This window comes from Oryza sativa, chromosome 3, assembly GCF_034140825.1.
Source record: "Oryza sativa Japonica Group chromosome 3, ASM3414082v1".
Lineage (NCBI taxonomy): Eukaryota > Viridiplantae > Streptophyta > Magnoliopsida > Poales > Poaceae > Oryza > Oryza sativa.
The window spans coordinates 4,325,756-4,438,680 of NC_089037.1; the positions used below are offsets into that span (position 1 = coordinate 4,325,756).

The 112,925-nt window shown below is 41.1% G+C and overlaps 14 protein-coding genes, 3 long non-coding RNA genes and 2 pseudogenes across 35 annotated transcripts; 6 read left to right on the forward strand and 13 right to left on the reverse strand.

The window, feature by feature from the left end:
• Positions 1 to 12,619: 12,619 nt before the first annotated feature.
• Positions 12,620 to 20,865, forward strand: LOC4331839 (phosphoinositide phosphatase SAC2). 4 transcript variants are annotated; one of them, XM_015775126.3, is made up of 16 exons: positions 12,620 to 13,296; positions 14,050 to 14,254; positions 14,355 to 14,520; positions 15,145 to 15,367; positions 16,001 to 16,077; positions 16,201 to 16,388; positions 16,473 to 16,567; positions 16,784 to 16,917; positions 17,024 to 17,134; positions 17,414 to 17,729; positions 18,029 to 18,150; positions 18,293 to 18,403; positions 18,931 to 19,122; positions 19,215 to 19,373; positions 19,559 to 19,640; positions 20,187 to 20,865. In XM_015775126.3, exons 1-16 carry the CDS (start codon positions 13,237 to 13,239, stop codon positions 20,298 to 20,300), a joined length of 2,355 nt encoding a protein of 784 aa, XP_015630612.1. In that variant the 5' UTR covers positions 12,620 to 13,236; the 3' UTR covers positions 20,301 to 20,865. The 4 variants fall into 4 exon arrangements, with proteins under 4 accessions (XP_015630612.1, XP_015630613.1, XP_015630614.1 ...); XM_015775127.3 differs by having other exon boundaries at positions 20,190 to 20,865; XM_015775128.3 differs by having other exon boundaries at positions 18,934 to 19,122.
• A 770-nt stretch (positions 20,866 to 21,635) lies between these two features.
• LOC9272225 (40S ribosomal protein SA) lies at positions 21,636 to 23,843 on the reverse strand. The gene is made up of 5 exons (NM_001417249.1): positions 23,563 to 23,843; positions 22,901 to 23,163; positions 22,614 to 22,811; positions 22,329 to 22,509; positions 21,636 to 22,077 (listed from the first exon to the last, which is right to left on the reverse strand). Exons 1-5 carry the CDS (start codon positions 23,705 to 23,707, stop codon positions 21,947 to 21,949), a joined length of 918 nt encoding a protein of 305 aa, NP_001404178.1. The 5' UTR covers positions 23,708 to 23,843; the 3' UTR covers positions 21,636 to 21,946.
• A 503-nt stretch (positions 23,844 to 24,346) lies between these two features.
• Positions 24,347 to 27,612, reverse strand: LOC4331842 (eukaryotic translation initiation factor 3 subunit K-like). Its single transcript, NM_001417250.1, has 8 exons — positions 27,371 to 27,612; positions 26,610 to 26,666; positions 26,473 to 26,523; positions 26,313 to 26,375; positions 25,840 to 25,890; positions 25,691 to 25,757; positions 25,070 to 25,152; positions 24,347 to 24,812 (listed from the first exon to the last, which is right to left on the reverse strand). The coding sequence occupies exons 1-8, from the start codon at positions 27,476 to 27,478 to the stop codon at positions 24,612 to 24,614; spliced, it is 681 nt and encodes a 226-aa protein (NP_001404179.1). The 5' UTR covers positions 27,479 to 27,612; the 3' UTR covers positions 24,347 to 24,611.
• A 1,009-nt stretch (positions 27,613 to 28,621) lies between these two features.
• LOC4331843 (ethylene-responsive transcription factor RAP2-12) lies at positions 28,622 to 30,750 on the reverse strand. The gene is made up of 3 exons (NM_001417251.1): positions 30,286 to 30,750; positions 29,748 to 30,170; positions 28,622 to 29,300 (listed from the first exon to the last, which is right to left on the reverse strand). Exons 1-3 carry the CDS (start codon positions 30,557 to 30,559, stop codon positions 29,017 to 29,019), a joined length of 981 nt encoding a protein of 326 aa, NP_001404180.1. The 5' UTR covers positions 30,560 to 30,750; the 3' UTR covers positions 28,622 to 29,016.
• A 1,230-nt stretch (positions 30,751 to 31,980) lies between these two features.
• Positions 31,981 to 32,443, forward strand: LOC9266398 (uncharacterized). 2 transcript variants are annotated; one of them, XR_001544394.3, is made up of 3 exons: positions 31,981 to 32,023; positions 32,104 to 32,224; positions 32,369 to 32,443. It is a non-coding gene; the product is annotated as an uncharacterized lncRNA (long non-coding RNA). The 2 variants fall into 2 exon arrangements; XR_001544393.3 differs by having other exon boundaries at positions 31,981 to 32,224.
• A 1,193-nt stretch (positions 32,444 to 33,636) lies between these two features.
• Positions 33,637 to 35,438, reverse strand: LOC4331845 (ethylene-responsive transcription factor 1-like). Of its 2 annotated transcripts, none has more exons than XM_015775099.3 (3): positions 35,070 to 35,438; positions 34,185 to 34,960; positions 33,637 to 34,073 (listed from the first exon to the last, which is right to left on the reverse strand). In XM_015775099.3, the coding sequence occupies exons 1-2, from the start codon at positions 35,332 to 35,334 to the stop codon at positions 34,221 to 34,223; spliced, it is 1,005 nt and encodes a 334-aa protein (XP_015630585.1). In that variant the 5' UTR covers positions 35,335 to 35,438; the 3' UTR covers positions 33,637 to 34,073; positions 34,185 to 34,220. The 2 variants fall into 2 exon arrangements, with proteins under 2 accessions (XP_015630585.1, XP_066164472.1); XM_066308375.1 differs by having other exon boundaries at positions 33,637 to 34,097.
• A 5,358-nt stretch (positions 35,439 to 40,796) lies between these two features.
• On the reverse strand, positions 40,797 to 44,062 carry LOC124459652 (ATPase, plasma membrane-type pseudogene; annotated as a pseudogene). Of its 2 annotated transcripts, NR_174991.1 has the most exons (6): positions 43,799 to 44,062; positions 43,296 to 43,711; positions 43,051 to 43,190; positions 42,754 to 42,976; positions 42,503 to 42,677; positions 40,797 to 41,956 (listed from the first exon to the last, which is right to left on the reverse strand). The product of NR_174991.1 is annotated as an ATPase, plasma membrane-type pseudogene, transcript variant 1 (transcript). The 2 variants fall into 2 exon arrangements; NR_174992.1 differs by having other exon boundaries at positions 42,754 to 43,190.
• On the reverse strand, positions 41,526 to 48,104 carry LOC124459653 (uncharacterized; annotated as a pseudogene). The gene is made up of 6 exons (NR_174993.1): positions 47,999 to 48,104; positions 43,799 to 45,530; positions 43,296 to 43,711; positions 42,754 to 43,190; positions 42,503 to 42,677; positions 41,526 to 41,956 (listed from the first exon to the last, which is right to left on the reverse strand). The product of NR_174993.1 is annotated as an uncharacterized protein (transcript).
• LOC4331846 (SAP-like protein BP-73) lies at positions 43,982 to 48,116 on the reverse strand. The gene is made up of 2 exons (NM_001423916.1): positions 47,999 to 48,116; positions 43,982 to 45,530 (listed from the first exon to the last, which is right to left on the reverse strand). The coding sequence occupies exons 1-2, from the start codon at positions 48,018 to 48,020 to the stop codon at positions 44,425 to 44,427; spliced, it is 1,128 nt and encodes a 375-aa protein (NP_001410845.1). The 5' UTR covers positions 48,021 to 48,116; the 3' UTR covers positions 43,982 to 44,424.
• Positions 48,117 to 52,167: 4,051 nt separating this feature from the next.
• On the reverse strand, positions 52,168 to 53,293 carry LOC4331847 (ethylene-responsive transcription factor RAP2-3). The gene has a single exon (XM_015775100.3). The coding sequence runs from the start codon at positions 53,223 to 53,225 to the stop codon at positions 52,260 to 52,262; it is 966 nt and encodes a 321-aa protein (XP_015630586.1). The 5' UTR covers positions 53,226 to 53,293; the 3' UTR covers positions 52,168 to 52,259.
• A 3,867-nt stretch (positions 53,294 to 57,160) lies between these two features.
• On the reverse strand, positions 57,161 to 58,357 carry LOC4331848 (ethylene-responsive transcription factor 1-like). Its single transcript, XM_015776733.3, has one exon. It carries the CDS (start codon positions 58,294 to 58,296, stop codon positions 57,307 to 57,309), a length of 990 nt encoding a protein of 329 aa, XP_015632219.1. The 5' UTR covers positions 58,297 to 58,357; the 3' UTR covers positions 57,161 to 57,306.
• Positions 58,358 to 64,652: 6,295 nt separating this feature from the next.
• LOC4331849 (uncharacterized) lies at positions 64,653 to 65,755 on the reverse strand. The gene is made up of 2 exons (XM_015773836.3): positions 65,283 to 65,755; positions 64,653 to 65,117 (listed from the first exon to the last, which is right to left on the reverse strand). The coding sequence occupies exons 1-2, from the start codon at positions 65,600 to 65,602 to the stop codon at positions 64,946 to 64,948; spliced, it is 492 nt and encodes a 163-aa protein (XP_015629322.1). The 5' UTR covers positions 65,603 to 65,755; the 3' UTR covers positions 64,653 to 64,945.
• A 3,247-nt stretch (positions 65,756 to 69,002) lies between these two features.
• Positions 69,003 to 75,366, reverse strand: LOC9266500 (alanine aminotransferase 2). Of its 4 annotated transcripts, none has more exons than XM_015773784.3 (15): positions 75,099 to 75,366; positions 74,196 to 74,246; positions 74,040 to 74,090; positions 73,898 to 73,963; positions 73,761 to 73,822; positions 73,527 to 73,605; positions 73,044 to 73,148; positions 72,855 to 72,965; positions 72,635 to 72,772; positions 70,920 to 70,994; positions 70,676 to 70,796; positions 70,440 to 70,594; positions 70,278 to 70,352; positions 69,982 to 70,185; positions 69,003 to 69,688 (listed from the first exon to the last, which is right to left on the reverse strand). In XM_015773784.3, the coding sequence occupies exons 1-15, from the start codon at positions 75,360 to 75,362 to the stop codon at positions 69,572 to 69,574; spliced, it is 1,674 nt and encodes a 557-aa protein (XP_015629270.2). In that variant the 5' UTR covers positions 75,363 to 75,366; the 3' UTR covers positions 69,003 to 69,571. The 4 variants fall into 4 exon arrangements, with proteins under 4 accessions (XP_015629270.2, XP_015629269.1, XP_025879999.1 ...); XM_015773783.3 differs by lacking the exon at positions 75,099 to 75,366 and adding an exon at positions 74,335 to 74,503; XM_026024214.2 differs by having other exon boundaries at positions 69,509 to 69,681.
• A 1,505-nt stretch (positions 75,367 to 76,871) lies between these two features.
• On the forward strand, positions 76,872 to 78,232 carry LOC4331851 (uncharacterized). Its single transcript, XR_010739854.1, has 4 exons — positions 76,872 to 77,017; positions 77,168 to 77,269; positions 77,445 to 77,555; positions 77,641 to 78,232. It is a non-coding gene; the product is annotated as an uncharacterized lncRNA (long non-coding RNA).
• Positions 78,233 to 82,399: 4,167 nt separating this feature from the next.
• LOC4331852 (protein STRUBBELIG-RECEPTOR FAMILY 7) lies at positions 82,400 to 87,921 on the forward strand. The gene is made up of 16 exons (XM_015776694.3): positions 82,400 to 82,577; positions 83,559 to 83,691; positions 83,785 to 83,856; positions 83,939 to 84,013; positions 84,096 to 84,167; positions 84,255 to 84,326; positions 84,451 to 84,522; positions 84,603 to 84,668; positions 84,747 to 84,812; positions 84,889 to 85,178; positions 85,272 to 85,555; positions 85,890 to 86,161; positions 86,611 to 86,746; positions 87,040 to 87,170; positions 87,278 to 87,434; positions 87,534 to 87,921. The coding sequence occupies exons 1-16, from the start codon at positions 82,463 to 82,465 to the stop codon at positions 87,675 to 87,677; spliced, it is 2,157 nt and encodes a 718-aa protein (XP_015632180.1). The 5' UTR covers positions 82,400 to 82,462; the 3' UTR covers positions 87,678 to 87,921.
• A 127-nt stretch (positions 87,922 to 88,048) lies between these two features.
• On the reverse strand, positions 88,049 to 93,422 carry LOC4331853 (ATPase 10, plasma membrane-type). 2 transcript variants are annotated; one of them, XM_015776695.3, is made up of 20 exons: positions 93,229 to 93,422; positions 93,032 to 93,151; positions 92,830 to 92,928; positions 92,582 to 92,719; positions 92,351 to 92,485; positions 92,057 to 92,236; positions 91,769 to 91,975; positions 91,318 to 91,437; positions 91,108 to 91,227; positions 90,904 to 91,026; positions 90,683 to 90,787; positions 90,437 to 90,581; positions 89,955 to 90,361; positions 89,826 to 89,858; positions 89,670 to 89,751; positions 89,413 to 89,573; positions 89,144 to 89,317; positions 88,847 to 89,029; positions 88,542 to 88,720; positions 88,049 to 88,294 (listed from the first exon to the last, which is right to left on the reverse strand). In XM_015776695.3, the coding sequence occupies exons 1-20, from the start codon at positions 93,289 to 93,291 to the stop codon at positions 88,198 to 88,200; spliced, it is 2,871 nt and encodes a 956-aa protein (XP_015632181.1). In that variant the 5' UTR covers positions 93,292 to 93,422; the 3' UTR covers positions 88,049 to 88,197. The 2 variants fall into 2 exon arrangements, with proteins under 2 accessions (XP_015632181.1, XP_066164474.1); XM_066308377.1 differs by having other exon boundaries at positions 90,683 to 90,820.
• Positions 93,423 to 94,034: 612 nt separating this feature from the next.
• Positions 94,035 to 99,806, forward strand: LOC4331854 (15-cis-phytoene desaturase, chloroplastic/chromoplastic). Of its 5 annotated transcripts, none has more exons than XM_015777615.3 (15): positions 94,035 to 94,203; positions 95,016 to 95,280; positions 95,355 to 95,487; positions 95,602 to 95,690; positions 95,839 to 95,896; positions 96,382 to 96,537; positions 96,756 to 96,904; positions 97,408 to 97,527; positions 97,713 to 97,926; positions 98,013 to 98,115; positions 98,222 to 98,269; positions 98,467 to 98,512; positions 98,847 to 99,034; positions 99,143 to 99,305; positions 99,427 to 99,806. In XM_015777615.3, exons 2-15 carry the CDS (start codon positions 95,077 to 95,079, stop codon positions 99,490 to 99,492), a joined length of 1,737 nt encoding a protein of 578 aa, XP_015633101.1. In that variant the 5' UTR covers positions 94,035 to 94,203; positions 95,016 to 95,076; the 3' UTR covers positions 99,493 to 99,806. The 5 variants fall into 5 exon arrangements, with proteins under 5 accessions (XP_015633101.1, XP_066164219.1, XP_015633100.1 ...); XM_066308122.1 differs by having other exon boundaries at positions 94,054 to 94,278; XM_015777614.3 differs by having other exon boundaries at positions 94,062 to 94,278; positions 95,584 to 95,690.
• A 1,782-nt stretch (positions 99,807 to 101,588) lies between these two features.
• On the forward strand, positions 101,589 to 104,081 carry LOC4331855 (uncharacterized). Of its 2 annotated transcripts, NM_001417254.1 has the most exons (5): positions 101,589 to 101,830; positions 101,969 to 102,182; positions 102,595 to 102,997; positions 103,434 to 103,540; positions 103,658 to 104,078. In NM_001417254.1, the coding sequence occupies exons 2-5, from the start codon at positions 102,120 to 102,122 to the stop codon at positions 103,721 to 103,723; spliced, it is 639 nt and encodes a 212-aa protein (NP_001404183.1). In that variant the 5' UTR covers positions 101,589 to 101,830; positions 101,969 to 102,119; the 3' UTR covers positions 103,724 to 104,078. The 2 variants fall into 2 exon arrangements, with proteins under 2 accessions (NP_001404183.1, XP_015628431.1); XM_015772945.3 differs by having other exon boundaries at positions 101,641 to 102,182; positions 103,658 to 104,081.
• Positions 104,082 to 105,517: 1,436 nt separating this feature from the next.
• LOC9267042 (uncharacterized) lies at positions 105,518 to 106,206 on the reverse strand. 2 transcript variants are annotated; one of them, XR_001544430.3, is made up of 3 exons: positions 106,125 to 106,206; positions 105,936 to 105,965; positions 105,518 to 105,841 (listed from the first exon to the last, which is right to left on the reverse strand). It is a non-coding gene; the product is annotated as an uncharacterized lncRNA (long non-coding RNA). The 2 variants fall into 2 exon arrangements; XR_010739891.1 differs by lacking the exon at positions 105,936 to 105,965.
• Positions 106,207 to 112,925: the final 6,719 nt, after the last annotated feature.

Genomic DNA, 112,925 nt, shown 5'->3' on the forward strand with positions numbered 1-112,925 from the left:
TACTTGGTAGTTATATGTTTTTTTTTCCTTCTGTAAATATTTTATAGTTCTCTCCCTTTCGGGTTGTTGCACCATAGTCAGATGTTAAGGAAGTTATATATATATATATATATATATATATATATATATATCATCTATTCTAGGCAGGTTTCATGAATGTATATATACACCATGTTTTTCTTTTCTTTTTTTTTTCAAGTTGCCCGTTCATGTTGTGGCGTCAATCGGTCATGATTTTGACCACCAATAATCTGCATATGTAGCTATCAGATGGTAAATTTTTAGGCAGTTTAATTAGTCGTTTTGGCCTCTGAAAAGGCAAGCAGCTAAGCTTCTCATCGTTTACTGTATGGAGATAAACCGTAAAAGAAAAGTAACTAAAAATAATTTATGAGTACACCTTTTACATATGTGTTTCTTAGTAATTTAAAAGTCAATACTGAAAATGAACTAAGATGAAAAAACTTTAAAATGAACTCTAATACCATGTTTTAAAATTTAATTTTTGGCTGTGGGAGATGCATGCACTGAACGACCGTTCCATAATTAATTTACGCACATAACCGAACACATCATCTTGCAAACCCATTACTTACATTATTCCGTTTATTTTTGTTTTTTATTGTCACAATCTTGTCTCTGGATTGTGATTTTTCAGGAGTTGGATTCTTAAAATCTGATTGTGAATTCAGATTTTGAAACATGCGAAATGTGCAATTTATATAATACTTCTAGTGATAGTTTTAGATCAACATCATCACCCCACAAAAGCAGCTTCATTGCTAACTTTTGGTTTTTATTAGAAACCATGCCTCGTTTCTACGAATCTGCTTTCAGAATCAAGCTATTTGCTTTTGCTTTTGATTGTCAAGCGGTGAAACAACAATATGGTACGCCCCCGGTGTTTTGCCACGCCTTAATTATGACAAAAGTCACAAAACCCTTGTCACGTCAGTCAAGTCGGCATGATGAAACAAAATTAGGCATGTTGTTTTGTTATTCTAGCCTAGCTGTTGTGGCCAAAAGATTAGTTTTGGAAGTTTTGGTATATAGTTTATTTTAAAAAATAAAAATTTAAAAGGTTCAATAGATAAAAAAATATAATTATGGGCATTATATGTGTATTTAGACACTCAGAACATCTACTTAATTCCAATACAATGCATATTTCCTCTTTTTTTTCCATGATTAATTAATGTTGCGTACGTGTAAATAGTTACCTTTAACTTTGTACGTCAACAATATATTGTGGATACAACTAAGAGGAGAAACTTTGAACAGGAGCCATATCATTGGAGCCTACCACCGTTGCTAAGTCAAATTCAAGCAAATATTTCGTGAAACTCGTTGCAAGTGATGTGGATACCAAGATAATTAGTAAATCGGTTAGCCGATAATGGCTAAACATATGAGAGCCCAACAACTAAGTACTCCAATGGTTGTATATATATACACCCCCGTTGGTGTAGAAGCCATTCCCATTATCCAAAAAAAAAACAAGTAAGTACTCCAACTTATGAATGTCAAAATATTTCCTATCTATCTTATCCTAGCAACAGGTGTTATGCTAGAGATCTGAAAAACCGTTTTAATTCATCTAATTGTACGATAAATCTTGAGCTTTTTGTTTAATTTCTGAAATGGAAATAAAACGTGAGTTATAGAAAAACTATATTTTGTAGGCTAGTTGTACCGTTTCATCAGCAATGCATGCAATTGACATTTATAGTTCCAGTGATGAATTAAACTGCAACACCTTTGTTTTCTAAATAGATGGCTTCGTTAATTTTTAGATTAATATTTGACTATTCATATTATTTAAAAGTTTAGTGCAAATATAAAAACTTTTTTTATAAATCATGCTTAAAGTTTCTATAATAATAAAGTAATTAGTGCCAACAAAATAAATAAGACCTATATAAATTTATTTTAATAAGATAAGTGTTGAAACCCTATGCTAAAAACCAACGATACCATCTAAAAAAAAGAAGTATGTACTACTATCCTGTATTTGTAAAATATATATTTAGCTAGCTAGGGAATGAGCCCTAGAAATAGGATAGAAACTGCGTCGAAATTAAGATGCATGAATGCCATCCTACATTTGGAAGAAATGATGAAATACGTACATGCGTACGACGTAGCCGTATAAGGTAGTAGAAGTTATAGTTAAGCTAAATGTTGTTTATTTAAGGTAGTTCTGAGAAAATAATGTACGTAAAGGAGGAAGATCGATGTACCTTCGTAGAAATTTTGCAACATGAATCCTCTAGGTAGGTTAGTTAGGTCGACGCTGGTGGTACGTGAATTTCCTGCATATATATTTTCTTCCGTTCCATTAATTTCAAAACTGGTCCTAATAAATTATTGTTTCTATCTTCAATTCGATCCATGTTGCACTCAAATTAATTAATAAACTGCAACTTTTTCCAAAGCTTGGAATTCAAGATTTGCTCACGTCAAGGATTCAACACGCGAACGAAAGAATTAATGTTTCCATTTTCAAAACTTGCACGAACGACGACGAAACCATATGCTTGTATATACAGCTGAAACGCAGTAGCTAGTGGCGTCTGGACTTTAATTTGATCAACCGAAAGACCAAGACTAGTAGTACTATTACGCACGAGAGAGAACTAACACAACACATTATATTAATTAATCCAATCGTATATATGCAACGGCCGGTTCGTCGTCGTCTCCGTTGGGTTTATTTGATTTCAATTCGTCCGAGACCGATCGATCGAGCCGCTCCCACGGTACGTGGTCCGGTCGGTCGTCCGGTCCAGGTTGAGTTTTCACTCCTGGTCTGGTCCGTACGTGCGTGCGCATGTACGCGTTTGGTATGTCGCTTTTGAACACTGTACTAGTGCTATATATATATCCTGCACGTGCCTGATATATACATGGGTCGCGCGCATTAATGAACCCGACGACACGCGCGCGCATCATCTGTGACGTACGTGTTCGTGTGAATAGCTCGCTGTTCGTGGCCAAGGCGCCAACAACCACACGTACGTCGACGTCGGTCGGCTTAATTCCCACCAGCAGCCGATCGTGCAGTGCAGAGACGTACAGCGCAGTGTGACAGTCGTAGCTAGTAGAGAAGGAGAAGAAAACTGAAAACGGCCGAGCGAGCGAGGCGAGCCATCGACGTCTCGCTGCATGGTCCCTCGACGCGTACCGGTGTACCACCCACACACGCCGCAGCAACCAAATCGGCCTGGGAGTTGAGCAGCGTACGTGTCCTCCCGCGGATGTCTACACCGGCCGGCCACGTACATCGCCGTCGTCGCTGCGCGACCGCTCGCTGGGCCGCGCGTCCATATCATCCCACCGCGACGGGCTCCGATCCACTTCCACTCCATCTCCCGGCTCGACATCCTCCTCCGATCCGACCCGGGCCTCGCCTCGCGCGCGACCCCGCGATTCCGCCGCTTCGCGCGGGCCGTTCGCTAAGTTTTCTTCACACGGCCTGTACGTCTCGGGGACGCGCAAAAGGAAAAAGTACACCGAAGGTCCCTCAACTTGTCCTCGAGATACAAAACCAGATATCCCACGTCCCTTAACTAATCAAAACCGGTCACAAAAGTCACTCGGCGGTTTTGACCCCGGTTTTATCCTACGTGGCTGCTGAGTCAGCGTGGGACCCACGTGGACCCCACATGTCAGCTTGGGCCACGTCAGCCTCCTCTATCTTTCCCCTATTCTCTCCCTTCCGCATCTGTCTCACTCTTCCCTTCTCTTCTTAGGTAAGCAGCGTTGCTGGCACTGCCGGGGAGGAGACCGCCGGGGCGAGGCGGGATCAGCCGGAATGCTGAGCTCGTCCGCATCCTTGCCACCGTCGCCGCCGGGATCCTCCTCAGCGCCGCCTCGATGCTCGCGTTCTGACCGCCGGCAACGACGTCGGTGTGGGGGATGGACACCGAATAGCTCCGGTAGTCCGTTCCCTCGGCAGGTGCCAAGTGTACTTGGTGTACGCCGACGCTGGGTGGAGGAACACCGGGATGTAGCCGGCGAGCATGGAGTCGAACGTCGACTTGCGGGTATAGGAGTCGCCACGCGGCTGGATGCAGAACACGCGGAATTGAGGAGCTCCATGATCCGCCCCGGCGAGTTTCCGAAGTGGGTGCAGGACGGCGACGCGTGCACTGCTCGATGATCTGGGCGCGCACGGTCTTGGTGCTCCCGGGGCGCGGCGCGCCGGCGAACGCCCAGAGCCACCGGCGGTCGCGCCGCCGCATGCGGTCCTACCACCGGAGCACGTCGGCGTCTAACAAAAGTTTATCTCTAACTCTACAAAAACACGCACGTATGCCTTCACGCAAAACCCATCCAACCGCAGCCTGCGGCGTGTATGGGCCTCCATCTGCCTCCATCTCCATCGTCTCTTCGCAAACCAGTAGCTATAGCTAGCACCACATTGATTTGGTTCTTCGTGACAACAGGCTGTGCCATCTATGAAGTAAAGCAATGCCTTCCCTGCCCAACGAGGCAACGATACACCGCCATGCATGCAAAGCCCACGTGTAGTACCTGTTAACTCAGCACACAAATTCCCAATAAAGCAATTAATTAAGTAAATCACTAACCAATCAGCAATTTGGCAAACCAAATAACCCAACTATCCTAATTACAGTGTCAACAGACCGGTGCCCAGCCGGCGGGTGTACATGTACGAGCTCCCTCCGCGGTTCAACGCCGAGATCGTCCGCGACTGCCGGCTGTACTCGAGGTCGATGGACGTGTGCAAGCTCGTCATGAACGACGGGTTCGGCCCCGCGGCGCTCCCCAGCGGTGGCGCGCTGCCGGAGCGGGACGTGTACGACACCGACCAGTACATGCTGGCGCTGATCTACCACGCGCGGATGCGGCGGTATGAGTGCCTCACCGGCGAGAGCATGGCGAGGAAGAAGACCCGCGACGCCCGGAGCAAGCTCGCTCCACCGCCGCCGGACTTGTCGGACACGACGCTCGCCGCCATCGGAGCGGACGTGCGCCCTCGCCTTCTCCCGCATCGCAGCCGCCGCTGCCGCTTCCTCCCCCACCTCGCCCCGGGGGCCTCCTCCCCAGCAGCGCCGCCCGGCTTGCCTGAGAAGAGAAGGGAAGAGTGAGAGAGAAATGAGAAAGGGAGAGAATACGGGAGAAAGAGAGGAGGCTAACGTGGCCCAAGCTGACATGTGGGACCCACGTGGGTCCCACGCTGACTCAGCAGCCACGTAGGATAAAACCGGGGTCAAAACCGTCGAGGGACCTTTTGTGACCGGTTTTAATTAGTTAAGGGACGCGAGATATCTGGTTTTATGGTTTGAGGACGATTTTGTATCTCGATGACAAGTTGAGGGACCTTGGGTGTACTTTTCCCCGCGCAAAAACCAACTGGGATAAGTTCACTTCAGATCTCTTATTTTAACAGAGTTCGAATTTCATCCCTAAACCATAATATCAGATATGAAGAGTCCTTTGACTTATAAAAATCGGTGCACCAAAGATTCCAAGACATTATACTCTCATGTTTTAGCTAACGTGACGAGCTGACTTCGGTCAACCCGACTGATTTAGTATGGGACACACATGTCATAAAAAAAATCACTACCCTTCTTTTCCCCTGTGTCTCTCCGGATCCACCCACCATTGACGCCGCGAGTTCCCCCACGAACATCATTCGCTTCCCCCGCATCGTCCCCATGAACAACCGCGCATCAAAGCTGCTCGATTCAATTTGTGAGCAAATCAATCTAAAGAAAATGCAAAGATGTTGATTTAGAAGGAAGGAATGCAAATGTGCCTTGCTTGGTGAGGAAGGTATAGAAATCAATGTTGGGGTAGAGGTAGTCATCGATGGAGTACTCAACGAGGGTGTGGACGTCCTTGCCATACCTGAAGAGGGCAGGGAGAAAGAAGGCGACAACGAGGGTGGTGACTGGGGAAGTGGGGAGCGACATGCTACGGCAAGGAAGGAGCAGCTAGAGGAGGAAGGGAGTGTTGGTCGTGGATTGGTAGGGTGGTTGTGGCGTCGTGGAGTAAGGCGGCGACCAACCAGGGGGAGGGGGTAGGAGCGACAGTTGACGGGAAGGCGCGCGGCAGGGAGAAAGACGGTCACCGACTTGAAGAGAGGCGGTGGGTGCAGCAGATTGTAAGGGCAGGCAGCTGAACGAGCTCCCATGCTTGCGTCTGCACCTCACGTCTCCCCGGTGCCCACAGCTTGCCACCCATCTCCCCCTGCCCGCCACTCGCTGAGCATGCCCGCCCACATCACAGAGGGGAAGGGGGCAATGCTGCTAGCTCATGCCATCGGCGTGATGCCCAAGCCACAACAATCGCCCCCTTCCACCACCTTGCCTCCACCACCACTGCCCTCCACTTCAGCCCTTGTCGCCGCCTCCTCAACCAAGCCAACCCGCTTTGTAGGGCTCATGTGGGTCCTATTTACCACATTAACCAAACCCGGGGAGCATACTATCTTGAGATTTTTGGTATACTGGTTTTATTGGTTGAGGAATTCTTCATATCTGATATTGTGGTTCAACGATGAAATTCGAACTCGACGACTTTAAGAAGAGGGACCTAAAGTGAACTTGTTCCAAACCAACGTCTCATCGCGGTTGCGGCCCTTGTCGCGCGCGTGTCGCGGGCTTGCACCTTGCGGTTTCGCGCTTGGGCTTTTGCCTGCCGGACCGGCCCAGCGGCCAGCGGATTCCAGTGGATAAACATTGTAGCGTTCACCGTTATCGCTTCCTGCAAAGTGGATGGATAGGATAACCATGGCGTTTTTCTCACTTTGGTAAAGGAAAAACCCATCTTGCAGCCGATGACGACCTGACAGGTTGCAGCCGCAGAGCATGGCTACTTACAACGCTGATTGAGAAGCAAAAAATTTTGTTATCCATCGAGATCGATCGAAGCTTTCATTCATCCATATCAAGTCACGATCGGTTGGTTTTATGTTCTTCCTCCGATCCAGCGGCCTGCCACCATCAAATTCATCACGATGTGTTCGCTCCTGATAAAACCACGAATGGATTGGCACGGGTCACACGAGTGGAGCTAGAAACACTAAAATTTATACTCCCTCCATTTCACAATGTAAATCATTCCTATTCATTAACATCAATATAAATGAGAAAAATGTTAAAATGGCTTACATTGTGAAAGGAGGAAGTATTTACTAATAATACTATTTTTAATTTATTTTTTATAAAAGCTACAGTGTGTAATTTTACAGAAATTGAGAGAGGCCCTAAATGATAACATGAGGAGGAGTATCATTTATCACCTATTGACTGCAAACCTCATGTTAGTTAACTTAATAATTTCATCAATATGGTAAGCCTGATCTCACAAGCTGACTTTTTGTACCCATACCTGCATGCTTCTGTTGCAGGCTGGTAGGTAGCTAACGCTAACTGTTTATAATAATCCAGGAGCATCTTAATGAAAGCAAAATTATGCGTATAATCTATCACACAAGTGGGCACGAACTCATCAAGTTGGATATATACCACGGTCAGAGCTGGGCTCTTCTCTTTCTCTCTTCTGGCGCCAATTCAGAATGAATACAGCTAATCCATCCATGCCAAGTCAGCAATAATAATCCCCAATTCTGTTCCAAGGAAAACGGATTATATTACCTCAACTAGATGCATGACGGGGTGTTTGAATCAGAAACAAGCTTGCTTAGCTTGATCAGTTAACGTAATTAATCCGGTCGGAACTAGTCTAATCACATGCTGGTTAAACATGCTAATCACTCAACGGGTGATGCTAATTAAACGAATGGCACGTACGTCACCGGCGATCCCGTCCAAGAGAAGGCCAAATCGGAAACTGAAATCAAGTTGCTGCTGATCTGATCTGAATAAATTTAATCAGAAAAGCATGCGTTAAGCAAGCGATGGAAACAGCATCACGTATTAACGACATCCATCGATAGGTATATATCGGTGTCGTGCCAGCCTTACTGATCATCTCTGGACACGGATGATGTGCACGTAATTAATCTAATCTGATTGACGAGATTAATTGCGTGTGATTACCGGTTACGTTACTTGCGTTGTTTTGCATGCGTTGCCCTGCTGGGGTGAATGCAAACACACAGCATGAACAGATTAAAAAACAAAGAATCTGTTAGTTAGTTCTACGTGTGTACGGAGTGGATGTTTGCTTCCTAACCATAGTTATTAATTTCATTAGCTTTAGGATTAGAGCACATGGTGAAATAACGATGGTCCGGATTGTTGCTGTGCAGTAACAGGGCTTTGCTGTTGGGTGCCATAACACCGGTCAGAAGTCCATATATTTTAACTAAGGGTGTGTTTAATTCACACCAAAATTAAAAGTTTGGTTGAAATTGTAACAATGTAATGGAAAAATTAGAAATTTGTGTGTGTAGGAAAGTTTTGATATGATAAAAAAGTTAGAAGTTTAAAGAAAAAGTTTAGAACTAAACTCAGTCTAAGAGAAGTTATAGTTGCCTTCACTCTAATCAGGGTGGAAGAAACACACTATGGTCGGTCATGTTTGTAACAACAGCTCTACATTATTTAGGCTTAGGTATTTTGAATCCTAAATCCAAAAAAATCATGAATTTGAAGCTGCGAGTACATCGATACTACTTGGATGAATCATTTTATTTTTATTTTAGATGAAAATAAATACTTTTAAGATAGTACAGTAGCAATGGGTGTATGGTTTTAACTCCATAATCCCGTATTCGTCACAAATTATAATCGACTATTATGCTTGCTTAAAATGTACCTAGAAACAGTTCTCTAGCATTGATACAGGGTTTATTTTGTTTCCTATACATAATACTACTACTAAGAAAACCGATCGTAAGTTGTTGCAAGGAGACACTAGCCTGCCTGGTCCACATGGATGTATCGACTCAAAAACACCTCATTAATTAGTAGAATTCAGGTTAGCCAACCTGTATTGACTTGAGCAAGAGGTCGATCCGAGAGGGACGCAAGCATATGCAGGCGTGGAATTTCAGCACAAGTGACACTGACAGATGGGTACCTCTCCATAAAAATACAGAGGCTGCTGACAGGTGGATTGCATGTGTCATGTTCTGGTTGTTGGGCTGCAAATAGTTCACTTGGCATTTGAGATGATTTTTTCTTGGTTAAATTACGAGACTTGACTCGGATCAATCGACCAATCATACCAGTTTAAGTGGCGCTCAAGTTAACTATGAAATGAACGTCAATGTATTGTTTTATTATCGACTGATGTGGGGTGTAAACTCCTTTTAAACTGGTCAAGTTGTATGTGTACTAGTTCAGAACTATTATATCTAGAGCATGCGGATAATTTCAGTTTGATTAGTAATTTACTAGTCAGTATGTTTGGTGAGTAACACATGATTTGCATTTTGCAATAATCAAGCTTAGGCCTATCTTAACTAGCGCTATACTCTGCATTGTCCTGTCACTTACTCCATTGCATTTTCACCTTAATCTATAGTGCTAATCTGAACATAAGAAACATTAACCTGCTAGCCAACTAAAACATCAGCGTCTTCCTCGTCAGAAGCATGACATCTCCACACCTCGTGGATCTCATGTGTGTGTGATCAAATCAAACCACTAAGCTTAGGACTTTTTGATGTGCCACCAAATCAACACTCCATGAGGAAATAATTGGTCCAGCTAATGAGCTAAATGCCAATAAAACCATGACTCCGTGATTAATTGGCCAACACTATTCACAAGTACGAGCTCGCTTTTGACTTCTCTGTTGAACTGTTCTGTGAGACAATGTGTAGCAGGACAGGCAACTGCTTTACACATTAATTACCACTAGTAGAGTGATCTGATGAATGTTGCAATAATATGAGAATTAAGCTGATGAATGTGTCAGATGACCTCAGGTGTACTACTCTATAAAAAAAAGCAACTCCTAGCTAGGATTTGTTTTTTTTTTTATTGGAGGGGTGCTCTCATATGCACGTACTTCCTCAGTACTAAAAAGATTTCACTTTAATGAGATAGTAATATCACTTTAATGAGATAGTAATATTTTATATGTAAGTACTCCCTCCATCCTAAAATATAAGTATTTTTGAACTTCGACATATTTTTAAAATGCTATTTTAACCAATAATATTTTAAAAATAAGATGTTTTAAATAAAAGGAGTTATATATTATGATAGTTTGTTTAATGATAAATCTAGTAACATCATTCTTTAGATGATTGATCTTTTTTACGAAGAACTATACGTGCTGGCTTTTCTGCTGACTGCTGCAGAGCAGCCGTAGTTGCAAGCAGTCGAGCATGCCTTATCTTATCTATGACAGCTGAGTATACATCCCTCATCCAATTTTTCACTTTTATACACATGAATTTGGACAAGTGAAAAAGTAAGTTTCTTTTTGGAGGAGACAATACTACTATCCTATCTATGACCGTAGGAGTATATGTCAAAGCTATCTGGGCCGCTAAAACTATGTAGGATAGAGCCAAGGCAGTGTCCCAACTGCTAAACCTACCTAGGTTTGACTAATACTCTAAAAAAAATCCTATGTCAAGCTGAGGCTCAAGATGAACAATGCAGAAATCATAGGAAGTAGCAGAAAGATCATATCAGCTTTTCAAGAACATTATTTTTTTTCTGAAATTCTTTTTTTTTGTAAAACTACTATAATAATTGTGGACTTGTTCCTACCAGAGCTACCTACCCAAAAGGGACATAAAGGATGATGGCTTTGTGTTTGGCAAGGTGATCACTGTTGCTACTTACCAGTGACCCAATCTTGCTACATGGCCATGCCCATGGCCACTTGTTCTCCTTCACCTTGAAATCCATGTGGAAAAGGGATAGTCACACACCTAACCCCACAAAGTCACACTCTCCAGTGCCTACAAAGTTGCAACAACAACATGCACAAAAAGAGGTCAAAAGATTGGAAGAAGAGGAAGAGGAGGAGGTGTCAAAAAGGCCTTGACAAACGCATGTACGAGATTAACCATCTCGTGCCTCATATGTGTCCGAGATGATCTGGATGCAACACTTGTCTAGAATCCAGCAGGCAGCTGGGTTAAAAGGTAATGTAAAAAAAAAAAGCTGGGTTAGGATCATGCACGGTGATGTTGATGCCAGTGATGTGATAATGTTGAGATAAGTACTGTGGTTAACTGGGGGTTGATAATATCTAATGGTAATAGACTTGCTGCTTGTCATGAGTGAGTCCTCGATTGTATGGATAAGATCTTTGTCCAAATCAAAAACTAAAAAAAGAAATGAAAGAAAAAGAAAATGCACGTACACTGGCTCATTAATTTGGTAGACTATTCTGGACGATGTTCGTTTTCTTGAACACATCTGCTGCAATTTGAGAGTTGGGTGATGAAAGGGTGAGTGGTCCTGGAGAATAGACCGGTGATGCTGTTCACTCCACACATGTAAAGGGAACAAAAACTTCGTTTTTAATTTAAGTAGTTATACCTGAATCCTGATAGACCGTAAATTGTGCCAATGATAGATTTGGTAAGAACAGTTCCTCCTAGTGGAATATTCATATGCTTCATGGGGTACATGCTATTCTGCAACAATTGCATATTGAAAAGGGGATTATCTTAATCTAATTATTATTGGATGGATATGCAGCTTTTCACAAGGAAAATAAGTTGAAGTACTTCCTTTGTGTGCTTCAAACTTTTTCAAGAGATGGCATCTTGCATGAACCCACAGTCATTCTTGTCAGTATTTGAATAAAAGAATGCCATATGGATGCTCGCACTATTACCTGAAAGTACTCCACTCTGATGCTCTGTTAGTTGAAGTCCAGCCTAAGCATATTCTGGTCATTCTATTCAGTAGCTTGCGTTATGCCTTTCAGTTCTTTTTTTTTTTTTGGTTAGTATTTCCTCATTCATAAATGGAAATAAAAAAGTAAGTTCAGATTCAGATCTGTAAGTAGAGGTTTCTGAATACTACATCATTGCTTTAGTCAATTATACCTTTTATATACAATATCTACTTAGGTTAGATGTGTTGAGCTATTCCTAACTTCCATTTATCGTCGACAGTTAATTATACTACTTGTAGGATGTGTATTTTTTTAAGGATGCATTGAGCGACAGTGGTATACTTCATGGGCTTCTAAACCGTGCGAGCTTCAGAAAAGAACTTTTTATATATATAATTTTTTTAAAATATTTTAAATCTACTTTTAACATTATAATAGTTAATTCATTTATTTTTACTCTCGTAATAGTGATTATTCAATCAACTATTCAGTCATTCAGTTATTCGGCGAAAAAACTGACCCACATATCCTAGTAGTAATTTATATTCCATTCAATAAAAGATCACATTCTCCTCTGTAAAGAAACCGGAGGGAGTACATCATTTTTACATACTATTAACTTATTATCCATTTATTACAAACAACACATTATTCTCTGTAATGGAAAACAAAATCTGCATCCTGAATTTCTCATAATGTTCACTGTTACCTCGTCGTATGCAACAAAAAGATGGCATTTACCAGTTTCCTCTTGGACAGCACAAAACAAAACAAAGCAAAGTTGCTCACTAGTAGCAAAAAAAAAAAGAAAGAAAGAAAGAAAAAGAAGAAAGTATATATAAATCCAGCTCAAGGAGATGCGGTTGCGGCAATGATTGATTGATTTGTATTAGCCCCCTTCCACTCTCGCGTTTTCTCCCCTTCTCTGCGTGTTTTTGTGGACGACGGCGTCGTCGCAAGCTTCTTGTGGCCATCGTCTTCCCCCCCTCTCCTCCTTCCTCGCATCCTCTCCTCCCTATCTCTCACAAAAATCCATTCTTGCACAGGGAATTTTGCCTACTCCTATTTACGATCCTTCTCTTCCCCCCTCTGGGCGGCCAAAGCTCTCGTTTTTACGCGTGATTTCGTCGTCTTGTTGCTGCTGACGAGCCCGCTGATTTTGGCTCGATTTAATCCCATTTTACGGGTGTTTTGCATCTATTGGAGATCCAAAGGTGCGCCCTTTCTGGGGGTATCTTGGGGGGAATTGGATCGATTTCGATCTGTCTGAGTGGTTCTCTGGGCGTTGTTGGTGCGTTCTTGATCCGAGAGGTGAGAGATTTGGTTGGATTTTCTCCCTGGAGCATTTGGTGTGCTCGAGCAGGATGCTCTATTTGAAGCAGCCGACGAGGAGCTGAACTACGCGGAGTTGTTTTTCCCCTCTGAATTTTCTTGGTTTGGATTTCGCGGTGGTCGTGTGGTTTGCTTTGCTGATCTGATCTGATGGAGGCTATGGCGGGCGACAAATTCCTTCAGAAGTTCCGGCTCTACGAGACCAGATCGGTAGGGATCCTCTTGCAAAATTTTGTTTTCTCATCGTTTTGATTTGGTTTGAATTGGGTTGTAGGTTTCATATATATGGAGAGATCTTTGTGTCAGCAATTGAAGCTCACGCGCTTTACTTTGTTATAATGGCTGTGTTTTTGTTCGTTTATGGTTGATTAGATTCTTGAGTGATTTAATGTCCTCACTGTCTGTGTGAGGGATCTCCTTTATGATTGGTTCGCTTCGTTTTTGTTATAGGGTAAAAGGCTGCAAAAAGGTGAGGGAAGATCCCTCCTTTTGTTTTCTTTTGCAGGGGAGAAGAGAGTTTAAAAAAAGAACTTATAAAGGGGGGATTTTTTCTTAAAGGGGGCTATCGTTTTTCAGGCAGATTAAACATTTGCTTTCTGATGATCTTGTTTAATCATCATTATCTAAAAAAGATTTTGTTTATTGATGGATGCTGAACCGCCGTGTTGTTTGCCCACGAATGTGTAATTGAATCCTGCTATGCTAGTGCCAAAATACATTGTTTGAGCTGATCTTGTGCATTACTGTATATATATTGGGATTTTCAACGCGTAGTTAGCTTTCAGCTTCGTGATGCAGAAACCAAGGTTTCTCTATTTGTACAGCAACAATTTATAGGAGCTATTTTTCTTCCTCAATGACTGTTTCATTGCTACAAGGGAGTGTTGATGTCTAAAGTTGTTCTAAAAATTATCCCTTGTTTAACTTTTGTTGAGTTGACATGAGTTTGATCTTTTGTTGTAGAAATTTTATCTTATCGGAAGGGACAAGACAAGGACTCTATGGAGGGTGCTGAAGATTGACAGGATGGAGCCTACTGAGCTGGAAATCGAGGAAGATCATACAAGTTACACAGAGAATGAATGCCAAGAACTGCTGTGGCGAATTCATGAGGGGAATAGATTGACTGGTGGACTGAAATTTGTCACGAAATGCTATGGAATAGTTGGTAATGAAACAGGAACTGAGATACCATTGTTTATTGATCAAACTTCCTGGTAGTTCAAAACTTCAAATTATAACATTTACTCCATCTTTGCTTTACTCAGGTTTTATAAAATTTCTTGGCCCTTATTACATGGTTCTAATTACCAGAAGAAGGAAAGTTGGTACAATCTGCAGTCATGAAATATATTCTGTCGGCAAGAGCGAATTGATTGCAATTCCAAGTCCTATTGTGTGGCCCAACGTGGCTTATTCTAGGGATGAGAACAGGTCTTTCATTTTTTCTATGTGTAAATATTGTGCTTTGCCTGTTGTAAATCCATCGCTGGTTCCTAGCAATATGAAAGATGCCAGCTTGCTTTGTTTTGTATCTGGACATATCATAGTGCTTGTATTCATTTATCCTTTTGTAGTTTTCCTTCTCGTAATATTTCAGTTCATTTGTTTGCTACATTGTGATGAGACAATGTGCACTATCGGCGCCAAAGTGTCCTTGATTTCACGTTTTTCTTTTCTATGACAATTTTCTTTTGTGTGCGTGTGTCTATCTGCATATCTTTCAGATAAGTTTTTGTTCATATATTCACGCTTGTAGTTGAACCTGGGCAATTCCAGTTGTTCTGTGTGTGCAATTAATATCACTTTGCCTTTAAGTATACAATTTTCTTGTTGATAATAATATGCACCCTACTCATACGGTCGGTGCATACGTCAATTCTTGCAGTTCTGAGCATTGTGTGTGGTGTTCATAAGGTCAGAGGTATATAGAATTGTTTCGAATTTCTTTGATCCACTAATATTCTTCTTAGTATGATTCTAAATATACTATATCTAGAGTTTTTCTCATTTCTATTGTCTGCGGATATTTATATTTTTACCTTTCACTTTTTGTAGATATAAACGGCTCCTTTGCTCGGTCGATCTCTCGAAAGACTTCTTCTTCAGCTACTCTTACAATATCATGCGCAGCCTTCAGAAGAACATAACTGACAAGAATACTGGGCAAGTTGTTTATGAGACAATGTTTGTTTGGAACGAGTTTCTGTCTCGAGCTATCCGGAACCATCTCAAGAATACAACGTGGACTGTTGCCTTAATCCATGGATTTTTTAAACAGGTATTCTGCTGCAACATTCTAAGTCTCCGATACTGCATTTGATGCGATCCATTCTTTTCATCTCTAATTGATGAGCTTATGCATATCCAGCACTGTCTATTCATCAACGAAGACCACAAGTAGGGATACTGCTAACTCAATGCCATCCCACTAACTTTTGTGTTTTACTCCACAATGTGTGACCTGACATGTAGTGAAAGCTCGAAATAAAGGGTTTGCAAAGGCATGGCTTTGTATAACCTGCTGACATTTATCAGTTTGAGCTTCTTGAGGCTTTCCCGAGTCGAAAATTTTGCTCGTAAGTCTCAGCAGACTGTTAATGCTTTTCCTAAGTTGTTAAATTCCCCTTTGTGCAGTCTTAGCAAACCAATGCTTAGATGTGAAATTACAGCGCTATTTATACTTATCTGTAATGTTTATTAAACGGTAAGCGTTGTGCCGTTGAGGTTCTTTGGTCCTGGTTCAAGACCTTTGAATTAGGACATGTATGATTGGCAGTTCTAAATGTTTCTGATAAATAGGAACTTCTTATTGCTACTCTATTTGCATTTTCATTATGTAAGTACTGTGTTTCATACTTTCATCTGTCAAGTATTATACACAGAGCCATGCTAAACATATTTTGTTGCACAGTCAAAGCTCTCAGTAGCTGGGAAGGAATTCTGGTTGACACTTATAGCAAGGCGCTCACGTCATTTTGCTGGAACCAGGTTTGCATTACAATCCTTTGGGTTTAGCACCCTAATTTATGTTGAAAAGAATGGAGCCTAAACAATGTAATCTATGTCGCCTGATCTTACAATGTTAATTTTGCATGTCATTTTCAAATACAGATTCTTGAAAAGAGGTGTTAATGAAAAGGGTAGGGTTGCCAATGATGTTGAGACTGAACAAATTGTTTTTGAGGACACACCAGATGAAATACCACATCAGATATCATCTGTTGTACAACATAGAGGATCCATACCTCTTATATGGTTTCAGGAAACTTCAAGACTCAACATTAGGCCAGATATCATACGTAAGTTCTAGACTGTCAGTCTGTCATGCATTTGCCATCTGTAGACTGTCTTCTCTAATACTCCAATCACCTTGCTACCTGCAGTGAAACCGGATGTAGACTACAAGACAACTCGCCTTCATTTTGAGAACCTTGCACTTAGATATGGGAACCCAATAATTATCTTAAACTTGATCAAGGTGAGAATAAGTGTGGAATACAAATTTGGTTTATTCTCTGATGGATTTTTTTTTGATAGTTTACATGTGAATCACTACTGACTTATATATCTATCAATTTAATTGCAATATTTTTTTTCTGAAAAGGAAATTTAATTGCCATATTGACGACCTTATGTTCTTTGTTATCAATCTGGAGTTCTCATATCCATTTCGGGTCCCTTGTATTTTTTTCAGACTCGTGAGAAGAAACCTCGTGAATCTTTGCTCCGTGCAGAATTCGCAAAGGCTATACATTATATTAACAAGGGGCTGCCAGATGACAAACGTCTAAAGTTTTTACACATGGATCTGAGTAAGCTTTCTAGAAGGTAGTGTATCGTACTCCAAGGAAATCTTATATCCAAGCCATTAGGATTCAAGCTTGTAATTACTTGTAAATTGCCTTCGATGTTAAGTACTAAGTGCTATTTACAGGAAAGGTACCAATGTGCTTTCGCTGTTGAACAAGGTAGCATCAGATGTGTTGGATCTAACTGACTTCCTCCACTGTGAGATAACTACATCAAAGTATGAGGATGCATCAAGGTAACATTTGGCCTACTTAAGAGTTATAAGAGTTATATTAAAATTTTGCCTGGCCACCAGAAACTACCTGATGTTGTTTGTCAAAAAATGTTCCTTCATGATGTTACCCTGTAACATATTCATTCTTTGGATTAGTCAAAGCTGTGCCTTGGAGAACAGTAGAACACACAAATAAGGCAGCTTTTGGAACAATTGGGAGTAGCTGCTCTCCTATTTGGTCTTATCTTATGAGCTCACATAACAGTACTAATGCATTTTTTTTCTTTTTAAATGCATCAGTGGACAAGGAGCTGTTGCCAACTCAGGTGACATCGAAAACATCCAGGATCAAAATTTATGTGCAACTAAGCTAGTACCTCTTTTACTGCAAAAGGGTGTCCTCAGGACTAACTGCATAGACTGCTTGGACCGCACAAATGTTGCACAGTTTGCGTATGGCTTAGCTGCTTTAGGGCGTCAACTTCATGTGCTCCAGCTCAATGAAACCCCTACAATTGAATTGCATGCTCCTTTGGCCGATGATCTTATGGATTTCTATGAACGGATGGGTGATACGCTAGCTATTCAATATGGTGGCTCTGCTGCTCACAACAAGGTACTTGCTTAATTCTATTTACTGACTCGTTGGAGCATAATTTGTGCTTCCTCTACTGTGTAATACAATTCTCAAACAAATGCATCTTTCATTAAACCCTTCTTCATATTCTTATTCAATTGTCCTATTTTTGTTTCTTTCAAAGCGATTTTTCTTCTTAATTGGCGGTGAAGTCAATAGTCATAATATTATTTTTCTTCTAAAGATTTTTTTTTCTTTACACCCCAAAAGTCCAAACTTCTCTTTTGAGTTATTAGTCTGACTGTCTGAGTACTCCATACTGCTGATATATGTTACAGATCTTCTGTGAGCAAAGAGGCCAATGGAAGGCAGCAACACAATCTCAGGAGTTCCTCCGGACCCTTCAGCGCTACTACAGTAATGCCTACACTGATCCTGAGAAGCAGGATTCTATAAATGTGTAAGCTTCTCATGTCTGTATTACTCTATACATGTACAATAGGCAGAATTCTCGGAGAAAATTATATGACAGAACCATGGGAGCTGTTGGTATCGCTCTAGTATATTACCACAAACGGGTCTGTCTGACTTTAGAATTGCAGGTTCTTGGGTCATTTCCAACCACAAGAAGGAAAACCTGCGCTTTGGAAATTGGACTCAGATCAGCATTACAACATTGGCAGGCAAGGAACTTTAACTGAAGAAACTGGGAGGTACTGAAGTCAATTTCCATTAAGAAATGTTGTTCAGAAAGCTGTAATATGCAGTACAACTTCAGCTTATATTTAGACAGTTTACCAGACAATCATATGGAATATGAAAGATTCCAAGTAAATCTGACACTGTTCACTTCTCAATCCATGTTATAAATTCAAAAGGTGTCACCATTTTATTTTGCTCTAGCTGCCTGTTTGCTCGTTTGGATTGAACAATACTAAAACTTTGTCTTGGAACTGCAAATTAATAAGGGTGTGAGAGCCTTTCATTCACACAGAGAACTTATATTTGGATGTTCCACCTAGTAATGATAATCAATGATCTAGAATATAATATGTTGATTAGCTTAAGGTAGAACCTATCTTGGTATTAATTGCTGATATAATGATGTGTTGGGTTACCCAAGCTATCTAGAATCTGGTCAATTAGTGGTTCTGCCAATTGTACTTTGTTTTTGTTATATTATTTTATTGAATTTTGGAATTTCCATGTCTAGTTTAGTAACATCCATATTTCATATCAGCAGATCATTCATAAAGAGGTCGTTATCGGACGGTAATATTTTATGTGACAACACTGGTGGACCTGTATCTGACTGTAATGTTGGAAAAAACAACACAAGCTCAGAATTGCTCCCAATGCAACCACTGGAGGATATTAGAGAACCTTCTGATTCTGCACCAGAGATCTCTATAGAACCTAACCCGTGCTCCAGGTGCTCTATCCTTGTTTGAAAACGAATTGGTGGTTGTTGGAGAACTTCAGATTGTCCATACTATGAACTAACTGCATTTTTCTCATGTTCAGTACAAACTATAGCACATTGTCTGGGAGACACTCAATTTCAGAAGAGCGGCAGAATTATTTGAGAAGATTGGGTTATCCTGAATTGCACTCTTCAAACTTTCTTGATCTTGATCTGTTATCATCTTCAGGAAATTCTTGTGAGGAGGAAATTTATGAGAGGTAACACATCTGTGATTTATTTGTATATCCAACTGCACAAATTCTATCCCCTTGATCTGGCAACTAAAGGAGTGAATTCTAGGCTGAGATGTTATATTACTCACACTATAGTATTTTATTTCATTTTTTTGGAGGGAACTGCTGTAATGGTTAACGGTAATAAGATGTTTCAAACTCATTTACAGGTCATCACTCATCAATTCACCCATGGATGTTGTCAGTATTGAATCAACTACATCATACAGTGAACAGGGACACAATGATGAGGTCAGTCTTTTCCCCTCTTTTCTTTTTAAAATTACTAGAAAAAATGCCCGTGCATTGCAACGGGTAAAGGCTATTTTAATATTAATATTATTATTATTATTATTATTATATCGAGTTAAGATGAAATTCACTGTGTTAAATTCGCTTGGATATATATTTTGTTAGAAAATCATGAGCTGTAATTAGGTGTCCGATCGTCTCAAGTTAGTATGTGAGTTTTTAAAGAGATTTCTTATACGATTTCTTCTGTATTTCTAAAAGCGAACGAACTTACAAACTGACTCAAAACTGTCTCAAATACGGATTTGTATTTCCAAAAGCGAACGGACTTGAAAACCGACTCATACGCGGATGACGTACCAAAATACCGGCAAAAACATCTTCAATTTTTATAATAGTAGAGATATATGCCACTCAAGCTTGCTGTACATTTGTTTTGTTCCAACCCAGATTTTACATTTTTCAAATGTAATCTATCGACGCGTTCTTTCTGCCATCAGGCATTTACTCTGTACATTTATTGATATTGAAACTTTTCCTCCTTAGCAGGGAAGAGATGACACAGATCTGTCACGCTCAAGCAGCCAAATGTCAGACATCCGTGACTACTCTGACCGCTTCACGCATTGGGTGGATGGCGGAGGCATGCTTTGCTACTAGAGCTATAAAATTGTCTTGGTGACATCTCAGCAAAAGGATTCAACAGCAGAAGCTATCGCAGCTACATTAAAGGAAACACTCGAAGTCAAGCTACATCTGCTGCAAACTGCAACGGTCTCGTGATCGAAGAGATCATCACAACAAATGGAAGAAACATCAACTTGGTTTGCCCAGAGAAAGTGCTCAAAGATGACAATCCATTGGGGAATATGAAACCATTCTGACTCGGTTCGGTTGAGGTACACGATTGAATTTCTATGGTGAAGAAGAATTGACCATACTGAAGACAATAAATAGGAGAAACATATATCACATTCTTTGCAAGGGTTAGCTTAGTTAGAATCTTTGGCAATATGTTATAGGAAAAGGATAAAACAGAAAAAAGAACTTCTCAAACAAAAATGAAAAAAAAATGGAAATGCTAATCCCTGTTGTAAATATGTTATAGTATTATACATATTTACCAATTTTTACTTTACTTGCTCTCTGTATGGAACTTGCCTTTTCAGTCTTCACTGTACAAAATACACTAATCGTTGGCAACACGGTAATGATTGCGAGACAATCTAACAGGCCACACGGTACAGGAGGAAATGAGTTGTCAAGCCAATGTTTCAGTCAGCCTGGTTGTGTGTTTTTTTTTTTCCTTTCCAGAGATGTATGAAATTGCACCTGATGCATGAACTAATTTTCTTCTGGGGTCCTGCTGATTCATGTTACCAGTATTGTCTTGCATGAACCCTGAACTCCATGATGAATGGGAGTGCTGTTGCAACATGATGGGAAATTACTATATTAACGAATCAAGATACAGGTTTGTGCAACTGCTGCAATACTTTGGTTGTATCTTTTGATTTTTAGGAAAATCGTTTGGTCGCTAGGGCCCCTTTAATTTGAAAGAGAAACATAATTTAAACTTTTTTATCCATTGAGCGACAGCCTTTCCACTCAGCATCGTCGGATCACCAAGGCCGACTTTCGTCTTTGCTCGACAGATGAGTCTTGCAGTCAAGCTCCTTTCTGCCTTTGTACTTGAGGACCAATGTCCATTAGCCCAAGGAAACCTTTGCACGCCTTGAGTTTATATGATTTTGAACCAATAGAAATACACCCCCCCCCCCCAAAAAAAATTGCTCTTTCCTAGGATTTTTCAGGTTTTGAAATGCATGGTAAATCTGTTTTACACGTACATCAGTAGAGTAGAGCCCTTAGAACTAAGTTTCAGTGAGGCAGCACGTCTGTTTAGGTGGAGATTAGAAGGGATAAAATGCATTCACGTCTTGGGAAATTGTTTTTGTTTCCGCACAACATTTCTCAAACTGTACAAGTACCAGATTTGAATAACAAACTGAGCGTATAGAACCATGCCATTGCACCGAGGAAAAGATTGATATAAACGCTACAGAATAAACTTAGGACAAAAGTAGAAAGCTTAACATATACCACACATCTTGCCGAGCTCACCCTCACAGCATTGTTGTTCGAAATAGGGACGGACAAACAACACAGGTTCAGCTAGAAATTCCTAAAAACAGTTGAGTTCATGGTGTAGCTATAGATGATCACATTGGATTTTGGGTGTTCATTCATGCCTCGGGAAATATTTAACTTAAGCTGCGGAAGACATCTCAAAGTGATTGCCTAGCCTAATCCCAGCCTTGAGCAGCTGGTTGAGCTGCCGGGTCCCATCCAGTAGGCGCAACCGGTGGAACGACGGCGGCTTCAGTGGCTACGGGTGCTCCTGCTTGATCCCATCCTTCGGCAGCAGCAACTGGAGCTGCCACAGAAAGGGAGAATGATCAGTTCCAAGTTAGTACAAGCGCTTAAGGCATGTAAATTTTACAGCCTATGCAGGAAAACGAAGAGACAATTGCTAACAGTATGAGCAGCAATCAGCACAACAGTTTTTTTCAAGAATATTCCAATGATATGAAATTTTTAGCATCACAAGAACAAAATTCAGAGGTCCACAACAGTTATATACCTGGTTAAAAATATAAATATATTAGAAGGGGATAAACCACAAACCTGGAGCTGCGCCCCAATCACCAACAGTAGCAGCTGGGGGAGCAGCCACATCAGAGGTCCACTGGTCAGCAGACCATTGTTCAGGTGCGGTGTAATCAGTGATGGCAGCAAAGTCTTGTGCTGGAGCTTCCTCCTCCTGCTCCTTGGCCTCCTCAGGGTCTCTGTAGAAAAACAGATCAACCTGCAAAAGACATACTCAGTGTATAAGCATACAAAGGATATGAAATTATCTTCATGAATGCACTTCCAATGTCAACGTGTTCTTGAAGTAATAACACCGCATACCATAACATCCCACTTGTGGCCAGGGAGGATAGTACCCCTCATCTGCAGAACCATCCTAGCCAAGAGCCAGAACAGGCACCCAATGCTGTTCCTCCCCTTGTTGTTGGCCGGGATGCCGATATCGACATACCGCATTGGGGAATCGGTGTCACAGAAGGCAATGGTCGGGATGTTTCCCAGAGCAGACTCCTTGATTGGCTGCAGACATAATTCAGGATAACACGATCAGTAAACAATACTGTACCCAATTCACCAACGCACTACCGTGACATGGTGATCATTTTCACCTGGTGATCGGTCCTTGGGTCAGTGAGGATGAGCAGACGGGGCTCGCTGAAGGAGGTCTGGAGCTGATTGGTAAATGTACCAGGCGTATGCCTTCCAGCAATGGCGTGCGCGCCAGTGTACTGCGCGAACTTGAGGACGGCGCGCTGGCCGTAGGGGCGGGCCGACTGGACAATGATGTCCTGGGGGTTCTCAATGGCAACAATCACCCTCGCCGCGAGCTGCAGCTTCTCCCATGTCTTGCCGAGGTTGATGATGTAGATACCTATGAATTGCAGCAACGATGTTCACGTATTCATATTCAAGATACCCTCCCAAAAGAACAGCAGCATACCTTGCAACAGGTTGCAATGCAACTATGCCACACACGATATGACACGAAATCAGATCAAGTTGAGCACCATGCCGTAATAATTCTAGCTCACAACAAGTTGGATACTTAGCTAAAGCTAGGATACTAACAAAGCATGAACAAAGGCGAGCACTATGATACAAGTGCACAATCCACACCAATCCAACCTAGGAAATCTAGTGGCAAGAACATGGTAAACCTATCCTACGTAGGAAATCTCATGGCAAGAACATTGTAATGGCTAGCTGTGAGCATCGACGAACAAGCAGAGCCGGGTGAGATGCCTGTAGGTGGGGGTGGGTGCATGCGTACCATCGGAGCGGCGCTTGTAGACGTAGCGCTCCATCTGGAAGTCGCAGTTCTTGGTGCCGAGGTGGACGTCGGCGGCGAGCATCATCTGCACGTCCTGCTCCGCCTGCGACAGCGCCCGCGCTGCGCCTCCTGCCACTGCCGCCATGGTCGCGTGTGTGGGGGTGGCGCGCGCGAAGGGAAGACGGGGGAGGAGGAGAGGCGAGAGCTCGGAGAGAGTGGCGGCGCGAAGGAGAAGGGAGGAGGAAGGAGAGGGGCTTTTATGTCATTATATCTCCGCCCCCCTGAAAACCCTAATTGGCGTTTAGGTGAGGCAGCGACTCTCCTTGGGCAGGGTGTGCATGGGCCGGCCCAAGTTTTTTTTCTTTTTGCAGAAAGACCCCCTGTTCATGTGAATTTACTCCTTTTTCCTCAATATGAATTTGGGCGGTTTCTTTTGCCAGCGACAACAAAAATCGATATCCAAGCTGTTTCGCTCGATGAAATGATATACATATTTGTTTTTTCTAAGAGATGCTTGTGGTAATAAGAGTTTATTATCCTGTTTTTGGAAGTCAAAACCACTCCCCACTTTTGCGGAAAACTAAACGAAAACTGGTAAAAAAATGCAACTACTACAAGCCAACTCCGTACGAAAAAATAGGCTAAAACCAATCCGTTTTTACACCGACCACATACGGGTTTTTTTTTTCACAATGAGTCCCCTACGCAACAGAACACTAGCAATCGCAAAAATCTGACAACGAGGAATGGTTGTAGTCTCGTGGTAAATGGAAGATCGAGTTGTGCCCAAAGCCGAACACGGCCGCTATGCAAAATTTTGCTCTGACCTGATAAAATATCTTGCCAACAATGTAATATCATGGCAGAATGCTTACATAAACATAACTAGGCAGATATGACGCTCGGATCGTCACTAGAATTGACTTGTTTAGCTAAAACAGGCATATCAAAACGCAGTACATCACAGCAGAGAAAACAGATGCGCCCAGAGTATCTTCACGCGCTCAGAAGTTCTGTAATGCAAAATCTCAGTTGGTCTGGTTGTTGACTCAGCTAAGGACAGGGAATATGCGAGTTACATGCTCGAACGGAACAGTTTCAGCTGTGTTCTTCTTGAGCTCAGGGTGATTGAACTCGTTGCGTGGAAGGACAATCAGCTGAGATCGTGCACCCTTCTCGATCACCCAACCGGAGTTTGCAATATGGTGCTCCAGGAACTTGTCCAATGCAAGACCCTCAATGTTGATGGCCTGAAAAGAAAAGTAATGAGTTTCAGCCAACAAGGGACAATCCATGTGCGAGGCAACCAATAACACCTAAATGATAGCAAAATTTGGATGATGATGGTGACACTTCTGGCGTAACAAATATTTGTAGCATTAGTAATATGAAACTTAATATTACCACGAATCCTTGGTCATCTAAAGTTTAAACAAAAAGGATTGAATGAAAACTCATGCTCCCTCGAGGACTCGTGTAATAATTAATTTAAAATGACATCATTTACCTCCGCAAGAACAGGCCTAGGAACTTTCTGGTATGTCAAGGAGAGCACATGTATCGCATAGGATTGGATTGCCTGCTCAAAACCTGTAAAGGGATTAGTTAAGTAAGCCTTCACTAGTGTTTCAAAAAAAAAAAACACTTCACCATTAGGTCAAACGGAAAGAATCCATATCAATTGCCATAAGAAAGTGTCCAATATAGCAAACATTCATAAAAATAATCCATAGGTAGTTCATGTTAGATTAAAAAGAATTCCTCAGTAGTCAGTAGAAAGAATCAAACAGAAGTTCGCTCAAGACTGCTTGATATGGTAACCAATCTCTGGGCATCTAGGATACTAATACATACTCATTTACATGACAACGCGGGCATGAACATGCCACATAAACACATGGTAAACGTCTAAACGATGATAAGTCACAAAGTTACTTTCTAAAATATGAGTTGTGCGAGAAAATGCTGAAATAAAGTAATCAGAAAAGGTACAGTTTATCAGTCACACCCAATTGGCCAAATCAATCAGGAAAATGGAGGGGGAAATACCAGTACAATCATCTAGCTTGCAACAATTACCACTTCACAACGTGTGAACAAAACATGGCTCCAATTCCACAAGACATACCTGGAACAACATCCAATATGTTGCGGTTCTTCGACGCCTCATCCCAAAATTGACGGAACCTAGCAGTCTACAAAGACGTTGATTGCGGTTAACAGTGGTTATCCCACTAACTGTTCAACATATATACAATAGTCAAGCCAGATACATACCTCCAGGTAGTGAGAGAGAACTATCAACGTCTTGAACTGTTCCTCCATTTGCTGAAATAAGAAGAGCATAGAGGACAGTGGTCAAAACTCACATGATAAGAGAACAGAGCCCAACAAATAAAAGAACTAGATGTACAGCTATAATAAACACAATGTATAAAGTATTCGGGTCTGTTATATCTACATATCTAAGACTAAATGGGCAAAGATTGTTCCCTTGCACAAATATTTAAATTCCAAATCCATGGTGAATATGATTTTATTCCATCAACTACATGTTATTATATATATACATTGCACATCTCTAGGCATACATATATGATAATGTTATTTCAGGGTCAATTTGGCAATCACCACCAAAACAAATAGATCACTGGGTATCGATACTATTTAAGATGCATCCGCAATAGCATTTTATTAGATAGATAGTTTTTGATGCGACATATACATGAGGCAGGGAATTGTTTCCGTACCACATGCTCTGGAATTAAGAATAAGCATAGGCTGAAGTCCGGGCCTGGCATTGCCATGAGAGCCTGTCAATAGAACAACATAAAGAGAGCAAAACAGTTGGAAGTGATCAACAAAAAACCATTGTTTATTTATTAATGTTAACATTAGTTCTTTTCTGACCTTAATCAATATGCGAGATACAATCTGCACACTCAACCTTTCTGGTTCGAACTGCAAAGGGAAACGCATCATTAAATAAACATATAACTCGAGCCAAAATATGGGTAAAAGCGGTTTGTACAGAGATGGACTGTCACCTGGTACAGACGAAGAAGACTAAGATTTGCATCCAAGTTATATGTTTGGTTGGAAACCTATATGAAAAGAAAAGGTCGGTAAATTTGAAAGCATTAGAACCAAAAACTTATGCTGGAATAAAACAGATGAGCTACAAAAGATGCATGCACATACTCACAATAGCTAGAGCACAAAAAAAAAGGTCTGTTGAGTTTGTTTCTTTATATGCTGGAATAAAACAGATGAGCTACAAAAGATGCATGCACATACTCACAATAGCTAGAGCACAAAAAAAAGGTCTGTTGAGTTTGTTTCTTTATAAATCGTAAGCCAAACAGCATGTCAAATATTGATATGAATGTGTGTCATCTGACCGAAATCTCCATCTTGCCACTTTCATGACCAACGACAACAGATATTATCAATTGAAAATCCATCAGTTAGCATTGAGATGACTGACAATAAGATTTATTGATGTACCAAACAGCAACCATTCTCTTTACAAGTGCTGCCGCTTAATTCACAACTCCTCCACAACGATGTGCTCCACTACAGTCTGCCCGAAAAAAATACACAAATACTGCTATTTCTAGCTATCGCCATAGCGCATATGAATCAGGATTTTTTTTTTCATAGGAGAATTTAACGATTTGCGGACCATGTAAACATGAGAAGGCGCGAGGCTTTTTCAGCACAGCCACGGACCAATCCTTCGCAAAATTCCAACAATCACACGAACAAAATCAAACGGGGCCGCAAGTATCCCATGGCTAGGGTTTACCTGATCGTTGACGAAGCCCTCGAGGTCGTTGAGGATGTCGGGGTTGTAGGGGTTCACGGCGACGAGCTCCTCCACCGTGTAGCTCTCCGCCGCCTGCTCGCTCGCCATCTCGGGGAACCCTAACGCCCGAATGCTAGAGTAGATCTCGCGCGAAACCCTGGGAGCGGCGAGAGGAGGAGAGGAGAGAAGTGGCGGCGCGGCGGAGGGGGAGGCGATGGAGAAAAGGGTTTTCGGGTTCGTGCGAATTTTTTCGCTTTAGTCCCTCAGCTATCCTTATACTCCTACTTCGTGTGCCGCGGATGCAAAAAGATGCTGGTAGAAATGCGCATGTGCCCTTCCAAGGTTTGGTTATTTCATGGACACCCCTGCTAATAACCAAAGGTGTGGCATAAGCAACAACTAGAATTGCTAATCCTAACAAAGGTGGTGTTCTTTTCTTTTAAAGATGAAGATAAAGATAGTATTAAGTGTTTTATGTAAAACGAGATGGTATTGAGGTGTTATTAGTTAAGTTTTAATCAATACAAACTTGATGAAAAATAGATTAATTTGATATTTGAGAGCAACTTTCATATAGAAAGTTTTCGTACGAAACACACCATTTAGCAGTTGAAAAGCGTGCAGCGTGTATCAAAAATTTTATCGAACTTTTGTTGGAGAAAAGAACAAGGCCTTGCCACTTTTGAAAAAAAAAATTGAAATAGGAGCCTTTAGAAAAAAGTGGATCCATTTTATTCATTCCATGATACCAATCTATTAAAAGTACCATGAGTTCATGACGACGATTTATTTTTGGTAGGAACCATGATATTGATACTAGTAAATACGCTCGAGCAATCACATACGATTGATGTGATGACACGAATTATATTTCGTCTTTTTTACATGCGGGACAATTATACAGATGATGAACATCCTTACGATCCTATCACCTACTTCCTCCGTTTCATATTATAATAATTTCTAGCATTACCCGCATTTAAATATATGTTAATGAATCAATACATATATATACGTGCCTAGATTCATTAACATATACTCCCTCCATCCATAATATAGAAACCTATAACTAGATGGGACACTTCATAGTATAATGAATATGGACAGGAAGCATGTCCATATTCGTTGTACTATAAAGTGTCACATCCGGTATTAGGTTGTTATATTATAAGACGGAGGGAGTATATGAATGTGGGTAATGCTAGAAAGCCTTATAACCTGAAACAGAGGTAGTACGTAATTATTAAATCTATCACAATTGATAATAACATGACCTTAATTTGCTCATGTTTGAAATTTTGTTCCCATGACAAACCATCTGATGAAGAGCTGAAAACCAAAATTTAGTTGCTACTATTATTTATTTCTATATTTTACACACCAATCTAAAATACTATTGTTCCTCACAAAATTAAAGCTTGCAAAGTCACAAGGATACAAGATCCACACACACAATCCCACAAACTTTACACAGGCACTTTGCAGGCTTGCAGCACAACGCCCAGTTGCAGCTCAAAAGCAAGCAAGGCAAACGGACGTCTGGCCCACATGTCAGCCTCACAGTGAAGGTGAAACACCATATGGCATAGTGCAGAGTTCAGACTTCAGACAAGCTCAAACATTCAGAGTTCAGTTCAGCAAGATCGTCAGTCGAGCAGAAGAGAGGCCTGCCTGACCAGGTGGCCTCTGCGCTCGAACACCTGCCTCCTGCGCCTCTCGAGGTCCCTCTCCACGGCGGCGATCTCCTCCATCTCGCGGTCGCATTCGGCGATCATCGCCGCATACTGCAGCTGCAGCGCCATGGACAGGGGCACCATGTTTCTGCTGCTGCTCGCGTCCTCCTCCATGAGCTCAGGTGTGGCGCTCGCCATCTGTTCGTCGCGAGGACACTGCTTGATCTTGCACTTTGCCGCGCTCAGTGCTTCTTGATCTGCGACGGCAACAAGCCAACAACGCCAATACATTAGTAAATCTACTTGATTCTTCGAAATTTGTTGGTTTGGTTTGATCGAGTTCGCTCATTTTATCAACCTTGATCATCATTCATCAGTGAGAATATTGGAATCCTTTCTTTCTTTCGCAAAAATCGAGCTCAACCGTATGATATGATGCGAACAGGGCAATGCTCCATGCTACGAGCCTACGAGCCAAGTTTCTCCGCCAGCACACATGCAAATTCAAATTCAACTTCTACTCCCGCAACGAAAAAAATAAAAACGAAAAAAAAATAAATTAAACTATAACTAGTTAACGTATATTCACAATTAAATTGTTTTATTTTATTTTGAGATGTAGGAGTTAATTTTAAACATGCATATTTACAAAGTGATATATCACGTATTAATACATCTTGAGATATCCTCCGAGGTGGTAGTACCTGCATAGGCTGCTGCACGGCCAGCACTGCCTGCGTCTGCGTCTGCGGCGTCGACGGCCATGGCGTCGTCGTCGTCACCGGAGACGGCCGCCGCGGGGAGGTTGAGGTCGATGGTCCAGCAGGGCCGGTCGTTACTCCGGCGAGGGGAGCCATCGCCGTCGCGGGGGAAGTTGAGCCTCGCGCCCTTGCCGCGGATGCGGCGGGCCTCGCGGTCGTAGGCCATGGCGGCCTCCTCGGCGCTGCCGTACGTGCCGAGCCACACGCGCCGCCCCTTCTTGGGGTCCCTGATCTCCGCCGCGAACCTCCCCGACGGCCGGCGCCGGACGCCCCTGTACTTGCTCTTCTTGCTCGCCTTCCGACGACCGGCCGCCGCCGCCGCCACGCGCCGCCGCGGCCTGGAGCTCGAGGAGACATCCGACGAAACTGCCGCCGGCGATCGATGAAATCAACAGCAGGAGAAGAAATCGTGTAAAGTTCAGGTTGCCGTCAGGTGAAAATCCTTCAAGAAAGCAGGCAAGATTTCTCCATCTCATCGTACAAGAAAACGAAGGTACTGCCTTCGACTTGGGGGACGACACACATGACACGGCCAAACTCTCGTCGCCATCGTCGGAAAGCTCGAACTCATCGTCGTCGTCGTCGTCCTCGAAAAGCTCGAACTCCGCCTCGAAGTCGACGTCGGACTTGCGCTTCCGGGTGGTTCTCCTCTCGGCGGCGGGGGGAGTCGGGGTCACCGGCAGGAGCTCGGCGGCGGTCAGCCGCCGGGGCACCCTCGCCGGGGTGAAATCGGCGAGGATTGCACCGCCGCACATGGCGCGGCGCGCTCTTCTTTCTCCGGGAGAGACGTCGCTATGGCGCGACGCGGGAGAGTGGTAAATAGAGGAAAAGTCGTCGTCGTCGGCGTCGCCGTCGCTGGCTGATGTGGGGATGGGCTGTCTAGTCTCCGTGGGCCGCTATCTCCCGATCTTGTGGGCGCCGAAGTCTGTGGGCTGCCTCGTTGTCAATTCGTCTCCTTAAAAAAATTGTGGCAAAAGTTGGTTGCAGGTTAAATTGATTGGATATTCGATGTTGTGAACTTTACTGGGATAAGGACATAGACTTTATTGGGAAAAAAAGGATAGGGTAATATTGTACACTAGCATCCATACTTCTCACCTCATTTAATTATAGCCATTCATCTATTTCCCTTTAACAATCACACCTCTCATAACTCATTTGCCAAACACACCTATAAGGTTCAGTAGATGTGGAGATTTTCTGGGATTAAGGGTTCAACAAATACAATAGCATGCTATAAACTACTCCATCTGTCCCATTTTAAATGTAATTGTGGGTTTATGCGCGCAACGTTTTATCATCCGTTTTATTTGAAATATTTTTATAAACAATATTTTTATTATTATTATATGATAAAACATGAATGATACTTTATTTGTGACTTATTTTATTTAATTTTTTAAAATAAGATGGACAGTCAAACGTTAGATACAGAAACCCACACTATTCTACTGCAATTAAAATGGGACGGGGGGAGTAACTACAAGCGCATGTGAAAAGAGAGAGAGAAGAAAATCATACTAGAGTATAGATTTGTAGCCAGCTGCAGCATGGATCTTATTATGTGTTTATGAGAGATGGACCAATGGCATCCCTTTGTTCTAAATGAGCTAGTATACGGAAATTTTCCGAAGAAATAAAATCCTCCAAATTTCCTTTGAAGTGCCTTTAATCCAAAGGAGTCCTATTCAAGGAGCATTTGATGATATGAATGAATATACAACAATTGTAAATCTTAATGCTCTTAGTCTAGTCACTAACATGTGGAGCTCGCCCAAACACTGTCCAATGTCCAATGGCAAAACACACAGTGATGTCTTAATCTCTCTCTCTCTCTCTGGCATGTGAGCATTATGACAAAACTCAAAATCATATCCACGTGCACAAAGAAAGGTTTTCTGAATATACCCTCCAAATGATACTGTCAAAATCTTGTTAGAATAGGTTGGAGCTAATGTGAACCGGTGTAGATGCTGTCATGAAAAGAGTATACTTTAGTATAGCACAAAACAGTAGGAAAGAATACCATGGGCTCTTCTTTCAGCCCACAGCCTGTCTTTAGTGTTTACCCAGGGTTGGTTATACTCCCACAGACTTGCATAAAGTTCAGAATTTGGAAGCATCAAACCATGAGTAACACTAGTATAAGACCAGCCGTTTGTCCTCATTTGCAGAAAGGGTTAGAAACCCTTAGATTTCATGCCATCAAGCGTAACAGTGTAACCCCACCATGTCATTTCTTTGCTACTTATAGCATCCCAAGTTGATGATCCATTTCATGTTTTCTCTCCTTTTTCAGATGCATACTATGATGTCCAATGTGGGTGTCTGAACTGAAATCTGAACTCTGAACTCTGAAGGCTGTTGTTTCCATCAGGGTGCATTGGTTCAGCAGAGATCGGTGATCTATGTTTTCATATGTGAGTGATTTCTGTTTTGTTTTTGAAAGGAAGCGTATATGAGTGTTCATCTATACTCTTCTTTTGCTTTTGGTGAAGTTTTGTTAACGGAGCACTCAGTACTAACAAATTCTTGCACAATGTTTGTGTGTTGTGAATAGGCAGTTGGTCACGTTCTACCGGTCTTTTTCGATGGAAATGAAGGTAATTGGAGGAGTTCTATCTGTTTGATGGAATTCAGAACCAAAATCCGAATTCCACAAAATGGCTAGAGGAAAATTTTTAGGGCTATTTGCAATTCCACAACCATAAGCATGGCCAACTGGTAGTTCTCCAAGTAAAAGAAGTTAGGAGCTGGTTATGATGGTACTAATTATTCAGTTTCTTCTATTGATCCTGAAAGTTCTATGCCAGGATAAGAAAAGCTTGTGCAAACCCTCCAAGCCATGAAAACAATTATCATCAAGAGAATTGAAGATTCTATTTTTTTTTTCTTAGGATCTGCAGGGAAAATTATTCAGATAGTGGAACAGGTTCAAGTAGCCATTTGAAACTCAACACAACTTTATATCAAGAACAAATGAACAATGAATGGTAGATCCAATCTTCAATGGAGAATCATGGACCACCGAATTGGGCTATCTTCCCGAGCTATCTACGACTACATGCATAGTATAATAGATGCAATCATGCAAGTGTGCAACTAGTAGTTTTTTTTTTCTGAAGGAGATGAGATTAGGTATAGCATGTAATGGTCCTGGTGTATAATGCCATGGCACACTCAACTTGCATTTAAACAATGCTAGTCCCTGCAGACCTTGCCAAGTTCTCTGCTCATCCTCATTAGGTAATTTGCCTTTGCTTGCTGCGTGTGCGCACCTAAACTTTTATATTTGCTTGAGAATCCTGCAACCCCAACTTAATTTGGAATTTAGTTGAGCAAAGTCACTGTCATGGCCTCATCTAGGTAAGAAAGATAAGAGCAATTTGCGCAAATTGCCGACTAAAATATCACTAATCAAATCGCAAAACCACGGTTTCATAAGGCGCCCACCGTTTCGCGCGTCGGTTTTCACATCCCTGTAGTAGCGGTACTGTTCCTGAATAAAAAAACTTGCTGAAAAAGACAGATTTATTTTTTTTTTAATTTTTGCAAGCTGCAACATAAAACATGACAGATTTTTTTTTAAAAAATTTTGCAAGCTGCAACATAAAACATGATATGAACTGATCAAGTGTTGTGGCAAACAGGATTGCCAGCAGATAGGAAAACCGTACGGGTTTTCAGAAAAAAAGGAATACTGAACAATGGTTTTCTGATCATCTACCTGATTGCTGTTTGGCAAATGAGAAATTCAGACGATAAAAAAAAACCTGTCTTTCTCTCCCTCTATTTTTTCAGCAGTTATAATCCAAACAAAGCAAAATTGCAGTTGTACAAACCAAAATACATTACGACTGGACTGAATCCAGCAAATTATGATATTCTTACACGATCCATCTCAACATGACAGAGATCAAATGATGGATCGATCAGTGGTACATAAACACCAAGAGGACCAGGTTTTCATAGACTTATTTGACATCATTAACAACCACGACCACGATAATTGACGACGATATTGCCGACATGATCGATTTCATAGGACTATTTGACCAGCAGTACGAAGACCCCGTAAAAGTAGCCCACAAATTAAGAGTACATAAACTTAATATATAGTTTTGATCATAAGATCGGCAGTAGTACAGATTCAGAATCTAATTGACAAACACAAACACCGCAATATAATTCGGTAATCAAGCAAGCCATGATATCAGCTGCACCCCATCATCCTCCGGTTAAACATTCATCAACGACGACGTGATTAACCTGAACCAAGAAATGGCATGGTATCTGATCAAGATATATAATCCTGATGAACAGATGGATTTTAAGTTTTTAACTGAATCCATTAAAATGGAAGTGAATTCAGATGCTTACAATTGAGTGCACAAACTGCATCAATGGAGGAGTACATCAGAAAAGGGCGCCGTCGATTGGGAAGTCGTCGAAGCTCCACAGGTTGACGCCGGCGTTCATGTCGGTGTTCGCGCTGTTGGCGTCGCCGGCGGCGAAGAGGCTGTCGATGGACTCGTAGCCGTCGGAGTAGGGGAGCTGGAACAGCATGAACGGGTCGAACTCCAGCTCGTCGGTGAAACCCAGCGTGTCGCTGCCGCCGCCGACGCTGCCCTCGGACGAGTCGACGTCGTCGGACCTCGCCTTCTTGGCGGGGCTCCCGCCGGACTCCGACGTGGCGACGCTGTCGGTGAAGGAGCTCGTCATCATCATGGCCGGTGGCGGCGCCGCGGCGGTCGTCAGGTCGACGAAGCCGTTGGTGAAGAAAGGTAGCGCGGTCTCAGCAGGCGGCGAGAATTCTCGCTTCAGTCCGCGCGGCGGGGCGGCGGCGGGTGCTGTCGCCGGCGGTGGCACGGCGGTGGCTCTCGTGTTGCCGCGGCGTGGGCGCGCGGCGGCGGGCGTGGCGGGGAAGTTGACCTTGGCCTTGCTGCCGCGGAGGCGGCGCGCCTCGACGTCGTAGGCGCGTGCGGCCTCCTCCGGGGTGTTGAACGTGCCGAGCCAGACGCGCGTGCCCTTGTGCGGGTCGCGGATCTCCGCCGCCCACTTCCCCCATGGCCGCTGCCGGATGCCTCGGAAGTGCCGCCCCCGCTTCTTCTTGCTCGCCGCCCTCGCCGCCGCGCGCCCGTCGTGCCCGGCGACGACTGCACGAACAAAACCAAACCAAACCAATCTTCCTCGGTGAGATCAAGCCAAGAACTCATCGCCATCACGATCGAACACCTAGACGAGATCGCACGCGACGAACATTACCACGAGATTTGGACGCGAACACGAAGTGTCCTTCGTCTTCTTCCTCCGCGTCGTCGAAGTCGGAGTCATCGTCGAACTGCTCGAAGGCGGCCTCGAAGTCGTCGACGTCGGCGAAGCTCCTCTGCTGCCTCTTGCTCTTGCTCTTGCCGCGGGCGGCGTTCTTGGAGCCGGCCGGCCACAGGTGGCTGGCGGTCACCCGCTTGGTCGCCGCCGCGGCGCGCGACGGCGCCGGGATGAACTCGGCGAGGATGGCGCCTCCACACATTGTTCGCGGTTTGGGTCTCCCACTTCTCTTCGACCTTTTTTTAACGTGTTCGTCGTGTTTTTTTTCTTCAAGTGTGTGTTGCGAATGCCTTTGTTCTTGTAACCGAGGGAGGGAAAAAAATATATATAGTACATTTATAAACACAAATTTGGATGAGTTGGCGGATGACGTACTGGCATGCCAGATGTCGCGCACAGATGCCCCCAAGCTGACGTGCCACGTCATGTCTCGCCTCTGTTTGAATCTCCGATAAAAGTTGGATAAACTTTAGCATAAATGTGGCACGTTTTTCAAACTGCTAAACGGTGTGTTTCGTGCGAAAACTTTCTATATGAAAGTTGTCTAAAATATCAGATTAATCCATTTTTCAAGTTTGTAATGATTAAAACTCAATTAATCACACGTTATTACCATCTCGTTTTACGTAAAACACTTAATCTTTGTCTTTATCTTCATCTTCAGGAGATTCAAACACCACCTATTTATCCGAAATTGCTATTTAGCGCAGCTGTGTTTTCGGCACATATTTTCTGATAAAAGTTTTTGGAGTTTTAGTTTAGAATTGTGTAATTCTTGATGGATGTTTTGAGGCCATAGTCAGGAGTTTGGTAATATGATTTTAAGTTATAATTCGTATGATTTGGTTTCTTGAAAAACACTTGTATGGTTTGAGTTGAAAGTTTGTTACTAAAATGGAAAAAAGTGCGGGTGGACAACGTAGCTACGCTAATTAACTCCTTCAATGGCACATATATGTCCTTGGAGCATCAAGGTGTCAACTTTTTAAAAAGCTAGATGACATCCCGTATTTTGCTGCATGATATACAAATAAATACATCTTAAATTTTGTAGAATGATTGATGAGTTTTGGTTCAAATATTGTGAAAATGATATAATAAGTATGATGATTTACCAGGCTTATATATCGAGTTTAAATTTTAGTAATTTGTAAATGATGTAGTATAGTTGTATTTTAAGTTATAATATGTACTATATTATTGTACTTGCATGTTGATCATTTGATGCTTAGTGGCTGTAACTATATAAAAGATATAGATTAATTATGTAGTGTCAAGTTTGCTCTGATTGTGTAATATGTTCTGATTTCGCCTATGTTCTTTTTATGCCCACAACTTCGAAGTTTTGCTCGATAATATATGACTGTTGTCAAGTAAGTGCCGCTCATACATATTGTATGCCTAATCTGGTAAGTTATTGTATAAAGGGAGAGAGAGACGAATTCAATGTCATAAACTTGATAGCGTATAAAATACTCTCTGATTTTATGTTAGTGCCTTTAATTAGGTCACCTATATATTTATTCCTCATAATTAGCTCAGATCCACTCTTCAAAGATGAGCTTCCACTAAACAAAATATGATGCCCCCACTCGGCCAACTCATCAGCCCAACACACACCAAATGCACCTGCACTACATATTCCTCTCACAGTATCACCCTTTCTCCTCTCGAGCGCATATGACATTTTGTTTTATTTGATACAAAGATAAACTGGTGGTTTTTTATAATGCAATTCTGGACGAGCTAGAATTTAAAATAAAAATTACAATGGTGACATTAAACCTTCATAACAAATAGTATGATGACTTTTTTTTACCTCTTCTAGTAATATACTAACAGGCAAACAATTGCGGAGTGGTCTGTCCCCTCCAACAAATTTTTTTGACATAGTTATCTAACTAATTAATTAATTAACCTAAATAATGGTGTATTAGGTCTCCTCCGTTCCATAAAAAACCAATATAGTACTATAATGTGTCCAGATTCGTTGTATTATAATGTATATTATCCAGTTCTAGGTTTTTTTTTTGAGACGGATGGAGTAGTCCCTTCTCATGTCTAAATCCCGGCTTCGCCGTTGAGGCAAAGAAATATGTCTTGATTTATTTTTTAATACAATGCCATCTTATTCCCCAATTGAGTTACAGTGAAGTGATCAGCTCATAGAAGAGCACCTCTTTCACACCAAGCACTTGAATGGATAATCATAGGAGCAGAGCTCCCTTCCTTCAAACCTACTCTCTTTCTCAACCTCTCATTAGATTCACATAGACCAGAGATCTATATCGGCACACTCAAGAGGCCAGCTCAAACATGATAATTAACTACGGATGGATAGATGCGTGGCCTACACGAACTAATCTTCTGTCCAAGTGGCAAGATATTTGTAGACTCATGCATGCATATGCGTACACTGCACTGATTCAACCCAAGTGGGAAGATATTATTTTGCTGGTCCATGCAATGCATGCCCTGCCTGCAGCCGTGAATGGTGACCAACATGGTGTTCTAAAAGTGTGATCTATTGACTTGAAAAAAAAAAGATCATTCCAGTTAAATTTCTACTCCCCCGTTTCATATTATAAGTCGTTTGGCTTTTATATATACCAGTTAAATTTCTTTAGGTTTGATCAAATTTATAGAAAAATATAGAGGTATTTTTAACATAAAACAAACATATTATCAAAATATATTCAATGCTATATTTAATGAAACTGATTTGATATTTGAGTGTTGATAAATTGTTCTATAACTTGGTTAAACACAATAAAATTTAACAATAAAAAAAGTGGAACGATAATATGAAACGGAGCAAGTACTTATTTGATTGTAGCGATAAGGTTGGGAATTTATCGTAGTATCGTTGGGTCCCTGTGTTAGTGGAAGCATTCACTTGGTACTCCCTTCGTCGTTTTACATATAGTACTTGGCAATTTTGATTTCACGTAATTTTAGTTTGAGCGCTCATATTTTGTTAAAAAAGACTAACAAAAATCTAAACAAGCAAATTACATGAAAATATAAACACATGTAAATCTTGTTCATCATAATTGAAAGATCTAAACGATATAGTGATCAAATCTATATACCTATAGTAGTTCGGAAATTATTAGGAATTCCAGCGTTGAAAATATCTGGTAGTTAATTAGATAAATCATATTATCTATGTCCTGGATGCTTGACATAGCGGGAGGCAAGCAGTTTATATAGGTTCGAGCCGTTTATACCCTACTCCTATTGTGCTCTTCTCTCGATCTCTCTTTTTTTTTTCAACTCTAGCTAGAACTACAGGTGCCATGTGGCCAAATCCGAGGATCCTTGACATCCGAAGTAACCGAAGGCAAGAACCTGGGAACGACACCGTATAAAGAAAAGTTCCGAGAAAACACTAATAGTGAGGTGGTAGAGTTGTGCTCGCATGACTATCTATCATGGTTCAAATCCCGCTACTCACAGATATTACACACACATAAATATATTTTTGCTTGTCTTTTTTTTTAAATTCTTTTTAGCATACGTTAAAGAATGTAAAGATATATGAATACAAATTAATTTATCTGATATTTTAAAACAATTTATACCTAAAAATTACTGCTGATATATAATGCCAGTACTCGGGGAGAACGCCCAACTTTTACGAGCGCCGCATGCGTAGACGACGAGAACTAGGCAAGTGTCGTGTCGCGGCGTCTCTTCTCTTCCTCTCCCTGGCTTGTGGCGGACACATGCATCCTCCGTCCTCGTCACGGTCCACTCCGCTCGGCTTGGCCCCCCAAAAATTAATCAACTCTAAAAAGGACGCCTAATTGCGTCTTCGCGCGAGATAAGGTTAGCCTTTGTTTAAGACTTGTTTAGTTCCAAACTTTTTCAATAAATTTTTAATTTTTTTATCACATTAAAATTTTCCTACACATATAAAGCTAGAAACTTTCAATTTTAGCGTGAACTAAATACACCCTAGGTGTGCCACTAAAACTTTGCTTTCTGTTTTTTTTTGTCTTAACTAATTATCACCTTGCATGCGAATCCCCACGAAGTTATCCCGCACCAATTCTGCGTGATCATGGCACTGTAGATTCAGCACTGAGCTTTAGCTTTACGCGGAGAAAATTTTTAGTTGATCTTGTAATAAGAAAGGCAGGTAGTTAATTAAAGAGTACTGCTCTGGTAAGTTTCATTAAACATCGAAAAATAATTTATAAGTAAAAATTTTATATCGGTGTTATTATTGGCAGTCTAAAAACAAAGGGCTAATAAATAGGCTAACATGAAAAATGACCCAAAAATAATCATCTCTAAGATTAAGTTATAATTTTAAATTTACTTTAGCCTGATAAGCCAATAAATAAACGATGAAAATAATAATCCGGTAAACCTAAACAAGCTAATGCTATACATGTTATCTTTAATTAGGTTTATCAGGTACCGACAACTACTTCTGTTCATATTAATTGTGAGGATAAAGATGTAGCGGTATTTCTAACCGAAAATAAATATAATGACAAATATTCTTAATATACATTTAATAAAAACTGGTTAGGTGTTGTAGTAAATAAAGTTTAACTTGGAGAGAAAAACCAAGTGATATGGAGTGCGTGGTTACTAGTAAAACAAACTAATGATTGATAGCTAGAAGGTGGAGTAGGGGGTAACACTTCAGGCAAGCCTACTAATTTCCCTCCACAAAGGATCCTAAATGCTATAGGTTAAGTTGATTACTCAGCAATGATGTCACACACTTCCACAAATACTAACAATTAAGCTCTCCAATAACAACAAAAATTCAGTTTAAGGTAGCTAGAGAACAGATCAACAACAAAGCTAAAGGGATTAGAGCAGACGACAGGCTAATTAGCATTGTTATTATCCACCATCCGCATTTTTTTAAGCATGTCTCCTTCCCAATGCTTTTCTGCACTTATGGCTATTTTTTAGGAATCGATCGCGATCGATCCTTGAATGGTAAGTTCAATGCTCCCTTCTTAAAATATGTGGCTCGTGGTCACCACGCTCCACTTACTTGGCAAAGCAGCAAATATAATTAATAAAATGAGCTGCTTCCGAGGAAAATAAAAAATAGTACTAGAAGAAGATTCCACTAAAGCACTGTAAAAATAGATAAATAGCACAACTTACCAACATGACAGTGATCAGCGCTCTTCATGGAAACAATTTAGGGGCCAATATGACACCCTGAAGCCTAATGTTTATGATCAAGTTTTGAACATGGAGAGTACCATCTCCAGAACTTAGACATTTAAATTCTATTCTTGTGATATTTTATTTACTCTTTTAAATATGGAAACCTAAATACTACCAACTACTGCAATTTTCGCACCGTGTAGATACATGAAGCACGCGTCCATCCACATCACCCCATGTACTAGAATACTGTCATATGGATTTCGAGTATTTTTTTTTGAAATTGGTAAATCATAATATGGAAAATACATTTTTTTAACGATTGTACTGAAATAATTTTCATATATCAATAAATTATTCTTAGAGATAATGATAAACAAAGTAACCGGGATAAAAAAAATGCCACTTCATTTTTTGTGTAGTCAAAACTCAAAACTAGACAATTTGGTGCAAAGTTCTCCTACATCATCGACTTAGCAAATTAATTAATGGATGCCGGGAGACTAACTAGTCTAGGGAGCTTAAGAGGCGCACTTCTTTTGAAAAGATCATCATATCGACGGTACATTTCTTTACTAAGAGCCATATTACCGCAGCTAAAACGACAAACATTATCATCAGCAAACTCTATAAAAAAATTGTCATGGTCTCAGTTTAATTAAGCCAAATATGCCTCTGTCGGCTATTCTATACTTGGCTCACTTAACCAAAAATAATTAGCGCGTGCAGACATGTATCTATCGACCACCGTGTGTATGACCCCCAAATCCATCAACACAATTGCACCATTTGTTTCATCCTTGGTTTTCCAAATGGTGGTGTGGTTTCTCATAAAAAAGGGTATATCATTTGATTATATAACATCATGCTTGATCATATGATGAGCTGAAAAGTAAACACCTACGCATTACAAAATTATTTTTATCCTTATAGGAAACAAAATATTCTAATATTATTTACATAATAACACAAACGTGCACATACCGTAAAACCACACCAAAAACCGCTGAAACCACATTTCTCGCAGAAGATTCCAGAATATGCTTCCTACTCTAGTTTTCTTATGTTCTCTGTCCACAAAAAAACAACATAGGATAATATGTGACGTTTTCTCATTGCACTAAGAAATATCATGCCCCATCTTAGATTGTTCTTTTATGGGATGGAGGGAGTAGATAGTTAGGCTCCCCCATCCTCTCACTGATCAGCAACCTCTTCCCCATTTTATCCGTTAGATGAACACAATTTCAACAGTACTAACTTCATTATGGTCATCCATACGTCATAGACCAATGCACGCACACACAAAATGGACAAAATAGTGTAATTCTAAAAAAAGTTGGACAAAATGATGCACAGTAGTCAACAGATAAACTAACAGATAGGATTAGCACGGCCTAGGTTAGGCACCCATCACATCTTACTGACGTGAAAGCACAAATGCATATTACTATGCATTTCGTGAGTTTACAGCGACCAATCCAAGTCGTTAGCACTTGGCATTACCTTTTCACAGGTGATTTTTTTTTTTTTGCTTGTGGGCACGCAACTTGTGGCCCAACTTGGGCCTGTACTTGAGGAGCAAAAGAACCTCTGTCGCAAGTTATACCACCTAAAGGAAGTACACACGCACGAGCAGTACGAGCTCCATGGAACTAGTAGCTGAAACTCGCTGATCTCTACAGAAAAAATAAGTATGAGTTCTTTTTTCGGCAACTCGAAAAAGTGACTTTCTTTTTTTTTTGTTATCACGTTTCTTATAATGAATGCTGTACATATGTATGTGTGTGTGTATTTCTATGAGATAAAAATAGATATTTCTACGAATATGGGTTTACAGGCATATCTACGAGCATGGGATTACAGGCATTGTAAGAAAAAGGATTATTTTTGGATTATTTTTATCTCATAGATATGTCTTTTTAGAGTGATATGCCTGTGATCCCATACTCGTTCTTCTCAGATATCTGCAGAACAATAAATTTACTGGTTATATCAATGTCCTTGCTAATCTCTCCCTTGATGATCTGTAAGAAATCAACCTATAAGTAATTAATATTTTATTTGCACGTGCAGTACCACATCTCATATCTTTGCTTTCCTATATAGGAATGTTGCAAAAAATCATTTCACTGGCTGGATTCCTAGTCAAATTAAGAAGTTAAACAATCTACAGTGAGTTCTCCTGGCTTATGAACATGCAAAAATGAGAGTTGTACACTGACCTATTATGATCCTTGTGTACAGAATTGACGGAAATCCACCACCTCCATCATATACAGCTCCCCCCTCCACCAAACCGTCCAAACAGCCCAGGTCAAGACAATGGTGGTTCATGTTTTGGTGGAAGCTCTGGGGCAGTCCTTGCATTCTTTGTGATAAGGAGAAGAAAACGCAAAGCTGCAATGGAAGAACACTTTGAACAGCAGCAACCATTCACCTCATTCCCTTCAAACGAAGTTAAACGTATGCTTACCTGATATCAGCCTTGCTGATCATCATACTTTGTTTTGTTATCTATTTTATGCAATCATCTGAAAATTTGCTTCTGGTAATGTGCAGACATGAAGCCTATTGAGGAGTTACAAATAGAACAGCATGGTGACCAATGCAAGGTAGGCTACGATGACAACTCCAGCTGCAAGTATCTGGGCTTGGTGATGGCTTCACGCGATCCTTTGATATTGTCATGATAGTTCCTGATCAAAGCAGATGCCGAACCTATATATTTATGCTTCAGAAACAGTAAAATTCAGAGAGAAATGATCGTCACCATCATTTAGTATGGCTATGATCAGAACCATAAACAGAGGGAAGTCGTAATCCCATCTCGGTATGACCGGTGCTGGATTGGGAACATGATTATAACCTCAACAATCACACCAATGGCGATTGAGTAGATACAGAAGTTGCCTATGGAGGTAAGAATCAGAAAATTCAGTGGTTAGAAACAGCTTACAGCACATCCACTTGTGAGGTTCTTATAATCTTATTACAGTCTAAAGATTGATGAATCACCTTCTGAAAATGCCCAACAACCTCAGTGGAGTCCACTAGATGAGCTGCCTTGCCAAAGAAAGAGTGTATCCCAGTTGCAATGACAACAGCTTCAATCTCACCATGCTTGCATGTTGAGCCAGTGAACACTATGGTCCCCGGTTCTTTTGGTGACAGGAAGGGATTCACCAGTGAGAGCTGACTACAAGATGAAGGACAAACAAAAATGTGATCAAATTATTTACACGGAGCAACTAGTCTGACATTCCAGTGATCGACATCTTTCGCATGAACGGCGTGTGGCAATTCATTTTCAGAGGATCTCCCTCAAGTAGGCACGCATCTGCAGGGACAATGTCACCAAACCTGATGCTGATTATATCCCCAGGTACCAATGTGGAAGCATCAAGCTCTTGCCACTGCTCATCTCTAAGAACCTGGTAGCAAATCCATGTATACAACAAGATCAGACTAGCACAATGGATTCACTTGCAATTTTTAAATTTCTGTTCAGAAAAAAAAACCTTTGTTTTTAGCGCCAACCGGGACATGAGTGCAGCAGCTGCATCGCCTGCATTGTTTTCCTTAATGAAGCTGATTGTTGAATTGATAATCGGGAGGCAGACAATTCCCAGGAAATCCTCCCAATCAGTACCTTGGCTCTGAACAAAGACAGTAAACGATTGAACACCAAAGAAATCCATTATAGGTTGCTTCTGCTTATTCTTTTCATGAACACACAAAAGACTTGTGCATCAAACGTTCAGTAACAACCATGGATGTAAACGAGAGAAACCATGCAACAGCAGACAAGAGCTGCCATGAGAAAGGAGAAACAACAGAGATAAGAATAGAACACTACACATCAGAACATAATCAGCATGACGTCGAATCGTTGCCAGTCTTATGGCCAATCCAGGGTTCAATTCTGATGAAGGATTTACGCAAAAACAATGGTAACTAGAGGCTAGGTAACAGAAAGGGCAACGATAAAACCAGAACAGAACATTGTTTACCTTGCTCATTTACAGTTTTCTACCTAAAAGAACTTCATCTAGATAAGATAGGAATGGCAAGATAGTGCATATGCCCAAGACAATGTGACTAACAAGGGACAAAACAGAGCCAAGTTGACAGGGCTGCTGATGGATCAAGCCATGTTGCTCAGCAGTTCAACCAGGTCATTCTTCTTCATCTTGGAATATCCTTTGATTCCTCGAGATTTCGCAAGTTCTCTTAGTTCTGTGACCTTCAAAGTGCTTAAATCAGGACCTCCTAAGGAAGATTTCAGAGTCGTATCATGAGATTCATCAATAATTGGAACACTTGGGATTTGCAAAGATGGCTCATCATATTCTCCACTGGGTTCATCAGTATCAGAAGCATCAGGTTCATCATCTGAAATATGATCAAGGTCATCCAAAGATAGGTTTTCTGGTTCTATTACAGAATTAGGTTCGAATGTAGAAACCGAGTCTGGTTCATCTGTAGCAGCCTTATTTTCCAAAGTTGGCTTAGCCTCTTGTACGGCATCATTGATGTTATTGATGACTCGTTCGGCATCAACATTGGTAACAGGCTGGAACTTTACATTAGGAACAGGGGATCTTCGCCTAAAATTTGAAGCTGGCCTTTTGAAGGCTGCAGGATGTGGCTTTTTCTGTTCTTCCTGAGTGTCATTCTTTATGAAGATGCTTGAATTTTGTTTATTTCCAGATTCATTGCTTCTCTTTGTTTGGTCAACACTCTGTTCTTTCTCATCACCGCTCTTCCTTCGTTGGTCCACTGAGTGCTTCCTAAGCAGATTTAGAAGGGAGTCAACACTGCCCCTCTCACCCTGTGCTTTTGCTTGTTCAGGCTTCTTCTCCTCCTTCCCTTTTCCCCTTGCTCGCAATTGTGCTTGAACCCTTTTAAACAACTCTACTATCTCCTTCTCTCTTTCCCCTGGGACTGATGTTGCTTGAGGACGGGAATTGCTTGTCAAAGAGATGGGTGGTCCATTTTTGGAGGACATAATATCAGTATCGAATTCATCAATATTCTCAGAGTCATCTTTCTCCTGGTAAGGCTTACTTTTCCTCCGAGCTGATCCACCCTTCTGATGGCGTGTGATATCCGAACTTCTTGACCTATGGTTGTTGGGATTAGCACTGCATACCAAAGACAACTTCATTGGGCGCAGCATAGGCAGTTTACTCAGGAAACAAGCTCCAAGAAGAAATCTGTTGTCTCCATGATAGGCTGGTAATGTTCTGCCTGAAACCCAAGAAACAATAGCATAGTAATGAATAAGGACGAAAACTAAATGTTTCAGATTGAAGGGTTCGCAGTACACAAGATATATAGATACATAGAAGTTGGACATACAGATGGCCATGGCACAACTTTCTTTTTCCACTTCACCCCATTCCCATAATGCGAAAACAAGTGTACATAAAGTGCATAAAATTTTTAAAAAAATCATAGTGCCATAAGCAGTTCCTTCTTTCTATATTTGTTTATCAGTGGCAGTTTCATGTTGAGTCAGCAGTGTTCACATACATGACCTGCTATGATCATTCACACGTAATTAACTTCTAAAAAATGAAATGAAAAAGGATGTGTTTGTATGTTAAAATAACGAATAGTTCTCTTTTACGAAAAGGTTGCATTACCAAAACATATAAATATCATGTGGAGCCCAGCTTGTCGGTTACAATTAACTAAAAGGAAAAATATAAGCCGCTACAGATCAGAGCATACAATCATACACATCTGACCCATATGGGTAAGATTTGGATAAAATGTATGGGCCATTTAATGTAGACCTGCTATGTGCCTTAACAATTTAATCCTATCTGGATGAATGCAGGGCAGAGGAAGCTGTAATAGGGAAATCAAGAAAGCAATTTAGGGAAGAAGAAGCCATTCAATTTCAGCTGGTCTGTTTCATGTCCATGTGAAGGTTCATTACAATTTCAGCCCATTAATCAAGCGCATTACTCTGGTAAAACATACCATGCCCACTCATATAATGTTTGCTCTCAGCATTACTTGCACTAGCAGTTAGCCTTCTATCACGCTGCCAGTGAGGCTGTGAGTTTTAGCCACAAGTTCCATTGTGCTTTGAGTTCTTAAACATGATAGCAAAAAGAGAGGAAAATAAAGGCTGGAAGTCTACCTACCTAACTAGAAGTAGATTTGAAACATTTTTTCAATACAATGCATCCTGGAAGATAGAGGTAGATGAAAACCTTGATCAAGAAGAATGGGGCTAAGGAAACTTGCAAGAACAGTACCAACCGATCATCTAATTAAGTTCAAACAGGTTTTCAATGCACAAAAACACATCCATATGTCTGTTTTCAAAGTACAAAGAGTTAATGATTGATGATTTAGAATCTCCACAGATATACTTCTTTAACTCTAACCACTGATATATAAAGTTCTATTAAGATGGTGATGTGAAATTGATACCATTAGTTTCACATAAAAGGTGAGTTATTCACATAGTCTTTTATTATTGGGGACCCCACCCATCTCCAAACCATCATGTTTACAAATGGAGGTACCAACATTACAGAGGCAGTATATATTATAGTACATAACAGATAACCAACGGCTGGTGTTTTCAAGCTGCTATGGAAAAGAACATATCTAGCCTTGGCTTAGTGGACCCTAATAGAGTGAAATTCTATTCATGTGTTATTCAATAGATTTCACTTATCATTCTTCTACCTCAAGATGTCACCGTCTGATCTCTCCCGGAGGAATATTCACTATCCTGATGCACTAGCATTTCCTATTCATGACAAAATGGAACTAGACATCAACAAGAGGTCTAGTAGCCTATACTACCTACCTCATTTATCATTGTGTATATAGTGCTTCCAGACATATAGCACTAAAAATGCTGATAAGCATGTAATTTGACACCAAATTAACCATGAAAGTAATATGCGGACAGCAAGAATTCCTTTAGCTAAGACAGTTTTAAATTTCCAGTTTTTCCCAAGCTGCTCTACGGCTTGTGAGGATGCATCATCCTACAGTGATTTCTTACCACACTTAGGGCTAGAAGTTTGGATCGCGTGATATTTAAAGGAAATGACAGGAAACAGAATAATTCATTTGGTTTTAAAGCCTTTTTCACTGTTCTAACCATATACGTTCTCCAAGCTGTGCCAGCAAGCAGCCTTTGGAAACCTGGGTAAAATGGCACACTCATAAACAGTGTATGAATCATTAATAACTTGCTAAAGAAACTAAACTTAATAACTCTATATTTCATTCTTACAATGTATCATCATATTTACACCAGCAGTGCGTGCGAGCCAGATTTTTTGAAAGAAAATGCGAGCCAGATTTCATAGAGAACGATAGTTAGTTTTCCTTAAAAGAGCTAAGAGACAATGCGCCACACACAATAAAGCAGTGGCGGATCTGACATGGGACATAGGGGTTAAGTTGAACCCCACCCCCCCCCCCCCAACCCCAAACTTTTTTCGGAACAAACATTTGTTAGTATTAAGGTTAAGGCAAATTTCTACTACAACGAAGCTAGGGTTAACGCAAATTCGAGAAAAAAAATTGCGTGGGTGGAGAGAGGGAGATGAGACAAGAGGATGTGCGTCGTAAGGGATGCGGCGGAAGCAGCAGGACAAGCGACGGCGACCCCGCTCGCTCGCTCGAGCGATGGATGGATGGGAATCGGCGCAGGCGGCGGTGGCGGAGGATGTGCTCACCTGGATGCGGCGGAAGCAGCATGACGAACGACGGCGCCGACGGCGCCCTGCTCGCTCGCGCCTCGCGGGATGGATGGGGATCGGCGGCGGCGGCGGCGGGCGAACTAACGGATAACTCACGAAAACAATACGTCAAAAACGGCGAGGGTAATTTAGTAATTTCGCCAAGCACTCTCAATCTGCATATCCTATCCCCCTCCAAAACGGTGCAAATCTGAAAAAAGAAAGTATCCATAGCTTAATTCTATTTTCCAAACGGAACATATAGGACACCTTTGGGATGGTAGATTTTTATTTTATTTTATTATTCGGAATTGCATGATTTTATTTATTACTCCCTCTGTTTCTAAATATTATTAATTTTTTTCATATTATTTGATTCATTGTTAAATATACTTATATGTATACATATAGTTTTACATATTTTACAGAAGTTTTTAATAAGACGAATAGTCAAACATGTGCTAAAAAGTTAACGGTGTCAAATATTTAGAAACGGAGGGAGTATATGATTGAGATGGTGGATAATAAATAATAAAGGCAATTACAAATTTGCCACTGGTTTAAATCATTAATTATTATTGCAACACTGCCACTAAAAAATTGTAAAAATACTACTAGAACTGTCTTTCGAGTAGCATCTTGCAAAATTAAAAAAATATGGACAAATTTTACAAATAACCCTAAATAATAATATGCATGTCTGGGTAGTGGGCACTGCCCGATTAGATATGGTTCACTGGACAGGCCGTGTCATGTCAGCCCACATGTTTTATCGAGTGTATTCTTCCGAAAATCACATCGTATAGTATCATATAGCTAGAAATGCGAAGTTAGGATATTGTCTGGTAAAGTTTGACTAAAATATGTTACGAGTATAATTAATAAAATGAGCTACTTTTGAGGAAAATAAAAAAAATAGTACTAGAAGCCATTAAAACACTCTGAAAATAGACAAATAGTACAGGCGTACAGCTAACCGACATGACAGTGATCAGCATAATGTTTATGAAAAAGTTTTGAAAATGGACGGTGCCATCTCCAGAACTTAGACATTTAAATTCTATTCTCGTGATATTTTATTTACTTTTCTAAATATTAAAACATACTACTACCAACTACTGCAATTTTCGCACCGTGTCGATATATACGCACACGTCCATCCACATCATGTACTATAACAACGCCGCGTGGATTCCGAGTAATTATTTTAAACTAGTAAAATCATAATATTGAAAATATTTTTTGACGATTGTACTGAAATAACTTTCATATATCAATAAATTATTCTTAGAGATAATGATAAACAAAGTAACCGGAATAAAATAAAATGCCACTTCATTTTCTGTTGTAGTCAAAACTCTAAATTAGACAATTTGGTGCTAAGTTCTCCCACATCATCGACTTAGCAAATTAATGGATGTCAGGAAACTAACTAGTCTACGGAGCTTAAGAGGCTCACTTCTTTTGATAATATCATCATATCCACGGCTCCTTTTTTTACTAAGTACCATATTACCGCATCTAAAACGACGGATATTATCATCAGCAAACTCTCTGAAAAATTGTCATGGTCTCAGCCTAATTAAGCCAAACATGCCTCTGTCGGCTATTCTATACTTGGCTCTCTTGAGTCTTGACCAAAAATAATTAGCGCGTGAAGACGTGCATCTATCGATCACCGTGTGCACGACCCCCAAATCCATCAACACAACCGCAACATCTGTTTCAACCTTGGTTTTCCAAATGATGATGGTGTGGTTTCTCATAAAAAAGATCAATCATTTAGTATTATATAACGTGATGCTTGATCATATGATGAGCTGGAAAGTAAACACCCACATATTACATAATTATTTTGTTCTGGTAGGAAACACGATACCCTAATATTATTTACATAACGACGCAAACGTGTAACTACGTAAAACCGCGGCAAAAACCGCTGAAACCACGTAGAAAACCACATTTCTCGCAGAAGATCCCATGTTAGGCTTTCCAGTCTAGTTTTCTTATTCTCTTTATCCAAAAATAAATTAATCTAGTTAGATGTGATAGATCACAATATTACAAATCTGGCGGATGTATGTCCAGATTTATAGTACTGGGATATATTATATTCCGTACTATATTAACTTATCATGCGAAGGAAGTACTAGAGCGTAGACAGTTAGACTCCCCATCCTCTCACTCTGATCAACAACCTCTTTCCCTCTTTCCCCCTTAGATGAACACAATTTCAGCAGTACTAATCTCACTATGGTCATCCATGTGTCATGGACCAATGCACACACAAAAGGCACAAAATGGTTTATAGTCAACAGATAAAGGATGTGTTTAGTTCGTGTGCTAAAATTTTTTTAAGTATAGGGACACACATTTAAAGTATTAAACGTAGACTAATAACAAAACAAAATACAAATTTCGCCTGTAATGTGCGAGACGAATTTATTAAGCCTAATTAATCCGTTATTTAGCAAATGTTTACTATAGCATCACATTGTTAAATTATGGTGTAATTAGGCTCAAAAGATGCGTCTCGCGATTTACATGCAAATTGTGCAATTGGGTTTTTTTTTCGTTCACATTTAATGCTCCATGCATGTGTCCAAGTATTTGATGTGACGGAGAAGTTAGAAGTTTGAAGAAAAAATTTTGAATCTAAAGACGGCCAAACTAACAGATAGGATTAGCACGGCCTAGGTTAGGCACCCATTACATCTTACCGACGTGAAAGCATAAATGCATATTACTGCTCCAAGTCGTTAGCACTAGACACTACCTTTTTCCCGACGCTTTTTTTTTCTTGTGGCCACGCAACTTGTGAGATGTGAGTTGTGACTCAACTTGGGCCTGTACTTGAGGAGCAAAAGAACTTGTCGCAAGTTGTACTACTAAGGCGCTGTTTAGTTCGCAAAAACTTTTTCCCAAAAACATCATATCGAATCTTTGGACACATTCATGGAGTATTAAATATAGATAAATTTAAAAACTAATTGCACAGTTAGGGGAGAAATCACGAGACGAATCTTTTGAGCCTAATTAGTCCATGATTAGCTACAAGTGCTACAGTAACCCACATGTGCTAATGACGGATTAATTAGGCTCAAAAGATTCGTCTCGCGGTTTCCAGGCGAGTTATGAAATTAGTTTTTTCATTCGTGTCAAAAACCCCTTCCAACATCTGGTCAAACGTCCGATATGACACCCAAAAATTTTCTTTTCGCGAACTAAACAGGCCCTAATTGAATAAGTAGGAGTACACACTACACAGCACAAGCAGTACGAGCTCCATGGAACTTGTGGCCGAAACTCTCTGATCTATCTCTCCATGAAAACGAAGAAGTATGAGTTTCGTTTTCGGCAGCTCGAAATAACAATTTTCTTGTTTTTCGTTTTCAAATAACACGTTCCCTAGATCAATATAAACAATGTGTTTTGTGTAAAAAAATATATGTAAAAGTATTTTGGAAAAAAATCAAATAAATATATTTTTAAAATTTATAATAGCACATATATCATGTGCTAATAATTCACCTGTTTTCTTAGCCACAAATAGCAGCTTGTTGATTTGAACCGGCCCATAGAAACCAAAGGAAATTTCCCTTTCCTACAAGTTGTAGAGAAGAAACTTAAGGAATTTTTTATCCACTCAAATCTCTTGGAAAATTCATATAGACTGAAGTGTGCATGAATTCCTATTCCTCCACATTTTCTTATTCATGTGTGTTAAAATCCTTCAAAAACGAATAAGCCCTTAATGTTGCAAGTCGAAGCCAAGTAGCTTTGAATACAATAATAATAAAGAAGGAACGAATTACAACCTACAAGTATAATAACACATAACACCATGGGACTAATTTCCTATCTTTTTTACTGCCATGATGGATAATTGACCATATTTGTCTTTCTGAATGTTCAGATTAATTGGGTTGTTTGGGCCTGTTGGATCATAGTTTTCTACAGCTACATGCACGCTGAATCTCTTGTTTTTACTGCAGTCCATCAGGCCCGGTTTCTGTCAAAATTTTCACATGTTAAAGGGCTCCTTTGCCGCTTGAGGTGAATCAAGGTCAGAAGGGACACAGGTTCAAATCAAACACACCCCAAACGATACGACAACTACAGATTCAAACAACACAAACATGAAAATTTCGACCACACACGCAGAATTACAAACTAGCAAGATTGCTTTATGGCAACGTTAACAATCAGTACAATACAGTACAGTACAAGTAAAGTACAAGAACTATGGAAGCCCTAGCTAATAGTACGACGCGTTGAGAAAGTCGTCGCCGAAGCTCCAGAGCCCCACGCTCTCGCCGGCGACGTTCGCTTCACCGGCGGCGAACAGCCCGTCCATGAGCGAGGCGAACGCGCCGCCGTTGAGGTCGCCGAACTGGTCGCCGAACAAGAAAGGATCGTCGAGCGGGAGCAGGCCGGCGGCGGCGGTGTTGTTGTCACTGTCGAATGACGCCGGGAGCACTTCGTCGTCGGAGGTGACGTGGGGCTCGCTCCGGGGACGCTTCTTGGCGCCGCCGGCGGCGTCGAGGAGTGCCTGCTGCGCCGCGGCGTCGTCGTCGGACGACGCCGACATGCCCTGCCACGAGAAGTCCGGCAGCGCGCTGCTGCTGGCACCGGAGCTCTCGCTGACCTCGGCCTCTTTGTCGACGAGGTTGACGACGACGACGACGTTCGGTGTCGTCGCCTTGGGGGTGGCGGTGGCGGTGGTGGGGCGGCACTTGCGGGGGCGTGGGGTGGCGGCGGTGGAGGAGGAGGAGGAGGGGAAGTTGAGCTTGGCGGTCGCGCCGCGGAGGTCGCGGGCGGCGGCGTCGTAGGCGTGGGCGGCGGCCTCGGCGGTGGCGAACGTGCCGAGCCAGACGCGGACGCCCTCGACGGGGTCGCGGATCTCCGCCGCCCACTTCCCCCACGGCCGGCGCCGCACGCCCCAGTACTTGCTCGGCCTCGCGCGGCGCCCGGCGGCGGGCGTCGCCCTCCGCCGCCTCACCGCCGCCTTCTTCCCAACCACCACCTCCTCCACCTCCTCCTCCTCCATCTCAGAGTCCTCACGTCCGAATCTCTCAAACGCCGCCTCGAAGTCGTCATCACACCCGCCTCCACCAACCTTCCGCCGCTTCTCCCCGTCGCCGCCGGGCCACACATGCGCCGCCGTGGCGGGCCGCGGCGGCGTGGCCGGTATGATGTTAGCCAGAATCGCGCCGCCACACATGTCGTCGTTGGATCTTGGGTTTCCTCTCGACGATCTGATCAGTTCGCACTTCGCAGTAGCTAGTTGCCGGAGCTGGACATGGTGGCGGCGCGCATATATAGAGGCGGGCGCTTGGATGGCGCGAGGGGAAAGCAGCGCGGGAAAAGTAGGGGGAGAAAATAAAAGAAATGGTCACGCGGGCCACGAGCTCAGTACGCGACCCTCCAAAATTCGTGGGCGACGAGACGAGTCGAGCCGAGCCGACGACGTTGCGAGGCGCTCAAGGGTCGTGGGTGGGAGGATGGAGGAATTGAGGATAGGAACGGCATATTGCACCAACCGAGTACACTTCTGACCTTTCTCTCTCGTCGCCTCCACCGCTTGGCACCAAAAGGTTTTCAGAACCTGAACCTGGTCTAATTTCTAAACTCCCAGCCTGGATGCTCAGTTCCTACTACTACTCCTTGACAGTTGACACACAGTTTACCCTTGGGTTAGAATTTCGTAAGAAGTTCCATAAAAAGGATAATCCCTTTGAGTAAATTTCACAAAACCGTTTACCCTTCATTGAAAACTACTCCCTCCGTCCCAATATATAAGAACCTAGAACCGGATGGGACATTTCATAGTACTACGAATCTAGACAGGCACCGGATGGGATATTTCCTAGCGGCATGTCCAGATTCGCAGTAATAGGAAATGTCCTATCCGGTTCTAGGTTTTTATATATTGGGACGGAGGGAGTACCATAGTAATTACAGACTTAAAGCTTTACACATAATCAACGTGGTCCAATTTATCATAAAACTATATTTTTAAGAAATGATATCACGAAGCTACAGATTTATCGCTTTGTACCCAGTTTAACTTTGTGTATTTTAAAAGTTTCATCAAGATAACTTTTACAATATATACTTTTGCAAAGCTTTTGCAATTAATTATGTGTTTAATATGTGCTTTTTACGAGATACCATAGCTTAGATCTATACTTTTGTGATAAATTCGATGTTAAATGCGTATTTTGTGACACAACAACTTAAACATGTGATTTTGTGACAGTTTTATCAAAATATCTGCAGTTTTGTGAAATTTTTCAATAATCCTATTTTATATAATTATATGCAGAAATTTTGTACGAGCTAGTTGTTCATTTACTGCGATGAACAGTGAACTCCAATGTTATAAACGGGAATTGAGTTCTTGATCGTCTGGTTTGCACATGGCCTGCCCTTTTGACAAGGGTTCAGTAACTGCAGGATATAGATAAGCCCAGTAATTTACCAGTGACGTCCATACTCACAGTTACCAGTACAACAAGGCAACGATCTCACGATACCGAAACCGTTCCCGGAGTACGGCCTTCCAGTTTTGCCAGTAGGCTGCATCAACAAGTGGGTGTTTAATTAGCTAAAGGTACTTAAAAGCTAGCTCCATACAATTGGAGGGTTCATGTTAATTAGTGGCTACTAGTAGTATTTAACAAGCCAATGCAATGGAGTTGGCACTCTTATCCTCTCCCTGATCCAACAAAATTTGTAAAGCTCCAGTTCTGACACTAACCATTCATTTTCATATCATAAACTGTGATGCTAGTAATACCTATCTCCTTTGTTATTTCTATTGACCGGTTAAGTACTACCTAGGACTAGCTTTTTGAGATTTATGACACTTGCACTAATTAAACCTGGTTTGTATTTGTCATCGCTTAGCTAATCAAGAACTCTTTCTGATGATCCATACTACACAGCAAGCACACAAAACCGTGGTTCTTGCCCAGGTATGCAGACAGCGGTATGGGGCACAACTGGTAGCCCCCCCCCCCCCCCCCCCCAAACAAAATGTGGCACAAAAAGTCCGGACACTCATGGAATAGAACAGAAACCAACTGAACATGATTCGCATTTCACTTGCAACCTTTTGCTTCCTAAAAGAAACTCAAGATTCTGCCGTTTATGATTTAGTTTGACAGTTTTTTCTTCTGAATTCGGAACATATTTAGGCCCCGTTTAGTTCCCAAAAAGTTTTTCCCAAAAACATCACATCGATTCTTTGGACATGTATGGAGCATTAAATGTAAATTAAAAGAAAAACTAATTACACAGTTAGGGAAGAAATCGTGAGATGAATCTTTTGAGCCTAATTAGTCTATGATTAGCCATAAGTGCTACAGTAACCCACATGTGCTAATGGCGGATTAATTAGACTCAAAAGATTCGTCTCGCGGTTTTCAAACGAGTTATAAAATTAGTTTTTTTATTTGTGTCCGAAAACCCCATCCGATATCCGGTCAAACGTCCGATATGACATCCAAAATTTTTTATTTCACGAACCAAACAGGCCCTTACTAGTCCCTGGGCAGTTAGCAAGCAGAAGAAATTCAGAAACAATTATTTGGTCACAGGAGAAAATGGTTAGCACTATCAACAGAGTATTTTAATTCAGTGATGAACTCTGAAGATAAGAGAAGAGTTTGGTATGCAAGAAGCAGAGGAATGGTGCCCAGCTGGGCCTGTGCAGGCAGAGTCCATACATGATTGCAGCGTTTCGGTTTGTATAATGCAATGAAATGGCGCTGTCATGCGTGTTCCCATCCATGATTCAACTTGCCCAAAAAAAAGAAAGAAAAAACTTTTCTTTTTGAAGTTGGCTGGCTCTTGCTGTGATCGATTTGCTTTGTCGTATGCTGGAATTGCTAGTTGAGCAACTCAACTCTACCTACTTGAGAAAGCATCTTGAACAGGTTCACTGTTTCTCTGCCAAGAACGCATGGACGGCTTCTAGACATAGCAAATATTTATTCGTGTCCCTTATCTCTAACATGGGGGAAATATCACTACTTTTTTCCTAGCTTTTGGGGGCTCTGTATGTGGCCTCGCAGTCAAGTTGAGGCTTAACAAATGTATATATCTCGTCCTTTTTTGTTTACTCGTTCTGCTCGAACAATCTCTGCTGCCATCTCCAATCAATTGACTTTGATGAAATAGTCCAAAACAGAAAAATGAAAACTCAATAGGGTTGTACTCATATTATAAATTTATATAATTCATGGTGACCAGAGGAGACGAACAATTACAAATCCTCTTTCGCCTTGTGAAAGAGAGAGATCGTTCTGTGTCGCCGTCGAGAGCCAAAGTAACTTCACTGCATGAGAAAGTGAAAGATCTGTTTCGTGCCATCGGTGACACGGCTGTGTCAAAGCTTTGCCTTCACAAGAAGGGAATCAGTGACAGGAACAAACAGATTAGCAGACAAACACGGCATGGCTATGGCCATCACCACCGTGTTGTCACAGCGATACAGTATCCCACGACAGGGAAATTCAAGAATTCAGAACTGTTTGAAGTTACTTTCTTTCTTTCTTTCTCTGTATATTTTTTGTTTCTTTTTTGACGGAGATGATGTTAATGGAACAATGAAGGTACTAGTAGAAGTAGTGTAGGGATAAGATCGAAGATTAGCAGCATCTTTTCTCGCTGTTTGGAGGCCATGATAGTTGCTACTGCCGACAGCAAGTTCGTTGAAGCGACCTGATATAAACTCGCCACCGAAATGATCGACAGCCTGATAGATGCTGGTGGGTCATTTGATTTCTCGTTGGTAGAGTCGCATCTGAATGTGAAGCAGTGTAAAGATAGATGGGGTAATTCATCCATATTCGAATCTAATTTTGCCTTTCATGTGAATCTGAATAGGAGCGCGTTTCAGATAATTTTGCCTTTGCACTCGCAGTAGCAGTAACTAATGGTCTAGTCTTTGTTCAAAAAGCATACCAGTTGTTGCTGCGTTCGGCCTAACACTATCTTCTTCTTGTTCAAAAGATTCATCAATCATGTTGAAAGAACCAAAGAATTCTTGAACATATTAATCCTGTCTTGATTTCTTGAACATCAGACAACATAAACATGGTGATTAACTGAAACTCAGATTTTTGCATCAAAGGCACAGCCAAAAAGATCTTTTACGAGAACGAGAAGCCTCACATAATTTTTCATTACCGAAAGGAACCAGGACGAACACATGCTTGCTTGGCAAAACCACTCTTCTATGTACATGACATGGTACAAGATCGAGTCACAGGGTCGCCGGAGACGACGGCTAGAGCCTAGAAGGACAAGCTGGCCTCGACGTCGACGAGGCAGCAGCCGTCGTCGAAGCTCCAGAGCCCCATGCCCTGGTCGGCGGCGGCGGCGGCGGCGGTGGTCTGCACGGCGTCGGCGCTGAACAGGCTGTCCAGGGACTCGTAGGCGCCGCCGTTGAAGTGGTTGTACTGGTCGGCGAACAGCAGCGCGTCGAACAGCGCGTCGGTGTCGTCGCCGGAGCCGGAGTCGGTGGTGTCCTCCGGCTCGGTCCTCGGACGCTTCTTGGCGAGGTCGTCGTCGCTGTCGAGCGACAGCGCCGCCGCGGCGACGGCGAACTCGTCGGAGGCCGACATGCCCTGCCAGGAGAAGTCCGGGAGGGCGTTCGACTCGGAGCTCTCGCTGGTCTCGGGCTCGTACTTGATGGACGCCATGGCGGCGGCGACCTCCTCCTCGTCCTCCTCCTCGACGAGGTTGATGACCGGGGTCGCCTTGACGGCCGGGGCGGCGGCGGCGGTGGCGCGGCCGCGCTTGCGGGTGTCAGGGGTGGTAGCGGAAGGGAAGTTGAGCTTGGCCCTGTCCCCGCGGATGGCGCGCGCGGCGTCGTCGTAGGCGAGCGCGGCGGCCTCGGCGTTGGTGAAGGTGCCGAGCCAGACGCGGATGCCCTTGACGGGGTCGCGGATCTCCGCCGCCCACTTCCCCCACGGCCGGCGCCGCACGCCCCTGTACTGCGCCGGCTTCCTGCGCCTGCTCGACGCCGCCGCCGCCGCCTTCTTGGCGCGGAAGACGAACGGCTTGTGCTCGGAGGTCGCCTCCTCCTCCTCCGCCTCCTCCACCATCATCTCCTCGTCATCGGAGTCGTTGTCGAAGTCGCGGAACGCGGCCTCGAAGTCGTCGGCGCGCGCGCCCTTCTTCTTGGCCTTGTTGGCGTCGCCCGGCCAGACGTGGCCCGCCGTGACGCGCCTCGCCGCCGGCGCGCTCGGTATGAGCTCCGCAAGGATCGCTCCGCCGCACATCTTTGGTTGCTGCTTTTCTTTTGCTTTTGGGTGTTGGGTTGTGAACTTGTGAGCTTGTGATGAGGAAGGAGAGAGCGACGAGGCGGTGTTAAATAGGGGGGAGGGGGGCCATCCATCCCGCGGCTCCGAAATCGCGGGAAAAAAAATCCTAAAGAAATCGCGGCGAAAGAGGAGGAGGAGGGGGGCGAAGGGATAAGGTCAGGTGGGTGGGGCCCACGCGGGGGGAGGGGGGAGGAGAAGGTGCAATGCATCTGCTGCTGCGTTTGCCCACTTGCGTAGGGGGAGTACCAGACACGGGCCGTGCTGTGTGTGTGTGTGTGTGTGGTGTGGCAGCTGTCCGCGGCGACGGCGACGGCGACGGCGCGCGTGCATTGGTTGGCCCGGCAAGGAAAGGGAAGGGGAAGGAGATGGGCTCGTGGAGGGCACGACCGCGCTCACTGCTTCTGCTGCTCGGCACCCCGCACCCGTTAGCCACTGGAGCAGGTAGGATCCGGACCCCTAAGGGCCTGTTTGGAAGCCCTCCTCGATTTACCACAATTTTGTACCGAAGGTGTGGCAAGATGCAAATTATGTGTCTCAAAATTTGATGGCCACACTTGTGGTAAACTTTGGCTAAGAAAAGAGTCTATGACTAGTGGGACCAAAAGAGTAGAAAATGTGGCATGTCAAAATTGTGGAAATAAATTAAACACTAATCACATTTGGTCAAACTGATCTACCTCAAGTGTGGCAAAATGTGGCACCAACCAAACAGGCCCTTAAACGAGACCCACGACATATTTGCAAACAAACAATTTATGAATAAAACTTTCATATATATATATATATATATATATATATATATATATATATATATATATTATTAGTGATTTAGAAACAAAGGCTCTAAAATAAACTAAGATGAGAAAACCTAAAAGCAACAAAAGTCTTTTCAATATTGAAATGTGGTTACAGGTGCTAACAAAACTTAAAATAAACTTGATTTGATTGAAGTAAGTGTTACTAACTACATGTAGTTAGGGCCCCTTTGATTTAGAGGAAAAACATTGGAATTTTGGAGGATTTCAATCCTATAGAAAAATTTCCTAAGAAACACTTTGAAACAAAGGATTGGATCCTATCCAATCCTTTGAAATTCCTATGAAATGAACAATCTTATATAGATTTTGGAGGAAATTTAGCAAGAGCTTCAACCTCTTGGTAACTTTCCTTTGAGTATATCTCTCTCATCCAATTTCTGCGTTTTTCTTATGATTCAATCAAACAGTCATTCCTGCGTTTTTTCAATCCTCTGTTTTACACTTACATTTCTATCAAAATCCTACGTTTTTTCTATTCCTACGTTTTATCAATTCTACGATTTAAAGGGGCCCAACAACAATGTATAGCAAAAGTAGTCCATATAGACGGGACCCACATGTATGGATTTTAACTATTGTAACATTCATAATGTATATAGATAGCAAATAGTATTAGAAGGAGAGAAGAAGTAGAGACAAATAATATATTTTATCCTCCAGCCCATATGTTTATGGGTAGCTTTTGTTATTTTTTTGCTATGTACTAATTTCACAATGTTACTAGGTGGTTGAATGACATATTATATTGCTTATGGATCACTTTTGGACTACATTGTGGATGCTCTTAGAGCAGGTACAATAGCAGACTATTAGCTAGCTATGAACATATTTTAATGAGATAAAAGATGAGAGAGAAGAGTAGCGGGCTACAGATATGTAGTCAGCTGCAGTACGGACTCCAAGACACAATATATGTATGACAGGTGGGATCATATATTAATAGTATAGTAAACAACTATTGTATAAATTGACTATTATATCGGCTATAAATGAATTAGACTTAGTAGTGGGCTATACTATTAAAATTGCTCTTAGACTATATGGATATCAACCCTATAAAATCCATTCAAAATTCTGACCGTACTATTAGTACATTTTACGGGTTCATGTGATTTTACTGTAGTATCAAACTGGAGTATCATCACACGAATCCGAAACCCAACAAGCCAAACAACACAGTGAAGAAGAGCTTTCCCCGGTTTTGAGCTCGCCGATCCTTCCTACCAAACCTTCCTCCGCAACACCATGGACTCCCCTCACCCAAACGTGTGCGACCAACGGCATCACGGCCACACGGGTGAGCCACGGAGATCGGGGCTGCATCGCCTGCGAATACCAAAACTTTCTCCCCAACCCCAGTTTCTTGGAATTCCGGTATTGTCAAGTTGCCAACTTGACCTGCTCACTTTCTCGTTTATTAATACAGCATCATCTGTTGGTAGCAACCAAGGGTCGCAGGCAGCAGGATGCAGCTACAGTCAAAGCTAGTACTACGAGTAGCAAATATATATATATATATATATATATATATATATATATATATATATATATATATATATATATATATATATATATATATATATATATATATATATATATATATATATATATATATATATATTCAGTGTCCGTGTCACACTGGGGAAAGGTTTTTTTTGCAAGCGAATTAGGCCCTATTTAGTGTACACGCAAATTTTTTTCACCCAATCACATCGAATGTTTGAACACATGTATATTAAATATAAAAAAAAGTATAGATTGCGTGTAAATATCAAGACGAATCTTTTAAGTCTAATTACGTCATGATTTAACAATATGGTGCTACAATAAATATTTACTGATGAGGGATTAATTAGGCTTAATAAATTTATTTCGCAGTTTCTAGATAGAATCTGTAATTTGTTTTGTTATTAGTCTACATTTAATACTTTAAATGTGTGTCCGTATATTTGACGTGACACGCTAGAAATTTTCGTTTCGAACTAAACAGGACGTAAGTGTCCATGTCACACTGGGGAAAGTTTTTTTGCAAGCGAATTAACGAATGGCGTTCTCTGTTTATACAGGATCTTGTGTCACACTCGGTCATTCAACTTGATGTGCAAAACCAAGGTGGCTGCGGTCTGCGGCGTGCCAAGTTTCAGGAAAGCGGTATTGCACAAGCTGAGGAGGTCCCAGGCACAGCAGCAAAAGCACCAGAAACAGTTTTTTCACAGAGTCGCTTGCACAGCGTGATTTTCAGTTTTACCAGATTCATTATCTATTTGTAACACAAAGGATTTTATCTCATATTGTAGCAAAGGTTTATTATCATGGTAGAGTATTTACCAGTAGTACTCTTTGCTACGAGAACATTTGAAACTTGAGCAAAGGTACTTTCTCTCTCATTATATGTTCATTTTTCGCTCATTTGTCCTAGAATAAATTTATTTTTAGAGTAATCGTTACATCGAAGTTTGTGAAAGCATAAAATAATTATATTAAAAATAGATAAATAAGAGACTATATAGAGTTTGATAAAATAGATGTATTTTAGTTTTCCGATTTTGTATTGATACGTGTGAGATGAATGAAAGATAAATTTATTTTGAGAGGGAGAAATTAGGTAAAGAAAACGAAATGTACCTTTTGAGATAGAGGAAAAGGGTGAGAGACATTAATTGCGTGTCCCTGTTCCAGTGGCAACTTGGCGATGCAATTTGCCGTCGCGCTTTTGGTGGTTCGGTTTTAAACTTTTAATCATGCGAGATGGCGGGAGGCGACGGCAACTTGCGGGTTATAAGAGCAAGTTCAATAGTAGCCAACTACTAGCTCCAATTTATCTATAGCCAATTTAATAGCTTATTTATACTATAGTTACATACTACACTATTAATATATGGTCCCACATGTTATATACACAATACGTCTTAAAATCCGTGCTACAGGTGGCTATAAATCTGTAGCCCGCTGCTTCTCTCTCTCCTTATTTATCTTCTTAAAATATATTTGCAGCTGGTTTGTAGCCTGCTATTGTACCTGCTCTAAACAGTACTACAGTACTACAAATTGAAGCAGCGCGTAGTTGGAACGTGTGGGGTTCTTATCATCCAGAGGCAGAACAGGTTCAGTGTCTCGCATTCATAGTCAAGAAAAATGAAGAAATGTGTCTCTCTCGCCTACTTTCTGGGCGTTGGCGTTGCATCTTGCATGTGGGCGGAGCGGCCAATTGATGAAGCGGCACATCTCCCCTGCCGTGCGGTGCAGAGACCATGCAGCAACACAGGGCATCTCTTCAACTATGGGTCTATTTGAGAAGCTTAAGATTGGAGTAACAAACAGCTCGTAGATGGTCAGTTTCTGAGATTATAAAAAAAGCTACTCCCTCCGTCTCATAAAAATTACATTTCTAGCTAATTTAGGATAAAACAGTAGGATTAGAAAATGACCACAATGACCTTATTTAATGAACCCATTGCATGCACACATTCCATATATACAAATGATTAAAAATAAGTTTGAGATAATTAACCCATATAATTAGCATACTTAAATTACAAGCTGAGAGAAGGAAACTTATCTAGATGAATCAATTTGCTGGGCCCCACATGGCTAGAAATACAATTTTTGTGGGACAAAGCTTTAGAGCTAGAAATGCAATTTTTTGAGGTAGTAGGTTTTTCAACTTTTGATTTCTAATTCATTTTCTGCATTTTACTACTATAGCTTCTTAGAATTTATATCAAAAGCTAAATTATTTAGAGAAGATTTTGATTTCATGAGAAGCTGCACAATGTAGAAACTTCCCAGACATACCCTAGGAATCCCTTCCAGCCTGGCAGCCTTCCTATCCAGTTCCAGTTCAGTTGTGCGTTGAACGGCACAATTGGCATCTCTATCCATTGCCATGGCCGCAGGCAACCAGCCCACCCCAAAGCGGCTGCTTCTCCTAGGCTGGCAGTCATTTTTTATTATGCTAAAAAAATACTTAGCTGAATGCTCAGGACTTCCTAATTCTTGTTCGAGATATCTATTACGAACAAGTTCAGTGAACTCCAACGTAGTTGAAGGGCCTATTTAGATTGTAGCCAAAATAAATCTTACTAAATTTTGGCAATTTAGTAATATTGCTAAGTTTTGGCAGGATTTCTTATTTATTTACTAAAGTTTGGTAAGAAACTAAATGGATACACATATTTAACAACTTTACTTTAAAAAATGGTATCAATCTGAACATGCTCGAAGTAGTAAGTTCAGGTCTGCCAGTACATCTTCAGAGTTGGGCCTCTTAATTCTTGCCCGCCGAAGCAAAGGACCAACTAACTATTGGATCGTCAAAGCCCATCTACTGAACCCTAACATGGCTGGCCTACGAGGCCCATCGGCAAAGTAACAGCGGAAGGATCGTTGAGGACTTGGGGGCCCATTTATGCGAGTGGGCTAAAGGCCCATTTTGTACTCGCGTGTTTTGGAGTTGTCCGTGTTATGCAAAAATTTTCGCTATCATTGGTAGCGACAGAAACGGGGGCATTATGCAAAGTTCAGGACCGTGGATAGTTCAGATGGTTTTCAGATAAATACTAGTTCAGATGGTTGATTTACTACTAACAGATTCCCTGATAGTTGATTTCTATCACAAGAGAGTACACATTTGAATCGGAAGCTTCCTCAAATACACTAATATAAACATCCTGTTGGAACTTTTTCAGTGTTTTTTAGATGACAGTCTGCAGCTAGCTGTTCATAGTTTGTCACAGTGCAAATCTATTGTTATGTACTCCCTCCGTTTCACGTTATAAGATATTTTAACTTTGATCAAAATCAAACTTCTTTAAGTTTGACTAAGCTTATAGACAAATATAGTAATATTTACATTACCAAATTAGTTTTATTAAATTAATAATTAAATATATCTTTATAATAAATTTATCTTGGGTTGAAAATATTACTATTTTTTCTATAAACTTGGTCAAATTTGAACCAATTTGATTTTGATCAAAGTCAAAACATATTATAATCTGAAACAGAGGGAGTAGCTAGTCGCTGCCTGATCAAAGCGACAGGCCTTTGTTGGATGAGCACCCAGATCTCATGCTTCCATGGTGAGAGATCATTTGCACTATGCGGATACTGAACGTCCACGCCATTTTATGATTGAAATTCGGGAAAAGCATTAAGGAACCTTTCATGGTTATTTTCGATCTGGACAATGTTTTCCGGGTCTCAGCTCGATCATTCCATCAGTTAAGTCCACGCAAGTGAATATGTCTTCAGAGTTATCACGTTCTTTTCGATTAGGATACTTATCTTAACTCGATTTTCGTAAACATATTTTTCAAACTGCTAAATGGTACGTCTGAAAAACTTGATGTATGTAAGTTGTTTTAAAAGATCAAATAAATCTATTTTTAAAGTTTATAACAATTAACTCAATTAATAATATATTAATGGTTTTCTTGTTTTACGTATGCTAACTTTATTTTCATCTTAATCTATCTCAAACACTCCGTAAACACGTTGTCAAATGTCCATCAGTTTCATCTACTTTCTTGTACACTCTTAACTTAATTTGCAGCATCTACACCCTGCAGCAACTACACTACTACCGCTGGTTATAGACGAAAAGAAGAGATCGAAAAATACAATTACAATTTATACATGTGAAGTAGACGAGGACAACAAAATCTGTGACAGAATGAGTAGCCGTACGTCTCCGTTGTATTGTCCTCCCTAATTTCTCCTGAAAAATTGTTCAGAAACTAGCGGAGATGAACCTCGATCTCGATAAGTCTGTCATATGTATATATAAATCATGAAGCAGCGATCTGCAGCCTCGCGTGTCCACCGATCTTGGCCGGCGGCGAAGCTCGCCGGCGGTGGAACGCGTCGCGGCGCCGCCTCACCAGCATCTCGATCTCTCGCCTCTCCTCCCTCGCCATCTGCTGGCTCCGGCATTCCGCGCTGCAGAACGCGTGCTCCCCTCTGCCCAAAACAAAAAAAACCACAGATAAATCAGTCAGTCAGTATCCAAGAATTAATTAACCACAAGTTCCTCAGCTCGATCATGATCACTAATCACCAAATAAAGTTTCTATTTGAAGTGTGGATTAAGGCGGAGTTCTTGATTTGTTGTGTAAAATGTCTTACTTGTAGACGAACACATCCATGTCGGCGTAGAGCTTCTTGTGGCAGCAGTAGCAGCAGTTCAAGAACCCCAACCCCATGAACCCCCGGCCTGCAGGAGCACCAGCCTCATCCTGACTCGCCGCCGCCGTCGCCGCCGGCGACGGCCTCACCGCCGACCGCCTGAGCACGGACAGCGGCGGCCGTTGCCTCGGCGACTGCTGTATGATCAGCCGGAGCCCGACGAGCTCGCCGGAGTCAGCCGGCATTGGCTTCTTCGTCGACGCCGCGACACCCACAGCTCCATCCTCGATATGGAAGAGGCTCGGAGCTCTCGGAATCATGGCGTAAAAACTTTTAAGTTCTCCTCGATCTTGAAATCTCGAGATTCTTGCAGAGAGAGAAGATGAAGAATTCAAGATCAGAGAATTCAGAATGGATTGCAAGAGGGGGAGGAGAATTGCTAGCAGATTGTGTGGCAGTGTGATTATATATAGTGGTCAGAGCTCAACTAGTACAGTGAAACATGTGGTGTTTTCCTTGTTTATTTGATTATTATTATTATTGGGCCAGCTGAAAGCTATAGCTCTCCTTGTCAAAACCTCGAAAAGATTATATATTTTTCTAATGATAAAAAATATTCGCACATGCTACACATGGCGATCGAATTGAATACAGCGCGTGCAATGCTCTACTGTGTTGGCATGACATGGGCTTGCGCTGCTGGCTTTATGGGCGCCACATAATCGGGATAATAGTTTAATTTCTCACCTGCCATGTGGATTATTTATCTTTTTTATCGAGGTGAAAGTGAAGTATAGAGAAAGAGACGTGTTTTTGCATGTGAATGTGTGATCTCTGCTACGGTCACTGTGAAGATAAGAGATTTAACGGTTAGAGTTAAGACTTCGCCGTGGCAAAACATCAGCTTTTGATTTCGTAATGTTAAAATGCATAGTTGCAGTAAACTTTTAACGCTCTGTTGACTTTGTTCTATATAAATTTAAGTAGTAAAATTTCTTCTAACTAAAATAAAAGAATTGCACCACTAGAGGGTGGCAGAAGAAATAAAATCCGAATATTCTTACATCCAATTCCTATCGTAACTCGTTGGGCATATTACGGGCATATTTTGTTGATAGCTAAGAGCATGTATAGGACAAGGAGGGGGTCCTTAGACTGTGCGCACGTAAAACGGAGCGACTCATTTTCTTATGATTAATTAAATATTTACTTTTTTTAAAAATAGATCAATATGATTTTTTTAAACGACTTTGTATAATTTTTTTTTAAAAAACACATCGTTTAGCAGTTTAAAAAGCATGCACGCGGAAAACGAGGGAGGTATGTTGGCAAAGTTGAGGAAAGAACTTAGCAAAAGGTTGTGTTTGGCAGAGAGAGTTGGAAACTCTCCCTCCAAACACGTAAAACGATGTGGTTCATTAGCACGTGATTAATTTAGTATTAGTTTTTTTTCTAAAAATGGATTAATATGATTTTTTAAAAGCAATTTTCGTATATAGTTTTTTTTTCATAAAACACACCGTTTAGCAGTTTGGGAAGCGTGCGCATGAAAAACGAAGGATGTGTAGTTGGGAACTCAAGCTGACGAACTCAGCCTAAGCTGTCAAAGTGTGGTGTGGGTAAGATTTGGCATGGCAAACTCTAGCCACCAAGCAAACAGCCTCTACCTTGCGCATATGGGACAATATGGGAGTATTCCATCTCTTATTCTGAAGGAAGGAATGTACTCAGCAATCAGTATCCAATTCTCTGGTATAAACCACTCATTCCGTGGTGGAAACTGACCTAACCGCGGCAGAATATTTCCTCCAACATAGCAGGGAAAAGACCCCCCCCCCCACCCCCCCTCATTTCACATAAACCATTCGTATATACTCCCTCCATCCTACATGTTTTATGCCGTTGACTTTTTTAAATATATATGACCGTTCGTCTTATTCAAAAAATATAAGCAATTATTAATTCTTTTCATACCATTTGATTAATTTTTAAATATACTTTTATGTACACATATAGTTTTATATATTTCACAAAAGTTTTTAAATAAGACGAACGGTCAAATATATTTAAAAAAATCAACTGCGTTAAACATTCAGGAGGGAGTGGCAGAGAATATCTTTGGCAAACAAACAGCAACCCTAGCTGAGCAACTACTACTCGTAGGGGCGAATCCAATTCTCCAAATAGCCCATGTGCACAACCCGGGGCGTTGGCAGCAACCGCTTTGCATACTTAATTCTGGGCATGTTATTGCCTTTGCCAATTGCCACTCCGGGAAAAGGCACGGCGTGTGTTGTGTGGACGCCGCAAAGCTATGGCGCTCCTGCTCGATGTAGTACACTAGTACTCCATGCATTCTATTTTAAACGCAACCATAATCGTCTCTCTTATTTGATATTTTATTTAAAAAATAAAAAAATAAGTTACGTATAAAATAATATTCATACTTTATCATATAATAACAATAAAAATATTGATTAAATTTTTTTAATAAGATAGATGATTAAAGTTAAACACGAAAATTATGACTCCACCTAAAAAGAGACGGAGGAAAAAGTACAAATTAAAACTGGGACGCGTGAGCACGACGGCTGGTGTGTGGCCGCACATACGTTTACGACGTACCCGTGCGTGCAGCACGTGTTTGGGCGACGCCGTTTGTCATGTGCCAACCAATACCCACATATCCCTGCGTTGCCACTACCAACATGCCAGCCACTGCATCGTGTCCATATGGCTACAGGTGGTGGAAGTGCGGTATTGGTACTTTCTCGGTACCAAAATGTCGAGGTAGTAGCAGACAAGGCGGCAACAACGTGGCCTCGTGGAAAAGTGTTAGCGTTTTTTCTTTATATAACGTGACATACATATAGTCATTGGTTAATGCTAACGACTACGTAAAGTAAGGCTGGCTATTTTACAAGCACTACGGTGCAACCCTCCCCTCTCAACAACAGTTAACATGCATTAACAGCTACACCTCTGTTTCATAAAAAACTCAATCCAATCCTAATATGAGAATTTAGACACATATATGTTTAGGTTAGTAGCTAGGATTTAATTTTTTTTAGAACATATACCACGTCGTAAAAATAGAGGACGTTAAAGGTGTAGATCTGTTATACTTTAAGAATGTTTTAGAAAATGTTTTAATAGATAAAAATTAAAATTAAGAAAAATCCGTAGGGCTCCCGAGTCCCGAGAGGTCGTATGCTGCTGGAGAGCCGAGAGCCCGGATGGTTGGGGTGCAGCCCACATGGCCCGATTAGAGCAAGTTTAATAGTATAGCCAAATGTTAGCTTCAAATTATCTATAACTAATCTAATAGCTCATTCATTAAATAGTTATCTATAAAAATATACTACACAATTAATACTCGGTCTCACCTCTCAAACACACAAAGTGTCTTGAAGTCCATGTTTCAGCTGGATACAAATTTATAGCCCGCTTTTTTCTCTCTTCTCTTTTCTTCTTGTTATAGCTGGCATAAAGCCTACTATTGTTCTTGCTCTTAGCCGCGGGAGTGCGAGGCCCATGAATGATGAATCTACGCGACCACGCCCCAATGAACGGGATCGCGAGGAGTTTGAGTTTCGCTTCAAGAAGAGATTCGCTATAGACTGCTGCTCCGTGTCGCCTGCTTCAGATTTCAGAGCTCAAAACAATAGCTGCTGTTCTCGTTCCGTTTCAAGATAGCCAACTCGATTGGAAAACCTTTACTGAATGTAAGATACTCTCTCAACACATTTTTATTTCGTAGCATTACTTTTAGGTACGAGTCACTAACTCACAACTACTAACATTAACACTCACTCCGTCCCACACTCCGTCCCACAATATAAGGGATTTTGAGTTTTTGCTTGCAACGTTTGATCACTCGTCTTATTCAATTTTTTTTTTGTAAATATAAAAAACGAAAAGTTATGCTTGAAGTAATGTAGATAATAAAGTAAGTCACTAATAAAATAAATAATAATTTTAAATTTTTTTAATAAGACGAGCGGTCAAACGTTGCAATCAAAAATTCAAAATACTTTATATTATAGGACGGAGGGAGTATTTATTTAGCTGCAGGTCTCCCTGCACTCATTCATCGTGCTAATCCAATCAAACCTTGTACCGGGCAAACACTGATGCAACAGCCCGTGAATTCTTTACGACCCAAACTGAGTATGCTCAAGTTTTCCAGATTAAGGTTGCTGCACATCTTCCGTTAACACATCGCAGATTAACGGCGTTTTGCTTTATTTCTCGTCTTCTGGATGGCGAAGCCTTATGAGTTCAGTCCATCAGTCGCGATACTGTGACATGAACTCCTCATGGAATTCCCTGAAGCGGGAGATCATCGAAGGTATCTTCTCCTCCTGCGGCAGGATCGTGCATCTCACGTGCCATGTCCCTGCAACCTTTCACAAAGGACCAAACTTGAGTGGTCAGGAATTCAGAATTGCAGGTGAACAGATAACATCTGATGATCTGAAATGGTAGAAAAAACGGTTGCTATCTGTTATTGTTTTTTTTTTAATTGGTGCTATCTGTTCTTGTAGAACGAGACTACTACTACTACCAGACTCTTCAGGAATATAGATTGTGCTGCGTGAGCTTCAGCCGTTCCCCAAAACAGTTCACTTATCATTCTGTGGGATTCAGACAGCACATATCACTATGGTTCAAAGATCAAGAGTAGAAAGTAGCTCACTTGTCCAAAACCAGATCCAGGAGTCACAACGATGCCGGTGGTATCAAGAAGACGTAGAGCGTAGAATACATCAGGTGCTTTGTTGACAGCCCTGGCAGCCTCAATTGCCTTCTGTGGTAGATAAATCCGTGGGAACAGATACATCGCCCCTTCCGTCTTGTTGCATGTAATTCCATCAATACTGTTAAATGCAGACTCCATTGCCTGTGATCCAGATTCCAGACAAAATGATGTCTTAGCTCAAGTGTCTGCATAGATAGCAAGAAGTGAATCTGTTAAAAGTAAACTCCACACACCTTTGCACGACGAGATAAAGATTTTAGGATGTTGTCTTTCTCTTCCTCGTAGAGGTCATAAGATGCGTCCCCAGCCTGCACAATATGCATGGTCTCTCTGTGTTATGAATCTAGTGTATATTGGCAATTACATTTCGTGTAAGGACAGATATGTTATTGCACCTTTGGTGGATCCATTATGAGGCTCGCAAGGATCTGGCCGGTGATATTTGAACACAAGTTAACAGATGCAATTTTGTAGAGTTGTTCTCTAACTGGAGTGCTGAAGCCAGTGACCTCCATGTAACCGCCTCTCTTGCCACACTCTCCGTAATATCCTGATGGCAGGCAAAAAAATATCTATGTGGTAAGGAGTTACAATGTACTTGGAGAAAGAAAGGCGGATGATGGGATTTCACCTTTAGAAACAGAATGCAATGATACTAATTGTAAATCGTCTCCATTGTATCCCATGGATCTTGCTATCTTCTTGAAAGAGTTGATCTTCTTGTTGGTAACATAAATGTTCTCTTGGTATACCTATCAACACCCCCCAAAAAACGATTATCTGGACAGTTTTCTCTTGTGTTTGTTAACATCATACTTTGTTAACATTATTATATCACTCAACACACTGACACCTTTGAACATGACTAGCCTTACCTCATCCGCCAGAAGAACAAGTTCCTCGTCCTTGCAGAACTTTACTAGCTCATATTGCTGTTGCTCATCAAGAATCTTAACAACAATGTAAAAACATTTCAATTATGATTTTTGGAATATTTATATCAGTTGAACCTAAATACTTCTTCGGATCAAGGAACATATGCTTACTGACATGAAAAACATCACAAAATAACAGTGCCACTTTGTCTTAATCATGAACTAGCATGGTGGCCCGCGTAGATTGCGCGGCTAGCATCATTATATTTTCTCTCATATAAAAGCATATATGTTTTCTCATTATATTATTATAAAATATATTACAATGACAACATAATTTTAAATTTTGCAATAACTTTTCAAAACTACTAATGTGTAATAACTACTCTAGTCTCCTCTTCTAATATTCCTTATTTTTTAATTCTGAATTTCAGCTATTTCTAAATTGTATTTCTATATGGACTCTGCCTTTTCTTTTTCTCTGAGACTCTGCCTTTTCTTTTTCTCTGATTAATGTGAGAATTTCTAGGCCATGAGAGCGAACATGGAGGCTCCTTTTTATTCCGAATTTTAGTTGGTTTTAAATTCCAATATGAACTCTATACTCTACTTCTAATATTCCTTATTTTTTAATTCCATATTTCTATTTTTTTTCTTAATTGTATTTCTATATGGACTCTATACTCTACTTCTAATATTTCTTATTTTTAATTCCGAATTTCGGTTATTTCCTAATTGTATTTCTATATGGACTCTATACTCTACTTTTAATATTCCTTATTTTTAATTCCGAATTTCAGTTATTTCCTAATTTTATTTCTATATGGACTCTAGTCTTCTCTTCTAATATTCCTTATTTTTTAATTCCGAATTTCAACTATTTCTAAATTGTATTTCTATATGGACTCTAGTCTCCTCTTCTAATATTCCTTATTTCTTAATTTCGAATTTCAGCTATTTCTAAATTGTATTTCTATATGGACTCTAGTCTCCTCTTTTAATATCCTTATTTTTTAATTCCGAATTTCAGCTATTTCTAAATTGTATTTCTATACGGACTCTGCTTTTTCTTTTTCTCCGATTAATGTGAGAATTTCTAGGTCATTAGAGCGAACGTGGAGGCTCCTTTTTTTTTCCGAATTTTAGTTAGTTTTAAATTCCTATATGGACTCTATACTCTACTTCTAATATTTCTTATTTTTTAATTCTGAATTTCTATTTTTTTCTTAATTGTATTTCTATATGGACTCTATACTCTACTTCTAATATTCCTTATTTTTAATTCAGAATTTCTATTATTTCCTAATTGTATTTCTATATGGACTCTATACTCTACTTCTAATATTCCTTATTTTTAATTCTGAATTTCTATTATTTCCTAATTGTATTTTTATATGGGCTCTATACTCCTCTTCTAATATTCCTTATTTTTTAATTCCGAATTTCAACTATTTCTAAAGTGTATTTCTATATGGACTCTAGTCTCCTCTTTTAATATTCCTTATTTTTTAATTCCGAATTTCAGCTATTTCTAAATTGTATTTCTATATGGACTTTGTTTTTTCTTTTTCTCCGTTTAATGTGAGAATTTCTAGGCCATGAGAGCGAACGTGGAGGCTCCTTTTTCTATTCCTTTAATTATATAATAGATACTTGTATAATTGTATATAAGATGTTTTAAATCGCACACGATAGGAGAAGCGGTGAGAGCAAACCTGTCCAGTAGGATTTCCAGGATTGATCACCACCAACGCCCTAACAGTTATGCCTTTTGACCTGGCATCTTCAAGTTGATTCTTAAGCTTAGAAACCTCCAAACCCCATCCTGAGGATTCATCAAGATAATATGGCACCTGAAATGAAATGTCTTCAGGCTATTGCGCTGCATCGAGTAGCTAGCTTGAAGTTATAACGTCAGACAAATAAACTACATACAAGAGCTCCGCCATGAAGTGCTAGGGATGCTGAGTACAATGAGTATTGAGGAATTGGACACATAATGCCATCTCTGTTGTTCCTTATCAGCAACTGCATCATCATGTGTACCTAGAAGAGGGAAAGCATAAGTCAGACTGGAATATCTTACATTCCTGTTTCTTCAGAAATAACCAAGGTAGGACATACACCAGGACTTGCTCCATTAGTTAGGAATATATCATCTGCATTTGCAGGGAAACCATCACGGGAGGCAATCCCAGCAGCAATCTCATCACGCAGTCCCTTGATACCCTAGGATAAAGAAGAGTAAATTCCACAAAAACTGCAGTGTTTGATTTAAATCTGCATCTTTTGTTGAATATTTCACACAACTGCAACAATAGCAGAGGATTTTATCAGAAACCTGCAGCCTTATCTCCTATTGGTTTCTGATGTGTAGGCCCAAACTTGCAACGACATGAGTATTGCATGTGTGTGTGACAGATGGATCCAGACCAATCAAATAAGGTTGCAATTTTCTGATAAGATCATCAGCTATTCTTGCATTCTTATTGCGTAGTTAAATTTGCAGAAATCGATAGTTTTGACAACATAGTTATAGTGAAACTTACTATAAGGAAAATTATGAACTCAAGATGCTCCTAGTTGAGTGAATTGGCAGATGGTTACCTGGCTATGACTATATGCCCCGGTGGCTCTTCCAGGAATCATGGAAAGAATTTTCTTTGCCCGAGCAATAGCATCAGTGCTGCAAAGAGATGAAGAAACATTTATATCATACATAAATGAAATACCCTAATGTGCTTACATACCTTTTTATTAGAAATGTAGAAAGTGTAGAACATAAATATATATGTATAGTCATAGCTTGGTAATGAATCATGGCATGCAGTTGATGTTTACCTGAACAATGATTTAATTTCCTCTCTCTCCAGCAGATTTGGATGATTGCAAAGTGCAAGAACCTGTAACATAACTCGTAAATACTGAAAGAGCATAAAAAGGAAAGATGAAGTTTTGGGTGTCTAATATTTACAGACCTCCCTGAAGAATGTGATTGGTTTTTGACCCAAGGACTGAGGGTTCCCGATGTTGCAATACACGATCTGCATATAATAGTTGAAAATTTATGAATCATCTACCGATTATTCACGTGATCTGCAAATTATAGTTGTCAATGACCTCATCAAATGGAAGAGAACCAGGTTGTGTCTGTAGCTGCTGTTGTAGGTGCTGGAAGAAAAATGTGAGATATCTATTAATTTCTCTTCTAGCATTTGCTGAAAAAGAATAAATTGAAATTGACTTCCAGAACATGGATGGACTAAACCACGAAACCTGAGCATGGATGGCAACCTCTCCACGAACTGCATATTCACATCGTAAAACCTGAAATAAAGAATATGAATCAGCAAGCCACAAAAGAACACAACTTACTGACTATGCACTCAGCGATCGATGATGGCCCTAGTATAACCTTGGGGTTTATGTTCTCAACAGAAACACCAGTGGCCATGGCCAACCAAAGTATCTACTATTCTCGCTTCCTTGGAGCTTCTATGGACAGGTAAGAGCTAACTTTTCTCAAGCATCTAAGAGAGTTCCACGTAATGATAATTTGACATTGGAGGCCTGAACCACGTGATATTTATAAGACCTAAAATGAAGAATCAAAAGACAAGATATCCTGCAGGAGAGAAATGAAGAAAAGGAGCGTGGACAATAGGGAGCAACGGCCCCCATAGTAGATTTGTTAATTAGAACAGAACCATGACTTTGCCTCCTCATCTTATTTGTTGAATCACATAACAAAATGCGCATGGCCTTTTCCACATAGAGTTTCTTAATCTCTGATTGTCCCTGTTTCGTACAAGAAACCCTTAAAATTTAGCTGCAATACTTCTTCCTCAGACATTACATTGGGAGGAACTCCGAGGATTGACAGCCCAGGTATAAAGTATTTAAAGCAGGAGGTATTTTCTGTGGTCACCCAGCTTTGCTATCACTCAATACCATGTGTCTGATTGTTTTTTTCACTTTAAAAAATATACCATGTATTGCCTCCGCTCCAAAATATAAGCATTTGTATGTTGTTTTGTGAGAAGAGTTTGTGCATTTCTGCCTTTTTTTAACAGTTCTACTGAGCTCAGAAATATGTTACCCAGATCAGATGAGGGCAGTAATAATACATCAAAACTGCAGAAGAGGGGAAAAAAAACTCACCTCAATCTACCATTCTACCTTTGCTATGGAGATGCTGGATCTAGTTAGCATTCCGCCGTGAAACACCAATCTGCCGCCATGGCTCGAGTCGAGTTCTCGTCTCCCAAATGCAGCAGCAGCAGCAGCCTCCCTTCTCTTCGGCTTCCCTCCATCTCCGTAGCCTCTCCCCTTCGGCCTCGAGGACCACCTCCTTCCGCAGCTGGAGGATCCTTCACCCGTCGTCCCACTGCGGCCTCCCCGCCGCCGCCGGCCGGCCGCGCTAGCCGGTTCCGGCAACGGCATGGTCGAGGAAGAAGACGGCGGCGGATGATGTCCACGACAAAGCACTTCGAGGCCCAATCAACACTAATGGGCCTAATCTGCAAGCCCACTAGAGAGCTGCACACCTGCGAGTGCGACATCGCCTCCTGGACCAGGCCGGATCTAGTTGAAATAGGCCCGTTCGGTAGGAGAGGATAAAGAGGAAAAGTCCCTCGATTAGTCGTTTTCTGCGCTTACGTTCAACTGCTAAAATGATGTGTTTTTTAATATTTATTTTTAATTTATTTTTAAAAAGTTTAAAATAATTATTACTTAATTAATTATGTGCTAATGGTTTATCTCGAGCCTGTTCACTTTGCTACAATTTTTAACCTTATCAATTTTTGGCATTGTCAAATTTTTGGTAAGGTTGTCAAAATTTTGGCAAGGTTACTAAATTTTGACAAGATTTCATATGTAGTTACTAAAATTTGGCAACAACTAAATGTAGCCACTTTTTTGGTAACTTTTCCAAAACTTGGTAAGGTTGAAAATTATAGCAAAGTGAACAAGCCTCTTGTTTTACGTATTTCTCTCCTTTCCCATCCTCTCAAAACACTTATAATAGCTTCTAAAAAAAACACTTATAATAGTAGTAGTTCATTGCTAGCATAAGCTGAAGACTGAAGTCTTGAAAAAAAGGTTGAAATACTGAACCCTATGAAACTGAAAGTATGAAACATTAGGTAGTAGTTACCACTAGCATTTTATTTTTTTGATCCCATGAAGTATAATATACTAATAATGTTGCAAGATAGCTAGGGCTTGGCATGGTCCCAAGGTCTCGTCATGGGAAGCCATGCTCCTCCCTCCCGGTACAGCAGCGCGTGCCTGGCTGCAGATTCATCATCCATCACAAGGACCACTGAAACCGTGAAAACTGCTGACTCCCACACATGTGCTTGTATTGTCTGTCCCTCCCTCCCTCCCTCCCCAGTTGAATTAATCATGTAAAACTCTGGATTCCAACACATGAATACATTCCTCTCCAATTCTTTACTAGTTCTTCTCACCAATTATAAATGCTAGTAGGGTGATAAATTACAGACAGTGAGATACTGAGATCGATCGATGCTGCTTCTTTCTTACTTAATTACAGACAGTACGCATGCAGGCAGGAGGAGCAGCCACATGATTGGTTTGCATTCATGATTCACAAAGCCACTGCAAATCACAGGAATAAGAAGCTTCAAAGTTCAGAGTACTGGAGGAGCTTGGAGCCAAGAAGCTTTGGAATGAGAATTTTACAATCGATCAGATCACCTAATTAAACCAGCAAGCACACAAGAAGTAGTTATCTTTTTTTTTTCTGAACACTCGTGCGCTGACATAATCATACACACAGGCGTTGTTACACGCCACGGATGATGAGTAGCAAAAGCTTCAGAAGCAAGGCAAAATCATGGACCATATGCTGCTGACACTCTCGTACACACACTGTCTCTTGTTGATCTGTTCATACCAGCTACTGCCATTGCCAACCTTAAATGCGAGAAGGATCTCTTCTCATCAGCAGATACCATCGTAATCAACCCCATTGAATGCTTCGTCTCCTATTTGCTCCGGAATGGCCTTGATGAGTTGATCCATTTCTCATCCTCTCTTCTTGCAGCGTCTCGCCTGCCATTACTTCGAGGGTAATGCAGCCAAATACCTTGTGTTGCTTCATTCATTCATGGCTGTCTGTCTCTCTCTTTGTTCTTTAATTAAGTGGCGTTATACTTTGGATTTCTTGCATGGATCATGAGAAAGTGTCTTGGTTTTATCTTGCTCATTTCTGCATGAAGCTGGATTTGTAGAGCTGCACGTTATATAAGCTGGTCATGAGGATGAGCAAGAGCTCTGGATGTCGTAGAGCTAGTTGCGATCATCATCCCGAACATTGCAAGGTGATCTCGGTTCATTCGGTTGGATCATATTGCAAGAATCTCTCTCTTTTTGCATTGCGTTCTTCTTCGCTGAGACAATGGGAGTAGCTGGAGCACGCACAGTACTGTTTAGTACTGTTCATGCAATAAAGTAGGAAACTGTAGTGATGAAGCTTTTAATCTCTCGTCGTTTCAGTTCATAGAAGCAACGATAACACAGGAAGAAGAATGCACTCAAGTTTCAAATAAGACAACTTCAAGTAGTCCTGAGAATATGTTACTGTCTTCTCAAGGTCTGCCTGACAATGTAAGTTCTGAACTTCTTTCTGGAATTTGTATCATTTAGGAAGCAAGCAACCCTCTTTAACTTCATTGTCAATACTGCATCTTAGTTCACGGATGAAGCAACAAAGGATCAATACCTCTGCAATTCAGGCCTCCAAGCTGCAAATCGAGAATCGAAGAAGAAGAACTCGACGTTCTTGACAAAGTTTCAGAACAGAATAATTGCCTCCTTGGCATCTGAATCCTCCCCATGCAGAAATGCATTCCGCAGACCGCTCCTCTCTAGGGAGATAGTAGTCAGAGAATACTTCAAATTGGCTCGGATTATCAGACGAACAGCTGCAGCCTGCTTCTCGCCATCGTCAGATGCTGATGAGGACTATGACTATCTGCCTCACATGCAGCTTGACAAGGTGACCCATGCAATAAGCAGAGAGGCATTTGGCCCTCTTTACTTGGTCACATGATCCATTCCAGTTTCCTGATCCAGATGATGCATGGAGCATGAACTCCTAATCTCATGTTAAGTTATGTTTAAGCCATTGCATCATCTGTCAGACTGACTCGTCGCAAGAACATCGACATCATGCTGCACTTGCAGTAACCTACTGAACATCTAACTGTAATGCCTGTAATGCTGTGAACAGCTCAACGCTTATGTTTTTCAATGCTAGTAAATTGTACCGTAAAAGTTCTCTATTTTTTTCCATCCTCTTTTATGAATTAGTGAACCTTAATGTATGCATGACATCACATTGCTCGAATGAAGTTAGTTGCCATGTCTCCATTAAACAGCAACCGATCACCACTAAAGGGAAAAGACACAAACGAAGGATCAGAATTCAGAAGTTCAGAATGATCCTAAAATAATAGTAGCAACAGAAAAGACGTCAGCAACCACTAACTGGTGTTGAGTGAGAGAGCAAACGAAACTGAAAGCGATGAAACCATAAGATCCAGAGCATAACAAAGCACTACACGGACACGGTGTCACCTACCTCACGGTCCACCAAACCTAATCCTTGCTCCGTACGTGCCATGGAAACCTAATCTGTTCGTACCGATCCAACATTAACGACAACCAGAACAGCATCTGTCAATCAAGGAGTATAGTTATTTGAAGCCATGTTCTGCTATTTTGCAGGCTAAGTCACTGTTTGGATCTAGGGACTTAACTTTAGTCCCTATATTTAGACACTAATTTAGAGTATTAAATATAGACTACTTACAAAACTAATTATATAAATGAAAGCTAATTCGCGAGACAAATTTGTTAAGCCTAATTAATCCATAATTAAAGAATGTTTACTGTAGCATCACATAGGCTAATCATGGATTAATTAGGCTCAATAGATTCGTCTCGCGAATTAGTCCAAGATTATGTATGGGTTTTATTAATAGCCTACGTTTAATATTTATAATTAATATCCAAACATCCGATGTGATAGGGACTTAAAAGTTTTAGTCCCATCTAAACAGGGTCTGGCTTGCAGCATATTGGACTCAGCAGAATCACTCTATCTGTAGAAATCATACTATTATCACCACCATTTATCATTTGACACCATTAATTACTTTCCTATTCTCCATTCACAACACCATAGTGTACTAGTATTATACTACACAATGACGAGTACAATGTAGCGGTACTACACACTACACGGTAGTAGTATAATCTTTATGTCCGGTGGTTGCAGAGTTACTTTCTAAAGTCTGAACTTAAATCATAAAAAGTCCTATGAAGTATGAACCGAGCCAGATGTTCAGAATTCAGAAGGTTCACTGCACCATTGACTTTGCAGCAAAATCCTAACACACAGCTCGCCGCTTGCTTGCTTTTGACAGCACTTTTTTTTGACAGATTTCTCGCTATCACGGGATTGCTTGCACTTGCACGGCGTTCTTTGAAAGATCACCTCGAACAGAATGCAAAGGATGCCAATCAGAATGCCTCGAGTGCTCGCCAAGTAGTATTCCATGACACTTGTGCACAAATCTGATTAGGACCTTTCAGAAGAAAAATGGTACTCGTAAATCTGATTAGGAGATGCTAACGTTTTTCGGTTGATGCGTGCGAGCGTGGAGCGAAGCTGTTGGTGAAGCAGGATCAGATTAGCATGTCTCGCTGTGCTGTTCGGTCACATGTTGCTGTCCATGCCATTCGCCATTCAAGCCAGCTAGTACTAGCTCCCAGTTTTTATTTTGGGTACTTTGGAACACAGAATTTTTTATTTGACTGGTTAGGTTAACATGGTCTTTATCATCATTAGCAACACTGAAGGGTAATATCTGTTTTGCCCATCCCCTTTCCCTTAGATCATATTCATAGATTCTACAATGTTTTTTTTTGGTAAGTACTCCCTTGTTTAAAAAAAAACGAACATGGAGGGTGTGTTTAGTTTACACCAAAATTGAAGTTTGATTGAAATTGGAACGATGTGATGATGGAAAAGTTGAAAGTTTGTGTGTGTAAGAAAGTTTTGATGTAATAGAAAAGTTGGAAGTTTGAAAAAAAGTTGGGAACTAAACCAGGCATGAATTCCCACACACATGTTAGGCCTGGTTTAGTTCCCAACTTTTTCTTCAAACTTCCAACTTTTCCATAACATCAAAACTTTTCTACACACACAAACTTTAAACTTTTCCATCACATCATTCCAATTTCAATCAAACTTCCAATTTTAGCGTGAACTAAACACATCCTTATCATTCAAATTCGTTGTACTAGGATATATCATATTCAATTCTAAGGGCTTGTTTAGTTGGTGAAATGAAAATTTTTGGTGTCATATCGTACGTTTGATCGGATGTTGGATGGGGTTTTCGGACACGAATGAAAAAACTAATTTCATAACTTGACTGGAAACCGCGAGATGAATCTTTTGACCCTAATTAATCCATCATTAGCACATCGGGGGTTACTGTAGCACTTTATGGCTAATTATGGACTAATTAGGCTTAAAAGATTAGTTTTTCTTTTTACTTATATTTAATGCTACGTACATGTGTCCAAAGATACAATGTGATGTTTTTGGGAAAAGTTTTTGGAGGAACTAAGCAGCCCCTAAGTTTGTTTTTTTGGATAAAAGGGAAACTTTGTTCAGCAGGGTTAATCGGCTGGTGGAGATTTTGCTTCTGATAAAAGGCATAAAATTCTGAGAGATTTTCGATGGGCCATCAGGTCACAAATTCCCACCAAGCAAATAACAAAATGCTAGTAATTAAATTGCCATGACATGAAGATCATGCCACTCACGATGCGCGTAAGGAGTCCCGATCCACTACCAGCTGATCACATTTTTGTGAATTTCGCTGTTGAAATACAATCATGTCATACATACATATAAATATACAGCAGTGAACAGGGGCAGATCCAAGTAACAAAAAATTTGAGGAGACTCAGTTACATGTAACTTTCTTTAATCTTCAGCCATTTAGGGACTTTTTAGTTTACCATTCATGATAAAAAAATCAAAAAAGGTGTTTCGGGGGTATCTATGGGTCTTGTGGGTGTAGGGGTTGGATCCGCCCTTGAGTAGTGTACAATGTTTGACCTCCAAGATTTATTTTTGTTCTTCTCCTTTTGTTTTTGTTTTTTTTAAAAAGAACTCCATTATTGGGAGTAGGATCCATCCAGCTTGTCGCCATGACACGCGGTGCCAGAAAAATGCAATTATGCAGACATGCAGATTACTCCGAACCCATGTTTGCCACGACGGCGACTCCACCCTGCATAATTGATGCCTTTCTTCTTCATTTTCTACTTAGAAAATAATACAAGGCCTTGTTCAGATCACGGACTAATTTATGTTTATATCACATCGGATGTTTGATACTAATTAGAAGTATTAAATATAGACTATTAACAAAACTTTGAGCATAATTAATTCATGATTAGTGCTAATTATGGATCAATTAGGCTTAAAATTTTTATCACGCGAATTAGCTCTCATTTATATAATTAGTTTTGTTATGCTTAACACTCCAAATTAATGTTCAAACATCCGATATGACAGATACTAAAGTTTAGCCCCTGATCCAAACACCCCCTAAGTAGCATTGCCCATTAGCACTAAGTACAATTAGTGAATTTGACAATCAAGTGCTACTGTAGACTGCTAGTACAGCTCTGCATGCATGCGACGTACCGTAAGTACTAGTAGTACTCTGAGATGATTAATGGAGTCCAAAATTGTACAGCAGCAGTAACCCTGACGCAAGAATTTCTTTTGCATCAGCTGATGGTGGAGGTTTATAGTACGAGTACCAGATGCAAAAGATGTGTCACGCATTCCAACCCAAATTCTGCGGTTCTGAGTTCAGGCCAAGGCCAACCCACCGCCCATCGGCCCGGCGCTGACAGCAGAATCTGTGCGCGGTTTTGCTGCAATTTTTTTTTATTCCAACCTCCCAAGAATGATAGGAGTACAGCTAAGTAGAGCAACGGATTTGTTTTCTTGTTCGTGAAAATGTTGTAGATGCATCCTAATAAAAACGTCGAATGTGTCAGCTTTTCCTTAAAAAATCAGCTCTTTCCTTTTACCTTTTCTCTTTGAAGAAAAAGAATTCGTCTCCGAATCTGATGTTCTCCTATTGAATGTGAGCCCTTCGCGGCTGCTGAATTCACAAGAAAGCCCCTCGATGAAAGCGACAACCTTGCAATTGATTTGACCTCATCGTTCTTGTCCCCGTCCTGGTGCCAGCTGCTGCTCCGCTACTTCCCACTGCGCGATTCAAGAACACGGAGGAAGGTTGAAACTCTGAAAGCAGCAGCAGATACAGGAGGAGATAAGATAAGTAAATTAATTGGAAGAAAGAAATCAGTGGGGAGGAGGCTATAGAAGGGATCTTTCATGCGAGGAAAGCGCCTTTCTTTGCGTTTTTAGTGGGGAGAGCGTGTGAGCATTGGTGTGGGGGGAGAAGAAGAAGATGGGAAGAGCGGATGCGCCATGGCTGCCGCTTCTGCTCCTGTGCTCCTCCTGCTGCTTCTGCATTTGGCCCCAGAAGCAAATCTTGGTCGCTGCAGACACCGACCCTAATGATGGTAAGCTAGAATCTGGAATCTTCTCCCCTTTTTGCGCGATTGTTCTTTCTTTTTTTCTTTTCTGTTTTTGTTTCAGAGCTGCTGGATTAATCGGTGGAGTTCTTCGCTCGATGTCTGTGTTTGTGTTTTCTGTTGCGGTTCGTCCGGCTGGTTTGCTGATTCTGGCGCTGTTTGTACGGAGTTTTCTGTAGATTCGGTTTTGGAACGGGGAAATGGATGTGAAAGCTTCCGATTAACCGAATCTTTCTTCATTTTTTACTTGCGAAATCTGGTCTTTGCGCAAGAATGCTCTTGATTTACGTCTGTTCGACATAGTGAACAAGATGGTGTGTGAATTTCGGCAGCTTATAATTCTCATTTTTGGGTTGATAAAAATGGGGTCTTTCTGCCCCTGGGGTAGTTAAGTTGTGCTAATCCGAGTAAGGAAATACACTGGATTCGGTTGGAAATCTTGCATGTCCATTCTTTTTCTGCTGTTTCTACTAACCAAATTTGGCCTATGCTATGTACCTAGCTATCTCAGTTATGGTTGCACTTTTGCTTGCTGAATCTCAATTGAGGAGGAATTTCGTGCAAAACATTGTCTGGATTGCGAGGGGCAATTTTTGAGAACAAATTTTAGTTTAGCAGTTCCAAGAAGAAAATGCAGTCGTTTTCCTTACACCTACCTCTAGATTTGACCCTCCTTTTCTCTTCTTTTTTGCCTTATTGTTCGTTGGAGCATGGCAAGAATTGGTCAAAAATTGCTATGAGCATTTCAGCTTTCTTTTTTTTTTCTTTCTTTTCTTTTTTGCGATTTTCCTCTTAAGATGTCATGCTATTTACTCTTGTAAATCTGAATCCATGCATTGGTGTCTATGGGCACTTCAAATTTCAAGTTTGCTAATGTGTTTGTTTGGTGACATACTGACATGCATTATACAGTGTTGCAATTAGGCCCGGCGAAAAACGTGTAGTAATTATTTGCTCTTTTTCATGCAGTTACTGTCCTCAATACGCTCTTCACTAGCCTGAATTCTCCGGGGCAGCTCAAAGGTTGGCAGGCAAGTGGTGGAGACCCTTGTGGCCAATCATGGCAGGGTATCACGTGCTCAGGATCATCAGTTACTGCAATGTGAGCCTCATCATGAAGCAAAGTAGTTTACTACTTACTCGACCACCTTCTTTCTTACTTCTTACAATATTTTCTTTGTGTTTGATGTTGTAGCAAATTACCAAGCTTGGGGCTCTCCGGTAATTTGGCGTACAATATGAATACCATGGGTTCATTGATTGAGATGTGAGTATCTGAGATTATTCATATCTGATCCTGTCAAGTGACAATTCAGTTGATAACAGTCTTAATTGATTTTTTAATGCAGCGATATGAGCCAAAACAACCTTGGTGGTGGCCAACAGATACAGTACAATCTTCCCACTAATAAGCTTGAGAGGCTGTAAGTTCCTCAAATGAAGTTGTGGTTTAGAAAGTACATCAGCTTTTCTGGTGTCTGTGTGCTAAGTGGTTATTGTTTGCAGCAATCTCGCAGGAAACCAGTTCACTGGAAATTTACCCTACTCGATTTTCTCGATGTCTAATCTTAAGTATTTGTGAGTATCTTTGCAAACATCAAGTTGATTTTGCTTTTAAATTTGTATAATTTGGTAGAGCTAAATGTTTTCTCTTTGTATGTGCAGAAATCTAAATCATAACCAATTGCAAGGAAATATAACTGATGTATTTTCCAGCCTCTATAGCTTGACAACACTGTGAGTACTTTTGTGTGCGTGGATTGTAGACGGGTCTTAACTTGTGTATTGTAAAATCCTTCTTTGTTGTTCATATTCCTAATGTCTATATTCACTTTCCATTTCCCTATGTGATGTGATGCAGGGATCTTTCCTTTAATTCTCTTGCTGGTGACCTACCACAAGGGTTCACATCATTGTCAAGCCTGAAGAAATTGTAAGAAAATGATTGTTTTTCTCTCATAGATATGTCTTTTTGGAGTGACATGCCTGTAATCCCATACTCGTTCTTCTCAGATATCTGCAGAACAATCAATTTACTGGTTATATCAATGTCCTTGCTAATCTCCCCCTTGATGATCTGTAAGAAATCAACCTATAAGTAATTAATATTTTATTTGCACGTGCAGTACCACATCTCATATCTTTGCTTTCCTATAGGAATGTTGCAAACAATCATTTCACTGGCTGGATTCCTAGTCAACTTAAGAAGATAAACAATCTACAGTGAGTTCTCTTTGCTTATAAACATGTAAAAATGTATGAGAGATGTACCCTGAACTAATAAGATCCCTGTGTACAGAACTGACGGAAATTCTTGGAGTAATGGACCAGCACCACCACCTCCACCGTATTCAGCTCCACCTCCACCAAACCGTCCAAACAGCCCAGGTCAAAACAATGGTGGTTCAAGTTCTGGTGGAAGCTCTGGGATAGGTGGTGGAGGTGTAGCAGGCATTATCATATCATTGCTGGTAGTTGGAGCAGTCGTTGCATTCTTTGTGATAAGAAGAAGAAAACGCAGAGCGGCATTGGAAGAACATTTTGAACAGCACCAGCCATTCACTTCGTTCCCTTCAAACGAAGTTAAAGGTCTGTTTGCCTGATGCCTTGCTGATCATCATACTTTAGTTTTGTTATATATTTTGTACAATTATCTGAAAATTTGCTTCTGAAAATGTGCAGACATGAAGCCTATTGAAGAGTCTACTACAATAGATGTAGAGTCTTTGCCATCCCCTGCTTCATTTAGTCTGAAGCCACCCCCCAAGATTGAACGCCACAAGTCTTTCGATGATGATGATTTATCAAACAAGCCTGTCTTGAAGAAAACCAATGTGGCACCTATAAAGGCAACTGTTTATTCAGTTGCAGATCTACAGATGGCAACAGAAAGCTTTAGCATGGACAACCTTGTTGGGGAAGGTACTTTTGGACGTGTATACAGGGCACAGTTTACTGGTGGAAAGGTATGCTACAATTTTTTCTATTGCTATTCCTGTATATTTCTCAAAGTAAATGAAAGGTAGCATGTGTATTCATTATCACATTAGTCAAAAGGTGGAAATGCAAAGCTAAGAAAAAAAAGCCTTAAAATCTGTCATGACCTCATGAACAGAAACAATTGAGCATAGAAGTATTCCTCATAAATTGGAGGCCGTATAGTTCTTAATGTTAGTTTCAGTTTTTATGTTACCGTATTTCCCCTTTTTGCTTTTGAAGTTATTTCGAGGGTGATACAGGTTGGACATTTAGATATAGGCAAAATTCTGAGAGCTTACTTTTCTTGTTTACACTATTCAGGTTCTGGCCGTGAAGAAACTTGATAGTACCGTGATGCCATTCCATTCATCTGATGATTTTGCTGAACTGGTCTCAGACATTTCAAAACTGCATCATCCGAATCTCAATGAGCTTGTGGGCTATTGCATGGAACATGGGCAACACTTGCTTGTTTACGATTTCCACAGGAATGGGTCACTCCATGATCTACTCCATCTTTCAGACGAATACAGCAAGCCACTTAGCTGGAACTCTCGTGTCAAGATCGCACTAGGCTCTGCCCGTGCACTGGAGTAAGTGAAAAATCTCTCCATATTATGTTGATCTGCTGTTTTGGCATTATACTACATGTTATTAATTTTGTACGATTTTAGCCATCATGTGTGTCCAGATTGAACTAAACAAGGGCCTTGTTTCTTTTCATTCATTATCCATAAAAGTTACAAACCAACTGATTTATTACTAGTTTCACAAATTTAATTAGCAATCCTTTTGTTCATGGCAATTGAAGTAAGAATACTGCTGTCAACCATATCGTACCATCAGAATCTCGCTAAACTTGGAAATATCCTTTGCATGTTGTGTTTATGTGTAGAATGACAGTTGCTAGTTTCATGCTTTGTTTGAATGTGGATGACAGTTATACATTATGGAATAATAGTCCTTTTATATAGAATTCTATGCTCATTTTGAAATATGATATGTGACATCTTATCATTTCCTCTGAAAATATAATCTGTAGATATCTTCATGAAATTTGTTCTCCATCCATCATCCATAAGAATTTCAAGTCATCCAACCTTCTACTGGATTCAGAATTCAATCCACACCTTTCAGATGCTGGACTTGCAAGCTTTATTTCTGATGCAGAATTCCAGGTATGGCTCTTGCTGATATATCCAAGCACCCATTTTAAGAGGACAATTGTTTGGACAGTTGTGTGTTAATTAAAAAAAAATAGCACTGAGATGAACCTTCGCTTGCTAAACTACCAAGAAAACTGACTACTGGACTTACAGAAATTGTTGGCGAATTGATGTAGTCATGTAGAGGCTGTATTAATTTTCTTAATTGAAAAGAGAAGTTTATGGCAATGATGTCACACCTTTTATACATCTTGATTCACTAGTGATTGTATTAATGTTCGTCACGGAAAAAAAAAACTATGCAGGCAGCGCAACAGAGTGCTGGGTGCACTGCCCCAGAGGTGGACATGACTGGTCAGTACACACTGAAGAGCGATGTCTACAGCTTTGGAGTAGTCATGCTAGAGCTTTTGACGGGACGCAGACCTTTCGATAGGTAACTTGATCTTCTCATCAGTCGTAACCAGTTTCCAGCTTGCGCATAACTATAAATTTAGTGCTAACTGATGAACCTCGGTATAATCGTGTGACTTTGCATTACAGCACTAGACCGAGGTCAGAGCAGTCACTTGTGCGGTGGGCGACTCCACAGCTCCATGACATCGATGCATTGGACAGAATGGTCGATCCTGCGCTGAAGGGTCTGTACCCTGCCAAGTCTCTCTCCCGGTTTGCCGACGTGCTCGCTTTGTGTGTCCAGGTAGGATTTCACCATCCTATGCAGATGAGCTATGCAATACTAATTACCTAATACATGGAACAGAATGTCTGAATCTTATGAAACAAATTCATGTTACAGCCTGAACCAGAATTCAGGCCACCAATGTCAGAGGTGGTGCAAGCATTGGTTCGTCTTGTCCAGAGGGCCAACATGACGAAGAGAATGCTCGACGGAGATACTTCGTCGCGCCGAACAGACGACCAAGAACAAGATTTCATATGACAAAAACTACACCCCTAGCTTTTCCTGTTACATCTCAAATTGTATTTATTTTGTTCGCCTATCGCCTATTGGAGAGAAGAATGGAAGGAGAAATAGAAAAGAAAGTCAGTTTCATCAGTACATAATCACAGGTGTTGCTTGATATATTGTAGGACCAGGTGTGCCATTGTATCCTGTCTACAGAACAGTATTCTGAATTCCTGATTGTTCATTAATGCCATCATGGTAGTAGATTATTTGGTTATATCATCTGAAAGATCCAAAGAAGCATAGTGCTGCTAAGTATAGCATCAGGTTCACTGGTTGTTAACAAGACCAGTAGTACAACTACAAAGCAAATGCTTCAATGGAGGTTACAAGAGACTCAATCATCAGGTACAAGCTCATATATCATCACTTGTCATTTAACAAAAATTCGACCTGTTCCGTACAAGTTTCTGACATTTTGCATGCAAAAAGCTATGGTAATTTTACTCTGAAATCTGAAGATACAACGTCATGATGCTAAAACCCAAGCAAATCAAACTGTCTGAGCCGATCGAATTACGTCAGAATCCACACGCTTCAGTCTCATCACAGATTGCACATGCGCTCTCAGCATATGTGCATCTCCCAATCTGCAAGCCAACCAAAAAAAAAGGAAAGACGAAAAAAAACATTAGCACATAATTAATTAAGTTTTAATTTTTATAAACTTGACAAATGGATATATTTCATATTTTAAAGTAACTTCTATATAGAAAGTTTTCGCACAAACACACCGTTTAGTAGTTTGAAAAATTTACTACCGAAAACCGAGGTAAAATCTGAATCTTAATAAGGAAAGACCGGGGAATCCTCCAGTTTTTCAAACAGTTCTTGTACCTGGCGATTTCTGCCCGTCGCTTGGCTCGCTCCGCGATCCGCGTAGGCCGCCATCCGCTGCTGAGGAGATGATCGGAAAGCGCCCTCCGTTGTTGATGATGATGATGATGGGAGCGCGGCCACCTGGTCTCCGGCCGCCGCTCGTTGCCGCCGTAGTCTCTCCTACTCGCAAATGCGGCCTGAAGAACGAACAGATTCATTATTCATCCATGGCCGGCACAGATCTGAACTGAAGCCATGGGCGAGCTCTGAATGAGGAAGGAATCCAACTACCCAAGAACAGATCATGCTGCTACTGTACCCACCTTCCTGTCGAACAGCAGGTTCCAGGCTTCGCCGCTGAGCGTGTAGCGGACGGCGATCTTGATCAGATCGAGGGGGGCGTAGAACACCAGGCTGTACAGCCATATCACGCCCGCCCATCCCCACCCGATCGCGCTGATCGACGCGAAGCTGATCGTTGCGTACACGGCGATCAGTGTAGCCACCTGCAGATCAAGAAACTCATCATCCGTTACTGAGAAAAATTCAGAAACCTTCTACTAGCAGCAGAAGTTTTTTTTTGATTGTTTCAGAGTTCAGAAAATCTTCTGCAGATTTACCAATTGTGCTAGGATGAAAGCACAAATCAGCAGGGCTCCAGGTCTCTCGAGGAAGGACAAGCCCTGACTGCGTGTGACGAATATCAGGGCCTGGCTGATGATGCTGACTTGCAGGTACATCGCTGACGAGATCTCGTCGGAATTTTGCTTCAGAGATCTCACCTTGAAGTGAGACTGCAATTCATACACACAAAAGCTTCGGCTGTTGATTTACCAACAAGATGTTCTCATGTTCAGGTTCAGATTCTTCAGAGGTTGCAAGATTTTACCTCAAAGAAGGTTGTTCTTGTGACTGTCCAGTAGAACAGCACGGTTACCAATGCAAGGTAGGTTCCTATGACAACTCCAGCTGCGAATATCTCATTCAGTTTCCAGCTATCTGGGCTTGGTGATGGCTTCACGCGATCCTTTGATATTGTCATGATAGTTCCTGATCAAAGTAGATGCCCAACCATCAAGTACTGAATAAATCGAGTGTCTATTCCTGCTTTTGATGCAGTAAAATTCAGAGAAAAATGATCATCACCGTCATTTAGTATGGCTATGATCAGAACCATAAACGGAGGGAAGTCGTACTCCCAAATTGATGCCAGAAGAACAAATCCAATCTGCATCCAAACAAGACGATCAATGACGAGATTTTTGGGAGAATTTTGTGATGATGAATTCCAGTTTCGCTTACCACTATCCTTATAGTGATGGACACTGCATAAATCTGCAGCGAAGAAGAACTCTGTGAGAATGTGAATCAAGCAAAAGAGAGGTGAATTTTTACAGGTGATGAGGTGAGAGTGTCCAAGAACTAGCTCACCGTGTAGTTCTTCATCCGCTGGAAGATGGCGCGGCTGGTGAGGACGGCGCTGACGATGACGCTGAGGCCGGGCTCGGTGAGCACGATGTCGGCGGCGCCCCTCGCGGCGTCCGTCGCGTCGGAGACGGCGATGCCGATGTCGGCCTTCTTCAGCGCCGGCGCGTCGTTCACGCCGTCGCCGGTCATCCCGCACACGTGGCCGCCCCCCCCTTGAATCATCCTCACGATCTCGTACTTGTGCTCCGGGAACACGCCGGCGAACCCGTCCGCCTTCTCCACGAGCTCCTCCACCGGAACAGCCGCGCCGCCGCCGTCGCCGTGGCGGCCGAACAGCGACGCCGACGGGTACATGTTGGTGCCCATCCCAAGACGGCGGCCGGTCTCCTTCGCGATGGCCAGGTGATCGCCTGCAATGATCAAGAAGCTTCTTGGCGTTGCTCCATTGACGATCAAGAAGCAGTACGATCATCGCGTGATTATACCGGTGATCATCTTCACGCAGACGCCAAGATCAAGCGCTCGGCGGATGGTGTCGGCGCTGTCGTGCCGCGGCGGGTCGAACAGCGGCAGGAGGCCGCAGAACACCCATGGTCCGCCATGGCCGTGCTTCGATTTCTCTGGCACCTCCTTCACTCAAGCCATCAGATCAGATGAACTCAACCATCAGACAGATATTCATTAGCAACAAGTAAACTGAACTGAACTGAACTTGATGGTGCTACGACTACCTGGTAAGCGACGGCGAGTGAACGGAGGCCTCTCTCTGCAAATCTGTCGATGATTAGCTGCACCTTTTCAGAGATATCATCCTTGTTGTAGCATAGGCTGAGGATCTGAAGATGAGAGACATCAGATGTTCTTCCTATCTGATCAAGGTCTGTATTACTATTTTCTGAATTCTGATGGTAACAGCAGTGAGATTTACAGTGATGGATTGAAAAGTTCCTACCTGCTCAGGAGCACCTTTGCTGACTCTGAACCAGTTACCATCAGAATCAACGTATGTTATAGCCGTCCTCTTATCGACAGGATTGAATGGAAGGAAGTGAACTTCAGTGATGCTAGAGCGTGCCTGGCAATGCAAAGATGATATCCATGAACCATTCTGAAATATATGTAGGATGGTCAAATCAAGCAAAGATGAGTTCAGAACCTCTTTGGGGTCAGCTAGCATGTTTATTATGGCCATATCAATTGCATCTTGATTCTCCACTCTTGATGCTCTTGCAGCCAGCAGGATAATCATTTCCCTGTCCATTTCTCTGCTGAAAACCTTAAATTACCCAAGGATGGATCATAAGTTGTATAGCTAGTCAATAATTATGAATTCAATACGTTGCATTTTTTTAATTAATTTTTCTACCTCAATTAGGTTTTTGTCAACAGTGAGATGGTTGAGGGTGAGAGTTCCGGTTTTGTCACAGCAGAGAACATCCATTCCTGCCATTTCCTCTATGGCTGTCATCCTTTTAGTGATAGCACCCTGCCAAAAATCAATTACTACATATTTTTTTCCGGGAATACGCAAGGAGCGTATTTTTTCCATTAAGAGAAATAAAAGTTATTTACAATGCGAAAAGAAAAACAAGCACGGGACCGGTATTGGAGGCTGGGGATCTAATGGGGATATCTCGTGCTAGATTTGGCTACCACGACCTCGCAGAGGTAACGGAAGGGACCCCTGCATTTGCCGACTTCCAAAGCATGGCTTCCTCCGCCATCGCTTTCGCCAAATTACTACGTATTTTTGTAACAATGATATGTGATATGCTGTCTGTTAATTGCAGAAACATGATAACAATATCTTGGCACACCTGTTGAGACAGGTGATGAGAACCTATTGCAAGTGTGACTGACAGAACAGTAGGCATTGCGATCGGTATCCCTCCGATCAGAAGAACAAGAACATTGTTGATCCCATCCCGGTATGACCGGTGCTGGATTGGGAACATGATTATAACCTCAACAATCGCACCGATGGCGATTGAACAGATACAGAAGTTGCCTATGGAGGTAAGAACCTGAAAATTCAGTAGTCAGAAATAGCTTACAGCACATCCACTTGTGAGATTCTTATTACAGTCTGAAGATCGATGAATCACCTTCTGAAAATGCCCAACAACCTCAGTGGAATCCACTAGATGAGCTGCCTTGCCAAAGAAAGAGTGTATCCCAGTTGCAATGACAACAGCTTCAATCTCACCATGCTTGCATGTTGAGCCAGTGAACACTATGTCCCCTGTTCTTTTTGTGACAGGAAGGGATTCACCGGTGAGAGCTGACTACAAGATGGAGGAGAAACAAAATGTAATCAAATTATCTACACAGATCAACTAAATCAGTCATTCCAATTATCGATATCTTCCACATGAACGGTGCGCGGCAATTTGAGTCACCTGATCAATCTTCAGAGGATCTCCCTCAAGTAGGCGCGCATCTGCAGGGACAATATCACCAAGCCTGATGCTGATAATATCCCCAGGTACCAATGTAGAAGCATCAAGCTCTTGCCATTGCTCATCTCTAAGAACCTGGAGGTAAATCCATGAATATATGAACACAACAAGATCAGACTAACACAATAGATTCACCTGTATTTTTAAAATTTCTGTTCAGAAAAAAAAAACCTTTGTTTTTAGCGCCAACCGGGCCATGAGTGCAGCAGCAGCATCGCCTGCATTGTTCTCCTCAATGAAGCTGATTGTTGAATTGATAATCAGGAGGCAGACAATTCCCAGGAAATCTTCCCAGTCAGTACCTTGGCTCTGACCAAAGACAGTAAATGAGTGAATAATAAAGAAAATCCATTGAGTTGCTTGCACAAATTTTCGACGATTTGATGTCAATATTTCAATAACACAAAGCAAGCACTTACACCACCATTTGCTAGAACCAATGCCATCACTGCTGCTGCCTCCATCACCCAGGACAAAGGATTCCACATAAAGCTGAGGAACTTGATGATCTTGTTCTCCTGACAAAAAAGATTTTTTTAAAAAAAAAAATTCAGGAGTTCAGAAAAGGAATATGTTTCAGTTTCAGGTAAACGATGATCAGAAAGAAAACAGTCAACTTACACGCTTCTCCTCCAATCTGTTTGCACCAAACAACTTCAAGCGTTCTGCAGCATCTGCTGATGAGAGCCCACTCTGAGACGTATTCAGCTGCTCAAAAACGTCTTCCAGGGGCAGATTCTCCTGTCACATATCCACAAGAATCACGGCATTTTTCAAAGAATGCTTCAAATCCACGACATCCTAACAAATGTACTTACCAAATCAACATCTTCGTCGAAGAAATTCTCTAGCCCAAGCAAAGGTTCACCTGGTTCATCCATGCCTTCAGCTAAAATCTGTCGCCCGGAACAGAATGTGAAATAATGAACACGGCTACAGCATCGTCATTTTCATTCCAAATGTTGCAGTGAAGATCTCACCACGCATTAGACAATCTGATGGACAAGATCACAGGAGATTTAAGTGGCGTTAGCGAGGTGGGTTTTGGTTGGTTCTTCTTGAAGTGTTAAGAAGATGGCAGCTTGGACTGAACTGGTACAGTGAGAAGACCTGAATTTGGGCTGATCCAACCACCGTTCAAACCTCCAGTTAGTGAGCGGACGGTCACCTGAAACCAAACAGTCGCCTCCGATTACCGTGAGAACTGAGAAACTGCATGCTCTCGTGTGCAGATGCACGCACAGTTTCTGTCTCTGCTATGGCAAACGCGAACATTTGATAAACATTACTTATACAGTGATTATACTGTTCATCAGATAATTACTTCGTAGCAGCACATCTTTTCATTACTTCATGACTGTTACACTTATTCCCCCAGGAAAGAATTTTTCATGCATCTGAAATTTTCATGAATCAGGGATATGTTGGTTTCCATCTCTTAAAATATATGTTAGGAGGCGTATTCATAGAGTGAGTGTAGTGTTACGTGTGCACGTATACATCTCCCGTGTAATCGGAAAAGGAAAATACTCCTATGATTTCCCTTCAGAAATATGAGTTTTTTTGAGGGTGATGGACTGATTGGCTGATGGTGGTATATACCACGTAGAACGTAGAGAGCAGCAGGCGCCAAAAGGCATCTCCCCCACCACATCTTCCACAATCCTCACCCCCGCCTCCCCTTTGTCCCTTTCCCACCGCCCCAAAAACCCACCCCCTCCCTGACTCCTCCCCCCGCAGCTTCCGCCGTCCGCCTCCGCTCCCACGTCGCCGCCCGCTCGTCGTCGCCGCCGGTGAGTCTCCTCCACTCCGTGCTCGCCCCCTCCGTACCCAGCAGCAGGATCGGATCGGTCGCGCGGGCGGCGGGGGTACGTATCTGTATTCCGTAGAATTGGGGGAATTCATTCCGGGTTGCGGGGTTGCTAAGGTGTTGGATTGACTGCGGTGACGGGAGGGCGGTAGTTTCCTGGTAAATAGGTAGTAGGAGAGATGCTGAGATGACTGCTGGCTTTGAGCATGCGGCATATGATGATTTAGTGCTTAGTTTGGGGGCTTATCTTTAGATACTAGCGGGCGCATGGTTGTGAGTTCAGTTTGCGCTAACCACCACTTTTGCATGAGGAGGCAAACGAGGTCCTCTCCAGCTGCCCTGCCCTAGTGTGATATCATTTGAGCCTTTCATGCTTTTTGTGCCATGCTTGATCTGTTCCAATCCATTTACTTCACTAACCAAATTATGCGGGTCATATGCAGTTTTCCTTTCATGTTTCTCTCCAACTATAAAAGTTTGATTGGCCGCAGCCACATAGAGAAACTCGGAAGATTAGGGAGTAAACCAATATTACCACTGTCCACATAGCTTTAACAACTAACAGCTGGTCCTGCTCTTTTTTTCCTTTTGGCATCAGTTTGTTATTGTCATGCTATGTTTCCATTTGACGACTGGACTAGAATAGAATCTGTTTCTTTGGCTCGTTTTTTTTTTTTCATCAAATAGTGATGACAAACTTGATAAATTTACATACTGATACAGTGATACTTGGCTGACTTTCATAACAAACGGTTTTGTGTATTGTGTGTTTAATGGTTCCTCTTGTTTTTGCAGACGCTCTTGCGTGCTTATTTGTCAAATCAGATCTGAATATAATTTTAGGAGTTGCTTCAGCATGGATACTGGCTGCCTGTCATCTATGAACATAACTGGAACCAGCCAAGCAAGATCTTTTGCGGGACAACTTCCTACTCATAGGTGCTTCGCAAGTAGCAGCATCCAAGCACTGAAAAGTAGTCAGCATGTGAGCTTTGGAGTGAAATCTCTTGTCTTAAGGAATAAAGGAAAAAGATTCCGTCGGAGGCTCGGTGCTCTACAGGTTCAACCTTTGTACTCTATTATTGCCTCACATTCCATCTCTTGTGAAAATATATTTGATTGGCTTTTCTGCAGGTTGTTTGCCAGGACTTTCCAAGACCTCCACTAGAAAACACAATAAACTTTTTGGAAGCTGGACAACTATCTTCATTTTTCAGAAACAGTGAACAACCCACTAAACCATTACAGGTCGTGATTGCTGGAGCAGGTATGATATAATTCTAGGATTTGACAGATGAATAATTTACATATATATCTAACTTTGATAGCAGTCACATCGTGGTCTTAGCATTGTAGTTTTTAGCTTTGATTTTTTTTTCAGGATTAGCTGGTTTATCAACGGCAAAATATCTGGCAGATGCTGGTCATAAACCCATATTGCTTGAGGCAAGGGATGTTTTGGGTGGAAAGGTTTTACTCTTATGCTTTTATGTTGCATTTAATTTTTTTTGTTATTCATTCTTTTTTTTTTTGGTTGCCTTTATCTTAATAGCTCATATTCACTGTTAGTAGCATTTGTGGATTATTGTTTTTTTTTTTGGGGAAATGCCTTGAACAGATAGCTGCTTGGAAGGATGAAGATGGAGATTGGTATGAAACTGGGCTTCATATCTTTTGTAAGTAATAACTCTGGATTTTTAAGGTTCTCGTTGTGCTATATTTTATTTAGGTTATTACCGCCAGCACTGATAGATATCTCTAAGGGTTTTGAACAAAAAAACATGTATCAAACTCTTTCATCGATAAGGTAGAAATGCCATGCGGGAAGTATGAAGTGATGTCTGAGGATTAACACACATGGTAGTTTTATTTTGTAAGAAACTTTTAGATTGGTTTTTTTCACAGTACTAAAAAGTAACTTTTTACTAGCTTATATGGTTGATAAATTTTAACGTCACATAAATATCATGAGCTAATTGAATATAAATCCTCCTGTTCATACATAGTCTTCTTTCAACCTACTATTCCCTTCCAAACATATATGAATATGACAGATACTGTTTTTCCTTCCATGCTCACACTGTTTTGTCGTCCACAACAGTACATATGTGACATTGTTCATTTTGTGCCTGTATGTAACCATATACCTTTTTGGTTTAAGTTGGAGCTTATCCCAACATACAGAACTTGTTTGGCGAGCTTGGTATTAATGATCGGTTGCAATGGAAGGAACACTCCATGATATTTGCCATGCCAAACAAGCCAGGAGAATTCAGCCGGTTTGATTTTCCTGAAACATTGCCTGCACCCTTAAATGGTGAGATCATATGCAGCGCTGGAGTTGTTTAATTAAACCAAGATTCCCAGAAGTACATCGTATTGGTGGTTACTTTTGTTTTACTAACACATGACTGTAATTAGGGGGTATATTACTAGCAACGTTAATGATAGATCAATAGATCATGCCATGGAGCTTTTATGTTGTCAATTGATGCCTATTTATTATTTATCATTGATCATGCGTGCATTTAACAGGAATATGGGCCATACTAAGAAACAATGAAATGCTAACTTGGCCAGAGAAGGTGAAGTTTGCTCTTGGACTTTTGCCAGCAATGGTTGGTGGCCAAGCTTATGTTGAAGCTCAAGATGGTTTTACTGTTTCTGAGTGGATGAAAAAGCAGGTATAAGTTCACAATATCAGTTTGTCAAGTCTCTGTGTACAAGACACATTTCTACCTCATTAATTTGGAATGGATATAGGAGAAGGTGTTGTAAGCTAGAAAACCTTTTATTTTCTAATAAAAAAACTGATGCCCTTTATTGTTGCATTCACATTGGGAAGAACTGGCAGTTCTGAGGATGAAATGCTTCATGTACTCAAGTTTATGCCCTTTATTTTGCCCAGATCCTTTTGCACAGGTTTAAGCTTGAGCTATGCTTTTAGTTTAAGACCACTGTTTCAGTTAAAGGTCAACAACCTTGCATGATTTCTTCCTCCACCTAGAAAAGCCATTGCACATATTGACAAAGCACACAATCCTGTTGACTATATTCTTTATGAGCTAATATACAGAACTGTTTTATACAGAAAACACAATACATATGCTATAGTTATCAATCTCTTTCCCTTTTTTTGGGATAACGGATTAATATGGTGCCTGATACAGTTGTTTGATCAGCACAGGGTGTTCCTGATCGAGTGAACGATGAGGTTTTCATTGCAATGTCAAAGGCACTTAATTTCATAAATCCTGATGAGTTATCCATGCAGTGCATTCTGATTGCTTTAAACCGATTTCTTCAGGTATTTATTATGTTGCTCTATGGTCATGTGTGTTGCATATGAGTAATTCTTCTGTTCTTTCCGGAGTAGTACCTTACGTATTACATCCTTCTTAGTGTTTCTTGTCTCTGTTGTTTCCTACCTTGAGGAAACTCAAATGAATTTTCGCTTAGAGGCCTTTTAAAAAAAATTATGCAAATGTGTAGGAGAAGCATGGTTCTAAGATGGCATTCTTGGATGGTAATCCTCCTGAAAGGTTATGCATGCCTATTGTTGACCATGTTCGCTCTTTGGGTGGTGAGGTTCGGCTGAATTCTCGTATTCAGAAAATAGAACTTAATCCTGATGGAACAGTGAAACACTTTGCACTTACTGATGGAACTCAAATAACTGGAGATGCTTATGTTTTTGCAACACCAGGTGATTTTCTACAATCTTTGTTTCTTCTGCAGTTCATAAATTATATATATGCGGCTACTCATTTTAACTGACTAGCCTGTATTTAGTTGATATCTTGAAGCTTCTTGTACCTCAAGAGTGGAAAGAAATATCTTATTTCAAGAAGCTGGAGAAGTTGGTGGGAGTTCCTGTTATAAATGTTCATATATGGTTGGTTGGTTGAATTATTTGGTTCCAAGTCGGAAATTACTCATCATCGAGTTTGTGGTTCTCCTTATGACTCATATTAGTATTTCTGTTGGTTTGAACATTTCAGGTTTGATAGAAAACTGAAGAACACATATGACCACCTTCTTTTCAGCAGGTGTCTCTTCTAATTCCTCATCAGTTTTGCTGTCCTTTCACTGCCTCATGCATTTGCTCTGTGCTATGACTGGTTTATGAACTAAAACGATTTGTATTGCCCAAATTGGGCACATTCTATCCTGATTTTGTATACATTCTTGATTAATACCAAATATCATATGTCCCATGTATTGATCTTGTTCCCTTTTCTTTCAGGAGTTCACTTTTAAGTGTTTATGCGGACATGTCAGTAACTTGCAAGGTACTAACTAGGAGACATTATATGTTACGAAATAGTAACTATCTGTCATGTATTATTGCTCTTGTGTATTTGTTCTTGGGTTTACCATCTTCAAGCATCACATGATATTTATTTTAGTAGCTGTAACAAAAGGCCCAAAAGTGCATGTGTTACAGAAGGAATCCAGTATTAATTATTAAACTTGGAAAGTAGATATATTTTATTTCAGATTCATTTAGGCAACATGTCACTTGGCTCTAGAGTCTAGATTTTATGGACCATAATAGCTCAGGAAATTAAAGACATGGATGCCTACTGAACGGTTTTCTTTCCTTTTGTTTTGAACTCTTTACAGGAATACTATGATCCAAACCGTTCAATGCTGGAGTTGGTCTTTGCTCCTGCAGAGGAATGGGTTGGACGGAGTGACACTGAAATCATCGAAGCAACTATGCAAGAGCTAGCCAAGCTATTTCCTGATGAAATTGCTGCTGATCAGAGTAAAGCAAAGATTCTGAAGTATCATGTTGTGAAGACACCAAGGTGAGGACATTTTGCAAGAGCGCCCCCTATCTGATATATCATAGGTAGGTCTAATAGTTGGATGCACACTTCTCTCACGTTCCTTTCTTTTCTGTCTCACTGTTACAGATCTGTTTACAAGACTATCCCGGACTGTGAACCTTGCCGACCTCTGCAAAGATCACCGATTGAAGGGTTCTATCTAGCTGGTGACTACACAAAGCAGAAATATTTGGCTTCGATGGAGGGTGCAGTTCTATCTGGGAAGCTTTGTGCTCAGTCTGTAGTGGAGGTAAACGCTGCTCTCCATGGTTCTGTTTGTACATAGATGCATCAGACTTGTATTGTTGTCTTGGTGCAGTTCACAATGATTCAGTTTTGTAGGCTAATGAGTTATCACTTGCTGATTTCAGGATTATAAAATGCTATCTCGTAGGAGCCTGAAAAGTCTGCAGTCTGAAGTTCCTGTTGCCTCCTAGTTGTAGTCAGGACTATTCCCAATGGTGTGTGTGTCATCATCCCCTAGTCAGTTTTTTTCTATTTAGTGGGTGCCCAACTCTCCACCAATTTACACATGATGGAACTTGAAAGATGCCTATTTTGGTCTTATCATATTTCTGTAAAGTTGATTTGTGACTGAGAGCTGATGCCGATATGCCATGCTGGAGAAAAAGAACATTATGTAAAACGACCTGCATAGTAATTCTTAGACTTTTGCAAAAGGCAAAAGGGGTAAAGCGACCTTTTTTTTCTATGTGAAGGGATTAAGAGACCTTATCTCCCTTTGCACTCACTGGTTGCTTATGTCACACCTGGGAGATATGCCCACTTTGTTTCAGTTAAAATGAATCAACAATCCACCACCTGTCTTGTTACTGCCTCCCTAAAAAAAAAGAAGATATTTTGTATTTATCCGGATTCTTGATTTTTTGAAGTCAGGTATTTCTAACTCTACAAATCCATAGATCTTCAATCTGTTGATAACATTCAAATGTATCATTTTGCTCCTGTTATAGTTGAAATATAAAGATTTAAACCGTTGTAATTTAGCATTCAAACTTTAAATCCAGTGTGGATCTATGGAGCTATATCAAATAGGGCTCAAGTCAAATTATCCTAAATTTGATTCAGTTTTGTAGAGAAGAGTCTTAACACCTACCACACCCAAGAAGTGAATTCTGAAAATAATAATTTTCATAATTGATCTAGTGGTGTCGATCATAAATATTATTTTTCTTTTTTATAAAGTTGCTTGAACTTATAATAGTTTGGATTAGAACAGACACACAATCCTTATATTTTGATACTCAGGGAATAACGCATAGTTGTACTGTTAAGTAAACAATAGTATAAACATATTCACTGAACCAAAGGTTTAGTCAGAAAGGGTCAGAGAAGAAAACATGGGCAGTCTAAAAACAGTTTGCCTGTCCTTGCGTCAACATGGGTCATACTGTACTATTATATTCAGTTCACCAAGTTGCAATTAGAAAAACAGGGGCACCTGCTGGATTATCCCTCAGATATTTCTCTCCTCCCTGAGATATTTCTTAGCTGATTCAATAATTGTACTTTTGAGACTAGCATAACAAACTATGGGTCACAACTTCCAAGCCATATCTCCTGGATATATCTTGCAGATATTATGTACAGATGCCTGTGATAAAAGTGTATAAATCCCTTGCCCCTGAAGACTCTCTTTGGATAACGAATGACTGAAGTAAGCATCAGAAGAAAAAGAAAAATCTCGGACAGTAGTAGTAGTAGATTTGTTCACTGCAGAATCACCTGAAAAACACTTTTGCTTATCCTAACTGAATATAAAAGGCGTCGCCGTGGAGATAACTACGAGCGGACAAGCCCATGCCTGCTTGCTCGTGGTTTCGCAGGTAGATGGTCTTCTTCCTGTCTGGTAGATAAAAGATTACTTTAAGAAACAAAATACAAAAATATACTATCCCTATCTTTTTGAGCATCTTAAAAAGATTAGTCCATATCGATACAGTTAAAATAATAATTAATCGTAAATACGAGCACTCATATCAAATCTAGAAATTAAAAGTTAGTGGACTGGTTCCATTAAAAAAAAGTTAACCAGTTAACTCATGTTCATTTCACAAAAGGAGATAAAAGATTTTAAGATGTGGATAATAGTAGTTAGTTAGTGAAAATTTTAAAAAGTAGTTCTTTTTATTTTTGTGGCTTCTAATTCTTTTCTAGATTTTATAGCTATCGACTCTCAAAATCTAGATTTAAAAAAAGCTATTTCAAGAATTATAAATTTTATGAGAAATTGAAGCTCAAAAATCTACTCCTGTTTGTTTTCCTAGCCTCTCTTACGCACAGGGAGGTGGGGCCCAGCTTCAGAGATCTTTTTGGCAACGCCACGCCCACGCCAGAGCGGCCACGAAATATCTGAGAGGCGGCCCGGCACGTGTGCGCGCGCGAGATATTTTCTTTCCCCCCCGCGCCACGTTTCGCCTCGCCACGTGGAAAAGCGCTGGCACACGTAGGCGGTAAAAGCGGTAAAGCCACCGCGCCTTCTTCTTTTTCTTTTCTTTTTTTTTTTTTGCTCGCTCTCTCGCACCGCATTTATTTGCTCCTTAAACAGGAGGGGATTCTTCTTCGTCTCCCTTTGCTTCTTCCGTTGCAATTCCATTCTCCTCTCTCTCCTGCTTCTCTCTCTCCTCCTCTTCTTCACCTCCTCTTGTCTGTCCATAGATCGAGCCGCTCAGACCAAATCTTGGATGCGTTCTCTCTTCTTTCTCGCTGCGAGGGAGGCGGGTTGTTCGATCTGCGGGTGAAATCGAGCGAGAGGTGTGATTTTTGTTTCTCTTGTTTGTTTCTTGAAGTTGAAATCTTGTCCGTGTTTGTTTGTTTTTTTTTGTTTTCCCTCTTCGTAATCATCCGGTCGCGAGGAGATTTACTTTGGTTTGTTCGCCGATTTGCTTCCAGATCCCTAGACCTCCCCCTACTTCTCTGTAGCTGTACATATTTCAAGAGAGGAAATTTTGGGCTGGTTTCTGATACGGTTCGAGAAGATTTTTGGCAATTTCTTCGGATTTTCCTCCCCTTGTGGGTTCCTTGGTTCATTGAGAAGAATCAAATGGGTGATGTGTCAGTCAATCGACCGATCAAGGCGGAGCCAGCTGCAGGCGGCATTGCTCAGGTATTAGAACAGAAAGTTTTTTCTTTTTACCATCGTGTTTGTTCTTAATTTCAGGTAGCAATTGTTGGGCTCATGATTCTGTCATACAGAATGCATGCTTCCTTGAATTATTGCCATTAGCTTCTTTTTCTTAGTAAAAAGTGTTTAGTCTTGTACAGTTAATTGTTTATCTGAATTTGTCATGCAATCGTTCAAGAAATGTCTGTCATGTCGAAATAGTAATATAATCCGCCCATGGTGCAGTGAAGACACATAATTACTCTGCTCGTGGAGTATAACTTTAAGCCATGCAATCAACACTACTCTGATATTTTTGACATGAATTTCACTAGTTCAGGCCCTCTTTTATCTGACGTTGTTACAAATACCTGAACTCTGAAGAATAAAATGGTTGTCTCTTTTTCTTTGACAGGGCAATCGAATCCTGGACATGATGTCGTCAGGGTGGACAGATGAGCGGCACATGCATTATATAAGCTCAATGGAGGCTTCTTTCGTTGAGCAACTCTACAATCACGAACAAAATGATGCTGGCAACGGATTCAAGGTTCTCCGTGGTGGGGTGTGGGAGAAACTCAAATTTGATCGGACCAGTGCTTGCTCACGGATCGGGAGAAAATACTGCCTGCCCGCAAGCCCCTGGATCCAGCATTTCAGGCCGCGCGAATGCAGTAGCAATGCAAGGAATGATGCGGCGGAGGCTTTAGTGGGTGATCATGAATCTGGTATTCAGACTATCCAAGGGAGGACTCCGTTGTCACATGGAAGGGAGTGGGAGGCTTGCAAGGAAGAAAAAGCTGTTGGTGAAAGTACAGGTGGTTAACTCAATTACCTCATTAGTTCACATTGAAGAATGCTTAAAAGTCTGAATTCCTTGTTTCATCATCTTTTTCTGACTATCAGCGGTCACATTATAACTATATAAGGTGTTCTGAATAGCCATGCACTTCATAGGTTATGATTTAATGCGGTTTATCTAAAATAGCTTTCAATGGCTTTTCCTGGGATCAAATGGTGGTGCGTCATATTTCATACAAATGTTTTATCAACACTACTGATTTTTATGCGGCATGCCAAATCCATTGTTCTTAAGCCCGGGAGCTTGTATAGTTTTTATTTTTTGGGTGATGTCTCTTGTCATAAGAACAGAAAGAACAGAAAAAAGTTAAAGTTCTACTAAGGTTGCTCCAAAACAGCGTAATGTGATGAACCTAGTCTCTAACGCCTTTCTTCCATTTTCCTTTTATACAGAGGTCTCTGATCAGAATTTTGCTGATGATGAGGCGGAGGTTGATGCAGAATCAAGCAAAGCATGCAAGAGAAGGAAGTTAAGAAGTGCTCTTACACGGAATTACCAAGTAATTTCTCAGGATTTTAATTAGCTTATTCTGTTGCAAATATTGAGATGAAGACAGCACACTAAAAAAAAAATCAGAGTATCAGTAGCACTGACATGGTTTGTTCTATATATGCAGGTTGTTCCATCTGACAAACTGTTTGCTTCCACAAAAGCTGATGGAAGGAAAGATGCTCCAGAGTAAGGCATGCAAGAGTGGATCTGGTTGAATATGCAGTCAATGAGAACTGGATGAGTTAGTATTGGCGATTTAGTAGTATAGTTCTGAACTCTGTAGAGTCTGTCTTGGTAGAAGAATAATAGGATCGATCACTCACAACATGGTAGATTTATTGTTTGATCATATTGTTGTAATGGTTTTTTTTGTGTGTGTTGCTGTGTTCTGGCAACTGTTTGTTTGCAATGTGAGTAATATGTTTATGTTTGCCACAAGATGAGAATGATGCAAAGCCCATCATTCCTTTTGCCATAATTCCATTGTACATACATGTACTCCCATCATGATATTGAGAATGAAAGATCACCAATTTTGCAGAATGATATCCAACATCTGTAAAATGACCATATATAATTGTGTTCATGGTGTGTAAAGTGCAAATTTTGAGAAGTACTGAATTACTGATGATACATGTTCTTACTTCCCTGTGCAAACCAACATTCAGCGCTGTGTACAGGTATGATGGTACGCATATTTGCCACTCCTGGCCACCGTCCTCGCAAGAGTTTACCAAAGACCCCGACTGAGGGGAAACCAAAGAGGCAAAGAGGAGGAAAACCGGAGAAAGAAAACGAGAGTTGAGTGGAGGTTCGCTATGAAGAGGGGGGGCCATCGCCGGTGGCGGCGAGCTCGTGGTGCTATTCGTCACTTGTAGAAGAGGAGGGGAAGGAACTGCTGCCCGGGAAGGAAGTTAGAGGAGAGGAAGACGAAGAAGAATGGATGCTGATATGTGGGTCTCGTATGAAACGAGTTACTTCCTCCGTTTCACAATGTAGGTCATTCTAGCATTTTTCACATTCATATTTATGTGAATGAATCTAGATAGATATATATATCTAGACTCATTGACATCAATATGAATATGGAAAATGCTAGAATGACTTACATTGTGAAACGGAGAGAGTACGTTAGGAAACCACATTTAAAATCGCTAAGGGAGTTAAATTACAATGGTTTTAACAGTTGAGATGTCAAAATATTACCTGGTATTATGTGGTATTGTTGTTGAGGAATATGAATTAGATTGAGCCTATACATAAAGGGAGTCAAATCGGACTTATTCCTTTGTAGAAAGCCCTTGATTGGGCTGATCCCCTGGGTCGGCCCAGCATGGCGCCTTGAACTAGCACCTTCTTTGTCTTTACGGGCATAAGCTTCTAGCAGCTACAGTTTCTCACATAATCTCCAACTCTCTTAAGGGTGTGTTCGCTGCTGATGGATAGGAACATATCACCTAAGCACGAAAAATGAAGCAGTCCATTAGCGCGTGATTAATTAGATACTCCCTCCGTATAGGAAAAAAACGTCGTTCTAGCCATAACCTCGTTTGCGATTTTAACGACATTCTGAACCGCAGCAGGCTATGTGGACGGAATTACCCTTGTCTGTTCGATAGCCGCTCCCGCAATTAATCCGCAGCACGCCCGCGCTTGCCTCGTTTAATTCCTTAAGCGTCGCATGCAGGCATGCAGCACGCCGCTCAACCTCGCCGCTCACGCTCGCCGCCGCCGCTTGCGTCGCGCTCGCCGGCCCTGCTCTTGTCGCTCTCGCCGCTGCCGCCGCCGCTTGCGTCGCGCTCGCCGGCCGCGCTCTCGTCACGCTCGCCGCCGCTGCTCTCGTCGCACTCGCCACCGCCGCCGCTTGCATTGTGCTCGCCGGCCCCGCTCTCGTCGCTTGCGTCGCGCTCACCGGCCGTGCTCTCTCACGCTCGACGCCGCCGCCGCCGCTCGCATTGTGCTCAAGATGCTTGACGAGAAGCGCGAACGTGAGCTCACTCCCAGGAAGGATGATGCCAAAGAAATGGTAAGATAACACAACTTAATAATCGCATTACAAGGATGTCTCTATTAATTGAGTGCGGAACCTAACTAGCTTCATTCTAAATGTTCAATGCAGCAAGAGTAGCCTTGGCTTCATCTAGGAAAGATGGTTGACAAACTGATCTGCAACAACTCTTGTATCTTTCTTGCCTAGTTTCCCATTCTTGCTTCTAGCCAACAAAGCTTGATAAACTTGTTTTCTCACTTCTTCGGTCATGTCTTTCCTTCCTTCGATGGTTTACTTCAACGAGAGCCATGACATGTTCTAGCAAAAGGAAGAAAATCAAGTTCATTGATAGTACAAATAGCCATGGCATGTTCTAGCAAAATCTAATTGTATCAAAAAGAAGTTGGCTTACCAGCAAGGTGTTGTACATAATCGAAATCGACTGCACCAAATTCATTTAGTGGCAAGTTCAAATCAAAACCAGTTAAAAAAAATGGAAAACAATGATATGAGAAACGATATAGAGAAGAAGAGATAGCACAGTTGCCGTACAAACATGCACAAGAGAAGAAAAATCCTGTCAAACAGAGAAGAAAAGTACCATTGCCGTGCTCCAACGGAGGCTCGTTCAGATCAAAGGCAAACTCGCCATCGCCATCTTCGGCCATGTGTACTGCAATAGTGAGAGGAAGCTAGCTAGAAGCCTAGAACTAGAAGATGAGATGGCTCAGTACTCCAAACGTGAAAGCAAGTTAGCGTATAAATATGGGCAAGCAGTAACCTAAGCGTCGGCATTCTCAGCACGCCCACGCGAAAAAATTACCACGGGATAGGCGCGCGAATAGCGGTAACGAGCGCCATGCAAAAAAATTTCAGCATCACGCGCGGCAGTGAACCCAAACTAAAAAAGCGAAACAAAAAACGCGCCTAAACGCCACCTGCACGAGCGCCATGCAGCCAACCAAGTATCCAAGCCTGCCCAAAACAGTGCCATGCAAAACCTAGAAACCAACTTGTCCCTGCCAAGATTCTTACGCGCAACCATATTTAATAGGGGTAGACAGGGAAAAATACCCATAATTAATCACTTCTTGGTATGCTAAATGCTGTTCTAAACGTCATTTTTACTAGTATAGAGAGAGTATTAGCTATTTTTTTTTTCAAAAATAGATCAATATAATTTTTTTAAGCAAATTTCGTATAAAAACTTTTTAAAAAAGCGCACCGTTTAACAGTTTGAAAAGCGTGCGCGCGGAATACGATGGAGAGGGTGAGGAATCATTGGGTCCGAACACACCCTATACAGTCCAAATTATCACCCAAATTTTGAATACAGAAAATAAACTAAGAAACCATAAACCAGATTTTCAAAAGTTAGCTACCAAGCAGTAGATTATCGTAATTTTAAGCACTCCAAACAAGGCTAGTACAGCGTTCCGTCTGCCGCCTTCGTCTCCCCATCGGCGGAGAAGTAGGAGCCCCGACCGAGATGGTCGCGTCGACGGGGAATCTCTTGCCGGCGGCGGCGGCAGACATGGAGGCTATGCGTTCGGAGAAAATCCTATCCGCCGGGGGCGCAGGATTTTCGTTGGTTGCGGTCTGATGGGCGAAGCGGAACGCGCGGACGACGGCATCTTGTTCGTTCTTGCTGCGCTGGATACGTAAAAATCTACGATGACGAATAAGCTCGCCTCCGCGCGGTGGCCGGAGACACGGGACGTCGCAACGGCAAGCACAGCGTACTCACACCGGTGGCTGATTGACAGCAAGATCTGCAAAGCTATCAAGCTCTAGCCAGTAGCCACTACTCCGTCAGTCAGATCGCCGGTCACACTGCTCGCGGTTTCCCGTGCGATCAGATCACGCCAACTCAATCATGATTAAGGGGAGCAAAAAAAAAAAAAAAACGTGATCAGATCAGATCGGCAGGTGCGCCGTCGACGGCGACGAGACGAGAACGAGACAGGACGCGCCTCAGCTCGCTCCGCTCCACCCAACATTCTGACAGGTCGATCTCTACTCTGAACGAGCAGTTGAAGCTGGCGGCTAGCCGGCCACTCGCCGGACGCCGATTTGTTAACTTAATTGCGTCGATCCGCCGCCGGCCCAGGCGAAAAGATGCCGAAAGCAACCCGGCAATCGCACCAAGATTCTCGTCGCCGTCGACCAGAACCGCGTGTATCACCGATTTCGACATGCACTCGAATCTCCTGAAGATGATTAAAATTGAGTGTTTCATACAAAATAAGGTGGTAATAACATGTGATTAATTGAGTTTTAATTATTATAAACTTAAAAAATAAATTAATCTGATGTTTTAGAGAAACTTTCACATAGAAAGTTTCCGCACGAAACACACCGTTTAACAGTTTGAAAGCGTGCCACGAATATCTAAAATTTCATTCAACTCTTGTTGGAGAAATGAACGCAGCATAATGCACTGTAAAGAGGTACGTGGTTTGAACTCCAAAGTCACCTGTTCAATCCCCAACACACAATTTCTTTGGTTTTGCGTTTACTCTGTATTTCTCTTTTACATTGCATACTGTAATGACGAGACAGGAAGAGGATTCCATTTAGCAATCACATAGCAGTAGGTAAATCGTCTAAATTGCGTAGTAGTACAGGATTTGGTTTGACTTGAGCTAAACTGTACCAGCATTCTCGATCTTGTTTGAGCTACCACTTTGGCTCTCGTCGTCTCTTATCAGCTACGGCCAAAGTTTAAACTTTTAAAAAGGAGTAAATTACATTCATGATGCATAAACTACCTAAGTTGAGTGCAATTTGGTAAATGAGTATCCTAGTACAACAACTTACAGGTATTTAGTGTAAGAATTTTATAAGTGATTGTACGAGTGCAATAACTTACAATGTAGGTGTGATTTTGATACAATAAATAAAAAAGTGGTGCAACAATTTAATTATACCGAGTATTTTTTTAAATAAGGATTCTAGTCAATTAAACTTTACTATGTAGAAGATATTATATTTCTGTTGAGATTTGAGAAGGTAAGAAAAAAAATTCAAACCGGTGGTGCAAATTAGATCTCCAATGTAATTCTTAAATATTATATTCAAGATTATAATATAATATCAATAGGATTGCTACGTGATGGTATATTAGATTATTAACATCGTGAAAAAAAATTCACCTAGCACTCATTAACTAAAACATCACATACTTAGCCAAGTTGTTACACCAAAATACTAAAATTTTTAAGTTCTCGTATTAGAACGCACCAACTTACCAAGTCGTTACACTCGAACGTCAATTCTCAAGTTCTTCTATATCACATCCACTTGTCAAGTTGTCATACCATAGATGCAATTTACATTTTAAAAAGTTAACTTTAAGGCTTGGTTTTTAAACCACTAATAAAAGTTAAAAGAGTTAAAAGGTAAATTGTCCATCGAAGTCTATTTTACAGCCTTGATTTTTAAACCGTTGATAATACACATAAAGTTTTACCAATAATTATTTTTTTAATGCTTCGATTATTTTTCTACGGCTTATCAATTATAGCTCAATCGATCATCAGAGCCTTTTCGTATAAATTTTTCCAGACAAATAAATATACTGAATGTATCGTCTTCTTCAAGAGAAATGAATATATGAGGCAAAAAAAATCCACAACCATATTTCCACTACGAAATAAAGCCTTTAGAGCCCTCCAAGCATCCAGGTCAAATCATCCATCAACCTATCACCCTTTTTTTTTTTGTGCTCTCCTGGAGGATGTTGGAAGAACAAAGAACTTTTCATCCCCAAACTTTCTTAACTGAAAGACAAAGAAATCCAACAGGATTTGGTGAGAAAAAAAATTGAGACAACTATTGTTCAAGTGATCATCCATCCATGGGCACAAGAGGAATAAGAATGCAGGGGGTAGGTTAGGTTTGGGCATGGAGTTGCCTTCAAGGCTTTGTAACCAGCAATCCTACTACTCTCATCTGAATCTCATTTCACTCTCACCTTTTTATCAAACTTTTGCTGTTAAATCTTGTGTGCTGTAGTAGAGGGACCTAGACTATGCAACCAACCATGCATGTTTAATCACCTTCATGGTATGTGCCAGCCAAAAAACATTTTGTGACTATAGCCTAATAATTCCAAATACATGCCACCTGCATTCAAAACCATATGATTAAAGAATGGAACATTGCCTTTGCCTTTCTTCAGCTACTACTGCCAATAATTAGTAAAGGTACATGTGTAATCGACCTCTTAGATTTGATCAAGCACTACCCTGAAAATTCATCCAGTAGAGGTTTCTTTTCTTTAAAACTTTTGTAAAGATATTGTCGGCCATTAATTAAGATTGATTGCAAGTAACAGTATATCAAGACCAAAAGAGAGTAGGGAACCAGCAGTAGTAGAAGTAGAACATGCACATAAAGTGCAAATAATAAAGGAGAACACATTTTCACCTAATAGTACCATGTGTAGCATTTCTTTGGTTAAAAGATTAGAATATAATTGGTGTGTAAGCAAATTTTTACATGACTTAGCTGGCACTTAGGAATGCTTTCTTATGCCTCAAATCACCAGTTAAACAGTCATTCTAGGTGAGATGTAACTTCACTAATCCCCTCAAACGGCTCTCTCCAACGTCACATACATAGATTTGTCTGAAATTTATTCCTCTTACATTACAGTGGAGTAAAGTTTCTGAAAGTATCACTGATACCGAAAGGAGAAGGAAAAAGATAAAAAGGAAATGAGAAGAACAACACCAAAGAGAAAAGAAACCAAAGGAGACGTACTGCAGCCTCGAAGCATTGGTTCCAACTAATTAGCTGCTTTTTTTATGATCGCTGCTAAATGTGGATTACTTCCAGCTTTGTGCGTCGTCGTCTTTCCACGTGTGAAAACCACGCAGTGTTTAAGCCTGAGCACGACGTGTATGTACGACCAGAACCAATTCGATCATCTCTGCCCCTCTGTAACTTGGATGGAAGCATCTGATCAGATGGCAATGAAAACAAAAGGGAACACATGGCTTATAATGCATATCAGGAAGCACTTTTAAATCCAGAAAGCTTTTGTGTTCATCACACCTGATCTCCATTCTCAAGTAGTATATTATATATTTCTTCTCATTCATTGCATCATGAAAGATCACTAGAAAACAAGAACAGAAGAAAAAGGAAGATTCTGATCAGGTCATCAGGATGGTTAAAACTTCTTTATCTTTTGCTGCAGTAAGGACCGAAGTGCAGAGAAGAGATTGTTGGCACCATCATCAGCTTAGCATTTCAGAAGATCGAATCAGCAACAGTGTGGCTAGTATGCTTGTAGCTTATCCATCCATCTGACCATCTTCTATTGGGATTCTTGAAGGTGAAGGGAAAGGGATAAACCAAAGCTTACATGTCAGTTTGGTACGAGAGATGAAACGTTGTGTACTGATAATAGCTGGATAGATGGATGCATATCAGCATTAATCGGGATGTGGCACATCAGGGCACCGGTGATATTTTTTCTCCTTAATTATGATAGTTACGGATGGCTGCTCACTAGATTAGACACTTAATTTTGGCCTTAAATCAACTGTACTTATTTAAGGTACTCCAGGAAATGAGTAATACTTAATTTTCATGTATTTGGCATTAAACCAATCATGCTAGCTTTGTTGAGTTGGAATATTCAAATTCCTTGGAAGTTCTTGTCAGAGAGGTATGTTGTTCCTACCAAATATTCCAGTGAAATGATATACTGTTTGCAACGGAAAATGACCATTTTTGGGCCAATTTCGATCCTATTTTTCCTCCATTAATTACAAAATATTTCATTCCACGAAGCTGATCGAGGAAGCCTTAGGATCACTTCTCCTAGGTGTGGCGTCATTGTACTTGTACATGTTCTTGGCGCCCAAAAAACATTTTCTCTGGTTTTTTGTCGGTCATCTAATCCAGCGACGTCGGATCAGAATCGGACGGCCAAGATTGCGTCGGATTCAGAGTGAAGCTGTTCTTGTTCCTGTCCCTGAACAGTTTGAATGGTCTCTTGATTGACCCAAGGCAACCGAACCGTACCTTGCTGTACAAGGGCTTGTTAATAAAAACGACACCACATCAGCAATCATATATTCCAAATCCGACAGGTTATTGTCACGAATACTAGTAGAAGCACTAGCACTGAAGAAAGAGAAAAAAAACTGTACCGATCGAATCATTAAAATCACGCATAATTAAATCGTTGGATGAGAAAAATTGATTAATCAAATCGCAATTAGGCTCGACATAGCTGCTTCAGGGGGGATTGATGCACCAACCTCAACAAACGGATCAGATATATAAATCAATATATGGATCGCCTGTATGTGGTTGTGGCTGCCTTGAACTGGCACGAACCTAATTTAATTAGTATGCAGATTACACATATCTGGGTTAATTCACTGTGCTTGTTTAATTAATGGCAGTGTCTACTTATGTTTCAAGCTTACTGCAGAAATTATAAAAGAGAGGAGTATCCACCAGAAGGTAGGAAAGGTGGTATGTCGTGCTTGAAGCTACTATATATGAATTTTGATTAGGGCACAGCCAGAGCTAATTAACTTGATCAACTAAGCAACCGGAGCTAATTAACTGCAGTAGCAACAGATCAACAAAAGCAACCAGAGCCAATTAACTGCAGTAGCAACAGACCAACTAGATTCACTATATACTGAACTGTTTTTGAACAGCTGTAATAAGACTGATCTAGTACTATATTATGTACCTACAGTGCTTTTTCTTTGTTTATATATACCCCTCCGTCCAAAAAAACGTGTTTAGGTTTGTAGCTTGGAATTCGTTTTTTTAACGGAGTAGCACACATGGATTGACTGTAGGAATGAGATCCTCTGCTGACACTGACATGCTGGCCCAAAGAGAGTAGGGCCCACATGTCAGTAGCAGTGACTGCAGAGAAGTAGAGAACATGTGTGTTCTAGATCAGTATGTGCAGAGGCAGCAGAGTGATAGACAACCAGAGCTAGTACTAATACTAACAATAAAGTTAAAATATGTGCTCTAGCTAGGCCTAATTTTTTCTAGAGAAGGGTATTTTTTACCCATCCTCTATATTTAACCGGATATATACGGCCATTGAAATAGGAAACTTAGCCCCGCAAACAATCCAATCTAAAATTCGCTCCATAGGAGATTTGAACTCAGAACCTTGGGGTACTACTCAAGTCACTATAACCACTAGGCTACATACCCTTTCATAGCTAGGCTTAATTACCACATAAACAAAGTTGATTGCTGGCTCCTGTCAACTAACAGTGCAATATGCTAGCAGGAACCTAGCTGGTACGGAGTAATAATGTTTTCACTCTTGTTATTCTGCATAGCGATTCGTGCCTTTTTGACCATGGGAATTAAGGTTCGATCTGCTTTTATTTAGACCAGGTAT

Coding starts and splice junctions, on each gene's coding strand:
- LOC4331839 (XM_015775126.3), top strand. CDS start 13,237: ATGGAGGCTATGGCGGGCGACAAATTCCTTCAGAAGTTCCGGCTCTAC. Junction 18,151..18,292: donor AAGCAGGATTCTATAAATGT/GTAAGCTTCTCA, acceptor TTAGAATTGCAG/GTTCTTGGGTCATTTCCAAC. Junction 19,123..19,214: donor GAACCTAACCCGTGCTCCAG/GTGCTCTATCCT, acceptor TCTCATGTTCAG/TACAAACTATAGCACATTGT.
- LOC9272225 (NM_001417249.1), bottom strand. CDS start 23,707: ATGGCGGCAGTGGCAGGAGGCGCAGCGCGGGCGCTGTCGCAGGCGGAG. Junction 22,812..22,900: donor ACCCAAGGACCGATCACCAG/GTGAAAATGATC, acceptor TTATGTCTGCAG/CCAATCAAGGAGTCTGCTCT. Junction 22,078..22,328: donor TGATTGGGGCGCAGCTCCAG/GTTTGTGGTTTA, acceptor TTTCTGTGGCAG/CTCCAGTTGCTGCTGCCGAA.
- LOC4331842 (NM_001417250.1), bottom strand. CDS start 27,478: ATGGCGAGCGAGCAGGCGGCGGAGAGCTACACGGTGGAGGAGCTCGTC. Junction 25,891..26,312: donor TCTTAATTCCAGAGCATGTG/GTACGGAAACAA, acceptor TTCTTATTTCAG/CAAATGGAGGAACAGTTCAA. Junction 25,758..25,839: donor TTCTCTCTCACTACCTGGAG/GTATGTATCTGG, acceptor ACGTCTTTGTAG/ACTGCTAGGTTCCGTCAATT.
- LOC4331843 (NM_001417251.1), bottom strand. CDS start 30,559: ATGTGCGGCGGTGCAATCCTCGCCGATTTCACCCCGGCGAGGGTGCCC. Junction 30,171..30,285: donor GGCAGTACCTTCGTTTTCTT/GTACGATGAGAT, acceptor CGCCGGCGGCAG/TTTCGTCGGATGTCTCCTCG. Junction 29,301..29,747: donor CCGTGCAGCAGCCTATGCAG/GTACTACCACCT, acceptor TTGCCGTCGCAG/ATCAAGAAGCACTGAGCGCG.
- LOC4331845 (XM_015775099.3), bottom strand. CDS start 35,334: ATGTGTGGAGGCGCCATCCTCGCCGAGTTCATCCCGGCGCCGTCGCGC. Junction 34,961..35,069: donor GTTCGCGTCCAAATCTCGTG/GTAATGTTCGTC, acceptor TTGTTCGTGCAG/TCGTCGCCGGGCACGACGGG.
- LOC4331846 (NM_001423916.1), bottom strand. CDS start 48,020: ATGCTGCTTCCGCCGCATCCAG. Junction 45,531..47,998: donor GCTGCTTCCGCCGCATCCAG/GTGAGCACATCC, acceptor CTTGGGTTTCAG/GCAGAACATTACCAGCCTAT.
- LOC4331847 (XM_015775100.3), bottom strand. CDS start 53,225: ATGTGTGGCGGCGCGATTCTGGCTAACATCATACCGGCCACGCCGCCG.
- LOC4331848 (XM_015776733.3), bottom strand. CDS start 58,296: ATGTGCGGCGGAGCGATCCTTGCGGAGCTCATACCGAGCGCGCCGGCG.
- LOC4331849 (XM_015773836.3), bottom strand. CDS start 65,602: ATGATTCCGAGAGCTCCGAGCCTCTTCCATATCGAGGATGGAGCTGTG. Junction 65,118..65,282: donor ATGGATGTGTTCGTCTACAA/GTAAGACATTTT, acceptor TGTTTTGGGCAG/AGGGGAGCACGCGTTCTGCA.
- LOC9266500 (XM_015773784.3), bottom strand. CDS start 75,362: ATGCCGTTGCCGGAACCGGCTAGCGCGGCCGGCCGGCGGCGGCGGGGA. Junction 73,149..73,526: donor GGGCATATAGTCATAGCCAG/GTAACCATCTGC, acceptor TCTTTATCCTAG/GGTATCAAGGGACTGCGTGA. Junction 70,595..70,675: donor ATTGCATTCTGTTTCTAAAG/GTGAAATCCCAT, acceptor GCCTGCCATCAG/GATATTACGGAGAGTGTGGC.
- LOC4331852 (XM_015776694.3), top strand. CDS start 82,463: ATGGGAAGAGCGGATGCGCCATGGCTGCCGCTTCTGCTCCTGTGCTCC. Junction 83,692..83,784: donor GGATCATCAGTTACTGCAAT/GTGAGCCTCATC, acceptor TTGATGTTGTAG/CAAATTACCAAGCTTGGGGC. Junction 84,327..84,450: donor CTCTATAGCTTGACAACACT/GTGAGTACTTTT, acceptor GATGTGATGCAG/GGATCTTTCCTTTAATTCTC.
- LOC4331853 (XM_066308377.1), bottom strand. CDS start 93,291: ATGGATGAACCAGGTGAACCTTTGCTTGGGCTAGAGAATTTCTTCGAC. Junction 92,237..92,350: donor ATCCTCTGAAGATTGATCAG/GTGACTCAAATT, acceptor TCCATCTTGTAG/TCAGCTCTCACCGGTGAATC. Junction 88,721..88,846: donor ACCTGCTGTTCGACAGGAAG/GTGGGTACAGTA, acceptor TTCGTTCTTCAG/GCCGCATTTGCGAGTAGGAG.
- LOC4331854 (XM_015777614.3), top strand. CDS start 95,077: ATGGATACTGGCTGCCTGTCATCTATGAACATAACTGGAACCAGCCAA. Junction 95,897..96,381: donor AACTGGGCTTCATATCTTTT/GTAAGTAATAAC, acceptor TTTTGGTTTAAG/TTGGAGCTTATCCCAACATA. Junction 96,538..96,755: donor ATTGCCTGCACCCTTAAATG/GTGAGATCATAT, acceptor TGCATTTAACAG/GAATATGGGCCATACTAAGA.
- LOC4331855 (NM_001417254.1), top strand. CDS start 102,120: ATGGGTGATGTGTCAGTCAATCGACCGATCAAGGCGGAGCCAGCTGCA. Junction 102,998..103,433: donor AGCTGTTGGTGAAAGTACAG/GTGGTTAACTCA, acceptor CCTTTTATACAG/AGGTCTCTGATCAGAATTTT. Junction 103,541..103,657: donor CTCTTACACGGAATTACCAA/GTAATTTCTCAG, acceptor CTATATATGCAG/GTTGTTCCATCTGACAAACT.